Source organism: Passer montanus, unplaced genomic scaffold (assembly GCF_014805655.1).
Source record: "Passer montanus isolate IOZ18808 unplaced genomic scaffold, ASM1480565v1 scaffold88, whole genome shotgun sequence".
NCBI lineage: Eukaryota > Metazoa > Chordata > Aves > Passeriformes > Passeridae > Passer > Passer montanus.
Window position 1 is genome coordinate 640634 of NW_024374145.1, and position 144179 is coordinate 784812.

The 144179-nt window shown below is 37.5% G+C and overlaps 2 long non-coding RNA genes across 2 annotated transcripts; one reads left to right on the forward strand and one right to left on the reverse strand.

The window, feature by feature from the left end:
- Positions 1–548: 548 nt before the first annotated feature.
- LOC120513756 lies at positions 549–27401 on the reverse strand. The gene is made up of 3 exons (XR_005630356.1): positions 27333–27401; positions 6832–6923; positions 549–676 (listed from the first exon to the last, which is right to left on the reverse strand). It is a non-coding gene; the product is annotated as an uncharacterized LOC120513756 (long non-coding RNA).
- Positions 9593–86468, forward strand: LOC120513757. Its single transcript, XR_005630357.1, has 3 exons — positions 9593–9658; positions 50355–50425; positions 86339–86468. It is a non-coding gene; the product is annotated as an uncharacterized LOC120513757 (long non-coding RNA).
- The last annotated feature ends 57711 nt before the right edge of the window (positions 86469–144179 follow it).

Consider the following 144179-nt stretch of genomic DNA (forward strand, 5'->3'; position numbering starts at 1 on the left):
GCTGATCCCTAAATGTTGAAGTGCCTGGTGTTCTGATGGATGCTGTTAAAGGTCTGCTTCAGTCTTTGGCAAGGCAGAACAGATCAACCCTGGGATCAGTTCGGCTGATTAGAGAATGGTGCTAATAATGCCAAGATTGTGGGATTGATCCCTGTCTAGGACATTCACTTTAGAGTTAGAGGAACCTTCTGGGTCCCTTCCAACTCAGAGTGTTCTGTGACTGGGGAGGAGCTTTGAGGGAATTTCAATAATTGTCTCTTCATGGATCTGTTCTGGTGTGTGCAAAAGGATGACTCAGACTCTCTGCTTTCACATGTTATGGGCGCACAAAGTGGGATGAGTATTTTTTCACAAAGCTGACACTGAAGTCCTACTACAGACCTTTCCTAAAGACTAGTAAAATCTGGCTTACTCTAAGAGGAATGGTCCATTATAAAGCTTTTATTATCATGGAGTGATCATGGACTTAATATTTAAACTGTTTAGGCTGAAATTAAAAGCAGACTTACCCAAGCAAGAGATTCCATAGTGGACATTTATATGTTTTGATTTATAAATTGTGTTAAATGGTGTGTCCTTTTGATTCTACATATTTGAATCTGTAATTTTGGAATATAGTCTGTGTAGGCTTTGTTAAGAAGTTTTTTAAAGTAGTTCCAAAAGACTCCTTTAACTCCTAGAAAACAAAAAGTAAGAGAAATTCAACTGGTTATATCAGTTCTTTGTTATTTGGCTTTTTTTCTTGGGTTAGAAAAGCAATAAAGTTATGAATTTCTCATAATATTGGAAAGGTCTGAAACAATTTGCATCAACTGTTATTCAAAATTAGAAGAGAGGAGATGCACATAAATTACAGACCGTTGTGCCAGACTTCATATTGATGGAAATTAACTTTGACAAGTCTTTAGTTGCACAAAGCAGGACTTACTATGGAAATTTGAACAGACATTTAAATCTATAGCATGTTTTGAGGTGCCACTCATACATATTGCTTATCTTTAAGTGTTTCTTCTTTGAACAAGAGTAGGATGTGAAAATATCTCACAGTTTTGTCCCAATTCCTGCTTTTAGAGGTCTTTATGCTTTCTTGATTTTCTGTTCTGTATTATCTGTATTTATTTGATGCCACAGTAAAAATAAAAGATTGCTAAACATGTCTAGCCCATAAAATGAGATTGACCTCTTCATAACTAAAAGTCCAATACAAAAAGTCATCTAAGTAAGTTGATGGTGACTTTTTCTGGAATGGCAATAAAACCGAATAGGGTCCATTCTAAAGTGCTGACATAGAAAATTATATGAAATAAACAGAACAAAACAGCTCCAAAGCACTGCATGCTGATCATTGCATATTAAAACCCTGCATAAGTCAACATGTGAAAAGATTTATAAAATAAAATACTCTGTACTTCATGGCTTGTAGAGATATGTACAGCACTTTAAATGGCAGAAACGCAAGCAGAGTGTTTTGTGTAAGATGAAAAAAAAAGCCTTCTAACATCTAATGGCAACAAAGGCCTCCTGGCATAACCAGGACACTGCTGGAACAAGTGGTTGAGTTCCATATGTTGCTGTTTTCCAAATACACTCAACCTCAGAATAGTACACGTTAATTTTTGTGCTTGTGCAGTGTACTCATAGACCTTTAACTGGATATGTGGCTGTGGGTATTTACTAATTAGCTGATAAGCTATGTCAGGTAAGGAGGTTTTCTTGGAATAAAAGCAATTTTAACTACAAAGGATTGACATAGTACTTGTAATAGTACACAGTGTTTTCCACACTTCCATACTACCTTGAAATGGGATTTAAGCACTTCATCAAAAAGGAAGTCTATCTAATTATCTAATTGCATTTCAGTGTCACTAGCCTAGGTCACATGCAAAGATTCAGAAATAACTTGTTTTAGTAGATATCTGGCAGTGCTGCTCTTAACAGATTTTTTTTCTATTAATGTTGGTCTGAATTAGGAGTGTCTTTAAATAAAACATCTGCATCTTAATGACTGTTGAGCAGATTTATGTGCTTTATCTATCCTTTGACCTTAATCCTTATAACTCATCTGCATGTCTAATCCAGAAATTCACATTAAGTCACTTATTCTGTCTTTCCCTTTTCTTTGGAGTTTGAGTGAAACAGGGTAAATAATGTATGATACAATTTTTCCTTTGTAGACAGTTCCTCACCTCTTCCCCTGACTTTTTGCATCATCATCAGTTTAACACTTTATTAATAAAAGACAGTCTAGTCTTTCCAAAAGAGAAGATATTATGGAGAATAATGGAGAAGTAGGGTAATTGAAACAGTTCTTATTACATTTGTTGGAAATTACATTAATTATGTTGGTGTAAGGCCCTCAAAAACTCATTTGACAAGATTCTTAAAAGGGCTTACAGCTTTTCATGTACTGTGTTAGACACACAAGAGAAATACTGAGGTAAAAAAACAGCAAAAAAACTTTACTGACAAAGTTGAGAAAATCAGAAATTTGACAAAGGTTTAGGGCAGCATTCAATCAACATAAAACACTTCAGGAAGCACTAACTTCAGCTCATTCAATTTCACAAACTCCAAGCCTATCCAATTTTGAGTTACTCAAAACTCTGAGAAGAGGGAATTAGAATACAGAACATATATAGAAAAGAGCCAATATAGTGACCAGTTCTGATTCCAGCAAGGTCCAGCTGATATAAAATCCAAGGGATGGTAGGGCATCCCTTGTGCTTGCCTTGTGTCCTGGGTGAAGTACCCTTTAGCTTTCCTGGGCCCTTCCCCCAGGTAGGATTTTGGGTCATCTGGCCACTGTGGGGCTGGATTGGGGCTGCAGAGGTGGGTGTGGAGCACTGCCTTTGCTGTGCCAGGGATGGGCAGCCACTGCAGGGCTGGGATACAGGCTCTGGGGTGTATGGAGCATGGTATTGCCTCACCAGAGCAAGACCTGACCTGCCTCTTTTCCCTACATGTGCACCCAAAAGGTTTTTGAGACTGCAATCTCTTCCAATCTCTCACAGCTGGATGTGGCAGGAGCAAGAAATAGTTGTTTTTGTGCAACTTAGTTTTGAGTGAAATTATTTTTGAATCAAGGCCATCAAATCTGTTACTAAGATTAACCTTTTGAATTGTCACTATTTGCAAACTAGCAGGTGGGATTTAGGTTAAACTGACTTCTATCAAAGAAGTGTCACTGTCTATTAAACTTGCTTGGAAAACAAGATTCCCAAAATGTTTTAATTTATTGCTACAAGGATAAGCTTGCCTCAAACATTTTTCTACATGCTGAGAGATACATGGAATACTGCAAAAGAGATAATCAGCTGCCTTATGACAGCAGTTGTTTCATTATCTGGCTCCTGATTCAAGTCTCTCCATGAAGTACTTCACTCAATGCTATTACATCCTACAGTGTTTGCTCAGTGTCAGATTCTGAGTATGAAAGATGTGATTTGCATAAGCAAAACTTAATTTAAAATTCTCCCTTGCACAGGGTCTTGGTAAGAGACTTTGCACTTTAAATTCTGACTGCTGCTCCTACCTGAAGATATTGCAGGCCTAAAGCCTGCCAAGTCCTGATGTGCACAGCTGTGATGACTGGCAAGAGCTCCATGGAAGAGCAAGTGCATAAATAAATTTCCTGGCCTCCATTGCTGGATCCATGTGTCTGTAAGGATCTGTCTGCAGGAATGAGGTTCTGACACTTGAAGCTTGTTTTGCCCTTGAAGTGAGGGTGTCCAATGGGAAAGGGAGCCAGTTCATTTAACAGTAGAATACTACAGCTCAGCTGGCAGGCACCTCTTCTTGAGCTAGCAGAAATTATTTAGAAATTGTAAGAGTGATTTGGTGGTTAATTCTAACAGTATTAATCAAGACCAGTCATTCTAAAGAGGTAGACAGCCATTCAGACTTTTCAAACATTATATATTTTTACAAAAAAGTCTCGGGTAAACCCAAGTCTACCCACAAACCCAAAGGTGGACACACACTGAGGGCTAACTCCTACACCCTGAGTTTTGTCAGTGACTTCACAGTTTTCATCCTTGAACAAGAGCAGCTGTCACATTTGTCATGTCTTCAAACACTCCCTTACTCCCTATGAAGTGTTGCAGGTGCAACAAGGTAGACATGTAGCATGGTTTTGCAGGCATTAAATCCAAGTCTGATTTGCAAAAAGTTAATCCAAGGTCCAACACATTCCTTCCTAAATTGTACCTTATAGATTGCTCATCTAAAGGCAGTCCCAGCACTTCTGAAAGTTTAATTCTTTAGTTTTGGAATGGGCAGTCCATGAAGCAGCTGGAAATGTCTTTTGTTAAGATCTTGTTAGCTTTTTCTTGATCTCTAAGATCATCTTATAAGACAGCAGGATATATCACTGCAGCATGACACTGTACCTGAGTTCCCAGGGCCTATTTCTGGGCTATGCCCAGTATTGAAGTCTGAGATTGCACAGGTTTGGCTCTGTTGTAGATAAAATTTATGGGGGCTTGGATGCCATGCTTCCCAAACAAATTTCTTTGTGGCAAATGCAAGACTCAGGTATTTTGAATCCATGGGGAAAAGAAACCATGTGCAACTGAATTAGAATTTGACTGCATAAAATGCTTGGATCAAACAAGGGACTTTTTGAATTTCAGATTCTTCCAGCAATGAGCAGGATTAGATGTTGATACCATAAATTTCTATAGCTTTCCTTAGTCATTAAAATCCTGATTTGGTTTACCATGATCTGGGAAGGGTAGAAGAAATATCCCTTGCTTGATTTGAGGATATCAAGAGAAGGGCTATGATGTTACCAGGCTGGAAAATATGCTAACCAAAGTATTTCCTGTGTGTTCTTTACAGGAGTGCTTCTCTACATCCAGGTCTCCAGAGAGATGTGGCTTACTTTTTTGCATGCACACCCCTATTCTTTGCTTTTTTATAGGTTTTTTCTTTTGTTGTTTGTTTGTTTTTGTTTTAAATGAAAAGAAAATCCAGCTTGGCTATTAAAATCCCCCATTAATCACAATAATATTTTTCTTTTTGACTGCAATAGATAATTCTGTCTATGGTTGCTAACTGGTGAGCCCTGGAGAATCCTGCTTGAGTGGTTAACGTTTGCCTTCCCACTTCATTCCTGTTATCAATCTACTCTCCAAGGCATAATGGAGAAATGTATGTACTTCATTTTAAAGTATGGAGGTTCATTTGAAATTATCAATTAAGGTGGCTCCATGTGAGGAAGCTGCAATCTGGAGTGATAATTTTCACTTTTTCTGCTCTCTGGTAGATAGGCAGCAGGGGAGTGTGTGGGAATTCAGGTTTGGCAGCTGTGAGCTACAGGAGTGAGATTTACCAGAGTTTGCCTCTGAGCACCCTGTTGTGTTATGGGATGACTGCTGAACATGTTGGCACACAGCATGCTCGCTCACCTGAGCTGCTGGGGCAACAAACAGCAAACTCATGTGGCTGGGAGGCACCAAGAACTTGTGTGAATTCAGGCTTGGGTAACAAGAACTCGTATGGCACAAACTCAAAACCTTGGGGGTTTTTAGTGGTTGTGTACTGCCGCATGTAAAGGTAGGTTTATTTGGTGTAAGAACTTCTCTTCAGTAAGATAGCTGTGTCATACAGGTGTTGAAAGTTCTTGTCTCTTTAAAAGCCGTGTTAGGATTTACTGAAACCTGAGTTAATTTTCCATACCAAACCCTTTTGCAGAATCCCAAACAGGACTCGCACAGAGCAAGTGAAAAGCCCAGTTAGTGTGTGGGTTTTTCTTGTAGCACAATTAGAGATATGACCTCAAACACTCAGTGGTCAGAAGAGCAGAAGTGTGTGGGCAAAAGCTTTTATCTCACCTGGCTTCTCAGTGTATTTATTACCTATGACAGTGATTTATCTCTCCCCTTTCAATTTCTCAGTAAAAATGAGATGATTGTGGGTGAGTTTGTGTTTATGGGTGAATACAGGAATTACATTATTACCAAGATGTGGGGTTACAGCAGTGCCCTCCTGCCTGGATCAGTAGCTGGGGAGGCTGTGTGCTGTTTTTATATCAATTGTTGCAGTCTTGCAACACATTATCCATTACCAAAGCAATTGATAAAAAAAAATAAATAAATAGCTGAGGCAGGGTTCTTATGGTTCATTAAGGTCTTAAATATATCTAAACTGGCATCTAATCCAAACTTGTATGTAAGCATGGATGAACACTGGATACAGTCAGGATTTTGGGGACTTGATAAAAGTTCCTGACACACACATCACCACAACACCTGACATGTGTGCAGGTGGAAAAGAAAAAATTCTGATTGTCTTGCTAACAACTTACTTTGAAACTAGTTTTATTTTGTGTCTCTCCAAACAGTGATGTGAGTAAAAATTATAAGAAACAAATGCAAATTATTAATTCTGTGCACTATGGAGGTAATCCATATTTAATCTCTGATATACCATAAATGCAGAATGTCAAAAAATGAAGCAGTAACTGTTATGGGCTCTCTGGTGTTCCAGAGAGCTTGTTTGGATGGTATAAAAGAGCACACCTCATCATATTCAGAATTTTCTAAACATTTTTTTAAAGTGTATTTGTAGTTCTAAAACAGCATAATCCAAACATTTTCAAATTGTGAATTTCTTGTGAATTTCTTTCTTACTACATTTAATAGTACCCTGGGTGGGTTTTATACTATCAAAGACTATAGATGGCAGGGAAAAGATCGTTGGTTCATTTATTAAATAAGTTTTTCAACTTTGGGGCACCTTGCTATTGCATGTTACTTTCTTTTCTAACCCTTACACTGAAGTTAGGTCTTCTGGTGATGGAAGGCATGGTTAGGTATAGAATATACTTACTGAAAGGTAGACTGTTTCTGGCAATATCTTCTCCAGTCTTACTATGCATCTTTCAGACTCCTAATCTTATCCATCTGAGACTGCTTCAGGCTCTGAAAGACAAAAACCACAATGTTGATTAAACCTAAAGTCTGTATACAATTAATTATTGTCTGTTTGCTTATGCTGGAAATAATTTTGTGGCTAGATCTGCATGGCAAATCTTATATCCTTCATTTTTCAATTAGGGCTTTACCAAGGTAAGTGTCTACACTGATCGCTTTATATTTGCACTTGAGATTTTAATAATTGAACAAGATTTTAAAGAGTAACAACTCCTGAACAAAGAGAACATAAACAATGGAAAATACTTCTTTACAGAGCAGGACAGCAGTTTGATGCATGGCATGCTTCCCAGGGGAGTGAAAGTCATATCAAAGCTTTAGGTGATTTTTTGAGCCTGGCTTGTTTGCTCTTCTATTAAGAGAGCCAGATTAAGTCATGTTGTAACCAAAGAGGGAGGTTGTGATATGCATTTCACCTTGCTGAGAGGCAGGCCAAGTGCCATGGATTGCTGCAGCCTGAGTTGCAAAATGCTGCTGTCGTGTCAGGGGCTCTACATAGAGCAATACTGTGTATAACTTTTGAGATTGGTTGTGTGGAATAGACTGTGAAAAAAGGGAGCTGGAAACAGGGTTTGGTCAGTTGTCCAGTGTATTCATGAGCTAGAGGGTTTTTAGTTGCTGAGTTATTCATGCCAAAGCAGCAAAGCTGTTGTGTGTATTGGCTCACAGAGAGGGATTTGAGAACAGCAGAAATGATTAATCCTTGTACATTCTAAATTCTTTCCTGAAGAGGATGGAACTCAGTGTAAATGTCAGGAATCAGATCTGGAGAGGGTGACACGGATATTGTGACATGGTATATTGCCTTTCTTTAAACACAACCTCGTGTTTAAATAACTGAGGATTCTCAGTGCCTCTGAGTCAGGCACCTGCATATTTGCTGTGCTGGTGGAGAAGCCTGGTGAAGGCTTTTTACCCCTGCAATTTTGCAGTGCAACCCAGTCCTCTAGACTGCAAGGCATTAAGTTATGCTGTGGTGAAATACTTCCATGCAAATAAACTCTTGAAGGGGAAGGACTGAAATTTTTCATAACTTTTTGCACATTATATGATATAACTGTAGCAGCCTGGAGTGATAACTGCAGCAGTTCTTTCACTCAGTAACTTGGTTTGTTAAAGCACATACTGGAGCTGTGGCAATGCTGGGCTCGTTCTCTTCACCTGAGGCTAGTCAAACCACCACCTCTCAGGAGAATTTTGCCTGTGACTGCTGTGAGATTCATGCTCTGGAGCTATAGTTCTCCAAATGAAATCTGGATTCCTTTGAGATAGCAGAGGTGAAAATGGTTTGAGGCCTTTCCTGGAATATTATTGGACACATCCTGAAGCAATTTCAGTGTGAGATTTTTTTTCTGTGGGCTTTGACTGTTCAACTATGAAGCCCTTTTTTTTTTTCTGCCTTATTTTTTGTTTCAATATTTACAAAGGGAAAAATCTTCCAAAGGAAAGTTTGGGACTCAAATTTGGTATTTTCTCCTTGGTCTTTGGCTTGGCTCCTAGCTTGGTATACATAGCAATCTTTTATTATCAATTACAGTTACTGTTCTATGTAATGGTCCTATAATTAATTACACCACTTCAGAAAATCTTTTTAATTAAGCTTGCTCTTCACGTGGTGTAACAAAACAAAAATAAAAGGCCTCTTACTGTGTTGCAGGCTTTCTACTGCCTTGTTTGTGTGCTCTTTTGTGGGCCGATCAGAGGCAGCAAACAAAATAATGCTGGAAAGACATGATCTTGAACCAATGTTTGGTTAATAGAATTCCCTTGAGATGTGGACAAGGCTGTGTGACATGTCTGTTTGCCCAGCAGGATTCAGGAATGTGCCTCAATGGGTAAATGTGTGTTTATTACAATTTTATGTTTGTCTGATAGATGTTCCAGCTACAAAGAGTAGCAGAGTGCCTCTGAGGCTATGGCTTAGTGATGTTCTTCTGGTTTTTAGATATGAGCATTTTTTCTGTTCTGTTTCAAGGGAATATAGGAGCCCATGATGTGTGGGAGTTACCTTTTCTTTATATTTCTTTTCAGATTTAGTTTTAAATTGAATGTCTGTGGTCAATTTTAAATTGGATGTCTGAAGTCAAAGGCACTTGAAATTGCGCTCTCAATTTAACAGCAACTTTTTTCAGTAATTCTTCTTACCACCATGCTTTGTTTAGAACTTGGTAAAACTGGATCTTACTTCCTTTTTTGAGGTATAGTGCAACATAGAAATAACAAAACTGGTTTTAAACATCCTATCCTTAAAATAGTTTAGTATTGGAAAAGAGATCTGTTCAGACTGTTGCCATATTTCAGAGGTTTAAAAGAAAACTGGTCCACTGTTACTACCTTTTTGTAGAGATATGATGGTTGCTAGCTTGGGACATCCAACGACATAAAAACATCTATTTCATATTTTATCTTGGATTCAAAACAAAAAAAAAAGGTGTACATGCTCTACATGTATGCTTTTAGCCCAAACTCAAACGAGTTTGACAGAGGTGAAAGCCTCAACATGTGAAGAAGGATCTCAGCACTCCATGCAGGTTTTGCTTTGGTGCCAGATGAGAAGGAGAGAGGAATGAGTAATCACCAAACAGAGGATGATAGAGAATCAGCTGATAGAGGTTCAGCTGTTCCCTGTCACGTACAGGCAGGGGCTGGTATATTGGGTCCTGTTGGTTTTAGAAGGCAATGCATGAAGAAGTAGGAAAAGAAGCTTTCTCTTTCTCTAAAAGGTACTTTATGTGAAAGAAATTTAAAAAAACCTCGAGGTGGGATGCAAATTTGCAATGTAGATATTTAGAAATGTTTTTCATTACTTAGCACAGAAAAATCATCACTTAAACATATTTTGATATGACTGTTTATCTGGAAAATATTTTAATGCTCTTAAAGGATAATTTACCTGTCAATTTTGCTACACTTTGTTGTGTTAATTAGTGGCTGTAAGGAAAATACTAAAATGCAGAAGTGGAGGAGGGGCATTAGAAAGTGGTATGTAAGCTTCAGAAGTGTAGAAATAGGTTATTTCTGAAAAATGTTAATGCTTCAGAATTAGCATATCTTTTACATGTTTGATTCAGTTTCTCAGAGAACTGAATGCACACAATCCTGACAATCTCTCCCAGAATTGAGTCAAAGTACAATTCTTCTGTAGCTGGTCGAGGTGGTGCTATGTGAGAAAGTTGTCTTACTTCAGATGAAGTTAGAACCTTTCACAGTAATGGGGGCTTGATATTTTTTCAAATAAATCACTGCTATAAGCTCCTGGTTTTGCATGTCTCATGTAAGGCTCTCTTGAATGTTTTAGCAGCATTTTATTGTTCTAGCTGCACAAGACACTTTTTTGCCAGTCAAACACATTATGAGTGAAGTGCTGGTTTGCTCTTCCAAGAGACTGAAGAGTAACCAAGCTCACATGAATTCCTTTTGCATTTCACTGGTTATTCAGGTACTTGGAAGATTGTCTTCTTGAATTAACATCTCTGTTTGTCACTCTGCCTTTGGGCAGAGATGGTTTTGTAGAAAGAGCTAGAAAATGTGGGATTTCTTTAATTTCTTACTTCTTTCTTTGGTGTCTGAATTTAATAAAAAAAGGTTGCATAAAAGCAATTTTTTTTTTTCTGAGCTTTGGAAGCTTCTTTCTCCTTCAGACATTGTGATTTTTGTTGTTCTTCAGAGCATGGACACCTACAAGAGTTTCATGAGGAGTTCAGAAAAGAACTTGGATTTGTTTTCACTTGTTCTGTTTGCCCACCAATCTTACACCCTTGTGCCTTCCTCTTACTGCATAAATGACATAGTCTGACCTGATTCTAAAACCCCTAATTCTTTCATTCATCATGAGATAGAGAGAAGATTAATTATTGTATTTTTCTTCAATAGCAGTTTTTCATATGCAAATTTTCATATTCAAATTTATGCTTTGATTTATTTTGCTGTTTAAAAACTCACAACTTTTTGTTTTTCAGAAAAGAAAATAAAGAAGTCACTTTCATTTCACATACATGTTTTTATTAAAGAATTGTAGGCAAAACACAAAACTAGCCCTTGGAAGAGGTTTGAGCCTCCAGTGACTTAGAGAAACCTTCTTCCTCTTGATAGTTTTCTTCTTGCTGTATGGTTTCTTTCTGCAGCCTATAACATGCTGATACTGGTACTAGAAATGTTGCTGACTCTTACTCTCTGAGACTGAGCTTTGGTTTTACTACCTGTCTATAACAGATGTGATTTGGGCTAAATGATGCCCAAATCCTTTTTTTTTTAATTTATCCTAGTGCATCTTCTATCTAGCACAGCTGGAAATTTTCCTTGTAAATAACAAAATTCAGCTTATATAACAGCCTCCTCAGAATATTTTCAAATCTAAAAATCATATATGTAAATTTTATCAATTATATCTCCTACTTGAGATTTAGTGATCATTTCTCAAAACATGCCACTAGATTTAAAATATCTTTATCTGTAGACATATTGATTTAATCTCCTTTTCCTGAGTGATCCAAAATCAAGTTCTACTTTCTTTCAGACTGGGCCTCACAAAGCACCCATCCCACTCTTCATCTCCTTTTGTTCCCTCAATCCTTCTCCAAATAAATATCATCAAATGATTCAATAGTATTGTCATATGATTTACCTCACCTACAGTGCCAATTATCTCAAACAGATATTATTTCAAACTTGGACAGATACAGTGACTTTTTCTTGCAACTTGACATCTGGACATATTATTGAATGCATCTAGGAAAGATTTATTTTCTTAAGAATTTAAACTTTAAAAAACTAATGGCTTCCTTACCTTTATACCCAGTACTCAACTACTTGCTTGTGTCTTTTTCCTGGTCTATTTCTCACTTGGGATAAGAGTCTTCTTAAAGAAATTTTTTTCCCATTTGAAAAAAAATGTCAAAATAGGAGTCTCCAAATTCTTCTCTCATCTCTGCAGGTTTGTGGGATAGCTCCATATATCAACATAAGATACTTCCCAGCTTACTCTGGCAACTTCTGTTTTTCTTATTTTGGCATACTGGACACTATTTTGTTGCATTTGGTCTTATGTTGGCATCTTTTTGTCTTCTAATTGAAGTACACATAAAAGTTGTTCCTAAGAAGCTCTAGGATAATAATATAATGTTATCCCTGTTTGTCCACCCAGGATGTCATCCAGGTATGCCTTCTGTAGCTTTTCATTTCCTTCTGCAGACACACCATTTCCAAAATACTTAAAACAATTGATGCAACAATTAACATATAATTCAGAATATCTTTATATGCCTCTTCATTTAAGTCTTCATATTTAATTTAATTATAAGTAATTTCTTTTGCAGTTTGCTTCCCTTATGTCACCTGTTTCTACTGGCTGCAGACAAGAAAAGGAACAGTGCTGGATGAATTAAGATCCTAAAGCTTTTTATTTTCTTGGACGCTACTTGATATTGACGTGCTCCTTGGCAGTATTAATATTTTCCTTTTCAAGTCTGTATTTCATGCACCAAAAAACCCACCAGACAATCCCCTGCTATTTGAGTAAAAAATAAAATCCACTGCTTCCAGGGCAGAAATGGACGAGTAAATAATTTCCAAAGATAAAGCTGAAGGATCCATGGTATGTGCTCAGCCTTACATCTGCTCCATGAGTTTGTCTTCTCAGCAGCCTTCCCTTAAAAATGGCATTGAAGAAGTAAAGTACTTGATATACTCAGAAAATAATAGATTAGCAAGTGAAAGTCAAATTTCTGGGTCTGAACAGAGACTTAACATCTCATTCTTAATTCTTTCGACATGAGCATATCAATCTCCCTCACCTGAGCTTTCAAGAAACTAAAATCCCTTGCATGCATTTGTGATGGAAACAAACTGACCTTGTTAGGAATCCCTCTACTTCTAAACACAGTATCCTCAGCTTGCCTTCTTTCATCAGAGATTATTTTCTTTCTGTTCTGTTGTAATTTTGCACACCTGGTGTATTTTTTGTCTCATCACTGAATTTTGCTTGACAAGAAATTGGGGCCATTTTTTCAACTATACTCAAAGTTAGAGAGAGGAAATTTATTGAGGAAATTCAACTCACCTATAAAGTTAAAAAAATAAGCTAAAATATTAAAAATAATGGTAATGTTAAACCTATTTAACCTGTGAAAATAAAGTATATTTTGTATGGTCTGTGTGTATGCTGTTTCTTTGTTGCCTATTGCCTGGTGTTGGTAAGTGTCTGATAATTTGTCTTCCTTACACTCTGATGCTTGGGGAGTTCTTTCCTCTCTAGAACAGCTAATGTTTAGACAGTTTAGCTGAAATGCATCCCTCTGTCAGCATTAAGACATCACTGATAAAATTATAGAGTAGCACAGAGAAACAGGACAGAGATAATCAGACTATCAAGGTTATAATCTGTTCCTCTGTTCATGGTTACAAGTCAGAGTGGCAGAGGGGAGCATTAGGGTGAAGGCATAGGGATCCTGCAGTTATAAACACACAAAGCTGTGAAAACACTCCAGCATCATTTAGAGAATGGAAAGTGCTGTTGTTTCATCTGGTTCATCTCTAATTGCTTTACACTTTGGCGTGAATAGCCGTGCTGCTGAATCAGCAGTAGCAGGGCTGGATCCAGACTGGCTGAGATTGTTTTAGGGGAAATAATACATAAAAGGTGTGTGTACTTTTTAAATTAAAGACAAGTAAGTGTACACAAAAAACCCCAAAAAACTCATTCTGCAAAAATATGCTAAACGTGCATCACAGAAGCCTCAAGAAACAATAGAATTCTGTTCTGTTACCAATGATTGAAGACATGGATAAATATTTTAAAGAAGGGATATGTCTGTTAGAGGTATTTTGAGAAAATACATGTTTGTCACAGAAGAAAGACAAGAATTTTCTTCTGTTTGTGGAATGGCATTTTGATTTGATTTAGTGTGGAGCTGAGTTTTCAAAATCATGATTCTTTAGAATTCCTTCTAAGACTTACACTGCTAATTTAGTTTCCACTCTGGGGGCATTTTTTCATGTGTGTTCCAGCTCTTACAAACAAGTCAGTTTCACTTTTAATGAAATTTCATGGTAGTTTTCATTGTTGCAGTGAATCAAAGAAAAAGTTTACCTTTCACATACAGTAGAGAAATTTTTTCATTTGGTAGGCATATCCTGTAGCTGTCTTAAGTCAATGTATATTTAAAGTAAATTAAGAATTGAATAGACGGCACTGAAAACTCCACCCCCTCATCTCTGTATGCAAGACATATTTTTATTAAAAACTGGGGGGGAAACCAGCTCTTTCTCCTTCTGCAATTACTATCAGCTTTAGGGTCTTCTGAGTTTATGCAGGCAGTATAAATGTGGTCACGCTGGAAATTTCGTTCTCCTATTTCATCAGCAGTATGATCAGAAACAGCATTTCTCAACAGGGCAAAGGAAGTATCCTATTGTTTTTGTGGTACAGATCAGAGGACAGCCCAATGTGTAGCCCGTAGGAGAGATTAGTAACAGCTTTCAGAAGTGGGTAAAGTTTGATTTGTTGTTGCAGTCCAACTTAAGTGCACTAAAAAGCATAGATTTTTGTGGTTTAGTATTTTTTCCAAGCCCATGTATTCCAGTTGTAGAGAAAATGTTTGTTTAATGAAACAACAATTTTTAACACAAAATTTACTTGGGAAAATGTGAATATTTTACTGCCCATAGGCCATTTTGGTTTTGATGTATTCAGTTATTTGCATACATGGATTTAATTGAAAAATATGGGGTGAATTCCTCTTGTGGGTGCTGTTCTCAACTCTTTGCTCTAAATCCAGTAGTTGTAAGCTAACTACAGTCAGCCTCGTTAGCAACACCACCAGCAGTTCTGGACAAAATGTGATTATCGTGTACCCAAAAAGTAAGCAGGGAGTGTTGAGCATTGCTGTGCTGAGCAAGAGGCATTACAGGCTCTGGATGATTTGTTTTTTCTTGCTTTAGGGTGACTGCACACCCACCTAAAGTGGTGATAGTGTCAATCTCCTTCTGTGCCATGATGAAGTGGCATCATTTAATGCTTTGCATTAGTTAACTTCATGTGCTGCCTGATCAATGCATCCACATCCAAGTATCTCCAAGATACTTCAGTGTGCCCTTTCTTTGTCAAGACCATCTGCATGAATATTTCAGTCTGTGTAGACAAATGCCAAAAGTGTTAGAGCACTCTACTTAGTCATACAAGGCTCTTTAGAAGATTTCAAATTGCAGTTATACAAACTGATGTCACTTCACTCAGTGTCAGCAGGTTTGACAGGGCTTGCTCACTGGTAACACTCTCTGGAAGTTTTAAATAGTGAAGATCTTAGTAAAGCCAGCCTAACTTCTTAATTTTTATTATTTTTATCCTGTGTAGCTTCTGTGCCTAACAGGCTAGGGTAAAAGAGAAGAATTTGTGCATGCTACTAATGTGTTTTGCCACTACCCGAGTGTGTGTTCAAATAGGCATTTTCAGAGAAAGAAAAAAAAAACAAACCTGACTAACATTACTTTTTCTGTACAGTATGAATGATACTAACTATGTTTTAATGTATTAGGTTGTCTTATTTTCATGAGTGTCAGTTTCTCCAGGCATTCTGTCTTAGTGATCTCCTATGTTCCTTAGGAAAATTGCAGCTGGTGATAAAACTGCCTTGCATTTATGAATGGGTCTGAAATGGGCCACTTTAAATATGATAACCATGTTTTAAGTTATTGATCAAGCTGGATGGACTGCTTGGCTGGAAATGGGCCATACTGATGGAATAGGCCTCTTTTCAATAACTTTATTTCTTGCTGTGCTTTAGCTTTAGGCCATGGTTTGAATGTTAAGTTCTAGTCTGTCCCTGTGGGGAAGCTTGACAGTTGATGCTTGTATTTAATAGAACTCAAACAAATTTATTTTTACATTAGGACTCTGAAGAGATTAAAAAAAAAAAAAAAGATTCTGGTCTTATCCTAAAAAGTAAAAGAGCTCACTTGAGTGTTTATTCAAGCTGAGGCACAATGACAGTAAAAACTGTATGTAAAATCTGAATTTCTTATATACTAGTTACTAGGAAAAAACCTTCTAAAGTGTTTAAGTTAAAGGTCACCATAGTAAGATAAGTAGAAGTAGAAAGAAATCAATCTGCTAGATTAGATAATGATGGGCTTTTGGTGTTGGCCTTCTGTCAGTCTTGGTATCATAGCAAGTGTTTTGGTGCAGTAATATTGTTCAACAATTCTTTGTTCAACAGGTCACACATTGTGAAAGTGGGACAAAACTTGTTGCTGGTAATAACCTGACCCCACTGGAGAGGGGAAGCAGAGGTGGGAAACCTACCAAATCTATGCTGAAAGGACCTGGGGCTTTCCCTGCATGATGATGTCTTATTTAAGTCAGTAGATGGTATCAAAAGAGTTTTTCCGGCATTGACAAGTACAAAACAGTATGGTGTGTGATGCTTGGGCAAAATACTTGGTTTCACAATAAGCAATTCCATGGCAGAGCTGATTGATTTCCCAAAGCAGTAATTAGGAAGGGGTGTATGGTATTCCATTAGCCTGAGGAGCTGTGCTGTGGAGAGAGGCAGTATTGTACTGATCCTGGTAGCTCTTCCCAATCCATAGGTCATGGAAGTTAGTTTTTCTTCTAAAAATTAAAACCTAATTTGGCCTGACATGAGTCACTGAACAGTCCATTAAAAAAATGTTTGTTTTGCTAAGCATTTCTTGGTACAGAGTGCCAAACAAAGGAGTGGTTTCACAAATGTGCTGTTTGAATGAAACTGGGATAACTCTGTGACCTTTATGAGCATTTTGGAGTACTCAGCACCACAGCTGAACAGATTCAATGATAATGACCTTTCTAGTCTATATTTGGACTCAAATACATGTGTCCAACATTGAAAGAAAATTCTGGACAGTGACAATATTAGAAACATCAGTGAAGTCAGAGAGGGACTTTCTCATGAAGTTCTACCCAAAACTGTGCTTTCCCACAATTTCATTCTTAAATTTTTTATATAATTGCCTGATGATTTGGGCAGGGTACTGATATAATTGAAAAAAAATCCATCTAAATAAGTGGGTAGGCAGACTGTCCCTCAGAACCCAAACTTAAACCAATTTGACCCTCTGAGTAAACCACACTTAATGTGTGAACTAATAAATTACAGTAAAAATGCTGCTAAAAAAACAACCCAAGCCAAACAAATCTAGAACTACTAATTACTTTTCTACAGATTCTTGGTTTCTGCTCATGCACTGCATTTCTTCCAAGAGAGAAACCTTGACCTTAGTGAAATCTCTTGTGCCTATGCCATTGTTTTCACAGGAATTAACTTTATATGGTTGACACAAGTGACAAAAATGCCCACCAATCTTAATTTACTAATTTAAAATTATACCCTCTATGTGCCTGTGTGTCAAAGAAAATACCACAAACAGAATTCATATTGGTGGGCAATAGCTGGTGAATAGGAATATTGATATAAACAGAACTTGGATTTGGATATTTACTTGGGGTAATTAGGATCTCAGTCATTCTGTACTATATGCTATTGCTTTTCCTTGAGAAATATATACCAAAAAGCAAACAAAATACTCTTCTGTATTAAAGTGTTAGTCAGCATATAGCTCTGAAAAAGGCTGCCATGAAGAGTCATATTGGTTGAATTTTAATATCGCCTGCATTGTAAATGCTGAAGTTGCGTATGTCACTGAAAGCTGCTCTTTGGCAGTTTCAGCTTGCATGACCTGCATTTACTCAGCAGATTTTTGTTCAACAGGTCACACATTGTGAAAGTGGGACAAAACTTGTTGCTGGTAATAACCTGACCCCACTGGAGAGGGGAAGCAGAGGTGGGAAACCTACCAAATCTATGCTGAAAGGACCTGGGGCTTTCCCTGCATGATGATGTCTTATTTAAGTCAGTAGATGGTATCAAAAGAGTTTTTCCGGCATTGACAAGTACAAAACAGTATGGTGTGTGATGCTTGGGCAAAATACTTGGTTTCACAATAAGCAATTCCATGGCAGAGCTGATTGATTTCCCAAAGCAGTAATTAGGAAGGGGTGTATGGTATTCCATTAGCCTGAGGAGCTGTGCTGTGGAGAGAGGCAGTATTGTACTGATCCTGGTAGCTCTTCCCAATCCATAGGTCATGGAAGTTAGTTTTTCTTCTAAAAATTAAAACCTACTTTGTTCAATCGCCTGCATTGTAAATGCTGAAGTTGCATATGTCACTGAAAGCTGCTCTTTGGCAGTTTCAGCTTGCATGACCTGCATTTACTCAGCAGATCACCATAGGTCCTGCTGATCTTCCCCTAACACCACTTGAACAAGATCTTTCTAATGGATACCTTTTTTTTTTTCTTATTTTACTTACTGTTCCTCCCCTCCACTATGTATTAGCTATTAACATGCTTTCCTTGGAAACTGGAGCGTGCATTTCATTTCATTTCCTGCTATTTCCTTCTCCAGCAAATTTATTTTAGTGCAAGGGAATGCTCTCTTGTGCTGCTCAGTGGTGTAATATTGAAATAGGTGATATGCTTGAGCTGCCATATTGTGCAATGGCAAAAAGAAAAAAAGAAAAAAGGGTAAAAAGAATCTTTTTTTTTTCAGAGAATTTAGCCCTGAAGGCACTCTGTATCCTGTAGCTGCCCTGGTCTATCAAGGGGAGTTTAGCAGCAAGATATAGTCTTAAAATTCAGATGGCAGCAAGTTTCTGATTTTTCCAACTGGCAGAATCTGGGGTGCAGCTCAGGCAGACCATGCTGGGCAGCTCTTTTCTTGGCTCTAATGCACACACGCTGCTCAGCTCAGCCTCTTCCATGTGGCTGGAAACATTCTCTAGTGAGGAGGGCATGAAAAATGTGTGTGGGGGATGCTGCCTGTGTCAAAGTATGGGCTTTTGAAGTGTACACTTGCACTTTAAGTTTGCATTCAAATCAGTCAATCATACTTAAAAAGATGCACTCATGAAAGAGTTTGGCCTGAGAGAGATTTTTTTATAACATACCATGTGGTAAGAACAGAGTGGCATTAAAAAAAATGACATCACAGCTAATTTATGTGGTAAAAACAAAAGAAGAAAACAGTGTGAGGAATCATTTTGCTGTAGGTTTACTCAACAGTGTTGAGCACAGTGAAAGCTGCTGTAGGCTTTAGGTTTTATCAACTAATATCAGCAGTCCTGCTATGATATGCAGAGTAGTAGTGAAAAAGTCAAAATAGGGCTTAGTTTTTCCCCTGTGCACCTAACTATGAAGATCATAAGTTTGTTTTACTATTATTATTTACTCTTATTATTGTCGTACTATTATTTCAAACTATATATTGTGCTCTATCTAACTAACTTACTAGAATCAGTGAAATTATATGTGGAAGACCTCTCCGAGAACAGCCAGCAATTTGAGGTCAAAACCCAAGAAGCATGACACCTGATGAGTTCATGTGTGATTTGGGCCAGGGTTTCTGAAACAGGATCTCCTCAGAAGGATCACATCTTTGGTATTTGGACATAGCTTTTAAGGAAATTGTCTGTAGTATTTGGGAAGAGAAGTCCTTCTGTGTTTGTGCTTGTTCTTAACCAGTATTCATTATACTGTGAAGTGCTCCTCATTAGCAGGGGTCTTCTCTTAACTTCAGCTTTTAGGATACATAATTGTACTGCCTGAAGCATTGTTCTTCACAGAGCAGTACCCTCTCGCTAAAAAAAAGAATTTTGAAACTGGCTAGGTAATTGCAGATTATGCTACCTGTATATAGTTGTGCTTTGTAGATTGATCTCGGTCTTACATGTCAGAATTTTATTCCAATAATGTCATTTTTGATATGAAAGAAGATAGAAGATGTTGAGCTCTGAGCTGGTAGCACAGCAGAGTTTTCAATAAGCATTGGCAGGGATTTTGTGATAGCCTTTGACAGCAATAGAGGATTTATATCTCACTTCTAATAGTGAAATGTATATTACATATTAAATATTTTACTCAGCTACGTTCCTTTTGAACATTGGGTTCTTCAGTTTAAGTTTTTCCCAGGCTATGTTTGGACACATAGAACTTGGAAGGGTGACATGATTTGGTATATACATATTGCTGCTATGACAGTGGAGATGTCACACAGCTGTGTTCTCAAAAGCCACATCTTTGCTACTGGTTAAATATTCAAAGATGTTGCAACAGTTCAGTTCATAAAGCCATAAAAATAATTATGTTGAAGAATGTTCATAACTAATGCTTAAAAAGAGATCCAATATCTTGGTCTGTTTAAGTAAATCATTAAGGGAAAGAAAATGCCACACTGGAAACTTCTTTAACCTTCTCACATTTTAGTGCAAGTACGGTCCTACAAAGCTGCTTGATTTGGAAACAAATTTACAGAAGTAATTGGCATATATGTGCATATAAATAGGAATAAATGCATTTAAATGGCTATCTTCCAGTCTATATTTAGCAGTGGATCAAGTGCAGAATGCTCTTTCCATATCCTTTATTTCCTTTGAAACAGTACTTCGCATGATGAGTTCCTCTCTGTAGATGGTTCTGTTAACTTTCTTCCATCTGTATCTCCCTTTAGCCCCAGGCTGTTAAAAATGAGACAGTTTTTGAATGAATAATGCTTATGTGATGACTTTTTTATATGATTAAAGAAAGTGTGGGATGATATTTTGGTACCCTTTTTTTTTTCCACTTCACTAATGATGATATATAGACTGTAAGATTTTCTGAGGAAGAAAGAAGAAATAATACTCTTCCTGTTTGATCCTGTTCTTTGGTAGGAATCAGGTCCTGTTTTGTGTGTGTTCATTTGGGCTCAAGCTTTTTCTAAAGATTATAACTGATACCTGCCTTAATATTGATTCATTTGGAGGAAAATATTATCTGCACTTGTGCTAAATTAAAAGTATCCTTTAACTTGAACACATGGAAAGAAATATCACAAATGTTATTGACATAAAAATCTTAAAATTTAAGAGCTTAATCTCCTTTAATTCAGTATCAGGTTACAATTAATATCATTTGGTGGTATTTTGCTGCTGAACTCAAATCTACTATTAATACTGTATTTCAGTCATATAGGCTGTATAGATCTCTGCTGACAGGGTTTGTGAGTGTCAACACAAAGAAATGAACATTTTTTCAAAACTACCTGTAGCTCATATTACCTTTGGCCTTTGAGTTATCCAAGCAACTAATGAGGTGAAAGTTAGTTGTTTAATGGAACAGGCTTTCAAGGGTTTTAATTATTCAAAGGATCATAAAGGCAAGAGTCAGAAAATATAATGTTAAACAATGGATCTACTTCATACCCCTGACAGCCTATGGAGCTATTTTGAAGTTAATGAATCACTTTGTTTCACCCTTATCTATCTGAAAGAAAAGTAAAAAAAACCCGTGAACTACCCTGAAAGAAATGCTTTCACTGATGCTAATGGAGCTATTGGCATTACCAAATCTAACTGTGGTTTATGGAATTAGCACTCTGTCCTCTCAATTTGTGTTCTGTTCATTTAAATGTTGAGAAATGGATAGGCATACAGGCTGCCAAAGCTTTAGGTTACTGAATGAGATATGTTAAAGTAGTTGGAAGCTTTGGGAGTTTAAACTTAAACAACCCCCAACCAACCAATCTGAAAAAACCCAAACCAAAAAGACCCAAACGAACCATCTCAAACCACAAGTTTTTTCTGTCCACTTGGAGAACAACTGGGATGTTCTGTTATTGGGAAATTAATCCTCCTTGTTTGTTTAACGGAAGTCCTTATTTACTTTATATATTCAAAGGATAGAATTTAAGGCATTAGTCAGGGATTAATAAAATAAATACTAAATGGGGAAAGCAAACAAAGAGTCCTCCAGCCTTTTGGTGCTGTGTTGGTTGATGAAGCACTTGGGTGATGCAGAACAGATGGAGCTTGGTGTGATCTTCACCTTCCCTTCAGCAAAGCAAACCAGGTAATTTCATTATTCCACGAGTAACACATCTCAGTGCTCTGAACTTGCTTGTGGCAGCAGCTGAAGTGTGTGCAGGCATGTACAACTCTTCACCATGTGAGACCCTCCCTGGCAGTGACTGCAGAGGGCTGGCATTTGCTGTGGGCTGCTGGCCCCTGCCCTGTGTGGTGGCAGTGGGGGAGGGATCTGTGGGTGCTCTGTCATTGGCACTGCGCCTTCTTTATGGGAGGGCAATGCAAAGCTTGTAGTCTGAACTAGAATTTATCTGGTGTGTTTGAGAGAAACTTGAAATTAATTTAGGGACTGAGAGGCAATAGTAGAGGGTCATTAAATTTTTAATGAGCAGAAATGATCAGGCACATCACTTTGTTAATCACATTTTTGTCTAGTCTTTTTTTTTTTTTAATACCTGTATCTTTCCCATTATCTGATTATAATTTGTAGGCATACAAAAAGACCTTTAGAATTATAGCTCAGATGTGAACTTATTTTCTTATAGCTGTGCTGGGTAGTTGGTAAGGTCAGAGAACAGTGAGTTATGGCGACTTCAGCCTTTTAAGAAAACTATTTGCAGTGATCTTTAAAAACAAACAGTTTTCTCTGTGTGAAATAAGTAGGTCTTGGTTCAGTTGCTGGTAAGGAAATGAAAACATTACATATCTGATAACACGGTTGGGATTTTTCCACATAGTTCACAGTCTCTGTGTTAATCTCAGACATTTAAGAGAGTAATAAGAGGGATTAGTTTTGTTCATTTATTCATTCTCTAAAGACATTTCATTCACAGTAGATACATGTATGCTGACATGAAGAGGCTTTGGTGATATGTCAGCAGAGTTCAGAAGTGATTTGCTACACTTATTGGTCTACTCACACCAGAAAATTCTCAGAGCAAAGCCTGCAACTATATATTTCTCCTGAGACCTATGGAATATATTTGACGATTTTTTTAGAGGAACTGAAGTTTTTTAACTCTTTCTCTAACATGTTGTGGTGAAATAATTTGGTGTGAAACCTAGTGAGGAGATTAATTATTGCAAACCAAAGTAACAAGTGATACTAGCTACAGAGGGATTGAAGGATAGCAAAAATAATAAAAAATAATATTGATGCATCAATTATAAAGTGAGTTGCTCTTGCCATGCTTATCAACTTTATATACAACCTTATAGAAACAAGTTTTTAATACACTGTGATTAAAAACCTCCCAGGTTTTGATATTATCCTGTTATGCTCTTTGTTTTATGTTAGGTAGGGCTTTGTGCACTTGTACCTGAAATGTTTGATTAGAAATAGCACAGAAGTGTAATGAATGCCCTTTGTCTGTAGTAGCTTTGTATTTTAAAACCAGCTAAGGAATATCTATCTTTGTACAAGTGTGTATATAGTCATATTTGTCTCCTGCTATCTCCCACTTGATGCTCTCGGACCTTTTTGCAGCATGTCAAGGAAGTTATTAACATGCACTTCAGTTTATAAACATCCTGGTAATTATGTTTCTGATTTCCTACATCTGTGAAATACAACAGACAGACTTTTTGGTTTAAAAATTTAACACCATGTAGGATTATTTGGAAATGAAAGTCGCAATTGAAACTGCGTTCTCAATGTCTTTTAATCTGTACTGAATAGTCTGGAGTTTTTTACAACTCCCAACTTTCATCTAGCACTTAAATACTGAGCCCATTCTGGGCTTCTCAACACATTTCCCACTGGTCCTCCACTGCACCTGCTGTGCTGCCATCAGCCATTAATGTTCAGACAAAGCCAATAGCTTGTTAGGATGTGTCTGAGACATTCAGTAGTGCAGATGGCATGTTCTGTCTGCCTCTACCTGTAACATCTGGCAGCAGTCAGATGTGAGAAAGCCCAAATGAGAAGCAGGGAGATAATGTTTTTAAGTTGCATTGAATAAATAATTTTTCCAGGCAAATTATTGCAGTTTGCTTGAGGTCATAAAGGAAAAAAAAAAACCACCCATGTAAATTGAGGGTAGAATTGGCTTGCTTGGTTGAATTAATTGAATGAATTTATATATTGTGTGGACTTCCAATTCAATTTTTGAGAAATTCTGTAAGCTGGTTTAGAGCCTAACAGATCAATGCTGTAGTACCTAGGGAGTTTTCTCCTTAACTATCCCCAAGAATCTATCAAACTACACACTAGGCAGATGGCTGGGAACAAGTTTTTCTATGCTGTTAGCAGCTTTGCTGTTGGCCTTGATGCAGTTTTAAAATGGTTTGTAATTGTATTTGGGATTGTCCAGATCAGATTCAAATGGCATTTTTTTCTTCTAAATGACCTTGGTGTTGTTATGAAGAGCCTGACAATACAATGACTGACTTTACCATATCATCACATGGACAATAAATATTCAAAAGAAATATTTATTTCTTGCTGAATCAAATGCTTTTTTCCCTCATACATAATCCTTCAAAAAGCCTTAGTGTGGTAAGATGTAACCTAGTAAGAAAAAATACAGCTTGGTAAAAAGTCAGCATGTGTATGCAAAGGCAGAATCTGTGCCACAGAACACTAATAACCTGAATAATTCTCAATCATCTCAGTTTTTACTGGAGACATTTTTACAGTCTTGATTTTTGTCATTTAAGAAAGTGGGAGGGTTTGGCTTCTGAGATTGGCTGAGTGATTTGGTTGTCTTTCCCCTCCACTCTCCCATTTTCCTTCAGTTCATAAACTGTCTTGGTTTTGTCCTGTGAACACTTTTCTTTTGCTCTCTCTGGTTTCAAACTGGGAGCACTGGGAGAGGGCAGTGAGCTCTGAGCATTGGATGGGATGGAACATCCCTCTGGCCAACTCGACTAACCTGTCCTGTCTGTGTCCTCACTCAGCTTCTTTCTTACTCCCAGCCTACTTGTTTGGGAGAGGAAGGGAAGAGAGTGGGAAATAGAGAAAGCCTTGGTGCTTCAGAAAATGCTTTTTTTTTTTTTTTTTTTTCACCTGGCTTTGTTGTGTCCACTTAATTGTTCAGAAACAGCCACAACAATGTTGTGTTATCTACACAGTTTTTGCCACAAACACAAAGCACAGCACCATACGGGCTATTGTGAAGAAAGTTAGTCCTGTTCCAGCCAGATCCAGTATGGATAGGAAACTCTGTAGAAGTTAATTAAGCAAATCTTGTATAGATTTAACAGGGCACTTTTTCCTCCTATGTAGACAAAGCATGCTAGAAAGTGCTGAATTGTGCAGGAGAGGTGAATGAGATTAGAGTGCAGTGGACACAATAAAGCTGTAAGGCCCCACTCTATCCCCCCCAGTTTTACTAAGCTCAAGAGACTTTACTAGATTTGAAAGATGGGTTGTGTCAGTAAATATTAAGATTTGTTGGCCTGCCAAAGAAGGAGGAACAGAATAATATAGCTTTTCATCTACAGCAATTTTTGACAGTGCTAATTAGTGTAGAACAAGTGTGAAGGACTGATTTCTGATATAAAAACCAGTTCCTGGGCAAAGATCTCATCCTGTTACTTGTAAAGCCTCTTGGCTTTCAGAATAAACAATACAGACATTTAGATACCTTTTTTTTCAGAATCTGTACAGTAGAGTCTTGACAACACTAACATAAAATGTGACACAATTATCACCCTTAAGTTTTGAAGAGCTATTTGTAGAAGGGCATATGTTCTGCTAGCATTTATATTATGAAGTTAAGACAGAGATTACTTGTAAGTTCAATGTCCACTTTTTTCATGTTTGCAGTTAAGCTTCTAAGTCATTTTTGAAAACGTAAAGTCATCAGGTAGTTCTTCAGCCCTGTAGTATGAGAATAGAGTCTTAATTAATGCTTCAGCACTAAAAATGCATCAGTATTCTGTGTCTTTTGCATCCATAAAATAGTTGTCTTCATTCTCATTTGAATTGTGATTTTCTGCCTTTTACACATCCTGTTTTCTCCAGAGTAAGAACTAGACAACTTTAGAAACAATGGCAGTCTATCACCTAAAGCAAAACATGCAGATAATTTGCATTTTGAACTGCTGACCTGTTTGCAGGCCTCATTTTCTCTCTCATTGAAAAGCTCCAAAAATGCCTGTTATAACCTTACAGCTGCTAAAAAGGGAGAAGGGAAGTATGTAAAGCAGGGTACCAGACCTCCTCCCGTCAATACAGCTGAATAGATTCAGCTATTGTCAGTCAAGTAGATACTAGTGCTATTACACTTACAAACCAAACATTTCTAATCAAAGTCAAGTGTTTGCCATTTCTCTGAGTGGAGAAATTTGACAGCCTCAGTTAAAAGTGATGGAAATAATAAGACAACAAGCAGGTTCTTGGAAAGGAGAAATGAAGAAAAAGAGGAAATGGTCACAGTGGCAAATTTGGGGTGGGTTGATTTTTTTGTTTGCTTCTATTTCATAAACCATAAACTCTCTCAGACTTGCACAGTGCAGCAGCCAAGAAGTGATCCTATCTGTGCAACAAATCCTTTCCTTGGGTTCAGCATTCTCACAGTGACCAGGACAGGGGTTAGGAGGAAAGGGCACCTGCCCATGCTATTGGCTGGCCCATGCCATAAAGGTGAGTTGTATCCAAAGGAATGAAGTCTTGCCATGAATGCTTAGCAGAGAACAACCTGTGAGTGAGCACAGGGGAGGGGTGAGGTTGAGGCTGCTCAGTGGGACAACAATTCTTAGGTGTGTGTTACTTGTGTGTGTTACTGGTATGTGTTACTGCTGTGCTGGGGCTTTCCAGACACAGCTGGAGTAGCCACAGCTAAGTGTAGATATCCACTTCTGAATGTTGTAGTGCTTTATTGTTTTGTAGGCTTGAAATGTGTTACTTCAAAATGGCATCTATATCCCCTTGAAAGATAAGTCTGCCTATGTAAAATAGGCATACCAGCCACATCCAGAGGGAATAACTAAAAATCTGCAGGCTGGTTACTGTTCTCTTTTATATTAGGTTTAAAACCAAATATTTCCTCTTATAGCTCCTGCCTTTTTTCTCTCTGTGAACTGTTGTGATTTTTTAAAATGAGAAACAGTAATATAATTTGGTTGTGCAGAAAAATACAATATGTGCCAAATGATTGATCACTTTTGGCCTCGGAATCCTCAGGCAACTGTTTTGCAGTACATTTTAGGAGTAGTTTTGAAGATATAAATAGATCATCACAATCTGTAGCAATTAGCAGATAAGAAGAAATAACAATCAGCTCTATATACTGGATATGTAGTAAAGCTGGATTTTAAAACCAAAGGGAGCACAAAATTTCCCCTTGCAGCTCATGATTCAGTCCTTCTGTGTTGGAATGCAGCAGCAGAGAAGCTGATTTATGTACAGTTTAATGACACTTTCTGGTTTAACTTCAACAGTAACTTGGTCCCATTACTGCTGGCCCACTCTTCTCCAGCAGGAAAAAGTGAGAAAGCTTGTGGCTTGAGACAAAAACAGCTTAACAGGTAAAGAAAAAGCTGTGCATGCAAGCAAAGCAAAACAAGGAATAAATTCACCCCTTCCCAGGGGCAGGCAGGGGCTCAGCTATCCCAGGAAAGCAGGGCTTCATCACCCATAATGGCCACCTGACTTTCTATTCTGAGTTTGATGCCATATGGATCATCATATGGAACATTCCTTGGGTCAGCTGGGAGCAGATATCCCAGCTGTGTCCCCTACAAACTCCTTGAACACCTCCAGCTTAGTCAGTGGTGAGATAAGGAGAGGAAAAAGCCTCTTGTCTGTGTACATGCTGCTTAGCAATAACAGAAACACTGCTGCATCTTTAAGGCCATGTTCAGCACAAACCCAAAACATAGCCCCATACTAACTGCTATGGTGAAAATTAACTCTACCCCTGACAAAACCTGAACTTGATACAGTAAATGTTGCCTTGCCCTTGGGTATTTATTTTTGCTTTCCCTCTGAAGGGGAGACATAACTTATTATGAAATAGCTGTCAGTATGGTTCTTAAAAATTTCTAATAGAATTGTTACTCTATTTCTAATAGAGTAACAATTATTGCTTTATGTTTGACCTTGTTACAGTGACATCTGTCAAAGTGAAGACCTGGGATCATTTGTTTACATGACAGAATGAGAGAAGTTTGGGAGTTATGTGCACCAGATACATGCAAGCTTTTTTTCAGACCTCGAACAGAAAGAATAATACCAACTTTCTATTCCTGGAGATGAGCTTGATGGCTTTTTCTTAGCAGGATCTTTCTGTTTCAGACCCAAAGAACAGCTTCTGTGTACGAAGACATGTTTATTGAGCTACATTAGCTGATTCTGCTCAGTTTTCTTGACACCCTGCCTCACTTGGGCATTCATGACTCAGTGGGAACAGCACATTTCTGTGCATGTCTGTCTCTCGCTTAAAAAGCTTGATTGTATTATAGCTTTCTAAAATTGTTTGAATCTAGAAAAGAAATGCTTTCATCAAATATAGTAGAACAGAAGTCAGGTTTACATAAATACATGGCTCATATGCATACATAGGAAGTGAATGTTTTTCGTAAGGAACCTTTTTCATAAATATCTGTCCTGAAGGTAATTTTAGTAGCATGTGATAAGGTTGCCAGTTTCATGTGTTATAATGTGCCCTTTGCCAAGTGTGCAAAAAGAAACGCCATAAGTTATGAACTGATGATTTAATCATGTGTCACTTAGCTACAGCAACTTAAGGGCAGATATCCAGGGGAAAAATAGGCCCCATTTAAGGAGCTTCTGGTAGAATATGGTAAAATCCAGCACTGCTCCAGCCACGGCACAGGGGGAGTTCCAGACTGGGGACTGTGCTTCTGCCCAGAGGCTTTTTGAGTGGAAGGGCGGGGTGTGCACGAGTGCTCACCACCCTCCTCTTGAGGCACCACGAGTTTCAGCCTGTGGTTGATGACGGATGCACGTCAGTCACCTCTGGCACCAGGAACTGCCGTGCCTTTTGCTGTGTGAATATCACTGACTTGGTTTCATGCAATTTTTAGTAAGAATCCTATTTCCTAAGTGGCGTAGTGCTCTCAAGAGGCATAAGCCAGTACATTATTTTATACCAAATTCATCATTCTAATGTGATCATGCAATAAGAAGATGCAGCAAAATTCAAGCATTGAATTTACAAGCTGGTTTTTTTAAATTTTTTTTTCCCCCCTTCAGTAATGAACTGTATAATTAGAATGATCAAGACGCTAAAGAGAACGTGAGCATGTTAACAGCTCTCCAAGTTTGGTCAAAATGATTTTGCAGTTGTCATTGGTTGTTCACATTAGGGAAGATGCTTTTTACTACTTGGTAAGTTTCTTACTGTCACAAAATAGAGCAGAGAAATATTGAAGGACATCATTCAAACCTGCAAAGCAGCAGGGGTTGATGCTAAAGGCCATAGCTGTCTATAACTGTTAAAAATATCAATTCATAACAATGGTGAAATATTGCTTGCTATGGTCAAATTTATCTAAAAAAAATCTTGCGTATTAGAAGATGATAAAATATGCTTTAAAAGAAACCTCTTAATAGTGTTGCCAGTCTTCTGAAAGAGAACACAGGAAATCACATAAATAATTTTTCATAAGGAGTATATATCTTTATTATATTAATAGGCTTCCATTAGAGCAAGAAAAAACATTCAGGATGATCTCAAGGTAGTTTACTTGCTTGACCAAAATCTTACTAAGTTCTAAGATGTGTCTTGATCCAAAGAAACATAAATTTAAAAAAATGTAATCTAAATAATTTGCTTCATAGACGTGAACTGCATTGCAAATATGTTGTTACGTAATAGTTAAATTATTATCTGAGAAGATTATAGAGATCTATCACTCCAAAATGAAAGAAGAGACCTGGCATATTTTTAGAATACAATCTTCTGATCATTAGAGTATTCTTAGACATTAGTCATGAGCAAAAATATGTTTTGAATATAATTGCAACAGCATGAATGCTGATGAAAGATTAAGGTACTGTTGTGAAGCCAGAATAATTACTGATTCATGTAAAACACTGATTTCTTTACAAGTCTGGAAGATGAATACATGTAGTGCATGAGAACAAAAGCTCAGTTGGGTATAGCATGGTGTTAATAAGGCAAAGGTTGTGGATTTGATCCCCATCTGGGCCATTCACTTGAGTTCACTCAATGACCCTTGTGGGTCCCTTCTAACTCAGAATATTCTGAGATTCTGTTTTCATGCTGGCAATCACAGTCATTTCCCTTAGAATTAATGTTTTCTTGAATTCTATTGTAACTATATCCTCCTGTAATTTTTAGTGTGGTGTTATTCACAGTAGCCTAACAAAGTATATTCATGTTAAATGAGCCTGTTTAATCTATCTTCAAAAGACAATTAACTGGTAGCTTACCTTTAAAAAAACAAAAAAAATAATTAACTATGGAGTTACTAACTAAATAGTACCAAAAATCCTATTAGCTTAAATGAAAGTGCAGAAGAGCAAGGCTGAGTAGTTGAGTATTCTATTGGACAGCATCTAATTTAATCCAGTTGAAGTTGGTGCATAATGGTCATGCACTTTTTTCTGAGGATCATCAACAAGGTCAAAAAAAAAAAGAATAGAGCTTGTTCTGTTGATCTGTTTTTTATATCTGTTGATACATCCTGTTTCTCATTTCAAAAATTTTTCAATCATCTTTTAGCCATGTCTGGACCTTGGAAAAACATCCTATAAATGAAGGAAATTAAGCTTTCTGCTGCCCTAGAACAAGGTTATTCCTCCCTTTATTTTTGGCTAAACTATTTTTCTAGGGAACAGAAGGGCATTCTTCTAATATTATAAGCTGGAATAATTATGAAGCCTGCTATACCAGTAGCTTCACTGACTGTAAAAATACTGGCTAATGGTGACAGGAACAGTCTGTGAATTGTGAAGTGGTAGCATATATATATATATATATATATTTCTTGTCGTTTTAGCTGACTGTTAAAGACCCTTGTGCCTTAGCGAGCAGGGTGGTGACCTGCACTCCTGAGACTGCCAGAGAAACAATCCTTGCCTCCTGTATCTGCAGTGAAGCCACTCACATAATCTTTAGTAATATATTACCTTAAATCCAATAAGGCATAAATTCATCAATTAGGTCCATAGTGAATAATCTCTAACCCTCTCAATTCCTCTACAGATGCAGAATGTGTGTGGGTTGATCAGAGTAGCACGTTTGACTCAATCAAAGTATATGCCTTGGTTACTGAATATGGATAACTCCTTGGTAGCTTTCAGTCTGTTCTGTTAATTAATCATCTTGCTAGTTGAAAATTGGTACCTTTTTTAAAATGAAAGCCCTTCATTTTAAAGTTACAGCTCGTTTACTGAAGTGTTGTCATGACAAAATGCATCTATTAAACTTCTAAATTCTCCTCCTACTTGAAAATTCAAGTGGTCCCTATTTCTAAGGACAAGAGTAATTTTCTACTATTGAAATTTTAATCAATTCCATAAAACATAAATAATTATGACAGTGCCCATAGGTAGATCAAATAAGGATTTGTGTAAGAGATTTTATCTATTTCAGTGGACGATGGAGGTAACACTCAATTTTTCTACATTGATTTTTTTTTTTTTAAGTGGCTTCTTGAACCTTATTCTGGGCTGAATCAAAGGGACACCAGTGGACTGACTTTGTGTGTTGCCGTGGGTGATGTTGGAAGTTTGCAGCTGCCCCTTGATACACCCTAATGCTTGGGCAGTGTGAGATTGATCCCAGGATTAGTTCTGTGCTGTCCATTTGCTTGAAGCCAATTTCCATTTTCTTGTCAGAGATGTGTCTTGACTGGGCATGCTGCAGCCAGCACTGTGAAGGCATAAACTGCTCGAAGGGGAAAGAGATGAGCCCAGCAGTCTTTTCCTTAAAGGAAACTGCTATCAGATACTTTGGAAATAACCCAACAAAAACCCCACAAGGTCATTTCCCTGACAATAGGGAAAGAGAGACCCTGGATTTAATTTATTGTTGGAAGATGCTTCCTTCTCTTCAAAGCATAGTCATGCTAATTCTCAGAGTTAAGCACTACTTTTGTTGAACCACATCTTATTATCCATTTATCTGCTGAAATGCTGCACGTGGGATATGAATGCATGTTATTTAATCCCTGATAGGCAGTTACTTCATCCTTTGGTAAACAATTAGATATTCACCTGGAAATTAGCTTTTATTCAAAACAGATTAAGTGAAAATACAAATGAAACTACTCACAGCATTCAAAATAAGTAATATGTGTACTAATGTTTTTAGACTTTAGTGGAGAAATAAGGAAAGCATTTCTACACAGAAGTAAAACTGGAGAGATTACTCTCTCTGCCTGTATTTCTCTGACCTCCTGAGTTGCCTCCCTGACCAGAGTGCTGGAGTGTATCTCCTAGAGAAAATTTCCTTTTGGTAAATTCTAAACTGCTTCAGAAACTCACTTGAAGGCTTCCTTGAGTTCAATTTAAACTCCCTCTTCCTCCGAGGCTTACTGATTTTATGGAAGTGAGAGATGCTTCAAAGCCCTGACAAATGAGAGACTAGTGTGCTACTTTTGGAGATGCAAACACTGGCATAGCAGCCCAGAGGCCATGACCAGCAGTCAGATCAGTGAAGTGCATCTTCTGGCCTGTCTACCCCCACTTAGCACTTTAGTCAGTGCCTGTATCCATGGGTACATTGATGAACATGCAGGGATGCTCTAAACAGATGATATTAACACAATGGGATTGCTGCTAGCTCTTAGTTGAGAGGAGATGTAGCTGTGGCTTGTAAACTTGAGGATGCCAGGTTTGGAAGGAGACAGTCAATCTCTAAGGGTCAACGTGTTTCCCCACAAAGCAACAAGGGGAAGGCAATTTTGCCTAAGACCTCACTTAAAAATTAGTAATTGTTTGACACCGAATAGCAATGCTGAAGTGTTAATAACTTGGAAATGGTGCAGAATAAAGTTACGTAATGTACACTTACCTTGCTTGTATATTAATTAGTGAGTTTTGATGAGGCTTTTTTTTTTTTTGTAGGTTAAGAATGTCTTCTAACAAGACTAAATAGAAAAATTGCTAATATAAACAAAGCTGTACTTTTCTATCATGTCAAAGATAAATTCCCAGTATTTCCTGGCAAGAACATGAAAGCAAGCAATCAAGCAATTATCTGTATATGAACCACGTGTTTCGGAAAGCAGGTGTTATACTGGAAACACTTGAAAAAAAGATTATTTTCCGTTATAACTGTTCCTATTTTAGCAACTGCTAGTCAACTTGAAGTATGTCCTTGATCCTCTAGTCCTTAAACAATGCACTCTTCTATCTTAGCTAGAAGTACATGTTGGAAAGGAATAGGGATGAAAAAGAATTTGCAGGAAAAATAATTTGATGTTAGCACAGAGGCATGCTGGGGATTGGCAAAGATTTTTCTTGGGATTCTATTTTTACTATACATTTCCTTTAATGCAAAGAGTTTGCAAATATAACTGAAAATTATTTTAAGATGGAGATGGACATCATTTGAACTACTTGCAAATAAGTTTAATTTATTCTTCAGTATATTAACTTGGTTCTAATCACTGAATTCCACATGATTGAGTTCAAAGGAAGACCATGCACCCCTACTTCTTCCCTAAATTTTAATTTCTTCTTAGTGTGCTTCAAAACCTGAACTGTTTAGACACACCATACTTGACCTTTAAAACTACAGTGTCAGGGGAATCATGACAACTGAATGAAGCCATAAAATTATTTGTCTAAAATGTTTGTATAAACATTAGAAGCCACATACGAGCAGTTTGTGGGAATGCCGTAGCTTCATAGGCATGGGATGCTGCTGAAATCTGCATCTTCATGAATTATTAGTGCTGCTGCTCAAGATGTTTGAATATCTTGCCTGTTTTTAGTGGAAGTTGGTTCTGCTTTTCTTGATGAAGTCTGAAAATATTTCTTCTAATTTTTCAGGCTTGGAAATAAACATCTACCCAAGTACATGTAGTCTGCTCTTATTTCCTCCTCATAATATCTACCACCATGAGACCACAGTTTTCCTTCATGATGCTGCACTTCTCAAATAAGGACCAATGTTCATAATTTACTGAGCAATGTGTTCTGTAAAGAAAAATGCATGGCGTGTATACCAGGAAAACTATACCTACACAACAATTTCAAATATAGCTGTGTTGTATTTTATTTCATTTTTATTTGTTACAGCTACAGCCCTCTGAACTGCCACTGAAAAATAGAGTTTAACCAGCACACTCTTAATATGTTGGATCTGGCAGAAAAGTACCAGTGTAGGTTGGCATACTTATTGTGACAACACAGAGTAACCTCTGTAAAGAGCAAAGAATGGTTTTCTTTCTGTCAGTACAGGAATGAACCAACAGAGAGAAATTAGTGTGCCTAATGCATTAATGCCATGGAAGCCATTTGCTAAGGGGTTTAGACTTTGCTGCACACTTACTAAATCTCAAATGTTTAACTGGAGGGGCCTAGGAAGATGACAGGAGCTAAAGAAAACATAGAAGAATTAAGAGAAAGAGGAGCTTAACAATGAAAAGAAGAATACCAAAGTAGAAACTGTATGAATATCTTAGTTGTCTGCAGAGCAATTCAGTTTGAATACATCAACAGTTTTGTGCATCTCTTCAGATTTAATGTAAAATGTGTTCCAGGAAGGACTGTCTCCTCCTCCAGTCTTAACCTAATGACTGCTGCCTCTTTGAAGAGGCTACCACAGGAGATAAAATTCATTGCTGGACTGCAGTGATTTTGCTTTAAAGAATTTTAAGGTTGATAAACTGTACCCTGTGGAATAATTTAAATTGAGCAACAAAACAAAATATATTGTTTTAAATTGTCAGAGTTGACCAGTAATAAATTTATGTTTCAGTGTTTGGAGAGTTCTTCAAATTGTTGTCAAAGAAATAATTCCTCTTTTGGTTAATAAATCTTAAATTCTCTCAGATTAGCTAAAAAAATAGAATCTCTGCAAATCACTAGTCAGGGTGAAATGATATCTTCTAGCTACAGAGCTTCCCAATGAAGGACTCGGGAGCAGCCAGTACTTAAGGGGTTATTGTCAATTCTTGAAGTATAAAGAATCCTAATAAGGATGTGTAAGGTTCCTTTGGTCTCTCAGTAGGCATTTGAATTTATCTTTGCGTGGATGGAAGAAGAATGGACACTCTTACCACAAATGAGTGTCATGAGGGTTGTGGAACAGTGACAAAAATTTGTGCTTTGAACACGAATGTGAGTGTGAGGGATAAGATTGAGCCAAGAAGAGTTTCTGTAGTTTTTTGATAGTTCACTGGCTACCCACTGTCATGAAAACATTTAGGAAATGCGTATGGACTCAGTTTTAATTCTGAGCTGAAACAGGAATGAAAGATGGAAGAAAAAAATCAAATTAATCTAAATGTAGTCAGAGTAGTGAGCTTTATCCACCCATTATACACTACCCAATGAAAGACCTGATCATTAACTAGTTTCATGCTGAACACAAAGCTCCTCTGGAGGAGGGTTAGAAATCTGTGTTCTGGTCATAATGAAGAGTGGGTGGGGATATGGGAGAGAGATTTATACTTGACCATGTATGCCATGATAGGTGCTGTCACTTTTGTGTTCAGAGGAGAAAAAACCCCAAAACCCCACAATTCAAGCCTAGGAATGTTGTGCATTAAATCTGGGAAAAAATGAAATAATCCCTTCTGTGTTAGTAAAGTTGAATTAAGGAAATTAGTTTATAAGGAATTGGCTAAGGAATATAGTTTCATTGTTTCTGTGAATTTCTGAGCATTGCTTCATTTTAGCCAAGCTCTTAAAATACTTTGTCTTCCCGAATTCTAATATTTTATAAAGTAGGACAGTTGAAATAGGGAAAGCCAAGCTGTGAGTTATGCTGGACATGATGCTGAAATATAAAGCCTTCTGCTGAAATATAGAAAAATGAAAAAATGACATGGTTTTGTGTGGTTCAAAAATAATGTCTCCTGCTCTCAGTCTACTCAGCTTTAATTGCATTGCTACATTATCTGTTGCAGGACAGAAACTATTGGGGTGACTTGTGTTATAAAAGGTTATCCAATCAGTAAGAACAGGACAGAAATGGGGAGTCAGAGGGAGTCAGCTGCTGTCCTGCCATTCCTCTGGAGATTTTCCTCCAACCCCCAGAGGGGATGGCAACTGAGGGCAGAATAAAATTCCACAGAAGGTAACAATCATGGCCATACTTTTGAGTTAGTGAAAATATATATTTTTTTTTTTTTAAATTAACTTGTTTAGAAAGATTCTGGCTCCCTTCCCTCAGTAGGTTGCCTTTCACATTTATGGAGTCTTTCCTTATGTTGAGCAGCGAGTGGCTTATCTAGCATATCCCCCCACTTAAGTGTGAACTGGTTTTGGATTAGTATTCTGATGGCTTCAGAAAGAAACCAGCCAAATACACTGACTTTTGGACTTTTATATGAAGTTTGGTGGAGCCTGCTTGCCCTTGTTGGTTGAATGAGTGGAGACAGCACATAATCTCTCCTACACTGAGATGATGGTTTGTGACTCTGTACAAATAATTGTAAATTAAATACAGAAAGCAAATTGAGAAAAAAAAAAAAAACAACAAAAAAAACCCAAAAAAGCTATAGTTTTAAAATTATTTGGACTATGGCATAAGTTATCTTTTCCTCATTGCACTACAAGTGTGATATTGAGACTACCAAATTGTACAAAGAGATTTTCCAAGACAGTATTTAACATCAGTGAGCCAGACTGGAAGAGCAGTGTGAAATCATCTAATGATGCATGACATAAGATTTTGTTTTGTAGGGTATGTAAGCACTGTGTTTATGAATGTCAGAAGTTCAAATCTTACATGAATTACACAAAAAGAAGCTTTAGGACTTTCTCCAAACAAAATTTTGACACAATAGTCATTCATAGCTCTTTCACTGGGCTACTCAAAGGCTGAATTCTGCAGTCCATTACTCAGGCAAACAACTTTCTGTTCAGTAGAATGTGAAGCTGATCCCTGCAAAACCAAATCTTCCCTCACATGCTCAATAGATTAGTCTTACTGAAATCTGAATAACAGACTCCATATTTGCTAATTAGCTGAAAATGTTTTGATTGCTAAAGACATACCAATATTTGTGGATATGAACATTTTTCTTCTATACGAGTGAAGGGAAAAATGTATTAGATGCCATAAGTGGGGAGAAAATCTGGGTTTAAATATTTAGAAATGAAATATAAGCATGTATAACTGAGAGAAAAAATATGCTTATGATTAGGTTTGTGTTAATGAATCATCAAATAGCAAAATGTACTGGGTCGGGTATATATGTATATATATATATACACACACATACACTTTAGTGTGTATTTCTAGAACTATGTTGGTTTGCAGATCATATTCTCCACTAGATTGTTATGGTGATATTCAATTGATTTGGAATAATGGCACCATAAATGTTTGAATTAGAGAATTTAGGTGACAAATTAGAAATATTTGTGTGTAGGAGTTATATTGTGATGTTATATAGCAGGCTAAATACTGTCCTCTAATGTAGTTCCAGGGAAAAATGATTCAGACTTATTTCTGAATCATAGGTTTTCTTTTCCCCTTCTCTGTCTACTCTGAAAGAGCAACATAAAACTGTAGCACTTGCAAAATGGGTCTTTGAAAGAACACTTTTTCTCCCCTTCTTTTTAAATATCAGAACTGTTCCACTGGAAATACTTTCCATAATCATACTTTGTTGCACAACTTTTTTTCTAGCTAATTAACTCATTGAAGTTAATTCATTAGAGATGTGGACACATTCTCATTTATGCTGCTGTAGATGTGCTGCTGACCTGTACCACTACTGTTCACCTTTTGCTCTCCTGCCCTAATCAGATGCCAAAAAAGACCAAAGCACTGCAAAGCTCTGGTCCCATCAGGCTGTTTGGGAACACTGGGAATTCCTGTTCTTTTTACACACATGATTGTGTCCTGCTTGAGAACTCTCTTTGATTGCCACTTCCAGTTCTTAAAATCTCTTCATGATTTGTATCTAGAATGACTCACTGAATATGCAAGGTGTTTCATTTTCTTTGCCTCAGTGGCACCAGTTAAATCAGTAATATTCTGTATAATACTTTCAGATCGCTGATGTTTCTCTTGTACCTGTAAAAATAACATAAAGTGATCTTAGAAATGTGACTGTTCTCCCTTCCCTGTCAATTTGTCAGTGTCTGATAGAAAACACATCGTTGTATCAGGTTAAGAGTTTGGGGGTTTTTAAGGTATTCTGCTTATAAAGTAAAGAGAGAGGAAGAAAGAAATAGAAATTTATTTCCAAGGACCTTTCATGTGAAAGGGGCTGTCACTTGCCAGTGATCTTGAAAATTCATGTCTGCAATTCTACTAGCCATAGTTTTATTTGACTGGGAACATAAACCTTTGGTCTAATAACAAGAGAATACTTCTATTTCTTAAACATTATCATGTTATTCAGAAATTAGGGTATAGTTTGTGATACAGCTGCAGAATTTCTAATAGTCACGCTGGTTGTTTTTGACAATTAATCTGTACCACTACTGTTCACCTTTTGCTCTCCTGCCCTGATCAGATGCCAAAAAAGACCAAAGCACTGCAAAGCTCTTGTCCCATCAGGCTGTTGGGGAACACTGGGACTTCCTGTTCCTTTTACACACATGATTGTGTCCTGCATGAGAACTCTCTTTGATTGCCTCTTCCAGTTCTTAAAATCTTCACGATTTGTATCTAGAATGACTCACTGAATATGCAAGGTGTTTCATTTTCTTTGCCTCAGTGGCACCAGTTAAATCAGTAATATTCTGTATAATACTTTCAGATCGCTGATGTTTCTCTTGTACCTGTAAAAATAACATAAAGTGATCTTAGAAATGTGACTGTTCTCCCTTCCCTGTCAATTTGTCAGTGTCTGATAGAAAACACATCGTTGTATCAGGTTAAGAGTTTGGGGGTTTTTAAGGTATTCTGCTTATAAAGTAAAGAGAGAGGAAGAAAGAAATAGAAATGCTTTTCACTAATTATGTTGAGCTTCAGGCCATTCTGAGTGAAGGTTTTTACTCTGTAATTTGTTCTCATCCCTGGGGTGTATAGGCCTCTATCTACATTTCCCAAATTTAAGTAGATAGTATTCAAATCATGAGAAATCAGACTTGTTAATCCTGTAGCTCCTTTCAAAACAGCTCTGTGCTGTTCAGGGAAATTGGTGCTACTGCTGGGTCCTGTGCTGGGGGCTTTCCAGACACTGCTTCTAAATGGTCCCCTTCCTTCCAGGGGCATTGAAAGACTTTCTGCTATGAGCTCATCTCTCTGTCTCTGTTCAAAGGGCAAGGATGATGTGTTTTAGAAATTCATGGATTTCTTGAAGTGTTGAGTCCCTGAGCATCTTTCAAATGAACACAGCACTGCATATGCTACCCTAAGCATGTATATTTATTTGACTTTTGTCATGTTGAGACTTTCTAAAATGCTTAAGACTTCCTATGCTTTATAAATAAAATCTGTGGTTTTGCATATGGAAGCTAAGCCAGCTATGTCAGAGTTGTGCTTTTGGGAGGATAGTATAGTTTCTGCTTCTTCAATTCAAATTTCTCACGAGGGCAAAGGGATGGAGCAGGGAGAAGGGAAACAGTACCAGCATTATTAGCCCTTCAAAAAAGGCTGGATTTGCCTCGTGTTTAGAATTGTGTATGAAGCAAATGCGTATTTATTTTAAAGTATTTTATTTTCATCTCTGATTCCACACTGTAGAAATTTGGGTATGTATAAGGACTGGGACAATCAGTACCCTAAAACTACTAGTATTCAGGTTTTATCAGTAGAAATTTGAAAACTGACCTTTTCTTTATGGTTTTCATTCATTTACTCTTGAGATTAATGCTTCTATTGTGATTTATTAATCAAAAATACAATTGTTTTTTAGAAATTTTGTTAACAAGTTCATGCTTCCTGTCCCTTATGGTCTGAGTTCATGTTTCAGGAGGATACAGTACAGCAGAAAGATTTTAAAGCAAATGTTTAATGCCTTAGTGATTTTAGCATTAGAACCCTGAAGCTTGGTAGCTGAAAGTTGTACTGAAGGGAACAAATTCCCGTGGAGGATTACATAACCTGTTAGACCTGCTGCTGAGAAAGGGCCTGAGGTAGCCTGCCCCTTGCACCTTACTTATACAGAATCATACTATTTCCTTCAGGCTAGGCAAGGCAAAAAAGTAGCAGTCCAACTATTTTTTGGTATTAAACATCTGTATGACAGTGCTGAAGTAATTTTATTTCTCTGGCCATTATATTAATGATATATTAATAATATATCATTATTATATATATTATATATGATATATTTCTCTGGTTTTGATATTAATTTTTTCAGGCTCGATGCAGTAGCCATGAAGTTGCTGAAGCAAGAGCAGTGGCTGCCCAGTCCAGGTGTGGCACTGAGAGCACTCCCCTGCAGGTGCTCCAGTAAGGACAGCTAAGTGCTGGGAGAGGTTCGTGTCCAGATTTTCAGAGAAATTGGGAGGGAAGGGGAAAATCAACTCTTCTGCCTGCCAGTCTTTAAAAATGAGAAGAGCCACAACTGAATTTTTGGGGTGGGTAAATTGATTTTGTTATGGCCCCTGATTAGCATAATTGTGTACCACCCCAACACATTCCTGTTAACCGTAAAAAGTTTTTTTTCTAGGGGTTGAACAAGTACATCTCAAAGTGCACTGCCAAATGTCTTTGCTAGGAAAAAATCTCTGAAATCTTTGGTTAACTTTGACTGCAGTTGTGCAACTGATTCTGTGGATTTAGCTGCATGAACTATTCATCCCTAATCTCAGAAATGTGTATTCTGATGAATAATTTCTAACAGAAGGTAAAAGACAGGAAGCAGGAGTGATATACTTGTCATGTGGAGTGTTTAAAAAACCCAGGGAGACAAAAGAGCTGTCTTGCATTTATTTCACTCCACAGGTTTGCATTAGCAGGGACTTGGGAAAGTAGTTCAAGAAACGTGTTTGTGCAATGAAGGCTGTTACCATAGCTGTTCTGGGGGGGACCAGGCTATTGCTGACTTGTTAAGCAGCTTTTACTCTTCAAAAGACAAAGCTGTGTGGAGTCTCTGAGAGCAGAATCCTAATGAGGCTGCTATACTTGTGCTTTTTTTCCCCCTCTCCTGTCAATCCCAAACCTTTGTAACATGTTGTGATCTATTGAGAGATTCATTTAAAATGTGGAAGATGGATGGGTCAAAGGCAGGGTTCTGGGTGCTCTCCCCAGCTCCTTTATGGCCCTATTGCACCAGAAGGTCAAGCAGAGGCATTGCCTGGCCCTCAGCTCCTGTCTGTTCCCAGGATTCCATTTCAGAGAAGGTGTCTAGACAGTACTGCACGTGTGAGGGATGGTGCTGATGATTTGTGAAATACAGGAATTCTGATGTTGTATGAAGTTAGAAATAAAAATCAATCTGCAAAATGCATCAAATTAGTTTAGAAAACATTGAGTATGTACATTTATTGCCTGGAGAAATGAGAAATCTGTCATCTCTTTGGCAATGTCAGTTTATCACCCTGATCATAGAGTTGCTATGATTTTCTGACTTACAAACTGTAGTTACAGATTTTTGTGATTCTCAAGGTAATTGAGGTACTGTAGAGGCCCTAATTTTTTGGTACATTTGCTGATAGCATCAGGATCTGCAGTGGCTGCACAACTGGGAAGCGTTTGTGGTACAGAGAAAGGTAGGAAGTAGAACATTTACAGACCTTTTCTGTGGAAATAGAGAGAGAATTTCTTAAATCCCTGTGTGTACATTCTTTGTTCTGAGAGACACAAGACAAATATCCAGGTCTCCTGGAATACGTATGGACTATGGCATGACTTGCTGGATAAATCTTCTTCCACTGATAAACAGCTGGAAATCTCAGCCTGCCCATCAGCAATTACAACATAACACATGTTGCAGTGACCTGGGTGTGGACTGGGTACTAATCACAAGGTAACATTTTTTTTGTTGGTTCAAGAATTAGGTAGCTAGTGTCACAAGTGGTATTTACACCCCTGCTATATTCCTGCGGGGAAAGGCATTAAGTCTTCCTATTGGTTCAAACATGACAGTTTTTCAAAAGAGATTTAGAAATCCTCCAGCTTTCAAATATGATCAAAGTTTGGGATTAAGTGAACAGTAAAAGAGATATTATTCAGAAAGATGATCAAGTAAATGCTAACACTAACTTTCAGAAAAACTAACAATCTGATTGTGTTAGTGAAGGAATTTTGGCAATAGGTGGCAATAACTGCCCTGGTTCTGGCCAGGATGGGGTTAATTTTTTTTTGCAGTAACTGGGAGTGGACATGGCTAGGACCCAGTGGTTATTCTATACTCCTTAGATAATTGGCAGAGGACAGGGACTCTTCTGGGAAGAAGGGGTTCCTTCTGGTCAAGAAAATGATGCAGGGAGCCATATGTACTGTCTATTATCAGGGTTTTTTTATGTGTGGATTGTATCTTTTTTCCTCTGTTATTAGCAGTGTTTATGTGACTATTTTCTTTTTCTTATCCCATAGCTATTTCCAGTAAATTGTTCTTATCTTATCCTGTGTTCTTTGCTTTTGTGCTTTCAGTTCTCTCCATCCTGTCACAGGAGAGTGAGGGGGACAGTGCTGTGAGGAGAATCTCAGTGGGGACACTGAATTGGGGGATACTGTTCCAAAATCCCAATAGCCTTATTTGGTGCCCAGTGATGGGCCTGAAGGGTTTGAGATGACAGGTCTGATGGGATGTACCAGATTGAATTTATGTCTGGTAGTGCTGTTTAGGCAGTAATGAGCAGGCTCCTGTGCTTGCCATGGGGCTTGTTTCCATGATTGTCAATGAGAGTCTAGTGCTTGTTAGTGGCTGTCACTCCTTCCTGTGGTGCTGTACCTCTTGTCACCTCACTGTATTGTGCCTGGGGATGTTTTGATGACAGCCAGGGATGTGCCTGGGCTGGCAGATATGTGCCTGGCTATGGCTGCTGTTTCTGTGTTGCTGTGCTGGACAGGCTGGCACTTCGGTCTCAGCTTGAGTTGAAGGGATTGTGACTTGTGAATGAGTAGACAATGGAGGAGATCCACCTGCAGCCCATGGAAACTCCATGCCAGAGCAGGGGGATGCCTGAAGGAGGATGTGACTCCATGAGACACCTGTGATGGAGCAGGTTTGCTGGCAGGACTTGTGAATCATGGGGGACGCATGCTGGAGCAGTTTGTGAAGAACTGCAGCCTGTGGGAAGGACCAGTGATGGACAAGTGCAGGGAGGACTGTCCAAGGTGGCTGGGACACCAGGCTGGAACAGGGAAATCAAAGATTCCCCTCCAGCCCGTGGTGAAGACCATGGTGAAGCAGCTGTCCTCCTGCAGTCCATGGAAGACTGTGATGTGGGCTATTCTGGGGGACTACAGCAGAACTCCCCTTTGCTGCAGCCAGGCTGGGGAAAAGAAGAGGAGTTCATTGCAACATTAAACCAGATTAACATGGCCCAAAAGGACCAGGGGTGAAGATTGTAATGAAGGTACCTTTAAATTGCTGCAAGGCATGATTGGAGTTGTGTGTTACAGGAATTACTGTGACAGAAACCACACAAACCTGTGGAGGAGAAGCCTTACAAGGAACAGTGCAGTAGTGACCTGACCCGAGCTGGCTTTGATGCCCAGTAACTCCATGTAGCACACCACTGTCCTGTCCTGAGTGACCACCATGAGAGAAGCAGCCCAAAGTCATGGGCTAAATAAATTCAATAGATATTTTGTGGGAATTTGTGTATTATAGTAAAGAAGGCAAAGGGGAGTGGTGGGCAAGGAAGTTGTATTGCACAGTGTGGGATCATGATGTAAATAGTACAGGGTAAGGAATGGAATGTACTGGATTTGGCTGGGGTTTGATCTTCACAGCGTATGGGGATGTGTTTTGGATTTGTGCTGAACACAGGGCTGATAAACAAAAATGTTTTTGTTACTGCTGAGCACAAACACAAAGCCAAGACCTTTTCTACTTGTTGTGCTGCCACACTAGTGAGGAATTTGGGGGTGCCTGGGAAGTTGGGAGGAGATACAGCCAGGACAGGTGATCGCAACTGACAAAATGGATATTCCAAACCATAGGAAATTAGGCTCAGAATATCGAGTGTGGAGAAGGTAGGGACATTTAAAGAGATGTTTTTGTCTTCCCAAGTTGCTGTTACCTGTGATGGGGCCCTGCTGTCCTGGAGATGGCTGAACACCTTCCCACAGGAATGAATTAATGCCTTGTTTTGTTTTGCTTGTGTGTGTGGCTTTTGTTAAACTGGCTTTATCTCAACCCACAAGTTTTCTGGATTTTACCCTTCCCATTCTCTCCCCAGGATCCAGTTGGTGGGGGAGCAAGTGGCTGCATTGCGCTGGGATGAAATCACAACAATAGCTTACATGCACTCATGTGTGTCACTTCTCATTGAAGACTTATGTGAGAAAACTTATAAATTATTTCCTTGTTCTATGGTTGCAATAACTAAAGAACTGTTTGTTTTCTTTTGGAAGTTCATCTAGTAAAGCATCACAGTTACAATCCAGTCAATACACAGAAATTGTACAGAGGAAAACAGACTGGACTGCTATCTTAAGAACATTATGTAGACAATACATTTTAGGTTTCTAGCTAAAGCCTCACATAACCCTACCTTTTATTAAAAAAAAAAATCGATTTAAGAGGATTCCACTATATATCTGAAAAGTAGCCTGCAATGTGGAATTTAATAGGATTATGCTATTGATTCCATCTTTACAATGCTAGCTAGTATTTGGTACTTGTGAACTGCAGACTATTATGTGACTGAACACAAGGGAAGAGGGATTAGTTTGTAAAAGAATAAGCAGCTTTCCCTTAAACTGCCCTGAATCAAATATACACCTGTTTTGGTCTGTTTAGTAAATGCCAACTAACAAAACATCAGTGGCAGCGCTCCCTAAAAATGGATATCTTCTTACAGTCACTTACTCAGCCTCCAAGTAGAAGGTAATCAACTCCATTGTGAAGTCATATCTGTTGCTATAATGCATCTGTTTGTAGTTTCTTCAGAACCTTCTACCTGCATGTCTTTAATCAAAGAAAAGCTACTAAAAAGTTGTCTGGAAACCCATGTCATGTGTTGATACTAATGTATCTCCTGGCAATAGAAAGTGCTTTTGGCAATTTTTGAACTTAATTGAATAAATGCCCAATTGAAATATGGTTTCTATAAAAGTGTATTTTCTGGAATGTAATTCTTCTTAACTGAGAAAATAGTCCTATGCACTAAGTCACTTCCTGACACATCAGTATTCTCTGTTTATTATTACTACATTTAGTGACCATGGCAAATCCTTTATGTTTCCAAAACCTGTTGACCTCTGATGTCTGATACCCTTTGTGATGACAATTATTTCTATAGAATGTATTGTGTAAAACTTTGAGGAAAAAAAAGGGTTTTTTAATGAATTTCATATGAGATAGTCATCTTCTGTTTCTCCACTTCCTCTTCCCTCTTCTCTGTACTGAAATATTTGTCTTTGCTACTCAAATCTTTTCCTCTGCCTCTAGCACTGAAATATTTTTCTCTGTCTTTGTTAGTCAGGGTCTACTAAGCTGTTGCTTCCCTTTAGTTTTAGATGAATCTGCTTCTAGAAGGCAGATAGCCAGCTGTGAAAACACCAGTACAGCAGAGCTACATAGAACTTGCTAAGCATGAACACCAGCAAAATGCTGAGGTCCCAGAAAACAAATTATACATCTCTCAGATAAATTTTGAATTTGCAGTCTTCCCTGACTCAACAGCTTATGCTGAACTGTATCAGAGAAATGGTTATAATGTCATCTTTACCTTTGAGGTAGGTGACAACATGTTAGTTATCTGTAGAACAGTTCTCCTCTCCTTCCTTTTCAGTGTGGTTAATGAATGAGGATGTGGAGACAAAGAAACCTTCAATAACTCACACATTGTCCCATCAGCTTTACCTTTCTGAAGGCTGTAGATGATGGTGGGTTTCAAACCTTCAAGAAATGAAGAAGCAAAGAAAAAGTTGAGTTAGGGCACCAAGGGACGTGAAGAGCAAACACCTGCGCAGCAGCTTTGCTGAATGCCTCTGCCCCTCCCAGCTGGTGTGTGCTGCTGTCAGTAGTGAGCCACTGTTTCATGGAACACAGCTTGCTGACAAGCCATGTGCCTTCAACACCCCTCAGCCTGAATTTAAACCAACTTGGCATCAACAGAGATTTTTAGAGCTCAGGTATAAGGGTGGCCATCTTTAGTTCAGCTTTTCTGCTCAAGCAATATTAGTTTGTCTCTTTATGGCTCCATCATGTCCTCATTCAGAACAAAGTGTGGTGACAGGAGGTGAAAGGAAAAACAAGCCAAAGCCAATGACCTTTGTAGTTATTAGGGCTTAAAGCTATGTGCAATGTGAATACTTATGTAAATCTTACTGTAGAAATGATTTATTTTTCTTTTTCCTTTTTTTTTTTTTGGTGGAAACTAGTGGAAACTAATGTTATTGAGAAGTGTCTAGCTTTTGTGCTACTTTATTGAATTAGCATTTAAAGTACTTTGAAAATCTGAGACTTTATTGAGTATCTTTCTCTGTGGCTGGCCTGTCAGTCCTACATCTTGAATACACATATTAAAAGCAGGCCAGGAAACTGTTGCTTTTGCACAGTAGAAGGGACAGCACTTAAATTGCTTCTTGGGGATTTTTTTTAAGAAGTCTGTTTGCCAAATGATATATGTGCAATTAATGCTGATGATTGCTGCTAAATCTAATATGAACTGTAAGCATAAAGCCTCCCATTTCTGTTGAGCAAGAGGGAGGTAGTGCCAGGTAATGGCATTCAGTCAATGTTCTCTGTCTCATCAGTCAAGAGAAAGGGTAGAGGGGACAGTGTATCACTGCTAGCTATAAAATATATCTGGAAACAATATGCCTGAGTGCATGGGCTCGGGGAGGACACGGAGAAAACATCATGAAGTGTATCCTGTCCTTTATATGTTTCTGGCAATGAAAGTTGGATTTATTAGCAGTTTGTTGCTACAGTAAAAAGCATTCACAAGATTTACAGCTGAAACAATAGCTGCAGATGTTCACTTCTCCTGTATTTATTGAAGGTTTTGTTGAGCTCATGGCATCCTTTGAGTAATTGCCATCTGAGGCATGTTTTGTAACAAGGACTGTGTCAGAGTTCTGTGTCACCATATTTCATAAAGTTCTATTAGGTCTTTAGAAAAAGGCAGTTCAAAAACATTAACAAAAACAAATGTGTGGGCAAGTGGTAAAGGTGATAACTAACTGGCTGCCAGTCAGAATTTATGCATTTAGAGATCATCTCCTCAAGTAATGATGGGTTTTACATTTTGCTTAAACACAGAGTAACCATTGTCTTATTGTTGGAATGCGTTTCCAGAGTGTGCATTGAAACAGCCCAGAACATTCTCAACCATTTAAAAATAAGACAGAGAACTATACTGTAGTCTGAGGTATTTCCCTTTCCTCTATAGCAGAGAGAAAAGGTAATAATGTGTGTAAATAATGGTAATAGAATAAAACTGTTTAGCTTGCTAGAATTCTTGCAGTGTTTAAGACACACACTTGTAAAATTGTGGATCTTAGTGTTTGGCTGCACTTTGTAGAAGTTAGAGAATTAAAGGTAACTTTGTCTGAGTGTATCAAATGTGTTCTATTCAGTATCATTCTATTATTCTTTTTCCTCTTTTCTTATGGTTTTTGAAACATAATTTAATTCAGAATCTAAAGATTAAGCTAGGTCCATGATTTGTACAAGTTGTTTCCATAAATACCCTGTGTGAGGCCACAAAGTCTGGCAGAAGACCAGTTTTACTGTTATTGCACAAGTGTCATTGATTTGTATTTAGTGGGGAATAAAAAGTAGAAAAATGATGTAATTTTGAAACCAAATACTCATAGAACTCATGTATTATAAGGAACATACTTTCTGTATAGCTAATTTCAGAGCTCTTATTACTTCATCTACATTGAATTTCTATCCTTTGTAAAAAAAAAAAGTCTAATTGAAATTGGTTTGGTTTGGCTTTTTTGAGTATACCCATTTCAAAGTGTAGATCTGACTTTTCTGATTTTTCCCATGAAGTGAACATGACCCTTAGTGATTTGCATCTTGCTAACTCATTTGAATTGTGTGTTTAGATCCCAGCCCCCTTCCTTCGGTATTTCTAATGGTGTTTTGCCTTTACATTCTCTTGATCTGAAAAGGTGCATACTAAGGAGTTGTCACTCTAATATTTCAAAGCCTAAAATACATTTTTGACTTATTCCCTGGTATTTCAGAGAGTTCATTTTTTTCCTGTCATTATCACAGAGGAAAATAAGCCCAAACCTTATGGAAGGAAGCTGAAAGACTTGGTTTTAATCCTGTATATTGTCAGAAGTTTTCTTATCTTTGTCTGGAGGATTAGACAGGATTTTTAATGGCTATTTGTGTTAGCAGCAATAGGGTCCCCAGCTGAAGCCCAGCACTGCCCTGGGAGGTGTGGCCACTTCCAGGGGCTCTCAGGGGCCCCCAGGGCAGCACTCAGCTCCTCAGGGGCAGCAGGAGCCAGAAGACTCGGGAATGAGCCTGGGAAGAAGGCAGGAAGGTGGTTTTAGTTTTTGGGGTTTTTGTAATTGGTGAGGGAGCTCCCTGTCCTTATCTACACCCTGGAGATTTTTTTTGTCTTACAGTGTTTCCCTGTTCTGCTGAGAAGGGCAGTGAGGGTGGCTGACTGACAGCCAGGGCTAACCCACCACAGATCCATCTCTAACCCTGTTTCTAAAAAAACAGCACCAAACAAGCAACAAACCCCCACAACTCCAAACAAACAAAAAAGGCGGCTCCTGAAAATGTAAAAGAAAAAACATAACAAGAATGATGGCAATCACTTCTATTTCCTTTTCAGAAGGAAATGAAAATGCTACTGTTTACAAATGCCAAGAAAATGCCTCCAGCATTTTAAATAAGACTTTAAAATATTACATTAAAATTAGCATTTTCCACCAGTTTCTTTTTTTTTAAAAAAGAAAAACTCCGAGACTCAAAATAATTACTATAAATAAAATATTAAAGAGAAGTCATTTTTATTGCATTGCCTGTATTAGCAATGTAATAATTTCTTTTGAAGAATGCCATTACCTCTAGTAAATATTTAGTCTCTGTGCTTGCTCAAATCCAAACTGACTGTATCTGAAATCAGTTGGACAGCCAAAGGCAGTGAACTGTTGATGCACGTGACAAATGTTATGTAATTATTTAGGCATCTTAGTACAAATCCATTTCCAAATAAAGCAAAGGACACTCAGTTATGGAGATGCTACAAGTCATCGTTTTGGGGCTTGGCTCAGGAATCACTAACTTCCATTTGGGCACCAGATGGAATGTAGAGGAGTTAGCAGGAGTTTGGTATTCCTACAGCTGCTGTTAGGACAGGGAGAGGACATGAGTAATGCCATGGCAGCAGTTTTGTTGTTTTAGGGTTTTTTTCTCTCTTTCCCTTCTTTGCATAGATTTCCTTGCACTGGTCCATTGTGGAAATGAGTTAAATCATGGAAGACCAATTTAGGCAAGCAGCAAGGTAAGCACAGGCCTGCTGATGCTGGTGTATGCTGCTCTTTGGTTAGAATAAATTAAAGTCCTTCCCCTGAGACTGCAAATCCTGGGAGCCACTTTTCTGGCTAAAGATTTATTTAAGTTTTCAACCTCAAGAGAAAAGGCAGAATGGAAGAGAGTTTTCTAGTGCAAAATGGTGAGAGGGTAAGAAAGGACTCTCTCCACCCATGGAAAAGCACAGACTGACAGTAGAGCAGGCAGATGTGTCTCTGTTCAGGAGACAGGAATGTTGTCCCATATGTGCAGGATCAGTTTTAATCTAGTGGTTCAGTTTTGGCTTGTGCCTCCATTTAGCTTTGCTGTTTTCCCGTTTAGACAGCTGAACAGTTCCATTAATGAGTTGCTTTTGAAAATGGGAGGAGAAAAATGGTTTATAACTATTGTAACAGTCTAAAATTATTTATGTTGAGAATTTCTTCCAGTCCTTTATTCATAATCAAAGCATTTTCAAGACAGTTACAAGTCACTGTAGCCACATGGGTTAGATCTGGTTATGCTGTGAGGGCCTGGAGAAGATTATGTTCAGAGCAGCTTTTGTGTGTTCTTTCACTCTGCCATCTATGAGTGAATATTCATAGATCATTTAGTTTCACATATTTACTGGATTTTCTGTTTTCACATTTTAAGTCTTCATTTGAAATAAGCAGGATAATTTGGAGAAAACATTTTGATTACAGCCAGAAGCTATAAGTATTTCACTAATTAATAAAATAATGCTGCAAGATGCAAATGATTAAATGGAACATGTTTTAGATACTTTAAATTGCATAACTTAAAATGACATATTCTTTCACACTCCCAGATGGAACAAAACCTTGATATATTGAAACTTACATTTTTTGTTTCTCAGTGACTAAAATGATTTATTTTTCCCCTTTTTTTCTCCAGTGGGGTACTGCAGGAAATGGCCCTCTTTTGCTGAAAGCTAAAATACAAGGATCAAGCCATTAGGAAAAGAGGTAGGCAACTTGGTTTCCAGTTTTATCTTCAGCTTGTGGACTATTTGTTTAAAGAATGATGTAGTCTCTTTAATTATCTTGAAAGATCACAAAGAAATCATAAGTGATAAAGCTGAAAATAGGAGGCATCAGGGTCAGGAAATATGATTTAAGATTATTGTGAATACAAGTCAAGTCTCATTGTACTTGCCCTTACTTAAAAGGTCAAGAGTGATTTTTGTTAAAAATTCTGATTGCTTTCTATTTGAATAATGGAAACAGGAAATGGAAGGTATAAAAAAAAGCTGGTTAATGCAAAACAGTTAAAATGTATGTTTTTCTTCAGTGCTGTAAAAAGGTTTGTGTTGCAAGAACAATATTATTCTCAGAGTTTATTGCATCTGTATTCAATTTCTGCTGCTTTCCTTTCTAAAACACAAAGTTCAAGCTGCATTACTGTGCTGTGAGAATTTTATCAAAATTGAATGCAGCTCTATATTTGCATCTTGGCAGTCTGGGAAGGAGGGTCACACGTTTACAATAAGTACAAAGCACTTTGATGTTCTCTTTTGTCCCTGAGAAGAGGGCAGACTGTGTGAATGGTTTTGATAGCTTTTTCATGACAAGCTTATGTGAAACTGAACTGCAGACCCTGCTTTGAACCAAAGTCAACAACGAGGGAACATAGATTTTCAGTTAAAATGAAAAGATTAAATAATTAAAAATAGAAATAAGGGTAGAAAAAATAGATTAAGCAAAGCAGATAAATACATAAGTAAGATTAATTTGTGACTTGGGATTCTGGCCATTGATTATGGCTTTCTTACGTTCCTGGGAATTTTTTTACAATGCTATTGAATACACTGTTTCTGTGTTGGGGTCACTTTATTTTTTCTTTTTAAATCTCGTGGACCAAAGTATCAAGCCCAGCCCTGATATTATGTTCCCAGCTGGAAGGTTCTATAACAATCTGAACCTATTTCCTCTTGGAATAAAAGTGCATGTGTTGTGGTTATATTTTGATAATACATCTCTACAACTAAAGTTCAGATGTTATTTGCTGCCCTTACCGTCATCCTGTTTGCAAGATGACAAAGGGTAAATTAAATTATATGGATTCTTTGACATCTTATGTGATTTTTCAAGTGGTATTTTGACATTAACTTGTGAAATAACTAGTGGAAAGTAATTACAAAATTACCACCAGGAATTGTAAAATAGATCGTTTTGTCAACTAACTGAGAAAACTTGGAAAAATATGTTTTGTTTTTAAAAGAAAAAAAGAATTTTACTTAAATTATCTTGTTAATATCTACTAAATACTGTAAAAATATGAGGTCCAAAAATATTGTTACTATAGAAGAGAATGGTGTACATTCCTTGCTTAAAATTATATTTGCAGTTGAAGAGTTGAACAGCAAAAAAGAACATTTTCTGTCCTAATCTGCTACATTGGAGTCTGGGAAAAAAAAAATCAAGGTAGAAGCAGATTTAGTATTATAAAGAACAGCTGCTAAATATTTGCACTTCATCTCTCAGTACTTTGAGACTGAACCACACCAGAAGTATAAGGTAGTCTTAGGGATATTACAAAGAGTATCATAAGACAGATGGCAGCACTTCCCTGCACCTGCCTTAGACAGATGAGCTGCCTTTCTTTGGATTTTTTTCTATTTCTTTAGAGTAAGGCATCTGGAAATTCAGTTATGTTTGATTTGGGCTGTTTAATGTTCATGGTTATAAGACAGAGAAATTTTGGTAATTCCACTGAGGTAATCAGAATTATGTCCTTGTATCAGCAGAGTATGATTTAAATATTTAAACTCCAGAAAATCTTGTAAATCTCTTTTGTAGGTTTTTATTTGCCCAACACATTGTAGTCATTACACAAATTTTTTATACTGGCGTAGTTTTTTATTGACTTGGAAGAATTATTAATTCATATTTCATAACCTTAGCTCTGTTAAGATGAATGGACCCTGGCAAAAGGAGGACAAGCATTGAAGAGATCAGAAAGTCTTGCTGTTACAGTAGTATAGGTACAAATGAATAAATAGAATAGAAAGGCAAATAAAGGACTGAAGAAATGAGTCAGAATCACGCAGATGAACAGATGCCCTGCAATCAATATAAGAAAAGATGGGTATTTAATTAAACAAATAAACAAACAAAAAGTAGATTCGGCTAAAAATAACATCTGCAAAGTTTATTTTATGGTATCAGAGCAGCAGGTGTTGTTATGTGGCAGTAGCTTAACTCTGCTTTGAAAGTATTTTGCAAAAGCCAGATTGTGACAGCACTACTTCAGCTGTCATGTATCCTGCTCCAAAAGTGGTCCCATTAGCTTCACTTGAATTCATGCAATGTTTCTGGTGATTTCAAAGGGAATAGGTGTTGCTGTACAAACTTGAGAACTCCATCTGAGTATCACACATGCCAGCTAGAACAGACGAGAATGAGAGCTTGCAGGTCCTCGAGTATTTTTACTTTAAACATGGTTGTTACTGCCCCACAGAGTGGGAATAGTAATCTTGAACCTCAAAAGATATGCATCTATTTTTTCCAGTTTTGGAAAAATAAAACCAGCCAGACCTTCTTCTTAACTCTAGGTCCTGCTACTTAATGCCATTCAGGTGAAAATTTTAAGATGCACCTTATTTGTCCCCTGACTAGAAGCTTCAGCCCTTTGCTTGTAAGGGTCAAATATATCCAAATGAAAATGAAAGACCTGATCTTCCACAATACTGATGTTGGATGTACTTCCCTGAAATCAGCATCAAGAACACAGGAAGCTGTAAAAACCTCTTAATTCTGTGGTTGGTTTGTCTAAAGAAACCCAATGATGAAGAATTTGTCCTTGATTTTGAAAGAAGGAGAATGCAAGTAATTTCCTCTCCTAATGAGGTAGATGTGATTTGCTTTTGAGCTCTGCAGCAGCATTAGAAGGGACCAGTGGTGAACTGGATTTTATGTGATGTGTGGTAGATCATAAGCTTCTATTAAACTCTGAGATAGTGGAGCATACTGGTAAACTGGTGGGACTGGCTAACACAAGAGTAGAGTGAGGTGAAAGAAGCAGCTGACAGAATGTAAGGCAGCAGCAAACAGCTACAGCCAGTGTTTGCTGCACTCCTTGCTCCAGAGGATTTTAGAAACAAAGCAATGTTTCACCTTCTTTGCTGAGAAGCCCTTGGAACAACCTCAAATTGCAGTACTAATAGTAAGAGTTTGAGAGTAAAACAAGAAAATGAACTGTAGCAAATCTAAGGTTAGCATAGTATTGCCTTAGAGTCCTTGGGAAACTAAGAAATTAAGTGACTGAGTGAATGGTTGTGGAGCATGACCTTGCACTAAATCAGCCCTGATTTCAAGGGAATAAAAGGTAGTGACTGCAAATACTGCTTTTATTTGACTTTGTGGAGAACGCTCATATGATGCGATTAAAGACATGCAGAACTACACTGGTCATAAATGCAAAGTAATGAATGCACTTAAGGACAAGTTGAAACAGCTCCACTGATATATGTGCAATGCTGGGCTCTCATTCAGTTCTCAGCAGTTAGGAAAGACAGCTTGATATTGCATTCAAAAACCAGATGAGGCCAGGAGCAGGAAAGAAGAGCAGTGTGGAAGATGGGAAGTTCTTAAAAGAAAGATGAAACTGACTCTTCAGATAAAAAAAAAAATAAACCAACTGGTGAGGTGAAATATGATGGAGATTTAAGAAATCATGAGAGTATAGAAAAGGTGAATGGGGAGTGATTGCTCACGGCTTCTGACAATGCTGGTTCTAAAAGGTGCCCAATGCCATTATTCAGCTGCAGTTCTAAAGTGGAAAAATAATATCTCTCTTCCCCCTTGGGGAGAGGTTAGTCATTTAAACTTATGCTTTCTAGAGGCAGGGAGTCCAAGAGAACAAGAAAAAATTTGAAAAATCCAGTGTCCATTAGAGGCTATAAAACATCTTCCCTAAACCTGATTGTCAGATGCTTGTATGGTATTGGAGGGAGGGGGGTCTTTCTCCTGGCACATGTTGCCTGTCACACTTCTGCTCTTTTCCTGAACACTGTGAGTGACATGTTGGAGGTGGGGTAACAGGGGAAGTAAACCTTTGTTCTGATGATGTAAATAAGTTTCTCCATTCATATATTTTAAATCTACTTTAAAATTTCGGTGTCCTGAAGAAGAGAAGTGTAACAAATTTCTTATTAATCAGGGCAACTTTCAGAGTTACAGCTGATGGGAAGAAGTTGTTCAAGTGCACCTTGAAGAAAAGCAAGGCCTGGCCTTCAGCAGTAGGCATGGATCTAGTAGTTTTGGCTCTCTGCTGATGTTTTGCTCTGTAAGTGCCTGAATTACTTTGGTAACTGCATATGCTGTGAAACTATGTGACGAAATGGAGCAAAAGCTGAAATTAAAGTTCTGCAAATCGCCTGGTTTACTGCGTATGAATGCTTAGACCTGGCAGCTCTGAATGTCTCTGATCCAGATGAAATTGATTCACAGTGAGCCTAAACCATGCTGGTTATGAGTGGGAACAGTGTGTAAGTGCATCAGCTTTTAAAAGGCAGCATTAGGAATAGGCACCAGCTGATCAAAAGTTTCTGGGCCCATGGGAGGGCTCTGCTATCTAAATAGTATTTCAGTGCCCAATGTAATTTGTGGCTTTATCCCTGTAATCTAAATAACTATTTCTCTAATTCTCTCACTTTAACTCCGTCTCAGCTTATACTGAAAGAAAAATCTCTCAATGCTGTTACTTTCTTTTCTTGTCTTCGCAGGTGATTCAAAATACCTGAACAATAATCAAGTTGATTGCATCCATTCCTTAAATTTAGTAAAAGTTTTAGTTCTGGTACAGCAGATAGCTGGGAAAGGTTTTTAAAAATTAGCTCTCTGCCACTTCTGTCTTCAGTAGAATGGCTTGTCAGTGAACTTCAAAATAAGAAATTCTCTTAAACATCCAGTGTTCTCTGCTTGTCAGAGACCTGTTTGCATCTGTGACTGTACATCTGATGTCACTCTACCCAGATATATTTGAGAAATGATTTTTCCTGTAGTCTTCCATGCAGCTCTTTCCAATCATCTGTAACAATCCTACAAGTTCATCTGATGATTCCATTATTAGGGTGGGGATTACACTGTTATTAGGCTTGGGATAGCCAAAGATAACTATTAGAATGAAAAGATGTTCTCAGTGTTAGACGAGCATGAAAACGGTAGTGCCAGCAGGTGTATCAAGACGACTACTGTCACCTGGATTTACACTGTCATAAAAAAAACTCCTGGTTTTGGATCTAAAATTTGTTAATGGACTGTAAACACAGGAATTCTATTATGTTTTTTTTTTCTTTAGACAATTCTCTGTGTATATAATTCACATGTATTTAGCTGTTACATACTGTTTTTTACTTTCACAAAAACTATGTAATATTCTTCTGAATGCTGTAGTTTGCTGTTATAATGTTTACAAAGTCTATTTTCTTGAACTTACATGCTAAGTCAGACTTTTGCATAGAGGCCTACAGAATAAAAGTTAAGTGCAGGTTTATGCTAACATGCAATTATTTTGCAGGCTTAATGGTGAGGTAATACTTTAAAAGGAAAAAGTAGAATCAAAGGAAATAAATACCATAATGATGGAAAAACTGGACAGCATGTAATACATTTTCTTTTGTTTTGCCTAATGGTACTAAAGATATGCAACCTTTCATATATTGATTCTACTGTTCTCTGGCTTCGACAAGGATGTAACATTGTAGCAATCTTTAATTTCTTTAACTTACTTTCTGATAATTATATTAGGATGCCTATGTTGCCTTATTCTCTCAACTAAATAACTAAACAATAGTTTTTAATTGATGAAAGGTATACTGGAAAAAAATATTTAAGTCATTATTATCTATTGATGAAAAGCAGGTAAAATACTTAAAACATATGCTTTTTCTAAGATCTGCTTTTATATAATGATATTTTTAAAACATATTTCAAATATGTTTTGAAACACATTTCAAACAGAGAACAATTTTTTTTCTCGATGCTTGGTTTTTATTTTTCAGTTGTGATTGTTTTTATAAATGGCCACTGAATAGTATTTTTAGAAAACCACACTTCATTCATATTATAAATGTCTACATTAAAATAATTTAAAGGTTATCATCATGATAGCCAGTCTCATTAATTCAATAATAATAGATTACATAAACTCTTATTCATCAGAAAAATGGATTTAGATATTTGTCTGTATTCACCAATTCTTCTATTTAGTATTCTTATTTATTCATTTGAAGTGGAATAACTTAGACCATCTGAAGCAAAGTATATTAGTATATACCAAGCAGAACTACTGTTTAATTTTGGTTTTGGTTTTGTGTTTTTTGTTTATGTTAATATTTTGTGCTTGTAGCAGCACCCAACAGACCAACAAGTCTGATGTAAAATTGTCTTACTTTGTCCTCCCATAGCTTCTTCCTTAGGAAAAAAACTCTGGAGCTCCACAAATTAGGCAAGAAAGCAGAAGTCATGGAAAGCAGGTCTTGATTTCTTAGGAGGGTGTGAGTTACTAGTGCTGTGGTAGTATATAAACCTTTACCTTCCTTATAAAGAAGGGGTTTTTTTCTATCTGAAGAATTTTTAGAAGCTGGGAGTCGATCAGAGAAGTAGCTGGTGGCCCTCGCAGTTCAGTGTCACTGTTAGGGTGTTTTTGGAGCTTCCTGCTGTGCTGTATGAAAGCTGTGTTCCCCTCTGAAGGAGGAACTTGTTAACACCTGGCCCTGCTGAATGCTCCCTCACACAGCAAAAGGACAAAGGTTTGTGCACCCCTTCACTGAGGCTCGTGAAAAATCAATTTCCCACTTGTCACAAAATGGTCTATAGCTTTGATATATAGCTGCAAACCCCAGCACAATATCCAAAAGGAGATATTTGTGTCCCCTGATGCTGTTCTGGTTGTTAGGAGCAGATGCCAATGTGTGCCATGTCCCTCTTCATCCTTAGCTTGTTTTTTATCTTGACTGGTAAGAGGTTCTGAGGGCCAGGAATACATCCAGGATCCCTGATTCCCAGAGAGGGTTCTGCCCAAAAGTACTTCACCGTCACTGTGTTGTCACTGTTGAGATAGACACGTGACATACACACACACTTGTGCGGTGACAACAATGGCTTCTTCTTTGTTACAAGTTGTTCTTAAGTTTTATACCCTTAACAGAGCATGATCTTAAGTCATTGGTTACATCAAACCAGCTCATTATATCTTTTATCTGCGGGGTTCCCAGATGAAGGAAGGAAATGATGAATCTGACTCCATGTTCTTAGAAGGCTAATTTATTATTTTATGATTGATATTATATTAAAGAATACTATACTAAAACTATACTAAACTATACTAAAGAATGCAGAAAGGATACAGACAGAAGGCTAAAAGATATCAATCAAAAACTTGTGACTCTTTCCAGAGTCTTGACACAGCTTGGCTGTAAGTTTTTACTGACTTGGCCAGTAAGTAAAAACAATTCACATGAAACAACCACCTGTTGGTAAACAATGTCCAAACCACATTCCAAAGCAGCAAAACACAGGAGAAGCAAATGAGATAATATTGTTTTCCTTTTTTTCTGAGGCTTCTCAGCTTCCCAGGAGAGAAATCCTGGTGAAGGAATTTTTCCAGACAATATGACGGTGACAATTTTATTAATTGGACAAAGCAATAGCTTATTATATTTTGTTGGTACAAAGCAATTAACGTCAATAGTTAATTGGCATGAGTTTACAACAAATTATTAAGGCACCACATATGCTGCTCACTAAGGCATGTATCCTCTGACTGCAAGTATCCCTTACGCGTATATTTTATCAGTTTCCATGCTAATGGCCTTGCTTTCTTCCTTGCTATGGGTAAACTCGTATTTTATCAATTTCTGTTTCTGTTAACTCAGTTGTTTGGCCTACAGACCAGCTGTAAGCACATCCAAACTCTATGGGGCCTCTGCCAAATGGGACATCCCAATTTTTCCCACTTTAATGCTCAGCCATTGTGCATTGGTCTAGCTCAGGAGGAACTCAGTGGCTCTCAGGGAAGTCAAGAAAAACAACCTCCTGTGTGTCTGGTAGAAGCACTGCCATGTCCTTCTCTGGTCCATACCCTGATCTGCCTAATCTGTGGAGAAAATAACATGGAATCTTGCTGCCTTTCCCCATGTTGTTTGTCATTTTCATGCACACAGACTTGTGCCCAGGAAGACAAGGAGAAGGAATATTGCTATATCTGACCAATATTCATGCTGAGTATTGCTCTGCTTTGTATAAAATACTTCTCACATTTGAGGTTGACCCCTGTTTTTAATCTAGAGAAATTTGTTAATATGTTTGCATGATCTTGTGATCTTTCAAGAACTCCTTGTACATTGCTTTCCCTTTAGATAATAATAAACATTTGTTCTCTTCTTTTAGTAATGATATAAGAAGAAAATAGCAATATCATATGTTTATTAATTTATGCTAACTCCTGGATTAATTTTAGGCCTAAGCCTACAAAATGAATCATGCAGCAGATGTTGCTTTTTTGTTACCTACTGTAGGAGTCAGGCTGAATGACTACACGAGTGAAGAGGTAGAATAACCTACAGATTGTATCCATCTTTCTTCCTACTCCTTGAGTTATTTTTGTTTGTATGGCCATAGACCTAGAAATGTGTAATGGAATACTGCCCTAATCAATAGCACTTAATAGAATATGATTGCATTAAAAACTAAGAAGAAATTTGAAAAACCAAAAGATCTCATGTTGCTGAAAGGTAGAGTTTAAAACACAGTGGATATGTTTGTGTTCTGTATTTTAAAACAAGCTGACTTGTTTGTACTATGAGGAATCTGCAGATTAATTGAAGTGAATATTCACTGGAAATATATTAAAAATGTCAGTATATTCAGTAATTTATGAACTATATATACCTCTAAATTCTAATCAATTCTGCAGAATGTTTTATCATAGAAAAACTACTAAATACACTTTATCAAATGAATACATACATTTTTCTGTCCTTTTTATTCTTTTGTATGTGTTGAACAATGATTATAGTGCAGTTTGAATTAAAAATATATTAGTAATCATAATGCAGTAAATTATGCAGGTTACAGAATTAGAACTGTTCAGGCAGTGGATTTAAACAAAACTCTTTAAACATGTATTCATTCACCTTTTAAGATTGTATTTAGTCATGGATTATTACTATCTGAAGCTTTCCTGCATTCTGTTCTTAAAGCCTATAATTTCCTGCTGATGAAGTCAGCAATTAAAATAAAATTCTAAGGTGTTCACAGAGACAGACTGAAGAGACCAGGAGAAGAGTATTTGGTCTCTAAGAATAAATTGCTTTTTTTTTTTAATTGTCTACCAAGTAGCTTGAAAACAGTGAGGTGATTACATCTATAATTCAGTTCCTGTAAAGCAGGAGCTAATGTGTAACTTGTGTGTTTTCCCTCTCTACACAGGGACTGTATCTTGTACAAGGACATGGGGTAAATGCAAAGGCTGTATCAGAAATGAGCATCTGCTGCTTCATGCAGCAAATGATATTTTTCACAAAGTTTATAAAAAAATAGGCTACAGAACTGAGCCTTGCTCCTTCAAAGACTTCACTTATTGATGTAAAAGTGAACAAAACTAGAGGTTTAATTATCACTATCTCAAATATTTTAAATTCAAGCAGTGTTTTTCTATTTAATCTTGTTTGTTTTTAAAGCTTATTCACAGCCATGGGACTGGACACCTTGCTGATTCACATGAGAATCTTGTTTTACTGTTTCATTTCAATACTCTGATTCTTGGGTTCAGTCAGCTATTCTCCCAGGATGTTCTAACTTGCATATGATCTGTCAAAATCCATACAAATATGTGAAACAAGTGGAGGTCTACTTCTGTACTGAGAGAACTTCCTGAAAGTAGGAAGGAGAACCAAAACTTCTGTGTGTCAAAGCTATGTGCCATTTAGCTAATATAAATAATCCAGGAGGAGAATTTTTTCCTTGATAAAAAGGAAAGCTAAAAACATGAAATTAATACTTGCCCTGGATTTCAGGTCCACGTTCTCCTGTATGGCAAACTTAATTGCACCTGCATGACAATTCTAAAATAAGAAAGGAAATACTTTGTTATCTATGTTGAAACAAGGTTTAGATTTTGGTATATTACCATTTTTCAATTTATAACTTTAATTATGGAATTCAATTTTACTAAATTTATTAAATTTTACCAATGCATTTTTTACTGGCTAAACTTTTCACTTATTCATGACAGCATGCCTGAGGATTATTCAGTGTTGCCTGTTAATTTTAGAAGCTTTTTTATTCTGCTGATACATTTTATCATAATGAGACTGTGCTTTATCTTGAAACCACGTCATTTAGGAAGCATTTTGGTGAGGTCACCCTTGCTTTCTTTAAAGACTATTTATACAACAGTTCTCTTCAAGCTTCTGCAACTTTGCTCCTAGAACACACAGGCTCTCTGCTCTACTTTATGTTAGTATTCGTAGATTTTTACCATCTGCTCTTCTTGCACAGCTTGCTTATTCTTTTCTTGTGAGTCATATTTAAAAACTGCAGGCATTGGAGTGTCATCCCAGGCTGTGCTGGCTGGTGACCTTCTTTCCTGTAAGCCTTGAGCTGGCCACATTTTGTTTTATTTATTTTTGTCCTCCATTCTTGATTCTACCAAGAGCTTCAGAGGTTCCAGTCCTTGTTTCTCATACTAGCACAAAGGCATCCTGCATTAGGCTTTTCCCACTCCTTCTGGTTCTTAACTGTGAACATCTGCCTCAGGACTGAGGCTGACAATAATAAAACTGTTTAGATGGAGTCCCAGTGAAATGAAAAAGAGGAAGGTCATAGAATTGACCAAATCAACAAAAAGTTTATAATTCTACCTATCCTAAAAAATAGCATGAAGAGAGTTTTCTTTCAGAAGGTTTCTTGGTGACTTGCAATTTTATGTCTGTGTAGAGCTTCTAAAAGTGTCTTAGAATTTGTTTTTGAGTTTTAACATCAAAGAAGGAGGAAAAAGACCTATATTTTATAGTTATAATAGAGACCCATGATGAAATTAACTGGAAGTTAGGAAAAGGACTTTTTAGTTCTGTTGAGTACTTTTAGTTGTGCAGTTGTAGAAAATATTTTATATGGTATGTTTACATTTAGAGTGATCCAATAACAATCCCATGTAAGAATCCCTCCTTTGCTTGATTTGTGCAGGAATGTTGAGGATTTTGTGCTGTGAGAATGCCTATACTTGTTAGTAAAAATGTGCCAAAACTTTTTTTAACTGAAACATCAGTTTTTAAACAACATACAAAGTAGCATTATAATTTCTGGTTTGGTTTTTTGCTTAGAAACCCCTGAATATTCCATTCTTTTATGATGGAAAATGTAGAGGTCTTTAAGATTTCTTTATCTGAAAGATGCAATTATTCCAAAAGTTTCAATTACCAAATGAGTGTTTTTTTTTTAAATTCTGTTGATTCTGAAATGAAGATTATTTTTTCCTGAATATGTTAATATTCTGGAAAAGATTTACACTTGTGGCAAGTGCTGAGATTGCCCATTCTGTAATAGGGTTACAAAACTATTTTCTTATAAGCTAAATGCAATTCTATTCATTTGTAAAAATGAAAGCCATTAAATATTTACAGACAGAGAGAAAATTGAGATTGAAGAACAGCAAGGCATGATTTTAAAGGATTTTGGTGGTTGATTCCAATTAGAGCTTTTTAATAAAATCATACTTTGTGTTGTCAATAAATTAATCAGAATAATTACATCATGAAGATTTACATGCCTTTTTTATTCTGTTGTTAATTTTTTTGGCTCCCTGAAAATAAACTTTGAGTTTGTTTCTACAAAACAGAGACATGTCAAACCAAAATGGTCTCTTTTGGATCCATAAATTGTTCTCCTGACTGCTACCAGACATGCTAGAAAAACAGTCAAATTCATTCACAAACAGATCATTAGGAAAAGGTGGTTTGCCTTACGTCTAGATTTAAGAAATATCCTTATATGCTGCACCAGAATGACTTCTATTATAAGCAAACCTTCTGTGGTTAATATGGTGGGTTTACAAAATCAAGTTACTTTTCATCAAAATACCCAAAGTTTGAGAAGTGGAGAAATAAACTAACTGAATTGCTTCAACACTGGGTTGTTGTTGCTCAGATTGCTGTGTTTGGTTTTTTCATCTAAAATAACATCGCTTTCTTCTGTCTAAAAGATTAGGAAAAATACCTCAGATTGATGGAATTGCCTGTATTTCACGTTATTGAAGGAAGTTATTGTTCAAGTAATAGGCAACTCAAAGTACTCTGAATCAAAAGAGTTCCACAAAGAGCTTTGAGAGAAAATGTAGAAAATCATGATTTGTGCAATTAAGGGAAATTTTTGTGAAATGCAATGAGAAGATAAGCTTTCTTCCTTAAGGATGTTTCAGCATAAAAAGAAATTAGAGGTTTCCTAGAAGCCAATAAGTACTCCACCCCACGCCTTCCAATATTTATGTGCAGGATATTTATTATATCCACTATTTCTGGATCCTTTAAGTATGACGAAACAAAGTAAATTTTGTGGAGAAAAATGAAAGAAGCGAGATACATTCAGATTCTGTCACCTTTATTGGTTTTGAGTATCATGGGAATGAGGATAAGCAATAGACCTTAGTGTTATGGTTAACGAAATACATAAAATGAAGTGTTAAAAGGGTCATGCTTTAAAAAAACCAACCCCAACCAGCCAAACAAAAAAAAAAAAAAAAGTGTGATTCTCTAATTTCTTTCATTTTAAGAGCCAAGTGGAAAATGTTCAGGCTGGAGCTGAGAGGGGAAGAAGTATTTTGGGTGAGCTTTTCAGGTGACTCAGGAGGCAGCAGGTGGACTAGCAGAAGCACTGGACTATCTGTCCCTGCACTTGGATGCTCTGGGACTCTCCTGTTTCTAACTCCAGAGGAATGGTTTGGTTTGATGAATGTAAAAAAATAGCAAGAATATGGGTTTAAGTTTCAATTTATTAAAGTGTTCACAGTGTGTTTAAAATTTCTACAGGACTGTGATAATATTTACTAATATTTTTGTGTTAAATATTCCACCTTTCATGTTTTTCCTTGGTGTTGAGCTTATTGAAGTTATTTTCCTTTCATTACTTCTTTCTTCACCTGAATGTATTATTGTTCTATATTTTTTATCGTCTTAAGTTGTTTGTCTAGTCAAATTTGAAGATTCTTAGGGTCTTTGTGGCTTATCAGAGGTTGGTATATTACAGTAATGATAGTTCAGTCTCCATTTTTCTGGAAAAATAAATTGTAAATAATTAATACTGAGTATATCTTCAACTCCAGAAAGATTTAGCATTTTCCAATACTAGCACCTGCAGATAAAGGAATTCTTATGTGTACAGGATATTGGTTTACAGAGAAGTTTGTTACTTTCACAGATGGTTACAATATTGCTGAATTTTTTCTGATAATTATTCATGCATAAATTTGTTAAGCATATGCCAGGGAGGATAGTTGATTTTTTATTATTTTTTTTCTCCATTGTTAAGGAGAACAGTGGATACATGTGTATGATAGGGAGGCATTTTGCAGTGAAAAAAATTCAATTTGCTTGGTATATACATTATGTGATTTATAACAAGTTTCATGACAAGTATAGCTACTGGCTGAACTGCTGTTCAAAAAAAAAAATCAGTTCATTAATCAATATTCATTTTTCATACGAAAACATTATTATTTTTAGGCATCTAAAGGCCATGAATACCCAAGAGTCAACACATTATTAAAACTGTTGAGTGTCACACTCATCCATTTGTTTCAGTTTAAAGGCTGACAAAAAATTTCTTCTGGAATAACTGGATCAGAATTCAATGTGCCTGTTTGCAGCAACAGAACACCCTAATGATAAAGTGCAAGACTATGTAATAGAAACGAATGAAGTGTAAAATAAAATAATAGAATAACATGACAAGCTAAATGCTTTCTGCAATGCAGCATTCTTGAAAGTGAATGCATCATAAAAAAAAAAAAAGTTACTTTCATGTTTCCTAATTTAACATAGGAGATATTTCTGATTTATCATCTACCTCTTTGAACAATATTTTGTTGTTTATCTGGTTTAGTAGATCTCTGGATCCAAAGTTCAGGATTCAGTAGCCATAGTAGCTGCCATGGAAGAAATCTTAACTCAAATATGCAGCAATTCAGGACTAAATATTTTGTGCTCTTTCTTTTAATATATTCACTATATAATTTGCAGTGTATTTGCACTGTTTCAAAAGAGAGGCTTAAAATCACTCTGAAATTTCAACTCGACAGCCTATTTCAAGTACTCAAAAGTACAACATGTATTTCTGCACAATGCCAAGCTTAGACACAAGCTTAGGCACAAGCTTAAGTCTGCAAAGGTGAGACCCAGAAAACACAGTAGGGTAAGGAATAATGAAGGAAATGCTGTGTAAGTTGGAAGATATCTACAACCCCAGCTTTATCTCACTAGTTTTGAGGTCACTATTCTCTCTTTATACCAAATTAAATTGTGGTCAGCCTGCACAATTAGTCTACAATTAAGGAAATGAGGCGATCTTAATAAGTGAACAGACCACATGCCTTGAAGCTCTCCCACCCTCATTTCCAGAACATGACACTCAGCAGTGGCACTGGGCCTGCCTCTTGCAGTTGAAAATTCTGTAATTCCAAACATGTGCAGCTCCACAGCAGGGCAGAGGGAAGCACAGGTGACAGCCATGGGGTGAGGTTTGCCTCTTTTGGCAGCACTGTGCATCTGACAGATCTGAGACTTGCCAAAGCAGTAGATGTGCAATCTGGAGGGTGAAGGGGGCAACAAGGAGGCTTCAGAAGTCCCCCATACTATGTTTAAGATTCTCTGTGAAAGGGCAATGAGGAATTCTGATTAAAACTAAATTTGTTTGCCATCCAGAGCAATTTTTTCATCCTTTTTCTCATCCCTTTCCCCCCTCTGAAATGGCAAATCATTGGTTATGTGGCATTGTGCCTGGGCCTAAAATAATGGGGATTCCTTCCCTAATAGCCACAGGTGGTCACCCTGTAAGTCAGAGATTTGATTACCCATATCATTGGCTTAGCTTGCATAGCTGCAAATGCTATTAAAGGTAATAAAATTATCCAACCTTTACATCACTGTGCTGTGGGCAAAGGATATTGTTCTCAGCAATCAGCATTTATGTCCAACCATTTAACACTGGTGAAGCTGTGCTAATGGCTTTCTGTGACATTTTTGAAAGGACAGCCATTAGATCAAATGAGCAGATATGTACCTAGAAAAATGAAACATTCAAATATTTGGGAAGAAATAGAATTACCAACTTTGTTATCAAATTAAATTAGTAAACAAGGCTGTGCAGGTCTTACGTGCAGAAACAGATCTCTGGCTCTTTCTTTTTACAGTTCAATAACTCGCTGCTGTGGACTGAAATTGGAGCTGATGGTGTGATTGGATTTGCAGAATGATATAGTTTGTAAGGCTTCAGATTAATAGAAGAGTGAAAATGAAATTGCAAACAGGTAGACAAAATAGGCAAGAAAGGCAATTCATTCCTTTAATTATGAGAAGTATGAAAGAAGAAAAGGGCTTTATAGATGGTATTATAGACCACTCACATTGCCTGTGGAATATGTGATACTTCTGCCAGGGGTGGGCATCAGCTCCAGGGACAGATACAGCAATGATCCTCTCATCTTATTGCCTGGAGTCACACATTACCTGTACTCAGATTTTTCTCACTCTCTGAATAAAAATTGATTTCTAAAATTATTTTTGATATCTGAAGGACATAATGTCCAAGCCATGGCCTTTTAAGTGATACTTCTCTTCCTCCGTAAACACTGTGTGTTGGATCAGAATGCTTGTGTGATGCTGGATGTTCATTCTGGCTATTCCATGTTCCCTGAAAAACCTAATAACCAGTGTATGCCTGTCAAATCCTAAATAATTCTTGCACGTTATAGAATAATGTTTTAGATCAATGAAGGTTTGCTCTTTTCTATCAGTGCAGATAATTGAAACATTTAAGAGTACAGGAGTGACATAAATAGTGTTCATTACAGAAAAATCTAATTTTACCTATATGAGGCAGTCAGGATTATGGTTTGATTTGGAGTCTCATCCTACTTTTATTCATTTGACTTTAACAGAAATCACCTTCTAGTCATTATTTAATCCTGAACACTAGTAGTACTGCTAAGGTCAGCATGTATTCCATAGAAACCGAAGTTAATGCTAGAAGTGAAAGTTCTCTGAAATTACTTTCCAAGTGTTAGTGAAATAAGTGAGGAAAATGATTACCACCATATCAATTTGTAACTTTTAAAGCACTTAGAATATGTAAATATAAAGCCATAAAATATGGCTGTTAATACCATGACTTCTAAGTATATATGATAATGTAATTGAAAGGTCAAAGAGAAGACCTCTTCTTGTAAATACTTAAATGAGAAATCTTTGCTCATGAATTATTCTTTTTAGGTGAGCAGGAATGGGCATTTCATTAAGTATTGCTTATGGGAATAAGCACTGCAGGATCAGACCTTCAGTGCTTCAGTGTATTAAGCAGGAACTCTATAATGTCACTCTGATAAATTTTTTAATCAGTTTTTTGTGATGATCTGGTTAGTTCCCAAAGCAACTGGAATAGAAATCAGTCCAATTCCAAAAGGCTGTGTAGATCTGCTTCAATTACTGAGTGCCATTCCATTAGTCCTGGTTGTAGGACCAACTTGAAAACCGCACACTGTGGAAAAGCAGCTGATTCATGATCCATGAGAAATTATTCCACCCCACAGGCTGTTTTAACATGAAGCTATGCTAGTGATAAAATATAAATCTGGTGTCTTGGTTGCTGCTTAGATTTCCATCTATTTTTCTAATTACTCAAGCCTTCCTGTTGGGTATTTCATCCAATTCTAATGTTCTAATATTGAAATATTGGCATTAGAATTTGAGCCTTCTATACACCCAAAAGACTGGAAGAGTGTTCTGTCTTCTACTGTTTTCCATCTGTGAATCTGTCTTGTTCAGCAGCTTTGGTCACATTTGAAGTTAACAGGAGTAAGGAAAATGTGAAGGGTTTGGAGTTTTCTCTACTGCTGAATCCTTGGGAATAAAAAAAAAAAAGTAGAATTCCTTCTTCGGTATCCAGATAGTGGTTTTGTGTTTGCTAAATTCTAATGAAAAGTATAAAAATTCATATATTGCTCCAGCTGTATAATGCAAAAATAATTTGAAGATTTTGCTGGCTTTATCCTGAGGTAAGCTATGAAGCTGGATTTTGCTTTCACTTGTGTAGATACAATATTACAGAAACTCAGTCTAAATCTCCAATTAAAAAGTGACTGTGAATGGTCAGATTTATATTTCAGATTTGTGGAGCAATTAACCCTGGGTTTCTCAGGAAAAGCAATAATTAACCCTTCTGTTTTCAGTCTGGTCCCATAATCTTTATCTTGTCTGTGTTAAAATATTTGAGGGCGAATTGCATAGATCACCTTCACATATTTAAAGGCCTGGTTTCAAAGCTGTGAAACAGTGCATGTGGTATTTTCTACTTGGTTAACATCTGTTTATAAATATTTTCAGTTTCAATTGCTCTATTGAAGTTAGATCTATATTCAGAGGATAACCCTGCATTTCACAACTATTATTGTGTTGTATTTAGACAATGGTGTCAGAGCATCTGAACCTTTTTTATGTTTGAATATGAGTCTGCTTACTCACATGCAAAGAAAATAAATCTTCAGAGAGAACTGGGATTACAGTAAATGTATCAAACTGTTTTGTAGTGCATACATACTACAATATGCTGCTTGCAGTGTGCAGGTATACACAGCATATATTTGGGGATGGGGGAAGAGATTATTCCGCTACTGGTTTATGCTGGTTTCCTCTGAGCTGCCACAACAACATCATCACTCTAGATGTGAGAGCAGAAGGACTTAGAACATAATCTCAAAACCATGGAAATTCAAAATATCTGTTTGGGATGACTTGTTTGATATCACTTTGTCCATTACCAACTGTAGGGCCCCAGTTCATGCTCGGTGGGTTTATTTAATAGAGGCTTCAGTACTACTTTTTTTTGAAATAGGCATACAGGAGAAATGCAACAGCTTTTTTAAACAGGAGGTTAAAAACCAAACTTTACTGGCAAGCTTTAGAAGATCAGAAATTTGGAAGACTTAAGGCAAAACATTCAATCAACCTTAATCATTTCACTGAGCATCAGCTTAGCAAATTCTACCCATCCAATTTTATATTACCATACATCAAGAAGGAAAAATTAAGAATAGAAGAGAAAGAAAGAATGAAAAGTAAGACATAACTTCTGCCTCTTGGATCCTAGCACAATCTCAGCTAGGATCCAAGAGGCATAAAATCCCACAACTTGAGGGATGTGACCATGTGTGTCTCAGGGCAGGGGTTTTTATCTGTTCTGGCCTCCTGTGGCCACCCCCTCCCCCCAAATGAGCCTTCTGGTCACCCAGCAGCTCTGGGGCTGGGCTGGGGCTCCAGGGTGGGCTGTGGAACACTGCTTCCAGTGTGCCCATGGCTGGAACACTGCTGGGCTGGACTAGAGACTCCAAGGTGAGGTGCTGTGGAGCAGTGCATTCTCCTGCTGCTGCAGAACTTGCCCTGTCCCCTCCCACATGTTTTCTCCAGTCTCTCATAGCAACTATTTATATCAATAATGCTGATATCTCTCTCTCCTCCTGCAAATGAAATATGATCAGTGTTTCAGTTTCAAACAATGCAAATGGCAATTTTTCTGAATTAAACACTTTCATTATAGTGATAGGCAACATTTCAGAATGTTTGATCTTTTCATTTCACTGACCAGCTGATAAATTAAAAATCTGAACTCTTTCACCATCAGTTTGGTACAGAGAATTAAAGAAAGCATGATAGTTAGACACAGCATCTTGTACTAAGTGTATGTCTGTATCCTGTGCTAGCATCATCTGAGATTTAAAAGGTCACTAACTTGGGTGTGTATTTCCATTATGGATGAAGGGCAGCATTCTTTCTAGCATAAATATAAGAAAAAATATATTTATAAACCACAACCCTAAGCTTGAAAATTACAATCAGTACCAATTCCTTAATGGGCAACATTTAACTTCTTGTGTCTTTTCTTAATCTTGCTGAAAGAATAGATTTCCTTGGTGCCCCTCTCAACAGAGTGCACAGAAAGCGTAACACAAGTAGCTTTCTATGGGGGGTAGCAGCAAAAGCCTGTATGAGGAGAAAGGGAACATTCTCACTTGTTTGTTGTTTTGTTATTTTCCTTTTCCAAATCTATGAAAGTTATCAGTGGCCAATTTTTTCTCCCCTAAGTGCTTGAAAATATTGATTAGAGGCATCAAAGGAAACTTCCTTGCTGGTGCTAGTATGATTTCATTTCCAGGCTGGTACTCCACACCATCAAAGAGAGAGACTACTCAGAACAGGGAGATTTTCTGGGTGCTGTATCTTCTGGGTGTCCAGAAGGAGACCAAGGAGGAATTTTGGAGGAAAAAAAAATATTAAAAATAGACTTCTGTTCAAGAGGTTCAGGAATCACTGGACACATTCCCAGCAAATCTATGAGGCATCATCTGAGCTATAGTTGAAACATCAGAAGGGATAACTTTTTTTTTTTTTTTAATTCTAGTTTAATGCATTTTAGGATCTGTCTGAAGTAACATGGAAGAAACATTCAAATGCCATATAAGGGGTACATGAAAAGTGTTCGGGGAAATTAAAAATATTATGACTTTCTTAAAGTGTTGCTCCCAGTACCCCCTGAAGTTCACAAAGTACTGGAAGAGTACTCTGTCAGAAAAAGAGAATCCACAATACACTGCTATTCTGTTTAAAACTGTGATGTTTCAATAAGAATCTGTTTTTTTAAGGCTCCATACTTCTAAGCTCTTAATGATTATTGAATCATTAGTCTAATGCATCCCCAGGGTCTTGTTGTAGAAAATTACAAATAAAACACCCACTTCCCACAATTTTAATTGTTCAGTAAGTAGTTCCTTACTTGCATAAACGTCTGTAAATTTGCCCTAACTGCACTTGTTATGCATTGTTTCATTGTCAGAAACACTGGTATCAAATCTAAAAGATATCATGTGGGGGAAAGTAAAGACTATCAATAGTCAATCTGTGGCATTTCACCTAAATTCAATATTTTTCTAGAGTGATTTATATTTTTTTTCTGCTCTGTGTTTAAATATTACTGCTTAAAGCACAACTTTCCTTAACTCTTAAAGTGAATCTTAGCTATCCTTAATGCTGTAAACTGTTTGAAAGACTGGTTGTTTGCAGATTGTGCAGGTCTAAGTAATGTGATGCTTCAGACAGATCTGATGATCAGTTAATTATAGTGGCACATGAGAGGTTATCAATCTTGAAATTAATTCACTTTGGAGTAATTTCAGGTTCTTGGTGAATATAGGCAAACACTTGATCATCGAAGTGCATACATTTGCAAAGTTTGCTTAAAACCCCATTTAGGGAGTTGAATCGTTTGTCTGGCTGTACATGATGTCATCAGAACAGCAAATTTTGTCTCAAATTTTATTTTTAATCTTGTTTTGAAAGGTCTTGGGTTTGATCAAAGAAGAAATAAGCATTGCTAAATTGACAAAACTTGATACAAATAATCTGGTAACCTGGAGAGTGCTGAACTACACTTAAATTTAATGTGCTAATTAACTAGGGTTTTTTTCTACATAATACAGTTGTCTGCACTTACCAGTACACTATACACAACCCTATAGATACATACACTTTAATAATTTCATTAAAAAGGATATAAAGTGGAGTGCTTAGTTTTTAGCTACAGTTAAGATGTGCCAGCAGAAGTTATCAATTTTACACAAGCAAGGGCCTGCTAATTTGTGCAATTACAAAGCCATGTTTATGAAATTTTCCAGTAAACAAGAAAAAGAAATCAGATTATCAAATGCCCTTTGGTGGGTAGGTATCCATTAATTTGGAGGAGTAAAAGTTAAAAAAATATGGTTAAAACCAAAACATTATGATCTGCCTGACTGTTCATGTGGTCATCCTTCAGGACAACTCCAGTAAAAAGTAGATGTGATTTGTTCATGTCTGTCTCCTCTAGATATACTAAAAGATTTTGTCTTCAAAGAATCGCCCACAAACCCAGAAAGGTATCAGGACAACACAGACAGGAAAAAAGAAGACACAAATGAAAAAATGGGCCAAAATAGGGCTTTATAACTTTGGGTTGAGCTTTTCTAGCCATTCCTGGCTTTCCTTGGGAGTGAAAACTTGCAAGTAAAAGGTCAGGATTTTCATCTGTTGAGATCAAAGGTAGGCTGTCCACTTGCTTCAGCAAACAGTGAATCTTATCTCAGATTTCCACAGCTGATTACAGCGTAAAAATAGGCTTGCTCTCTTAGACTGTGGGAAATAGGAAATACCTTGGTCAAAGCATCACCCTGTCCCAAAAAAAAAAAAAAAAAAAAAAAAAAAAAAAAAAAAAAAAAATCCAACCAAAAAACATAATTGTAGAAAAGCAGACCAGAAAAGAAGATGAGGTTTCTTGAGAAATAGTTACTATTTATCTTAGAGGAGAGATGAAGAAAGCTGAAATTAATTCTGGTAGGTCAATACCAGGGAAGAGCAGCCGTGACATGAACAGCACAGTCTGTGCTCTACATGTGATGAGCATGTTTCTCACAAACCAGCCTGCTCATTGTGCTGCTGCTGCTAATGAAACCAGGAGTGCTTTGTGACACCAATATGCCACAATTCTCATTCTTTCTGGTTGCAGAAGAGAGGATATAGCATTTCACACCAGGTGCCAATCCTTAGCCTGGGATGATGTGAAGAACTGCAGGGATGTGCAGGGCAGTTCCTGAGGCAGGAAAACATCTAGCCCAACTTAAAGCAAAAATGTATGTGTACGTGCACAGACTTCCACCAAACACTGATATTTATATTCTTTAATATCAAGATTTATTTTCAACTCATAAATTTGGCCTACAGCCTAGCCACAGTCAATATTCACATCTTGAATGAAGAATTTGTGATGGCCAAAAAATAAACTTACTTTCTTAAAACTTTACTTCTAGTCAGGGCTCTATATGAAAAAAACATTACACTGGTACTTGTCAAGCTGTAATTTCCTTTTAAAGTGCATCTGATATAGGACTACATGTATGCCAAGTAACCAAATCATAATTTTATTCTTATGTTGGCATATTTAGCTTTTGCCTGTCATGAGTCTGTGGATATTGTGGGAAGGACCCCTTTACAGGCAGCAAAGTGTGGTTTCAATTTTTGTTTTGGTTTTGTGGTTTCCTTAGCCTAGAAAGAATTCAGAATGAAAATGCACAGTTCCTTTTCATAAATGCAAAAACATAACAATTACATAGCCAATTATTTAGTAAAGATTAGGCTTTAAAAAAAATCTTTTGTCATATAGTTTGTCAAAGGAGCTGTAAGATGAAATATGATCAAGAGCATTCATAATTTGAAACCTACTGAATGTTGAATGCTTTGATTTATAATTGATGCTTTAGATACATTATAAGTGTGAAAACTTCAGATAACTATGGTAGTTTACACACAGGCATAAAGGATTGTGCACTAAAAGCTCTATTTTAATGGACCTGATCCTGTCAAAATATCATCAAGAAAGAAATAATGCTGCTAAATACTGAATTCTATTTCACTCTACTGATGAAATACTTGGAGGATAACAGAACTTCTTCACAAAGGAGCAGCTTCACTTTTTTTCTAAAGAAGTCTAGTTGTGTTTCATAATTAAACAATCAATACCATGCCTTAGAGGTCTGTGATAAAGTATATCCTATTTTATCACTCAAGATACCCCTGCCAACTTGCTAACAATAGCTGTTTAATGGGCATATGACAGAGAAATTTGGGAGTGAGTATAGAGTTCTGGTGTTTGTGCCAGTATTTCACTTTTTCTTCTATTTAGGCCATTAAAGCTGAAATATGCCTGTCCTCAAATGGAACATGAACAGCTCTGTCAGAGAGGTAGGTTAATAACTGAGAACAAAGGGTACCAAGAGAGGAGTGAAACTTTGATGAAATGGGGAAATGGGACCACTGGTGCACCTATCACGGGTCAGCTGGGAAGTACGACCTCCCAGCAGCGAGGCATGGAAAAGATCTAAGGAGCTGTGCATCAAAATGCGGCAGATTCATCTGCACAATGCGTGCTTCAGAGAGAGAACTGCAGGCATAACTAAGGCAGTTCAAGAGGCCAGCCTGGTCCTCATTGCTGAAAACTCCAAATCCAGTGCAGAGCACTAATTAGTAGTAGGCCTGGCATGGCATTCTGCAGTCTGTGTTTTTGAAGGTTTCCTCAAAACTTGTTATATTCAAAGGATGGAAAAGCTTCAATAAAACAAAAAAAAAAAGCAAACAGCTTTTGATTTTTAGCTTAGTTTAAAACTCAGCCTTTTATAATGTTACTGAAAATGAAGAGCAGATTTCTAATAAAAGAGCTAATTTTTATTAAAATTCTGGTGTCAGCAGAACACTTCATCCTCACAGACAGAAATGAATTAGTAGTTCGCAGATATTTATTCTAAGTTTCCAATAAATACTTGGCAAAAATTCAATAATGTTCATTAAATACATAAATGGAAAAATTAAAAATAAAGATTTTTCCCTTGTGATTTATTATATAGTGTTTTTTAAAAGCAAAGTTGAAGAAAGAAGTCGCTATCTGGCAGAAAAAGTACTACAGAAATGTTAATTAAATTGTATAGTCATAAGCAAGCTAGTGAGCAAGAAAAAAGCTCCCTGCTTAGAACTGGGAGCCATATTTATTCTGTCTGGATGCTTGAGGATGTGAAAAGAGTCTTTTGGATATTAAAGTGAAATTTAAATAAAGCACTCAGAGCTGTATTGCTAGGCACTTTTCCTTTTGAGTTGACCAAATGAGGAAAACCAGTTAGGAGGTCTTTCATAATTAAGAAGCTGGAAACAAGCATAGGGAAGCTTTTGCAGACACATCTGTGGCACAATTACATTGTGGAGCGATTACAGAAAAGGTGATTTGGTGCACGAGGTGCTGCTGTCACTGTGACTGGTAGGAGCAAATTGAGAAACTCCCTGGACTGAGCCTGAGCTGCTTCTTAAGGACTGGGAAGGGAGCACTGGGGGCACTGCAGCCAGCCCTCCTTCCTGCCAGCCCTGCCTTGCAAGAGTGCAGCTGGTGAGTTATTGGATGGTTTGTGGTCAACTTGTTCCTCAGTGCTTCAAATTCATGGGGCTTCTGAACTCCCAGCACCTGTGGCTGGGATTGAAGCCAAAACCTTTTGCTTTTGTGCGTGCCTGTTTCATTTCGTTCTATGTAACCCTGCATACTGGATGGTTTCTCCTGTGAGTCTAACACCTTGAATACAGATTTGAAAAGGCATATGAAAATTTTAGTTCTGTCTTCAAAAATCCAAAGCCCTACCCACACAAAAAATCCCCACCCAAACCACACATGAACAAAAAACAAAACCAAGGAAAAAAAAAAAAAAAACAGACCAAAACTTTGATTACTGTAGCTCATGGTTATTACAAATTACAAATTTCTTTTGAAAGTGCATTCCCATCAGTGTAATGAGAGTCTATTTTTCAATACAACTGAAACACCCATCAGCCCCAATTCGCTTAATTTAATGTAGCTTTTAAGTAGCACTGAGCTTTACTTTAGGGAAAAAAAAACTACATAAAAACAAACCAAACCCTCTCTTTATATGGTACTTCAAAATGGTTATTTACTTTAAATTGTTATATTAAAAGGACTCCTCAGAAGGGTACTCATCTGCTTCTGGACACCTGGTTAACATTAAGAACAGTCTACCAGAGTTTTGTGTGGGGATCCAGAGCTTAGTCTGAGAATTTAATCAAACATTTGGCCAGCCTTACATGGGTAGTTCAGCTCCGCACACAAATGTTCCTCAGCAGGATTATGGCAGTTCTCTCTAAGAAGGTACACAGCTTTCTTTTTTACATCACAGGGTTTTGTGGCACTTTTTAATAATAAATATTCCTCCTCTCTGAAGGTGTTGCTTTATACAGCTAGAGCTTTCAGATCAGCATCATTTCCTGGCAGTGATTGCTAGTGCTGTGGTTTTAATAAAAACAGTATCAGAGGATCGTGTTCTGAAGCATATTTTGTAAAGTGAAACGGTGTAGGCATATTCTGCACAGGCTCTTGTTTTCTAAAACTTGATATTTGTAGAAGTTATTTGAATAGTTTGAATGAGCTTACTGATCCATTCACAAGGACTTCTTGTCTCATCTAATCTGAGGGATATGTTTGACAAATCTGATGGGAAATAACTTTCAACCTAAAGGAACTAGTGGTTTTGGGTTTTTTTGTTTATTTTTTGGAGTTTTTTGTTTTTTTCCTGTGATGAATTGAGGGACTGAGTAGCATTGTTCATGCTTATTTTTTGAACACCTGTTATATAAGAAAGGAAGGGGTAAAAATTTTCTTTTACTTGTTTCTGCGAAACAACATAAAATTTTTATACATAGAATTGGTGCCAGTTTTTACCACAATACTCCTAAAATTGCAGCCATGCACAAAGCTGGGAATTGGTGACAGAGTATGCAGAGGTAGACCCCTCTTGTGGCAGTGATTGCTTGTAAAAGGAAGATTTGGGGGATATTTTGTCTGGCAGAACAAATTTGGTTTGTTTATTTGCTTGGGGTGGGTTTTTTTTGTTTGTTTATTTTTTTGAGTTTTGTTGGTTGGTTGTGTTTTTTTTATTGCTTTTTTTGTTTGTTTGTTTGTGGCTTTGGGGGGGTTGTTTGTTTTCATTGTTTTATTTATTTGTTTGGTTTGGGTTTTTGTAAATCAGAAAAAAAATAGCTCCCTAACAACTTCCAAATACTTTTAATGCAGCTGGTGGGAAATGTCCAGTTAACTGGCACATGAATTTTGTGTGGTTGCTAGAGCTTGTTTTCTCCTTTCTTGCTATCACCCAGGTACACATTACAGAATGTTCTGTATAAAAAACAAATAACAATTTTCAATGAAGGATGGGGAGGAAGAAAGGAGAGAGAGGACCACAGGTTTTGTAGGCATTCTGAATGTCTTGTAAAGTTGTCTGGTTGTGATTGAACTGTAATATTGCTATGAAAATGGAAGGACACAAGGTCATAGGTGCTGAGCTGAATTGCATGCAAGTGAAGAGATATAGATGCATCCAACACCATGACATAAAGCTGACACTGTATTCTTTTTTTATAAATACAAAGCAAAGTAGAGGTGATCAAGTATCACAAGTGACTCATAAAATGAAGTAAGAGTATAAAGGCATCTAAAAACATCTGTAGAAGTCTTTGGAAATTTTCTGTCATAATTTCACATTCTACTTGTTTTTGATTTTTTGTAATTTTATTTGTTTCTGTAAAGAGAATAAAATTATATGTGCTTTTAACCATCTCAATTTAAATAAACAGGTAAAATCCAGACTAGAGCTGATTTTGGTGTGGATAGCCACAATCAAAATATATACAGCCAAGGTAAATTTTAAATAATGTGAGCTCACTGTTGTTTATTTTCATTTTCTAGTGTAGCTTTATTGTTTCACTGTGTTATTTAAACTGTTAATTTTCTTAAGCTGGCTTCATTCCTCCAAACTTGCTTTAGGCTTGTCTGTTTCTGATTATTCCTGACTTCCTAAAATATTCTCCATTTTTAAGGGATGCCACTAATGTTTAATGTTTGTTCCTTTACTTTCCAGGGAGTTGAAGGTATTTTCAGAAATTGTCTAGATAAAACCTAAATGTCAGCTTCTCTATGGCACTTAAGTACCAAGTTCAGTGGGAGTTAGGTGACTTATAGAAGAGAGAAACCTTTGGAAATAAGGGCTTAAGTGCCTTTTCCTATCTCAAGATAGGGAAAGAAACAAAAGAGACAAGAGTTTCTATTATTTGTGCTTCATAAACACAGATGCACTTTGAGTATAGTAATTGCAAGTCTATAGAGGCTGTCAGAATTTTGGTGTTTGCTTTTGTAGCACAAACCCCAAATATATCTCTTTCACAAATAATCGTAGTCAATAAACTCCTGAATCATGTGCACCATGCTCCAGGGGATTTCTGTTGTGTTCTTTGCTTGTGGGTGTGAATGTGGTTGGGGGCAGAAGGGATCTTTTCCTCTTGCTACGCTGCTGCCTTGGGTAGTTGGGATAGAGCAGGTCTTCAGGGGAATTGCAGGGTAACCACAGCAAGGAAGGCTTGGGTCACCATGTAGCCATTTGCCTTTTTTCTTCCTCTGGCAGCTTTTTCGAGACCTTGTACTCTCTGTAGCAAAAAAAAAAAAAAAAAACCACCACAAAACCCACAAACCAACAAACAAAAAAAAAACTGAAAAAAACCCCACAGATCCTTTATTTGCAGTGAAAGCTCTTCTGGCTTAAGTCAACCTTTGGTTGTCACAGTGTCTTAACCCAGTAGCACCTTGATCCCAAGTACGACATTAAGCTTTCTCTCCTGAAAAATTTGCAGAGGTGTAATGTGGCACAAACCTGCACTGTTTGTAACTTGGAGAGCCCTTGCAGTTCCAGAACAAATGTGAGAAATAGCACTGAGCGTTGCTGTAGGCTGTCCTGCAGATACCAGCAATACAGCATTTGGCTTTGACACCATTCCTCTCTAAATGGATGAAGTGACAACAAACATCTTCAAAGCAGTTTGCTTTAAGTTCACTCCTTTCTGTTGAGTTTTAGGAGAGTGCCAAGAGGGGATATAGCAATCCACCTCTTGGGATTAATATGTTATATCACATCTGTCTGCCTAATGCAGAGGAATCTCTGGTAATGTAAAGTGCCTGACACTTCAAAGGCAGCTAGAAATCACCCGTTGAGATATTTATAGAGTCCTTCTACAGGGAAATGTCTTAATGTCTCCAGATCAGTAACTGCCTTAGATCTGAAGCAGGACAAGTAATTCTGTTTTTATTATCCATTCCAGTGCCTCATTAGTCTTTTTTTTTTTGGCTCTGATTGGTCACATGAAATGTGCAGGAAGGCACCACTTGTCAGTAAGTTGACTCAGTGCCACATGTCAGTCACCTTAGAGAAAAGTGTAACAGAAGGAGCGAGATAGACAAGCAGGGAGAGCAAAGCAGGTATCCTACAGGGCAGGAGCAAGATGTCTCTGCCTGGCCTCAGCACAGAGCACCTTGAAGTTCAGTTGTGTCATTGAGCAGTACCTGGATGCCCAGACATAACCCAAGAAATCAGAGATTCTGGCATGGTGCTTTTCCAAACATATACAGGGGTGAACAGAGTCATGCACTGCCAGGCAGGGTTAAGTAATTGACATATTCAAAGCTTGTAGTACTCTGCTCCATGCTGGGGGAATGTTTTGGAAGTAGGAGACATTCACAGAAGCCTGGTGGGTGCTGTCTTGTCAAACTGCTTCAGAGAACAGGGAGAGTACATAAAGTTCACAAAGGAAAAAAAACAAAATTTGGGGCTTGACTATGAAATGGTCTGCGCAGCACCAAGTATGGTGGTATCAGATGTGACTCCCTTTTTCTCAGTAGAGGGAGGAGACTTTGCTCAGGAACTAGTGGGTGTCACTGGCACAGCTTTAAACTGGATGTGAAGAGGAAGCAGGACAGTATCAGGCTTGTCTCTGGCAAGCTGTACAATGAGAGTGTCTTGGTTTAAGATAATTTATGGGGCAGACACTGAAGTGTGAGTTACTCCACTTTTAGTTTTAACCACTAGCCTTTGCCAATAAGGAAGATGTAAGTAAAGAAAGTTTGCTAGATAAAAAACAAAACAACCAGCAACCACATGGTCCTATGGAGAAAATCCAGGGAGACTCCTGAGATAACTAGCAGGGAAACACCAGGGAATTATCTCAGAGGAATTAAGGGATGTTTCTGTAGGAAGGTGACACAGCCAACAGCCCAGCTGAAGTTTTATGCTGTGCATTTTATACCAATGCACACAGCATGGGCAGCAAACAAAAAATACTAAAAACCACAGTACTACTGGAAAGGTACAACCTCATTGCCATTCCTGAAATCTGGTGAGATGAATCCCATGACTGGAGTGTGACTATCAACAGCTGCAGGCAGTTCAGAAGAGACAGGAGAGGAAGGAGGGGCAGAGGACTTGCCCTCTACATCAAGAGGGCACTGAGATGGTGTGTGGAGAGTTGTCTCTGAAGAACAGCCATGAGGAGTTTGAAAGCTTGTGGTAGGAATCAGAGAGCCCAGAACCAAAGAGAACCTTGTGGTTGACTGCAGGCCCTTGACAAAGGGAGGTGTTTGACCAAGCCTTCTTGCTCCAGCTGCAGAAAGTATTGTTCTTGCAGGCTCTTGTCCTGCTCGGAGACTTCAACCACCTTGACATCTGCTGGAAGTTGCACAGCGAGCTGTAGGCAATCCAGGAGGCTCCTGGAACACATGGAGAGTAGCTTCTTGAGCAGGGCAATAGACAGTCCTACCAGAGGGGAGGTGGTTCTGAGTCTGTTGGTCACCACTGCTATTGGGGACACAAGGATTGGAGGCAGCCTGGGCTGCAGTGATCAGGCATCAGAGGTGTACTGATCATCCTGATCATCCTGAGGGATATGGGTCAGGTGAGGTGTAATGTTAGGCCTCTGAACTTTAAGAGTGCAGACTTCCAGCCCTACAGTCAGTGGGACTCCCTGGGAGACTGCCCTCAGGGACAAGGGAGTGGTACAGAGCTGGCAGATCTCTAAGGAAGTCTCTCATAGAGTGCAAGAGCTAGCAATTCCCAGAAGCAAGAAACTGGTCAAGGAATGTGAGACATTGGAATGGCTCAGTAGGGACAGACTGGTCAAACTAAAGGGAAAGAAGAAAATTGTGAATAGAGAGTTGAAGCTGGCACAGCTGACCTGGGAATAATATAGAGATGAAGTACAGTACAGGGAGGGGGTGAGGAAGGCCAAGACAAAGGTGGAACCGAACCTGGCAAGACACACCCCGTTAAGGCCAGGCTAGAGGTCATTTCCAGCACTGGTTTCTCTGCTTAATTGCATTTTGCTGTGGATTTTAGATGAGGCCAACAGGCAAGCAAAGTGGGAGTCTGATTAGTTTGGGGCTAAGCTGCATGTCAATCACCAATCTAACATGAGAGGGTAAAAGCACCCCTAAAACTGGTTGAATTTTACACATAGTGCCTTGTGTTTCCCTCTCGCAGTGATGCAGCATAGTCTCTGTGCAGCTGTGAGAAATCTCTTACTTTGGAGCTGTGCCAGTCCTGCTGCAGCACAGTTTTGGGGAATTAAAGTCCACGTGCATCCCTCTATCCAGATGTCCTTTTGCTTTACTTACACTGAAAATGTAGGAGATGCAATAAAAGTTTATCTCCCTGCTGATGAAGATTTAGCACAATATCAACATTTATTCTAGCAATTCAGTGCTCGGTGGGCATTTTAAATTATCTTTGCAAAAAGATGATGCTGAGATTGCCATGCCTGGAAAAACTGAGGATAATTCTGGATTTGTGTTTGTACTAATTCAGAATGATGTTCTACCAGTTGTACAGTGTAGTGCAGCTCTAATTTGTTTGAGGGTCTGCACATACCCCTGTTATTGCTGTGGATCTCTCTTCTCATTTTCTTTTGCACTAGCACCAGAAACTGGTACTGTGGTAGTAGGAGTGATATCATCTGTAAGAATACCTTGGGCTGCAGGGTTTTTTAATTGAATCATACTACTTTCACAATCTATAATTTGCCCTTAGTCTAATGGTGGTTTATCATCCACTCTGGACCCTTCTTTTTATCTTGTTTTTTTGGTCCAAGAAAAAAACAACTTAATGATATTTTTTCCCTCTTCTGTATATTAATATAATTTTATATATTTTTATATATATATATATATATATATATGTGTGTGTGTGTATTTTCTAAAAATAAGAAAACTTTTTATTTTGTTCTAATACTTCCCCAAAATTGCACCATCAAATATTATTTTTTTAAATCTGGTTTAGCTAATGCAAAATGTTTTTTTGGGGTTTTTTTTGTTTTTTTCTTTGGTTTCTAGGAGAAGACACAAATAATTACAACTTAGGCAAGTACAGAACAAAACCAGAGTCTTCCCACCAATGAACTCCCAGCTTGGTGCTTGAACTGTAGTTCATGTGAAAGAGAAGCAGCTTTGCTTTTCTTACTCATAGGCCAGTGCATAGCAACATTCAGACAAAATCTCTCTCTGTGAGAGGTGAGGAGTACTGAACCATTATTTTGGTATTCAGATGTCATGGATTACATTGTCTTCTTTAAGAAGAAAGGCTTGTAAGCTTTATTCTCATCTTTGCCTGCTGAACTTTTAGCTTTCGGGTCTCAATTACTTGCTATTCTGTAAGCTTGCATGGATTCTGTAAGCTTACATCATTGATGCCATTCATTAATTTGTCTTTTAATGAATTTAGCTGTCCTGTTGTCTCATCTCAGGCCTTTTATCATGTTTTATGGCTGAGATGAAAGCACCACATTGAAGAGAACCCTTATTTTAGGAGTGTCATCATTAATCCATTTTTTTAAGATCTGTTTGCCTAAAACCTGCAATTAGACATCCTTGCTAAGGAAAATAAAAAAGTATGTATTTCTAAAAAGAGAGCTCCAAAATTAAATTTACCTTTTTGTGATCCACTTTGTCACTTTGAAATAAATTTCTTGGGTTTTGCCAATCCAGATTTTTCCCTATGAAGTAGTTGTTGTCATCTTTGTTTTCTTGGAAGGGGCCTGAGTTTCCAATTTGGTGGCACAGGGATGCCTGATTGAGCAGTGGTGTTGTGCACGATCTTACAGACCATAATTTCTGGCAGTCTTGGGCACTAAAGTCTTGCCATACTAAATTGTGGGTTGCCTTCAGCTAATAAAGTGAATTAGGAAAAACATGGTTGAAACCCTTGGAGTAAAAATCTATAGCTTGTTCAGATGCATCAAAATACAATCAGATAAATTATTATTTTTATACATTGGAACTTCTTCATTCAAACTAAATAATAATATTGCATTTTGACCTTCTTTAATGCCTTAGCTATCTATGGTTAATTTATAAATAGTTCATTGAGACACAGGTTGTGTGCTGAGATGACTAGACAAAACACTGACACATCTAAAGACACCTTTCAACTGAAAGTGTGGGTGTTTCTCTTGTCCTTTGAGACTGTTTCCTCCTTTTAGAGACTAACAATTTCACTTTAGATGAAGGACAAGCATATGTTTTGGTTAAATCACTGTAATACCACTGAAAAAAATTACTCACTTTAGGGTATTCCTGAATACATAAATACAAATAAGGCAGGCCTCAGCAACAATTTTAATGCCAGCATGTCTTTTTGAGTTGAACAAAGCAAGAGCATATGTAGGTGTTTACAGTGGTGATACACTGCAATGGGTTAGTAACGAGACTTTTGTAAAGGAAGTACTAATGTTCATGTTTTCCTGAACCAGAGTCAACAAAGATGTAAACATTAGTGTCTACACATAGCTCCATTACAAAATATGTTGATTTTCTCTGTCTGATTTGCCTCCTGCTGAGTTAAAGAGTCAGCTTTAAGGTCAGCATACAAAAATCCTCATGCATGATACATTTATTTAATATCTTTATTGCTAAAATCTGCGTACATTTCTTAATTCTTTTGGTTGGCAGAAAGTATTCTGAATAAAATTCTTCTTTTCTTCTGTCTAATAGAAACAAATTCTGAGGTTCTCTTGTTTAACAACTGTGCAACCTCTTGCATCAAGATTAAACACTTTGTTTTGTCCCCAGGCAGTTGTATATTTATTACTCTTGAGGCAGTGCTATTTGAAATAAATGGAATTGAAAGATCCTGAGAAATGGTTTCTGAAACACATATATTGAGTTATTCTTTTCTATGTGAGCAGAAAATGCTTCTGATGCTTCTCCCTGCACCCTTGCAAAGGAAAATAGCTGATATAAAAATATCACATGATGGGGGTGGTGAAAAGGTAAGCATTTTTATCCACAGCCACTGAGGCTTTTTGATGCTTATTGTCCTGAAAATAATTAGGTTATCTTTATGAAATGTATTATTATTCACTAAAGATAACATAGGTAAGGGCATAATAAAGGACAAAATAAAAGATGAAAGGAAAAAGTCTCTCCTTTTCTGCCTCAAAAGGTACAATATCAAAACAACAAAAAAGTAATCCATAGCTTGGAAATAGTCTTAAAAACTTCTCAAGATTCAGATATATATTTTGGACTGGTGGCAGGGCTTATCTCTTCTCCCTGATCAAAATAATAAATGCTCACCAAGAGAAAAAGTTCTTTTATGTTATAAGGAAAACAATTTCCATGTAGCTTTTGTGTGTGTGTACGCATATTCATAAAATATGGATTAGCAGTACTAGGTATTCAGCTAAGTAAATATTCATAAAATAAAGGTGAAATTTCCCAATAGAGAGTAATAAGCATATTTTGATTTCTTAGTAAAACATCAGACTAAGGGGAGAGAAAGCACTTTCTTTTGCCTGGACTTGTTTTATTCCTCATTCTCATTGTGTTGATCCTGCTGGCAAAGACTTCCTGACATTTTGAATATACAGTATTGCTAATATTGTTAAATGTAGAAGAATCAAGTCTATTGCTTAAAACATAAAAGAGAAAGACATTTTGGATCTTTTCTTTTCTTTGATACTAGCTTTTGTCTTTGGGGTATATAGAAGTTGCATATTTAAGTCCTTTTTTATATATATCTGAGAGACAGATATGTCTTTTTTACTGAAATCTTATATTCTCAGAAGTGTAGGTTCTGGAGCCTTGTTAGCAATATGTGCTAACAACAATTGGAAGACTCAATAAATAAGATATGTGCTGTAGTCATGAACTGTATACTTGTAGGTACTCCTGACAGCTTTCTTTGCAGTACACATCATCATTTAGAATAAATAGAATGGAACTGTTTCTGAATAAACTGAAAATTAAGTGGATGTTCTAAAGTTCTACCTGAGAGGTCTCAAGAAACAGCTTTATTTCAAGCAGCCTGTTGAATCAGGGGAAATTTACATGTTGGTGTGCAAACAGGCAAAAGTTTAAAAAAAACCCAAATACTTGAAGTAAAACAGAATGTAAATAGGGTTTTTTTTGCTATTGTTTTTATTTAATGCCAAAAGGTTAGCTTAGGCTCCTGTTTTTCAGAAACAGAATGTTTCAAACCCAAAATTGAAAACTATATCTTCCTAGAATTAGTATTTGTTATAAAACAGGTTTGGAATGTGTCTTGTTCTTTACCAGAGTTTCTGCTGATATTGATTCTTTGTTTCAGTTGGGCCTGTTTGTAAAAACCATTTCACCCCCTTCTTCTGTTTTGCCCTTCTGTTTGGGTCATTTGGGTCAGTTCTCTTTCCAGGCTGGGGAGATGGGCTTATTTGTGCATGTAAAGAGCAGACAGCTCACAGCCTCATCCCTCTCTGCTGTTGTGATGTTTTGTTCTTTGAACACAAACAGTACTTTCCAACAGCAGCCATATATTGGACAGCCAGGAAATATGAGGTCTTTGTTCTACTCATTTTATGGGCTTTGCTGATTTATGCATTTATTAATGCATGGGCTATGTGAGTTCAGCAGTGTAATTTCAGTGTGTTCATTGCCAATAAGGAAAATAAAAACAAAACTGTCTTTGGCAACTGGCATGGAGCTGGGGTGAGCCAGTAAATAAATGTTATGTATTTAAAAAATATATATATTTTTAATTTTAGAGCTGTTAGAGGAAAGATGAACATTGTCATATAGTTTGAATTTTTTTTTCTAAATTAAACCATCATTTGCATGCCACTGATCATTTTCACACGCTGAATAAATTAGAACCATCATAAATGATGGCAGCAACCTCCACTAACAGAGCTTGTTGATACCTGCTTGTTGAAGTCTATTATTTAAAATAATTCCTTTGGCTTTGTCAATGTTTACACAGGCCAGCATCTTTAATGTTGATTTAAGGTTATCTCTATGTTCCATAACTAGAATACAGAACATTTTTATTGATTTCTTAGCCACACTCTTCTACTTTACTATCCATAAATGAATTTTGATTCATAAAAGAAAAACCCTGGGAGTCAAATGTCAGCTATCATCCAATATATTGCTCTCTGCTGCAAGTAAAATAGTCTGCATCTCATCTTGAAAATATAATGCATGTTAGTCTTCTCTGAAAGAATTTCAATAAAATATTGATGTAAGCACTTTTTTTTTTCCTTTTGTTTGATAAGGTATTTTGAAGATATGGACAACAGCACAAAACAAAGCCTGGAGTCATTCCATTTCATATTTTGTACTTTTTTGAGCTTTTCGGAAAAAGGTGGATGTTTTATTTGTGTTAAGAAAAATACTCTGTGGTATTGTCTTGAGTGATCTGTCTTAGTAGATTTTGTGCTGGGAGATATGATCAAGCCTAGCAAAGCCTAATAACAAACAAAACAAGTACTACGTGCTCCTCTGGATATCACATTTGTTACTTGTATCACATTCAGGTGCCCTGCTTTTAAATAATGTGTTTCTACACAATGCTTTTAATTTTTTCCTCCTAAGTGTGCGGCTTGCTAATATGAGTTATTAGAATGTTTTGTTTTGTTTAAAGACAAGGTGGTAATTCCATGAACAATCTAACCTGATTTTCTCTTCATACTTCTCAGCCTGAAAACAGACGAAGAAAGGCAGCTCATAATAAGAAATCTGATGCCACCTGGAAAATTTGTACACCATAGAAGATAAAAAAATGCCACCTTCTAGGGAATTAAATACTTGGAAAAAAATGCATTGTAATTGATGTGGGGGTTTTGGGGTTGTTTTTTAGGTTTTTTTACAGAAATCCAGATAATTGACATGTGGGGCCTCTGGGTCTTGCAGGACTTGCCCTTGATAAAGCCATGCAAGATGTCTTGAATCACTTCCCTGTCCTCCATGTGCCTTATTAGAGCTTCAGGAGGATCTTCCCAGAATGTTCCATGATCTTCCCAGGCCCAGAGGTGAGGCTGACAGGTCAGTGGTTCCCAGCATGCTTTTTTCTACCCTTTTTAAAAGATGGGTACAATGCTTCCCCTTTTCCAGTCACCTGGGATCTCACCTGACAGAAATCAGGTGACTGCACTTCGTTCCTTTAATTCTTTTGCAGAAAGCAAAGGCAAATTGTGTGATTTTTGTGGAACAAATTAAAAAATGGTGATCACTAGCATTGCAGTGAATATCAAATGAATATATAATAACAGAACATTAGGAAACAATTAGAAAAAGTGCCTAGACATTATTAATTCATGCACTATTCATTGTACCAACATTGATCATGTGAAAGAAGTGTGGTGTTAGTTACATTTTAATCATTCAGTGTTGAAGAAGAACTAATTATTTTCAAATAGCCATGGGAAGGATCCAGTTTTATAAAAAAATCATGGAATGTCTAATTTACTCCCACAGCATTTTAATAGGGGAAACATATGGCTGCCATTGTTTGGAGGACAATGGAGGATATCACAGCAATTGTTCATGTTTCAACTCTTACAAAGAAGGTAGAAGTACTGTTGTCCTCAGAGGAGGCTGTGTTAGCTATGGGATGGCTCATTCCTCACCCATCCAGAACGGGGCTGAGCATTATGTTCCTTCCAGCCAAAGGAACTTGGATTTCTTCAGTGCTTCAGAAGAATCCTGGAGGGTCAGTCAGTGAGGGACATGCCTGCAATGGGTACAACTGGAAAATAAAGGATGGATGTGGGTGTGCCTCTCTTCCTGCTGCCCTTTTCCTCCACTGGAGAAAGCATTTAGGGCCTTCCAGTCCCCTCTGAAATGGAAGTTGCACATATTTCCTTGGAAAATCATCTCTGATTTTGCACAGGGGTACACCTGAGAGGAAAACTGAAAGTTTGGTGCCTCCTTCATAAGAAGGTTTCTTGGGTTGAGGCTTTGTGAAGACACTCAGATAAGGTGCTCAGGGATGTAGAACCTGGTGAAACAGTTGTGAATTAGAGAAGCAGATACTGACACACTTCATGGCCAAGATGCCAAACTCCAAGCCCATTTGTATGTTTTGTATGTGTGACAACTCCTTGGTTTTTGTTCTGCCTTCCTCCCTTCTCTAGGCAAAGGACCTCATAAATGCTTCCAAATGGAGAGGTGGATCTCCAGGGTCTTCTCTGCTACCCATATGCAGTTCTGTGAGCTTTTCTTCCTGGAGTGATATCCTCATGGGTGGTGGCTTGGCAGCTTGCTTTGAAAATAGTGTGTGTGTCACTCTTATTTCTGTATCTTGCCATAACTTGTGGTTCGGGAGACCTCAGATCAGTTGTAATGATACAGCCAAAACACAGAAGGAGAGTTGGGTGATGAGAATCAGTGAGCTAAATCTGGGATGATTTAAGTTGTAATTTCACTTTAAATTAATAGTGCTTGGGAAAAGTTCAAGAACACGGGTTTAGATCACTGTAAACAAAGCCTACTGTGGCTTTTTGCTTTATACTTTGTCTATTTTGCATGCTAGAGGAAGGTAAAGGTGAACCTGTAAATCATACAGTTAGTATTGTATCAGGTTTACTTTAGTATATTGTCTTTTTTGTAACCTCTGGGTCCAGTGTATTTATGTTTTTTGGGGACTAAAATAGCACGTATTTTCTGTGTGTGGATTGGTTGGTTTAAATTCACAAAAAAAGCAACATGTTCTTGCTTCGGTATCAGACTCTGAGTGGATGCTTTTCATTATATTATCTTCCTTAGTTTTATATAGTATTGATGAAATTGAAAATCAGTGACCTGACAAAAACAAAATAATACAGCATGAAAATTGCTACCATGATTTCATGCTGTGTTAATGCAAGGATGTCATTCCTGCTTCAGAATAATAACAGTGTTTTTCTTCTGAACTTACAGCATCTCTCTCTCCCTCTCTTCCTCTGCCCACCCCTCCTTTACATTTTAAAGCAGATTGATGCCACAATGAAATTTTTTTTAATAACATATCTTGGTTGTTTGTTAGTGAGTAACCAGTACTAACGGTAATTATTTTTTTTTTGAGGTAGAGAGTGGGATCTCTGTATTGCATAAGCATATGCAGAAATGCAGAAAGAAGCAGGCTTAACAGTCACTATGACATGGCTAATTGCAGAATCTGGGAATTTTTTTAGTCAGTCTTCCTCAAACAACCATCACTCAGGCTGCATGGCAGCACTTTTTAAATTCCCACAGGGCACTGCTTGTCTTGGAATATGCAGAAGTGATATTCACTCTCTGTTCTCAACAATTCCTGTTCTCCTACAGGTGCCAGAAAAGATTTGAGGAAAGACACAAAATCCTGATTAACATACACACTGAACTTGCAACAATGTGATCAGATTCCATATTTTACCTGGTTAGACACCTCCTTATTGAACCTTTCTTTCTATCTTGTCAATAATGGTAGAACTTACAAATGAGATGTAACCATTACATGTAAGGTGAGGAGGTACTGAGGAAATTGTGCCATGTGGGAAGCGGGTCCTTCAGGCCCCAAATAACCTGGTCAGAGTCTGCCATCAAAAGGCTTCTCTGTCCAGAGAGGGAGGCAGCAAATGCCAAGTGTCAAGTTAAAGGACAGCACCAGCTCCACCTTGTTTTGGCTGTCCCTCTGTTTCTTCACTCCTTGCAGACGAGGGTGGGCCTGGCTGTTCATGTGTGTACAGAATCTCTCCTGCACTTCATGGAGGAGATGGAAAGAGAACAGGAAGAAGCAGAGCACCGTGCCCTCTCCTCATGCTCTACCTGACTTGCCTCAGGAATAGAAGTCAATTAAAAGAATCCAAACGACCTGAACCCCTTCCCCCACCCAAGAAATAGTTTATTGCATTCAGAGCAGGGAGCTGAAGGGCTGCTGATACAAAAGTCTCTCTGTGTGTTTACTTGTTCTCAGTTAAAGAATTCGCCCACAATACTTGAGGTCTGAACCGGTTCAGAATCTCTTCTCACGTACAAGGAGTTTCCTTGACCTTGGTTATTTTAGGCAGAAAATAATTTATGATTCAGTGAGCCAGAGAGAAAGTACATGTGAACATGAGGCTTAGTGGTTTGTATTCACCTGAGGGCTCCAGTATCCATGCTAAGGACAGACTCAACTCTAATGTCAGCTTTTGACACAGCAATCTGAAGTTCTCTTCCCAGCTAAAGTGGTTCATATGCTGCAGAATTCTCCAGCTTAACATTGTCCTTTATAACTTCATAGCCTTCATGAGGAGAATGGAGAATGTCCTGATGGATACAGTAACCCACCTCTTTAAAGACAGATAGGAATACAGGGTTGAGTTCTTTGAACATAAGAAATAGTTCAGTCAGCCTGGAAGAATGTTCTGACTGTTTATGAGCTGTTTTGTAGGGTCAAATAAGAGGTACCTCATCCTGTAGTTTAATTTAAAACAAACAAACAAACAAACAAACAAACAAAAAAAAAAAACCAAAAAAACCCCCAAAAAAACCCCAAAAAACCCCAAAAAACAAGGACAACCTCTCCTTTATTTTGAAAGAGGTAATATTTGTCACTTACTTAAGACAGAGGTTTTTGTGAAGCTGCACTTCTATTCTGGATGTTTCTTAAAAATAATCTCAAATTGTTCTTTGGTGAACAGGCTAGTTTGGCTCTCCAGCTGACTTATAATTCTGTCACATTCTCAGATTGATTTTCAGAATTTTCAACCTCTATCAGATAGCATTAGGACAAATATAAAATAGGTGATTAAAAAAGTCTCCTCCTAAAACATAGGTTTTATTTGTTGAATTAATTTCATTCTGGAATTGAGTGTTTCAAATCCATCACTAGTTCCTGCTTGCCTTTCAGCCTGCCTGAAGCTCTCCATGCTTTGTCTTGCTAATAGAGTGTTGTGCGGTTCAGTTTTATGTTTGTTTCTTAAACTGCTCTTCCCTGTTGCCGCTGTTTGTTCTGGTTGTTTGCGGTTTCAGTATCTCTTGTTTGTTCTCCTCCCCTGCTGCCTTTCCATTCTTGCAGCCCTCTGGGGTTTTGCCTTGAACTGCCCATCTGATGGGTTTCCTGCTGACTTTATCTGATTGCTGGAGGTCTAGCATTAGCTGCATGGAAGGCTGGAGCACCATCCACGAGTTCCACATTGCCAGGTGCTCCAGCCACTCAGCTTCAGCACCTGATCTAGCTCTGAGAGTGGCTGGCATCAACCAGGCTGGATCAAAGGAATTTTTTGGTCTCTATTCTTTCATTTTTCAATACGTATAACAAAGGATTCTTCAGTTGTGGTTATTTAGTTATTTGGATTTTGCTGCTACAGCAGCATAGGAGATTGCTGTAACTTAATGAAGAAGTTCTAATCTAAGTACTGGAATGTCATCTGAGGACCTTGATTGCTTTAAGTTTTTTACTGAATATGATGAGGGATTTTTTTTTCCTTTGGTGAACATTTTTTTTCCACCACAGATAGAATCTTTTCAATGAATATTATATGTTCATAATTACTTGCTATGAAAACCAGATTTTTATTACTGATAGAAACATAAGGTGAAAAGAGAGGTATAGAGTTTAACATTCTTTATGATAGAATTTAAATTTACCATAAAATTAAACTCTGAATTTGAATTACATAAATTGATTTAAAACCTTTGTGGAGTTATTCATTCAGACTGACATATTCTTGAATATTTCAAGAGGGTTTTTTTTGTTTGTTTGTTTGGGGTTTTTTTGTTTTGGTGTTTTTTGGGTTTTTTGGGTTTTTTTTGTTTTGTTTTTTTTGGGGTTTTTTTGGTTTGTTTTTTTTTTATTACGATACGTACAGCACAACAGTTAACACTGGGATGGAGATAAAAGTCAAAAGATATATTTTCTATAATATCCTTGCTAATATGTTTAATCAGTATAGTTATTGATACTGAAAATTTTGTTTTACAGATTTTTAGAGCTGTTCACATGCTGTATGAAGACAAATTAATCATATCCAAATAAACAGTGAAAGAAGAGTATGAAGAAGGGTATAGAGAGAAAAAAGAATGATAAATAGAATGACTGCAGTTATTATATCAGAACACGTGGGCTTTGATTTTTGTAGTTACTTTTCATCATGGGAGAGGTCTTTGTCAGAGCTTACAGAGTTTTGAAAACATTTTAATGGAATTTTTTTTGAAGGATTTTTCAGTCATCAAGAGGCAAGGGGAGATCATAAAGGTTTCGAAAGAGCATGGTGAGTAGAGGAAGAGGGAGAATTGGAAGATGGTGCAGGAGGAATGGGGGGAGTGAGAGTGGGAGTGCTGGGGCTCTGGGGGTTGCCAAATGCATGAAGGACCCAAGGGAAAACCACAGAGAGCAGAGTGGTCATAGTGGCACTGCCAGGTTTCAGTTTGGGTTTCCTCTTCCTGGGGAGAGTTTCTTTGCAGAGATGGCACTGGCCCAAAGAGGTTTTATTAGCCAAACACAGGACAAATGACTTTGTGGCAGTGTAAAGGGCTGTTAAAGTGTGAGACAATAATGGGTCATTATTTTCCATCAATAATGAGATTACTCATGATAGAGGTGCTGAATGCACCCCTGCCCACACCCCCGCAATCATGTTCATACCTCCCCAGTTTCTGTAGGTATCAAACCTACACGGAGGTGCAGATTGACTCTGTGCCTGGATCATTTTTGAGTTCTTGCTGAGAAGAGTTTTCTTCCTGGTGTTTTAAAATTCTTCTGCAGCTAGAAGAGAATACCTTTTCTAATGCCAGATTAAATGCTAATAAAATGTCACATTTAAAACCAGGTGGTTTCACAGGAACTGTTAAGTACACAGCTGCTTCCAAAGAGAAGTGTTAATATTCTGATTTATTTTGTTTTTATCTATATAATTTGTCTTTTAGTTCAAATATGAGAATGGGTTGTATTCAAGTACCTTGTGAATGCAATGGGTCAATTTCACATTTATGAGAACAAGTTCATATAAAAACAAGATATGTATTATTAATGAGCTTAATTTGTCCTTGAAGCAATGTTTCTTCAAACGTGGTGGTTATTTGTTGTTGTAACCCTAAATTGCACCTGTTTATCCCCCTGAAATAAACAGCAATTGAAACAGCATATTTTGGCTTGATGCAGAATTTCTCACATTTTAGGTGAATTCTATAGATGCTATCAGGCTAGATAAACAAATTTGTTCTTTCTGTGTTTTTAATTCCTGAAGGCACACTGTGCAACAGCTTACAAGTGAGTTGTAGCAATTACATTAGGCCACTGGGTCCCTAAACTGAGCGCTTCGGGCCAGAGTGGAGGCAGAGGCTGCCCTCCCTCTCTTCCTGCGGGGAGGTGAAAAGCTGGGAGCACCCCACCTCTGTGGGGTCAGATGCAAAATCAACTTGTCTGCACAGAGCCACATCAGCTGCGAGGAATGCTGTCTGCACAGCCACGAGTATGTTTTTGTTCTGCATGTGTTGTGTTGCTTTAGGGGCGATTTCAAGCGGTGCTTTCCAAGAATACGCATCAGTGGTTTTCCAAAAGCCTTCCGGAGATCCAAACTGATCTGCCACAGTACATACCACCTCCTTGTGGTATCCCTGTGTATAGGAACTGCTTTGCTGCTTTTCTTGCTTCCTGTTATTAAACATGATGTATTCAGAGAAGGTTAATCTAGAAACCAACCATGTCTTCTGCAGAAACTGGAATGCCAGTTTTGGTCAGATACTGACACAGGATTTAAATAACAAGCAGAAAATTCTTCCTGCTTATGATCAGGAAGGTACCTAGCAATAATATTTTGTAGGTGCAGGCTGGTCACAGCAAATGGCAAAGTAGTAAATCTGCTCCAGGTATTATGTTTTGCTTTAGGTTGCAGAAAATTCCACAATTCTACTTCTTTATTGCATAGCTTGCTCCTGCTAGTTGCTGTACAATTACTGAATTAGAAAGTCAGGTGAATCTATAAAATAGTGCAAAATAGATGTTTCTTCATGCATACATTTGCTTTGTTGTTAGAATACATGTGTAGTGATACAATGCTTTGTGACACTGGTGATTATTTGCTTTTATGAAAAAAAAAAATAGAATATATTTTTTCCAATTGATTCCATTTTAGGAATTAAAGAAATTAAGCTTCCCTGTCTTTTAATTGTATTTTGCAGAGAAACTATAATCTCTTAATCTCTGTGAAGCTTCTTCCTGTTAGTTTACCCATTGGCAGTGGCTGACATGGAGCCTGTGGAGCCTGCAGTTGGTATTCTGCTCCTCAGAGGGGTGTGCTCAGAAAGCAAAGTCCAAATTTTGCCTACGTATGTGCAACTCGCTTTGACTGCAGGGTAGGCGATTTGCACTTGGGCTACACAATAAATTGATTTGTCAGTTCAGTGACCGACTTAAAAATAAATAAATTAAAATGGTTCCAGCTGACAAGAAACAGATCCCTCTTTACTCCCCACCACTTCTTTTCCCCAGATAATCAAAGCAAGATGCTTTTTTTAAACAAATAGAAAAAAAAAAAAAGAATTCTCTGGCATTTTAGATAAAAGCAAAAGGTAGATTTTAGGATGATAGATACTACCACAAAACATGTGCTGCACTTTTCTTATGTATATTGGAACAGAAGCAGTTGAAATCTCTACAGATTTTAAGGAGATGCACTTCCCCCCCAGCCCTCACTTAACTTGAAAGAAAATGACTTAACTGTGGAGTTCTATGGTATTGCAGAATGTTGTAGCTTTCTGTTGGAACATCTCTGCTTTGTATTAAATGTTTAAGCATCTCTTTTGGTCAGCAGCACAAAAAGTAACTCTACAGCCTGCTGCTAAGGACATTCTGGGGATTCCCAGGTTACTGTATTAATGAATCCAAGTGCTGAGTAGAAAAGAAGTTATAGACTGAGGGGGCATTACTCCACAATTCTTCATTTTTCTTGATTTGGTTCAGAGAGAGATTAGATTTGAATCTGAGCCTCTGACAGCATGTTCTAATTGTTGAGCTGCAAAGCCAGAAAGCTCCTTTTTGGGCAAAATATTGTGTAACTAAAAATGGTTAAAATATTGTGGGAAAATAAGGAGTAGTCACTTTGACATAAGCAGATCCCTGTCTACAACTTCCTGAAAGGAGATTGTGGTGAGGTGGAGGTTGGTGTTTTCTCCCATGTGACAATTTATACAATGAGATGAAGCCTCATGCTGCACTGGAGAGGTTTAGATTGGACAGTAATAAAAACGTCTTCACTGAAAGGCTTGTCAGACATCAGAACAAGCTGCCAAAAGGAGTGGTCGAGTCACCACCCCTGCAGACTTTTAAAGACACGTAGATGTGGCACTCGGTGACAAGGTTTAGTGGCAGTGCTTCCCAGTGCTGAGCTAACAGCTGGACTCCATCTTAGAGATCTTCTCAAGTGGAAAATTTCAGTGACTGTATGCACTAATCATTGGGACTCCTGTTTCTTTTGTATTATTTGGTGAGAGTTAGTGTAAACTTGCCTTGCTTTTCTATTTGCTTGAGTTTGGAAAGGAGAATATATATAGCTTCCAGTCTGAGAGTTTAATATATCGGAAATGTACGGTGAAAGTTTTCTTGGTCATGAGAAGAGCATTATCTTGCATTGTTATAAGTTTAGCATGGTGATATTTTAATTCTTGCAAAATTCTCTACTACATTTATGCATCCAGAAGATATTTTCCCTCTTAAATGCAGTAAGACGACACAATATGTCTCTGAAAGTAATACTCTCATAAAAAATTGTGAGACTTAGCTCCAGAAAATATTCTTGAATCTAAATTTCTTAAGTAAAGACAGTTGGTTGTATGGAGTCATTGTTCTTTTTATCCATTCCTTTGCTGAGACAAGTTAGTGAAAAATTTTACCTGCAAGGTCTGGCATAATGATTTTAGTCAGTGGACAAGCTGTCATGATTTCAGTCTCCTTTTGAGATCCCCTCTCACCATTTTTCAGGCACTCCTAGTGCCTGGGATGGTATTTTAAAGTAGCTTCTGAGCTGTGCTGTTTAACATGAACATTTCATTCAGTTTGCACAGTCTTCCTTTGTGTGACAGTTAATTTGAACCTTGTGTTTCTGTTCTAGCATAATCCCTCTTCAGGTGGGCAGCCCCTCACCTGAAGCCACAAGCCACTTGCTTACACTCGCTGAAGAAATCTGGTTACATGACCTTGAATAATTTATCTGCTTGCATTTTTCCATAATTTGCAGAACCAATGGCCTTGAAAGACCGTTGTGTAGGGAAAAGCATCATTGGGAATGTGCAGCTCCTCATGATGGAGGTAGTGCTTCATTGTGTGAGCCAGGCACTGGATTTTTACACAGTGTCCTGAGATGGCTCTGTTTGCTTGCAGTGTGTGAAAACCAGCTCAAGACAGCTTGTAAGGGCTCCCTCTTTGGGCTGGCTTGGCTCTGTAGGTCCCAACTCCTTTTCCTCCCTGCCAGAAAGTTCAAGGGACAAGAACCTTAGGCATCTGTTTCAGAACAGAACTCCAAGCAGCTTCTGATGGTACCCCAAATTTTGTGGTTTTGGTCACATGGGTTAGATTTCTGTCATTCTTTGAGCAGTGAAGTGGAAGCAAGCTGGCTGGCTTTTTAAAAATATAATGATATTTTAAGTGTACTGTCTGTCTGAGTCATGCAAAATTTTAATGATTCCTCACTGTGAATAACGTTGCCTAAAAATTACCTTAAATGTTCAATTATTTGGTATTCCAGTTCTGTCTCAAATTTTTGAGAAATGTACTTCATTCTGCTAACTACATTCCCTCCTATACTTGGTAAGCTTTATTTTTTTTTTTTATCTTTGTCTATGTACTTATTTGCAAATGCTCAGTAGAATAATTAAGGTTTCTGAAGGTTTAACCTTATCTTATACAGTAGATTCTGAGTCTTGCCATGGTGTCAGCTCAGTAGGCTGGAGGGAAGGGTTCCAGAAAATATTGTGTAATATTGCCAAACAGGGCTTTGCTGTTGAAATTACTCATTTCACAGAGCTTAGGTCAATGTTAATGTGACAGGAGAGATTTAATCCTGTGGGAAGGTGTTTACATCACATAGTTTTAAGAGAAATTTTATCACCTGAGTCTAAAGGGAACTGTGCTGTCTGTGCTTTTCTTAATTGTTCTTTAATTTGTGAAGGAAACTATACTTTTAATTAATTTCCAAACAAGAGCAAGTTATACACTTTGCTTATAACTGAGTGCACTGGAATGGTTCTGCATCAGCAGAGAATATTCCCCTGTTTTTGTGTAAAGAAAACATATTTCTGAAATAATTGCAAAAATATTTGGGGAACCCTCCCACCCAAGTTATTACAAATGGGAGGCAAGACAATTCCAGCAGCTTAGGTCAGCCAGATCCTGCTCTCCTTGATGTCATGGTATGATGCCACCAAACAGTGTTTGTGCTGTACCTTTTGTTTGCTGTAGCTTTTGTCTGATAAAATGAAAAACATTTAAAATGTCACTGATCTTACCTCATGGAACTATTGCTAGTCCTTTTCATTGAGATTTTTCACCCTAGTTCTGGAATAGTTATTATTTTCTCATAAGAGCTTCTAATTCCCTTCTATTCATGAGACAGAGACCTTCTCTGGATTTGCAGTACTCAGAAATAATAGAGGGCAACATAATTTATATTTTTGGGTTTTTTACTTGTCCAGATAGTAGATGATGACATCACCCTGTGTTTGGGCCAAATACACAATGCATACACATCCTAGAGCAAAGATTTATGCCAAAATTAAGCCCTTGCCTGTAGCACTGACAAGCCTCAAAAATATGCAGCTACATCAAAATGAAAAAACTAAAAAAAAAAAACACCCCCCAAAAAAAACAGGCAAGAAAGAAATCCTCTTTTGTTGTATAATAGTGAAGAGATGTATCAAAATCCATAAATTAGGCAGAACTTTAAATCCACATATAATTTCAATTACATACATCTGTTTCTCCTTAGGAAGAATGAAGTGAGGTCAACAACTAAACGTTTTACAGCCATCAAGATTCTGGGATGCTTTTAAAGCTATATACATATGTGATTTGTAAGAAACCTATTTATATGTAAAATTCCTCATTTGAACATTCATTCCTTTTATTATGCAAACACAAAATTTTTTGGAAGCTACAGGCTTGGGAATGAAGTGAATGCACATATTTCACCCCAATGGTATTGCTCTAATTTTTTTTCATTTTAACCCCCTGATGCTTCTGTTACTATGAAGAAAAATATCTGTTTAACTTTCAGATTTGCAGATAGTAGGGAATAGATGAGGCATAGATTTTCCTTCAGAAAAGTATGTAAAATGTTTCTGAGTTCTTTGACAAAAATAAAAATAAAGTTTTAATGGAGGTTTTTGAGAGAAGATGGGCAAGGGGAACAGCTGGGACTCAAGGTAGAAGATTTTTGAAATCTTTGAATTATATGTAATTTCATGTATTTGAGTGGCACTTCCTTTCCGTCTCTTGCCCAGTACCAGGCACAGCCTTGAACAGAGCCCAGTTCATTCAGCTGTGTCAGTCTCATTGTGACCCTGGTGATGTGTCACACAGGACATAATTTTACCAGTAATGCTAATAAAGTTGATGGCTTTACTGATAAGGTTTTTAGTAACACAAAACAAAATGGAAATACATTTTACATTCATCCTATATGTATGATATAATGTATTGACCCTCCTCGAGCTTACAGCCTTTTTGAATTCCTCAAATATTATGAAGTGAGCAAGGACTTAAATAAGCTTGCTCAACAATAAATCAAACAAGAAAGCAGAATCACTTGGAATACGTAATCATAAAACCTTCATGCATAAAATAAAAAGCAAAATACTGACCTAAATTGTTAATAACAGGAAAAGTCTGTTAATACCTGTTGTATAAACCCCTAATCTTTGCAGTTGTTAACAGAAACTGGAGTGCATGCATAAAAAACATGTCTTCACAGCAATGCTGTTATCCACATCAATCAAGATAATCCCACAGTAAAACCTTGCTAAAGAAGAAATGTGGCATGTTTGGATAATGTCAATGATTAGAAAACATGTCCCAGAAAATGCCATGCAAAACAAGTTTAAATATTAATGCACACCTTCCTAGCCCTTTTCAAACTGAGTCTCAAATTATTTACGTGGACTTCAAGGGCTGAAGTCTGCTTTCAGTTCCAGATGTGAAACAAACAGAAGTTTCTGTGTATTTGAAAGCAAATGGTAATTCTGTGCCATAAAAGTTCTCAGCTGTTTTTTCACAAAATATGAATTCTCTCTCTGCACAAGGGTGAATTGAGTCACAGAGCAGGGACATGATTGATTGAATGTGAACACAGCACATAACAAACCTTGCTATCTCTTGCTAGCACTTCCTCCTTCATGGCTCAAGGAAACTCATGCTGCTTGTTCAAATTCATTCCATCTTAGGCTGACAATGTATTTGATCACAGCTCATCAAAGAGGACAATTTTGTTCTTTAGACCACACTATAAATTAAGTGCCTAGAAGATTTTCATAGGGTGTATGGTATGTTCTGGAGAAATCATTGAAAAAGACAGAATTACACACTAAACCTCTGTGAACAATCATGTCCTTATTTTCTGCTCTAGATTGATGGTAATTGAATATGATTTGCACTTGCAGGTTGGCACTCATGGACTGCTAATCACTTGGGAAAATACAACACATTGAGCTCTCAAGTGTTGTTGTGCTGTTGTTTTTCAGGGCAATCAAAGGATTGGCTCTCTTTGTGTGCTTTTGAGGAAGGTGTATTAAAAAATATGTAAGTGAAATAGAATTAGTTCAGCTAATTTTAGAGGAGTAGAGTTTAAAAGTTTGGATCTTAGCTGGTTCTTGTGATTTCACAAATCTGGAGTATACTGTCTTATAAAATGCCTTTTTCTGTCCACAAACTTAGCAGGACCTTCTTATGCAGACTCAGGTGACTATGTTGTAGCTATCCAAAGTTAGAGATATGGATGTTACCTAAAGTTAAATTGAACAAGTCACCTTTCTTCGGAGCTTAGTAAAATTGGAACTTTTTCAACTTTCTGGAGCAGAGAAGCAGCCAAACCCTATAGAAACCAACAGGCATGGGAGAAACACAAAGGAAAGCATGAACATAGAGCAGAAGTGATGTTCACACTAATACATAAAAATTTCATGGATGTCTGTGTTTCAAGACAGACAGGTGGTTAGGTTTGTAAATGGAACCTGTCATTATTACAATTGTTGGATGAGAAGGCTCACAAAGTCAGAGCAGAATTCATTATTCAACAAGCCCTCAGTTCAATTCAGCTGCATGAAATGCTGTGTGGCTTCAAAGATACAGCTGAAAACCTGGATGATCAGCTGGGTAGCCTTACCAACTAAGAAAGACAGTGTGAGGAAGTACACCATGCTAAAGCACATCTTTAAGAAAGGGCTGCCTGGAAAGACCACGTGTAGGAAAGAACTTGGGTTGTGTTGTTTTGGGTTTTTTTAAGTTTTAATTTTTAAAGTAGAAGAAATATATGATCTCTGACCTCCTTTCTGGGAAGAAAAAAAACCACATTAAAAATTATTTTATGATAATTCAAAATTAAAAAAGTAATATATTATTTGGTACAGGAATAAGCATTCTACCTGTAGAGCTTCTAAACTGTGATTAAATAGTTTAATTGTTTTAATTTTAAAACCCCAAAACATCCGTGACCAAAAATTTGTAAGGCATCTTAAGCACAAAACAGGAAACTATGATTCTGGTAGTAGACTGAGATGTAGGAATGCTGCTCTAACTTAGTGGTTCACTCTCTTTATGTTAAACATTTATGAATAGCATGTGCTTGACCTAGATGGCTGCAGAAGGATGTAGGAGCCCCATATCTTCAAAAATATCAAAAATCTGGAGGTTTGTTTCTGTGGGCCTATGTTGATCAAATACAACCTCTGCCAATAAGTGGGAGTAGACATGGGAGTTAAATCATGCCTTGTTCTGTACATTGCATAACCTTGTTCTTTTGGGATTTTAAAAATCCATGTTGGCCACATGTTGGTTTTTTAAAATCCATGTCCACTGGCCCCGGGGCCAGCAGGTGGCATCTGGCCATGCTATTAAACACTCCCAACATCCAGAGGTGGAGGGATTGCATCCAAAATGCCCATGGGGAACACATGTAACCTAGAGGGCTGCACTGCAGAAGGTACTATCCAAAAAGTGCCAGGTCACTGCACAAAAGGTGTGACAAGGGCAATTTTAACAGTTTAATAACTGCAGAGAGAAAAATTCTTGTGAGTAGGAATGGTTTTGGCTTCTGAGTTTACTGGAACAGCTGTAGTGCTGGTGAGCTAGGATTTCTGACAGTATGCACAGAAAGTTCCTTTAGGAAGCTAAGTACTTATGAAATGAGAATTTTTTTTTTACTTGAGTGTCAGTGTTTCTTAATCATAGTAATTATCAGCTGTGATGATTAATGCCTGGTGTAAAGGTGAGATAGAGCATTATGAGTAATGAAAGTATTTACGAGAGATGGATGTTACCAAATATAGGAGGATTTATTTTCTCTGAGAAAACAGTGGACACAACATGTACAAGAAAGAGTGTCACAGGGAGAGCAATAAAAACATGTCATTACAAAGGTGACTGTGAACAATTGACTTAGGGTAGAATAGAACCCACCTGTTTTCAAGGAATAGGTCTAAAACATGCAGGAGGTAATATTTTTTCATAAAGTTGTAAGTAAATTTTAGAACTTGGTTCCAGATGAATGGCAGATAAGCAGTTCAGGAAATCCTTAAACTTCTGACTGCCAAAAGCAGTGATGTTTGCTAACCAGGACCAGTCTGTCCTTACCTTGTTTCTTCCACATCCCCTAAGCATCAGCCACAGGCTGCAGTTGGAGGCAGGATTTAGCTATTTCACTCTAACCCAGCATGACTGTTTCTGCTTTTCTGTAGCCCAGATCATGTGTGGAGGGCATAAAAAAGAATGGGCAACATTTTTTGACAGCATTTTATTCTTTATCACTCGCTTGTCAGCAGCCCTGAGATGGTTTTAGAACTCAGCAGAGCAAAGGAAGCATTGCAAGAGGCATTGGAGAGGAAGTTATGCCTCTAAAGCATTTGTTTGCCTCATTATGCTAATTTCTCCATTATCTCTTGGGTAGTGCAGCATCTTGATCCAGGTGAATTTACATTCAGCTCTTAATTCCATTGTTCATGGGTTCTCACTCTGTAAAACCAGGGTGCAGTCATGAGAAGTAGTGATGGAAAATACCCTGTCTCTGAGACTCCCAGCTTGTGTCACAATAAAGACCATCACATTTCTCCATAACATGGGGCGTTAGATACAGTGCCATAATAAGTTGTCAGGGAATAAATCATGCAGTCTAACCAGGGATTAAACCATGCAGCCCAGCGTTTACACAGGCAGCAAAAGCAAAGGTCTTCAGGTTCATACCTGAGTAAGAGCAGCAGGACTGCTGCTGCTGACACAGCGAGGCTCTGGAACTCCTACATTCATCACTGCAAACCACGGATATTTGTCACCTCTGTGCTTTTGGGCACTTTAATTTTCACTCAGGAACCTGTGAAATGTCTGAAGGTAAGAAACTTATCCTTCAGTTTCCCCAGATATAGAGTAAAAATAATTTCCATCTTGCTGAATGCTGGGGTTGTTTAAGTTACCATGAGATTTTTAGATCAAGTGCATCAAAAAAGCACAAAATATTTTCGGGTTCAGTAGATGCAGCATAAAGGAGCTGTACATTGGTGCACAGACAGTTAACAGAAAAACTAGTTTTGAATGAGTGAATGTGCAATTTCTGTAGACAACTGCCATTATCCTGTGAGGAACAAGTATTGCCAAATTATGAAACTAATTACAGATATTAAACTAAATATCAGTCTTCAAACCCTCTTTGTTGCCTTTTTTTTCTTCCTTTGAAGCCTTTTTATTATTTTTTTATTACTGTGGGTACCTATAAAACTTTTAATTTGAATAATTTAGAAATTTGCATTTAATTTTATTATATTTCTTTTCATGTTACTGCAGTGTTGTCTTTGGGCTTTTAATTGATTTTTTGTTATTGTCAAACACTTTGAAACTTCTGAAATGAGCTGCATGAAAAGAATAAGTAATGACCCAGTCTTAAGAGAAAACCAGCAATATTTTATTAAAGAGAATCTTCCACAGAATTAAATCCTGTGATTTTAGTATTTTTGAGCAATTACAATAGCATTTGTAGCAGGTCTTATGGAAGTAATGTATCTGCATCTATAGAGCAGGCATAGAAAATGCTGCAAATACATGCCTTTGATCTAAATGACAGAAATAAATTTGCTAGGGACACGGTAGAATTAAGCATGTTTAAACTGACCCATATTGCTTGAAGTGCAGGTAGAGTATTTCTCCTTTTGATAAGGCCATTTGATTTACAGTATAAATAAAATTAAGTTATATGCATAATATATGTAATATAATTTGCCACATTAACTCTTACAGATGGAGGTTAATATTTTATCTATCCCCTATTTTTTTCTCCTGTTCTGCAGTTAAATTTATCACGAGTCTGCAGGCATGACTTGCTGCTTCACATGGACACGAACAATTAAGTTTTCAGTCAGAGCTGCAGTGAGAGACTCCCATCCAACTGCAGTCACTAAACCTTTTGGTAGCTGCATTGATAAGGCAGGAGGAAGTTCATGTGCAAGAAATCTGAAGTGAAGGTGCAAATCTCATGCTTGGCTGGTATTTTGTTATCTAGGAATAAGTTGATCCTGAGTGGCATCAGAGAAGCTTTAGTCTCAGTGTTTCTCTTTCTTTCAAAACTATCCTAAGTCTTTTGGACCCTTATCATTACAGGAAACTCAAATTTGTTAATGTTGTGATTTGACTTACCATTTCAGAAGGTTTTAAGCAATTTTTCAGAAACGGTTCATTAATATTCAAAACTTTTTAAAAAAGTCATAGACTTGTGTCTAATATTCAATAAGACACATTTTTGTTGCCTTTTATAGATCTGGAAGTTGGAGATGTGCTGTCTAGTTTAAAGCAGTCATAAATGCCTTTAATCATTATGATAAAATTAGAATATTGAAAATACCATCAAACTAGTGTTCAGGCTTTTTCCCTCACATATCCAAAGGCTCTGTGATTCTAAAATAAATTGCATATAAAATAATGATATAATCAGTCTCTTTTTTTTAGTTAATTATTAAGCTACTATAATTGATTTTGAGCACAGCATACTGCGATGTGTACTCCTTGTTTGAATAGTACAAGGGTTGGCAATCTAGGTTTCTACAGAGCTATAATATTTTAAACTCCCTTGAGAAGGGAGGCAGACCAAATGTACGACGACTGTTGTCAGACTGCTGAGTGAAATCTGACATGTTTAAAGAAGGTGCTTCCATTGTCTGGCCTTTCACCTAGTAACTTCTGAACTTCTTACCTATTGAGGTACCCAGCATGCAGAGCTCCCACTCCACACTGTCAGATTATGGAGCTTTCCTTTTTTTCATTTTATCAGAGCACTCACAGTACTTTGGGTTTGAGCTTAAACACGTGTATTAGAAGCATTCAGGCTTTTTCTGTAGCCTGCAAGACCTGGATGCTGCCCCAGGGGATAATTCAAAACAGGAATCTCTTGTGACCAACTGTCTAAAGAGCCTCTGAGTCCAAGTTCATACTTAACTAAATGACTGTCTTGTGTTGCATTCAGAAAATCATTTCTCCAGCAATTCCAATGCTAAATAGGCTGTAAGACTGCAGGACTGTTGCTGTTCTCCATCTCCTTGCCACCTTTTGCTTGTGTATACAGGGTGTGCTTGTGTGTATGTCTAGGTACAGTGTTAAATTTTGTAGACTTGCCAAGTTACAAATTTATGCAAGTGAAAAGTGGAGAGGATACAGCCTTTTTTGCAACAATTGTGAGCACACTCATTAGCCTAGTAAAGTCATGAAAGCATGTTTATGGGGATGGAGACTGCAGCAGTGTCAGGGTGAGTTTGCTGCGAGGATATTTTTAATTATTTTTTGATTAACAATATAAAGACCCTAAAGAAATAATAAAAAAAAACAAACCACCAAACACCTTAATATTGGACATACTGTGTTGCTGAAAGAATTACCAGAGTCATACAGGAAGATATTATTGTGTAAGACTTGGCTTGTAATTATGGATTGTAAGATCCTGTCTGTACTCAGTTCTTAAATACATAATTTATGAGTAAAGCCTGAGTAAGTTTTTCAGCCAATAAAAACAACAGTGAAATTGGAATTTACGGGATTATGAGCACAGTAAATTTTATGAAGTTACAGCTTTTCAGTCTTTTTCTCCTTTAACAGAAGAGAGAGAAAGAATTTCATAACCTAAAAAGTCAAGTAGTTGCATTTCCACTTGAGAGCTTTTATGGGAGATGCAGTTAGACACAAAGCATAGAATAAGCAAAACTTAGGCAAAATTTAGTTTAATAGACATGATAATCTGAAATCTCACTGTGTTTAAACAGCAGAAGGCAATGAAGGCTCCCAAAAATTTGAGGCAAAATTACCAGTGCTTTTTCACAATGAAGAATTTTCTTGAAGCTTTTCCATAGGCTGAAATAACATCCATGCTGGTTTTATCAGTTTTCAGTGCACAGAAAACATCAGTTCTTGTTCAAAGTTGGCTGTATCTTGCATGAATGTTACAGAGAGATAAAATTCTAACAATAAATGTGCTTTGCCATTGCTTACTTTTTAAAGTTAATGGATATAAATTGTATTGCTTGTTCAGAAAAGCCTCTGTTATGAGAGTAGTCAAAGTAACATCAAGTGCAGTGATGACAATTTCCTTAATGATCAAGAAACTTTACAGTGAGCTGGGAATAAGGATGTAGGATAATTAAACACAAATGAGTGAAAAATTTTGAAAAAAATTGTTGAAATTCACAACCATTTTTATTAGTGTTTTCCTACAAGCATGGATTGTAAAAAAAGAAAATAAATTCATTTCACAAGCTTAAAATACTGATTAGACTGGCCAAAAATTAAGTGATTAAAATTATGTTTTACAATCTCAAATCAATAACTCACTTGTCAAGAAGAATTTGAAAAAAGGCAAATCTGACTCAAATTTTTTCTGGAAGAATCAAGAGAAAAGAGGAAACATGGAGAGAATGGAAAGCAATAGGTGAGTCTCTCTTCATATTTGAGTCTGGATGGTTTGGATATTTCTTGAGAGTCTTCAGAATTCTTTTGAAAAGCTTCAGATGTCAAAATGGAAACACCTGAAGGCCCATTATCAAAATAATAGCCTCTACAGTCTGTGAACTTGGATAAAGAGAAATGACTCATCTCCAATGATAGGGGACTGATGGATTCCACTGGCAGACACTGACTTGTGTGACATGACTAGATAATAAGGGCTTTTACAAACTCCTTTGCCTATTTAATGGCCTAAAAAATGGATTTTGAATCACAGGCTAAGATCAGGCATCCAGAGATGGATTCCTTGCTATTTTTAAGAGCTCTTGAGACTGCAACTACGGATGGTATCTATGCACACCCTTTGCTTAAGTGGTAAAATATTCTGTCCTCTTTAGTGAACAAGGGAGTAGCTATTCCTGTAATTTTTAATATAAGCTTAGAAAATGTAACTGACAGTGATAACCTCAATGAACCATCCTGGAGACTACAGGTATTCATTAAATAATAATCACTCTTTGTAGTGCATTAGCACAAGGAACCTTAGCAATGGACAATGAAGCTGTTCTGCCAGTTAGTAAAAAAACCTCCCCTGGCAGAAAGACCTTCCAATTTAAATTCTCAATGTGACACAACAGCTGGATGCAGGACATGGCAGAGCAGGTAAAATGCTATAGGGGTCTTTTTGGTAGTATTTAATATTTAACTCATAACATAGAGATCTTCAAGTGTATTCCACAGGTTTTGAAGTACGAGAATGTGATTAAAAGAAAGCTATGTGCTCATGGATTTCAAAGAGGCATTCAGCCTGTTGGATTCATTGTATTCATATGAGACCAAGTAAAATATCAAGCTCTTTTGTAATAACTGAGTAAATATTTTATTCAGAATAATTAGAGTATTGTTTTACAAACATTAAAAGGCTTGCTAAAAGCTATGTCATTCATTATTATCTTAAAAATATTTATTTTAGGTCTTTGGAATAATTACAGACAGCAATTCTTCATAAGATAAATGGATAGGATTAAAAATAAGCACATACAAAGCTATTCATCAATTAAATAAATCAGCCCATGCTATGAAAACTCCATGAAAAGATACCTTGGAGATTTAGTTAATATCAAGGCATTACTTATTACATGAATGTTGATTGTTTGGACATGATGAGAAGGAAATCTTAGAAATATTGTCTAGACAGGATTATACACTTATTTTCTTTTTAAAATACAGGGGAAGTTGTATGGACACCAAGACATTGTGATTTTTTTTTGAGTGACTCTAATATACCTGTGTGAAAAGCCAGATTATCCTATGTAACAGCATACAGACATAGGATGGAATTGTGTCTGTTATGTGTTCTATGCTCCTGACACCACTGTCACCCCAAAATACCCTTCTAAAACCACCACACTTTAGTCTTCAAATGTTTCATTTTGTGGCCCTGTGTAGGCTATGTCTTACCTAAACATCTGGTGCCTTTGGAAAGCAGAGGTGCAGGTCTTTTTGCCAAGTGTATCAGAGATCAGCTTGTCCAGCAGTCTCCAAGTCATCAGAGACCAAGTCAGCATTAAGAAAATGGTGCAACATGTCTGGGTTTGTGCGCTATGGAGCTTGAGAAAGCAAACAAATATTGTCAGCCTGGGTGGCGGGGCAGTGCCAGACTGACCAGACAGCATTTATCACCTTCAGCAGTACTTGTGCCTTGTCAATGTATCAGCCCTCCCAAATGTATCAGGGGAATTGGTGGTGTAGAGACACAGAGATGAGAAAAATGATAGCTGAGGAGGAGCCAAGTGCCACCCCTAGCTTCCCTGCACAGTGTGACACCCACACCAGGTCCTCTCTGTCCCCCAGCATGTCACAGCTGCTATCCTTTCTCCCACGGTGTCCCGGACTCCAGCTGTCTCTGGATGTGGGAAGGAGTCTCACTGAAACCCTCTTGGCACGTTGTCTGCAGAGAAACTTCAGAGACCAAACTTCCTGTGCTGAGCGGCCTGTGAGGAGTTACACCTTCACCTGAGATGGAAACCAGCTGAGCAAATGGAAATCTAAGCTGGAAAGTCAGAGAGCTTACTTTGCTTTGGCAGGTTACCCTCATTATCACTGCAGGGTTAGTAAATTATGAATAAATACCCATTAGGAGAGGAAAACTCATACCTAAACACAAGCTCTGTTATTTCTGCTGGGCTTGCTATTATTTTATTATTTCTAATCCTGTAAACAATAATATCTCAAAAGTAAATTGTGTTCATAGTGCATGTAACTTCACAAAGCAGCATCTTCTGCTACATATAAACAGTACATGAGCCATTCCAGCTTGTCAAGTCTGATTATGTACTCGCTGCATGCAGCCTCCAAACTGAAAGAGACCAAAATTTAAGTCGGAAATGCGTCACTTCCCCGTATCCATTCTCCAGTTCATTTCTAACTGTAATGAAAGGCAACTGGATAATGTGGAAGGCCCGGGGTATGTGTGTTGCAGGGAATGGGGCTGTGGGGGCTGTTGATGGAGCTTTGCTACCTGCACTGTGTGCCCTGGCAAAGTGTCTGCCATGAAATATGTGTTCACTGAAAGGTCTGCAGAGTCACCTATATATGTCTAAATAGGGATATAAATAGAAAATCAGGTTGGGTAGTGTGTGCAGGCTTTATTTGGAAAAAAACTGACTGAGAACAAAAAGAGCTTTTCGCTGTCTCGAGCCTGATGCTGGCCAAGTTCCAGGTAGATCCCTACTGCTGGCTGAAATTAGAGCTGTGTCAGCCTACACTGAAGTGTGTCTGGCTGCCTGTAGCCCTGGATGGCACCTCAGAGAGCTCCAGGTCATCCAGATTTGGGAGTGTCCATCTTCTTTTGTTTGGCCTCATTCCTTATAGTAATGGCTAAGAGATAGAATGATGTAAGAGTCATTCTGAGAGCCTAGAAAATCTGAAAAGCTGCCTGTGACTTTTCCTGTGAGAAAGTCCTTTGGTTGGCAATGGTACACTTGGACTTTTTTTGGCATTTCAAGATTAATAATATTGGCTTAAAACATGCAGTGAAGAGGAGTAAACTCTTGTTTTCTATAAATATATAATGATTTCCATAAATATATAATATATAAATAGATTTATAATTTAATTTACACATTTACAAAATATAGAGTGCATTTTTAATGTACATATTTACAAAAAGATAAAAAAACCACAACCTTTTTTCTTTTTAAAATGTAAAGGACCTTTGTTGATGCCTGTTACTGTAGATAACCAGAAAAACATCTCATAAAAATTCCCTTATATGATGAAAAAGTATGAAAAAAAGTATTCCAGGAAATACATCAAATCTGGACCTACAAAATCTTCCCTAAGAACACAAAACTTTGTGAATAGATTGAAGTCTGAGGGGAAAATCAAGGCCTGACCTTCTGCAAAGATTGATTGTGGGCTGTATTTGTCTTCATGTCTTTTGTAATACACCCAAATTCACTGCTATATAATCAGGGTGATCTGAGTTTTGAGTGCTGCAAAAAGCGAGTAAAGCCTCTGTATCTTTTCTTACTTTACATTTTCAGTTTTTTCATGCAACAAGAAGACATAACTAAATAAAATATCACCCTGGCAGAACACAGGCATACTGTTGTGTGATGGGATCACAGTCAGCAGTCTTGGCTTTACATTTTTGAATGTGAATGTGCACAACTCAAAATTCAGGTTTATTAAGACTCATGAATGGCAGTTAATGCAAAGAGCAGACAGTTCCTTTATGGTGGAGTCTGCCTGGTAGTCTGTTACACAGCCGGGTGTAGCTGGAGAACAAGTAGGAGACAAATTAGGAAGTTTGATTCTTGAGGTAATTTGAAACATCCAAAAGTGTTCTCTGTATCTCAGGCTGTTAACAAGAGCAAAGGCAGTACAAAGCACATTCTTCTGAGAAGCCTGGCTCCTGAAGACAGATTCTAGCTGTTCTGGAAGGAGCATGCTGCTCTCTGAACTTCTCTGGAGATCTGGGCTGCTGCTAATGATGGCATGTGCTTGAAGGCAGAGGGGTCCTGCCAGCCGTCAGCTCAGGAGTCTTGGCCTCTGCATTCTTCTTCATTCACCCTACTCAAAAAACCCCACACCATCCTGCCCCACACTGCAAGAACTCAGTGTATGATGTCCATTTAATTTCATTACATCCTGATGTCTAATTACATCCTAATAACCTTACCATTTGTACTCTAGCTTGTACAGCTTCTGTGGCTGTGGGTTGTTCTGTTGATAGGGCTCATAAATAAGCTGTTGGCAATATGAAATGATGTGGGCACTAGGAGTGCTTATCTCTACAGTGTATAAAGGAATTCTGAAGAAATATCTCTTTTGTAGATGTTAAACTAAATGCTGATAGTTCTTACCTTTTATTTTTAATATTTGGTAGCTCACTGCAAGATGTTCCTATAGAAATTGAGAATTTCTTCACTTAAAATGTGGAATTAAGTTTTTCCTGCTATAGAAATGGCATAAAAATATTAAAAATACTTCATGCTGTCAATAATAAGAGTAAAGAATTAGGAAAGAAGAGGAAAAATACTAAAAGCTCTTCCAGCTCCTGTTCCACCAATCCATCAGTACATCCTTTGTTACATTGACAGTGCTTTTTCCAAATTCCAGGAGATGTAATTTCCGTCAAAGATTTTTCCGTAATCCAGAGCTAATTATCAGATAAAATTTATCTTCAATGTTTTCACTTTCTTTTCACTATACTACTAGCTGTACTTCTAGAGTATCACTCACAATGAAGTAATAATGTTCTTTGCAATTCTTCTCTCCACAAAAATCCGTCATTGTGTTGAATTCTTTGTGTTTCCTTAGGTGTTTTCTTCTCTGTGGTTTAGATATGAATACAAATTTTCCAGCTGTATTAAGGTATTCTGTGATGTTTTGCCCCAAATGAAAAAAAAAAATCCATAAGTTTTAGCATGAAGATGTTTATGGAATGCCTGAGCTGCAGATTATATTGTGTATTGTTGATATGCATCTTCATTTCTTTCTAGAGGAGAACTTTTTATCTATTTCTGAATGAACCTTGATCAGCTATAAAACTATTCTGAGTTTCTCCCCGAGTTCCCAGGTAACCAGACTGCTTTTTGAAATCGTATAGTTCACTAATTCTTTGGAACAGCTCTCTTTCCTGTCTTGTGTTCACAGAACATAAAGAGTTCATGTCTACTGAGTATTTTATGTGCACACAGTTCCTTTTTCCATATATGTTTTTTTAATGAAACAAGACATGGATTCTGAAGCTGGTGCTGTGAGAATTTTTGTTATATGAAAAGCCCCTTCATTAAAGATAATATTTAGTTTTTGTTGCAACTTTCATTTTACAAAGATATTTTTCCTGTTTCTTCTCAGAGTACTCTCTGTGTTGTAGGCGTCAAATTGATTGACTCCTGAGTAATTATTTTACATTTGTGCAGAATCAGTACTATTGATGACAACTCTGAAAGTCCATTAATAGTCTGATGATAATATGCACAATACTACTACATCTTCTGTCAGACAAAACAGTATTCACATTATGAGGCTGGAGAGAAGGCCAGTCTTACAACAATCCAGATTTTTTTTCTTTAGATATATTGTTTCTTTAGTTCCTTATTTCACTGCTTCATTTCCAAAGGTGGAGGAAGTAACATAGTAACACATACAGCTGTGTTTGACCCGGAGAGAAAATCCCCAAACCTGCTGCTTCTGAAAAGTCAAGTATAATATCTAGGGTAGACATTAAAACTGACTCTATGGGGTGAAACTAAGGCACTTGACCAAAGGTCTATCCCTAAGTAACCTCTTGAATAATCTCTGAATAAACAGTGGCTCTGTAAGTTATTCTGTATAAAAGTACAAATGGGTAAGTTATAATATGGCTACTTTACATGTGTAGTCCAATGTCTTGTGGGCATTTTATTGCTGCTGTGTCTGGAAACCTTGATAGAATAAAAATTCAATCCACTGCTGAATATAAAGTTCCTAACATCTTAATAAGGCTGTGAAATCACCTGCAATCAAACAACAAATCCTTTGAAAAGTTATTTGTTTTTCTTGGACCCAATAAATGAGTTTTTCAGAACCATTAAGTTTTCAAGTGAAATAAGACGAAGAGTTAAGTGAGTGAAAATGAGAGCTGCTTAGCTGCTTACACTGGTGTTTTATGGGATAATGATCTTTCTTCAAGTCTGATAAAACATTTACGGAGTTGCTATGAGGTCCCCATAATGTTACTAATGTAGCTGATAGTTAAAGAAGAAGGCGACTAACAGGGAAACTAACCATTCTCCTAGAGGAACTATGTTTTGCTGTCTGAGTTCCGGAATACTTGGTAAATGATCTATGAGGCTATTGCTAATTATTTTATAGAGTTATCTATAGCTTCAAGCAGGAAATTAATTAGTGCTGTAGCTGTATGTTGGTGCAATGTAAGATATCATTTTCCCCATTCCCATATAGAGGGGAGTGATTACAACTTAACATGTCTACATGCTTCCAAATGATATTACAGTTTTTAAATGCTTTACAGTTTATATCAGATCCAAGCAATGCTTCAGTGTCTTCACCTGCCTCCTAAAATGCAGGGCAGCCAATGCCTGTGGAAGATGGCTGGAAGGAATTCCACCTCTTCCTTCAGAGACCATGCCATGGGTCCTTAGGGGAAAAACTGAATGCAGCTTTAATTGGTGAAAGGAAGGTAAAACTGAAATGAAGTACTAGAAATTTCAGTTAAATTCCATTACTTTCACTGGAGAGACTCTCTCCCCAGTTCAGCTGCTCTTATTGAGACAGACTTGTCATTGAACAAATTTATCTCATTTTGTCAGGTCTGCATTTTTCTATTTGCAATCTTTTTGTTAATATATTCCTTACCAGTCCCACAGTATTTGCCTACACAACCATATCAGTGAGAAGGGCTTTCTCTACATTTTAACATGTAGCATTGTCCTGTATATTTTCACTTAATATCCCTCACACACTTCTGATAAAGTAAAAATGCCACCAAAACCAACGACAAAACCCCAGTTATATAAGACCACTCCAAACACATGAAAGCAGGACACCTAATAACAGAACATAAGGAACAGAACACTGATTTTCTGTAATTCACCAGTTGGCATATCAGCAAAAAGCAGAAACTTACTTTTTGAAAGAATTATCCAATTTTCTTTCCCTTGTCCCTACCCCATTTCACAATAGATGTTTCAAAACTATTGATTTGCATATGCTTGAAGTAAACTATTACCTGAAGAACTCCTACAGCAGGACTAAGCAAAACCACTCTTCTGTAAACACTTCCTGTGCTATTTAGAATAGACACTGAGCAAGTCGAAGAAGTCCTGTATCAAAATTCAACTTAGATATTTTCTCTTAAACTGTGTAATCTTCGGTGATTGAAGTTGTACTGAATCAGTAAGATGCCTTTATTCCTTCCCAAAGGCTTTTTGGGACTACTGCCTAACAATCAGTTCCTAACCAGCCAATTGCTTTTTAATTTTTATTTTGCACATTAGAAAATAGCCCATTAAAAGCTGATTCCTTGAGAAAAAAAAAGAGGAAATATAACACCTGCTTAGTAAATGGCATAAAATAGCTCTAAAGTGAGGATGCATTTAAAGTGAGAACGTATGAACACAGATGTGCTTTTCTTTATGTGAATTGCTAATAATGTTTCTAAGACTTTTGGGAAACTTGCCTTTGTTGATCAGTTCATCAAAGAGTTAAAAGAACAAAATTGTGAGAGAGTTTGCTTCACATCAATCATTTGCTTCAGAATTTGAAGATCACTCTTCCCTTTTAATCAGCACATGGAATATATTCTCTTTTCTTGGAGAGGGCAATTTGTTCATTACTAATTGAAGTAGAATAATTATAAATGATTAGCATTTGAAGAAGGCTTTTAACTGCTATATAAGACCAGTTCACTGTGCGTTTCTCTGCACTTCTCATGAGTGTAACTTAAAATACATGATTCAATAAAGGCGTCAGTATAAAATAGGATTAAATGTACTTATAAGTCTTTAGCAGTCATTTCTGCTGGTCTTTAATCCTAAACCAAATGATGCTAAATATGCAGAATCACAAAAGGCAGAAATCAGGTAATTCAATACAAACATGTTTGCTTTCTGTGACATATTCCTACTACTCTTCCAAGTACCATTTTACTGCAAATATTGTTTCACAAGAAGTATTAAAAATACCTTTATGTTTTAGTTCAAAATGGAGAGCAACTCAAGAGGTATTACTGATCCTGTAAATCTTAAAGAGTCAGAGAAATTTACATTGAAAAGAATTGGACAAATTTTGTAGTTGCTTGGAATAGCAGCAACAGTATTGATAGATGCATTAGTTTAGAATAAAACCATCAAAATGAATTATTTACATACCTACATATGTCTGGAACAGAAATAGGTTTGTTATCTCCTCTCCTTGCTCTCTGGTCATGACAATAGATGCTGCTTTACTCTTCATAGTATTCAACCTGTGAACATGAATGTGCCTCCTGCCTTTAGAACAACTCACATTTGCAAGGCTAGGGCAGGGAGAAGGGCAAAAAGTGACTTTTTTTGCTAAAAGTCCAGTTTTTCTCTTGGTGAAAAGATTCTTCACTTGACTTTTCTATTTTGTTCTCTGCAACTTGTCAGTTCTCCAGACTGTATCTTCTTTATGAAGGCCTCTATCTCTATAAAAATTCCTTATAATTCCCCCTCTCCTTCCCATGAGACATTTTAGGACCAGCTTTGAACATGAACAAGGACCAGTCTTGAACATGAACAAGGAGGTGCAACCAGGTGTCCCCCCTATAAGAACGGCCCTACACAGCATCATTAATGTGGGAGTTGTGCATCAGTGCATGGATGAACATCCCTGCCAAGATGATCCAAGAGTAAAATGAAATACCAGGTGCTAAAAAGTGCAGTGCACAAGCACAGTCAAGGTATCCTGTACTCATAGACCATAACAAGACAGACTGTCAGGTTTTCTGAGACTTCATGATATTTTATTTTTTTTTTTATGAATGGGGTAGAGAATGATGGGGATATTTTTTAGTTTGTCACCTGAGAGGAAGAGCAGTTAAAATATGGAGACTGAGACAAGAAGTCATTTGGAGTTCCTGTTGTTGAATTACTGGAAATTACTGAATGGGGAATTGGATGGGGCCATGGTGTTCCTGGCATGAGGAATAAACACAAGTAGATTGTGTTTCATACAAAAAAGTGACCCAGTAGTACAAGAATGAAAAGAGAGGGGTGACATGGATATGACTTTGTAGTAGAAGACCAGTCTTTGCAGCAGCACTTCTAATACATGGGGGGAGACCAGATTTGTTTTGTATTTATAAACCAACATGGCAGTGAAATGCTGGTCAGTCAGATTAAAAAATGGCACAAGTGAATATCAAGATGCCTGTTTTAGTTTTGTAGAATTTGAAAGGTTGATAGCTGGTCACTCATAAAAAGATGTCAGTGACAAGGAGGCAATGGGTGCTGAGGTAGGGCTGTTAGATGCTTTAAAAAAGTAGTTAAATTTAAATTTGCAGGTAAGGGTTGCCTGAGATAATTTAAAGGCAAGAGTGAAAGAGACAAAATAAAATGTATTTTGGATTCATCACCAAGAGCCACAACAAAATCTAGAGAGAAGAAAGACAGCAGGAGAAAATTATCATAGTGCAGAGTCAGAGAAGCCAAAAGGGGACTGATTTCAAGAGTTACTTAGCTGTATTGAAGGGAGCTGGCAGTTCAAGGCAGGACACAGAATGCTATTTCTGAGTGTAAAGAGATTAAATAGAGAGGAAAAATGGTAGTTAAAGAGGCTGGGGGGTGAGACAAGTGTGCTTTTGCTGTGACGTGAGAGGATGGGAAAGTAAGGCAAAGATTAAAAGACAAAATAAAAAGAGAGACTACCAAAATCTGAAGTTACCATTCCAGTTTTGCAATAGGTGAAATGAAAGTAAGTAGCAGGGAATTAAGACAAAAGATTGTGATGAAAGAAAATGCAGAGGACTGAAATAAGTTCTAAAAATATGTCACAGATGTTTCTTGAATAGCCAGACGGTGATCATTCTGCCTACTGAGGGTGATGAAAGTAGGCAGGTCCAGATATTACAGGACAGGCTGCATCATTCTGTAGTGCTGTGATCCAGGCTGCCTTGTTTTCTGGCTGAAGCATTGTGGAGGGAAGCTGGGGGTTGGATTCCTTGCAGTTAGGCTGAGGTGGATCTGAACACATATGTTTCTGCATGAGGCTGTTACCCAAGATGAGTGTCAGCTAAACCACTGAGTGACTTTTGAAGAGGCGATGGGTTAAACCTGTGGGTTAGGCATGCCATGAGTGGATGTGTGAACATGCTCTGAGCTCTAAAATGGGAGTCTAAAAACCTAAACATTATCCCATCAATTTTTCTTATTCTGCTGGCATTGAAACAGGGTGAAATTGAGACAAGTAAATACAGAAATAAAGTTTCAAATCAAAATCAGATAGACAGTGTTTGCAAAGTCTTATTATTAAAGGAGATAATGAACAGAAACTTCTTGGATCACAGAGCTGAAGTCAGATATCCAAAGTCGCATCTATTTTAGAAATCTGAGTCCTTTTAAAAATGGTTTTTAGGCTTTTCATCCCTTTCTTCAGAACTGATCTGCCATTTTTGTGTGCTCTTATTAATGTTTAGTAAGTACAGGGAGGTTGATGTTCCAAACAAGAAGATGTCTGGGGATGTCCTTCTTTTTCCTGTCTCCCTTGTAGAAAGTACCCTGTTTAGCATATCAAGAGTAATGAGATTTTTGTATCATTATAAAGATAGAAGTACGTTTCAGCTCTGCTATCTACCAATGTTGCCATCTTTTGCACAGACACTCTCTGCACAAACTAAAACCAACTGTAGGAAAATGTGTTATAAACCACCTCCTTTAAATATAACACAGAAAACAACTGAAGGGTAGTATTGCAAAGTGAATTACAAGTGGCTTTCACAGCTTGTACTGCGAGTATTCTAACAAAATCATCAAACCAAAATATAACACTAAGTATCCAAATATCCTTGCTATCGCACAAAACTAAATAGCCTGTAATTTTTCTTTTTTTTTTTTTCATATGCCAAGGGATTCTTTCAAATGTATTTACCATAGTAATTTTCCCATTATCTCCTAATTTTCTTGCAAATTTGACTCAGAAATACTTACCTATATAAAAATTCCTTATATTCCTCCTCCTCTCTTAGTTTCTCTGTTCCATTTTTCCATCTCATATCAGAAGCAAAGCGTAAGTGTATTTGCAGATTTCTCATTTTTCTCTCCAGCTTTTCTCCACCAGCAGGCCTTTGATTTGAAATTGTAAGGCAGTTAAATCTTCTGCCAGCATTCTTATAAACAGATTCAACTTGTCCTTTTGTCGATGTTTCAGCATGTAGCCAATTTCCTCTCTTTTCTTGCAGTTTAGAAGACCTCAGATAATTCTGCCTCTGTTCTCTCACAAATATATGAAATTCTAAGTAGTCATCTAACTTCACATTCATGAGGCAATTTCATTGCCACCAAATTGCAGACTTGGCAAAACACTGTCCATCTGCCTTTGAAATGATTTAAGAAAGGATTGAATTTCAGAGATGCTGGTACAGACAATCTAATCTGCTACATGTCTGCTTGTACTTTTACAGAATAGCCTTGTTCTTTTGCATATCCCAGCATGGAATGCTTAAACTGTTGTTGAGCTTAGTTAAAGTTTCCATTCAATTCACCAGCGCTTCACATTTTATTTTATAAAAGACAAGGTCACTGGGATTCATAGAATTTGGCCTAAAACTGCTGATTGCAGGAAACAATGCAGTTCTGAATAGATCTTTAGAAAGGACTGTTCTGATGTCAGTATGCACTCTCATGTGGCTTGGCTGCAATTTTGGGCTGCTGAAGTAGAAGTGGTGAATGCTTTTACTTGTTCCAAGCTCTTAGTTAATGCCTTTGCAGATAGTTTATCTGGGAATAGGATAATATATTAATCCTCCAGGTTTATTTAGATAACACTTTCCAAAGATTTAAGCAGTTGCCGCCTCAGATTCTTCAGTCTGAAGCTGGTCAGATCATCTGGAATCTAGTTTTTTTTTCCCTTTTTCATCTTCATTTTAGGACTTTCAGTCTGCATGCTGTAAGCATCCACAAAGGAATGTGAGCAGCTGTGGTTACAGAGACATGTCTGGTGAGCAGCAATGTGTGTTCACAGCAGCACAGTGGCCCGATGTGTGGAATTCTTTTTGAAAAAAATATTTATCCTGTCTCTTGAACAATGTGTTTAAATGTAGAACAAGCAAAAATTCTGACTTGCTGTCCTTTCTCAGTAGTCACTGTCACTCAAACAATGGTAGTCCAAAAACTTCAGTGTTAACTTCCAAGCACACTAAATCTGCTGCAGTCGGGAAAGATATTAAATACTAAAAAAAGAAACATACTGACTAAGTTGCTGGCTCTCAGTCTGAACAGGCTCATACATCTTTTACCCTCCATAGCTTGTAGACTCTGACGTAAGAGAGAAAGAGTGGCCATGTACTCAGAGAGAAGGCATTTTCATTATGTCAAAAATAAATGGCTGAAAGCTGAAGTGTGGCTAGTGCTGAGTGTACTTCCTTGGCAGGAGCTGGTAGCATTCTGAATAGCAAAGCCTTTGAGATGTTTCAGTAGTCCTGTATTATTCATTTTGATGACATAAATGTTTATTATCTGTCTCTAAAAATAGACGAAGTGAATTTGAGAATGTTATAATGTGAATAAATGGCAAGTCGATGAAAACTCTTTTGGCAATGTATCTAAGCCACAATCAACTGCTCACAATTTTTGTCATATAAAGACTTTGGGGAGCAGGGGGAGTTAATGTCTGCAGGCTTATTGGCTCTGTGTACATTTGCTATGACCCTTTTGTTAGTGAAATAACTCAGGAAGGAGATAGGAATCAATGCAGCACTGTAGGCAGTGTAAACGAACTTGTGCATGTTTCGAATATAGTTGTTAAGATCTTATCTTGTCATGCTTGCCCAAATGATAACAAATCCCAAATACATTCTTACCATGGAGCTGCTCTAAACCAGACTGTAGGCATGGATATTTTGAGCAATAATCCAGAAATTTGTAACAACATATTTTGCTGTCTCTTTTTGCCAACAGTATCTAACTGCTGCTGCAAGCTGAACTCAAAGATGCTGATGTGTGTAACTGTAGTGATGGGTTTATGGTAAGTATTTGAAGCTGAATTTTTCTTTTTCCTTTTTTTTTTTTTGAGATTTATGACCTATATTTCAGTTAGTTGTGGAATAGCCTTGGAGTGTTTATGAGCAATTCTTGTGATTTTTCAGCTAAATTCCTCAGTTTTTTTCCTGTGCAGCAGGATAGCACTCACAAAAGCATATTTTAGTGAGTTTTAAAATGGTATAGTCTTCTATACGCTACTGAATGTTTGAATTGTGATCCCTTATTGAATTGTGCTCTTTATTTGATATGTTGTCAAATGCCATTTCAAATTTCTTTCCACTACTTCATCAGACTGATGCTCATTTGTCTCTTGCATCATCTTCTGTCTCTTTCATCATCTCTTCCACTATTGCAACATAGCAGTAGGAGTAACAGTCTGATTTAATAATCTGTTTACAACATTTCTTAGGTTAAATAACATCTTTTTCCCAAGAAAGAACCACTTTTCTGAAAATCAATTAGACATTTAGCACCATTGAAAAATATATTTTTTAAACAATGTTCAACATTTTGGTTTTCCCAGAAAAGTAAAAAAAAAAAAAAAAAAAAAATCTGTGTGATTAGGAGAACAGTAGCCCTGAGGTTATTCTCTTCTATCTGTTAAAATCCATTCCTACCAGACATAACAGGAGCTCAACTTCATGGCAAAATTGATTTGAAGTGCATCTTCACTCTTGACTTTCTCTGCGGTGGCTCATTTCCCTTTTCCGTGCTCCTTTTCAATGGCATTCTTCCAAGCTGTGAGACTGAGAAGTACAAGCCCAACACTGATTTCAGCAGGGAACTGCAGAGACATTTGCCCTTTATTGTAGATGCAGAACATAAATTGAATCCAGGGAGAGCAGCATCCTGAAATTACCCTAGGAATAATTTTTCTAGAGCAGACATTTAGATGATGAGCATTGTTCCCTTTTGCTAAGCTTTTTTAATATCATAGAAAGTCAAGCATGTTCCTACTGTAAATATTGTATATCCCTTTTTTAAACATGATTTTTACACAAACCCTTTTGAGTGGCAATACAAATGCAAAATACTTAGAATCCAAATTAATTCAGAAGTAGGAGATCCAATTTGGAACTTTGCACAATAAATAACTGCTGAGTGTGGATTTTGATGGAGCATAATTTATCAGATAAAACTGCAGGTCATGGTGTATTTAAGGCTACTACTTCTAATACTGGATTTTATTGTAAAATCAATTAATTGATCAATTAATTATAGTCAGTCATTTATCATTCTAATGCAGACACTTTTTCTCCCTCAAAGTCAGACTACGTCTCTCTCATAGGAGTCATGCTTTCCAGAGCACTTTTTATTTTATTGGATTAGTTTGGAAAGGGAGAAGACAGACCTCAAAGCCACACAGGCAGAAAAATAATCACTTTGTTTCCTCTGCAAAGGCAAAAATCACAGGCAAAACCTTCATCTGCAGGGAAAGAGATACTAGCAACATAAACTAGAATCCTGAGTTTCTCGTTGTCCTTGCCAAATTGAATGTAGGGGTTGTATTCAGAAATAGTTTATGGGACTTTCCACAGGAGTTAAGAGTTCATACGGTGTTGCCAGAATGTGTTCATAGTAAGAGTCAAAAATTCTTCTTAGCTTGCACCAGTTAAGAAGGAGGTTCTTGTTTGATTGCCTGTGTGTTGCCAAGGGGTGCACATATCCAATGGCATTTCAGCAGCGTGGCATTAAACATGGCAGCAACTGTTCTAAAAACCAATCACCAGGTCAAAAATCTACAAGTTGTCTTTGTTGCCTTGGACAAGGGAAGGTTCAGAATGTAATCCAGAGAATCCAGACCAATTATCTCCATTTAATAGGAAATGCTGATGGTAAGACTATGTATTAACATATTCTTCAGATGGTGTTCCCTATCATTACTAGACTCTTTCTTTTTCTGCAGTTATTTATTTTTCTTATGTCTGTCACAATGAGGCACAGCCAGAGAGGTGGGATCAGGGAAAATTGAAATCTACATCCTCTGTGTGTCTGCTGTGTTTGTCCAGTAGATTTTCTACAATTACTGCTCCTTTTGAATTTCTTGGCTTTTGAACAGTGCTACTAAATATTCAAGTGCCCAGAAAGAAAAAAGAGGAGAAATATCTGTGATGGGTGCAACGAATTATTCACATGCTGGTATTTGGATCTAGCACCAAACAATTCTTAGCTGGGGGTTATTTATGGACCTTCAAATATATATTTTTTTAATGTATCCTTCTATCACAATCTGGCATTCATCATTTAGCTGTCTATAATCAAACTTCCTGTGATACCTGGAGGTGTACATACACTGACTATATATAAAAGCTTTGTCTACAGGTTTTTTTAATTACACAGCCTTCATTTTGATGCGGCTCATGATTTAATCTACTTTAATTACAAATCCTTGTTTTCCTGCTGTATGTTTTACTGATCAGTTGTTTGACCATGTGATACATATATTTCAGTGATTTCTTTCATATAAATTTAATTTTTCCATGTGAATCCCAAAAAATAAACAAGCGTAAAAAATTTCTTAAATGTTAATGCTCCTTTAGAAATTATTTTTACTGACAGTCTAGTCTACATTGAAGTAATGCAGATTATAAATTCTATACAATTTTCTGCAAAAAATAATAAAAAGGCGAACACCCAGAAATTCATAGGTTGAGTTTTGCAATTTTAAGAGAAGGCCATCATCAGTCTTTCATTCCTAGTGAGATTACATGATTAGAATCACAAAAGAAAACATGTTTTTTACAAATTTAAATAACAGCTAACCATGGGACAAGTTGTGGTCTTATTGTTCTATGTTAACAGTAACTCTGATGAAGGGGAATCACTTGCTTCTCAGGGAATAAAAGAACTTCATATCTATATAACTTGCAATCTTATTGTGTGGCTTACATTTGACTTTTTCTGCCATGTACTTCAAGTCTCAAGAAACAATGAGAAACTCAGTAAATTGTGAAAAAGTTCCATTAGATAACATCTGTTTTCTGGTGCTTTCTTTTTATTTTTTTTTGCCTTGAATAAGGTCATCTAGCTTTTCTCCAGAATGTGTAACAACACTGACTGAGAAAGAGATTCTAGCATCAGTGGGTCACTAATACATTTTTGTCAGTGGTTTCTCCTTCAAGGTGTTACAGTTTTTACACTTGGAAATCCAGCACGAGTTCATTGAGATTGAACTTAAGGATGGAAATAAATAGTGATTCCATCATTAAGATTTTCTCTTGTGTCAGGGAAAAATAAGTAAAATATTCTTAAACCTTTATCTCTCTCTGTGTTACATATTGTAAAGAGGTCAGCATAGCAGATTTAACCAGGAAGATCCTAAAGGAAGTTTGTGTGAAACCCTTTTTTCACCGCCAAAGTATATTTGTAGTTTGAATATTTGAAAAGCTCCATTATTACGTTGGCATATAATGTTGCTAGTAACATTTTCCAAAGGAGGCCTGGTTATTTAATTCAACTCCCAAATTTTATGAACAGAAAATGGAGTAATAAGAAAATGCTGAATATATGCTAAATAAATAATTGAAATTTGCATATCATAGGGAAGTGCCTGCCATAGAGAGGTTGATTATAATGAGATTTATTACACAGGGAAAACATTTTTATATGCTGATGTAATTAACTATGAAAACTTGCAGTAGTGAGCTAGTATTGCTTATTGCCCATATTTGCTTCCAAGGCAGCAAATTTACTGAATGTGTTCTGTATAAGCCCTAGGGGTGGAATCATAGAATGGTTTGGGTTGGAAGGGACCTTAAACATCACCTAGTTCCAACCCCTCTAACATGGACAGGGACATTTTTCACTAGACTCTGTTGCTCAAGGATCCATCCAACCTGGCCTTGAACATGTCCAGGGATGGGGTATCCACAACTTCTCCAGGCAATCTGTGCCAGTGCCCCACCATCTTCATAGTAAAGCATTCCTTCCTCAAGTGTGATCTAAACCTACTTTCTTTCAGTTTGAAGCCATTCCCCCTCGTCCTGTCACTCCAGGCCCTTGTAAATAGCCCCTCTCCAGTTCTCTTGTAAGTTCCCTTCACATACTTGGAAGGTCACAATTAGGCCACCCCCAAGCTTTCTCTTTTCTAGAATGAACAATTCTATCAGCTTTTTATCACAGGAGATGTTTTCTATCCCTCTAATCAACTGGTGTCCCTTCTCTGGACTTGCTCCAACAGTTCCATGGCATTCCTGTGCTGGGAGCTCAGAGCTGGATGCAGTTCTAGGTGAGCTCTCACCAGAGCAGAGCAGAGGGACAGAATTCCCTCCCTCCCTTTCCTGCCACCCACAGTTCTCTGGATGAGCCCAGGACACGTTTGTCTCTCTGGGCTGTGGGTGCCATGGCCAGGGCATGTCCAGCCTCTCCTCCACTAGCACCCCCAAGTCCTTCTGGGCAGGGCTGCTCTCCATCTGCTCAGCCCCCAGCCTGGATTGCCACCAGGGATGGCCCCATCCCAGGTGCAGCAGCAACATTTGGTCTTGCTAAGACTCATAAAATTCCCATGGGCCCACTTGCTGAGCTTGCCCTCTGGATGGCATTGAATGAACATAGTGTTTCTGCAGAGGCAATGTGGACACATTGTGCTGCTTAGTTTTCTTGCAATAAGGGTTTTGTCATCAAGTCTTCTAGTTTCAGATCTTTTAGGGCTTGACCCAGAAGTGTTTCAAAGTTTTGGCCATTGAATTTAGTCATAGCGTACTGAAAATTGCTTTGGTATTCCACATAGTTTTCAGAACTCAATTAAATATTTTCAAATAGCATATTACTGCAGCCAGAGTTATTCATTAATGCCAGATCCAGCACCCTTTGAAATAAATGTATTTTTAAGGCTCTGAACTTCAGACCATATACTCAAAGACAAGGAGGTATGTAAATGGAATGTGATTTCCTGTCCAAGATGAATACATGCTTCTGATCATATCTGTATGAAATATTTAGATCCTGGTTTAAAGCACTTCAGTGCTGTTTTAACATTTAAGCATATGAGTTGCCAGTCAGGCTGTTTGGGCTTAGAATTAGCCATGAGGCTGAGAACATGGTAATCAAGAAAGTTCTCAAATAGTACTTTAGACTTTTCTCTTGGATAAGAAATATTATCAAATAAATTTTCCTGTTAGATTTTCATATTCTGATCTCATGGTTTGTTAGGTCCTCACTATGCTCTCCTTCAAAATGATTCCCTGAGTATAATAATACCCTATAAAGTGGCCTATTATTATAAATGAATAAAGCACAACCTCTTAAGCAAGAGGAAAAGAACATGTGAAGTGCAGATCTCAGTCAATCTCTTTCAAATATGGGGAATTGTCACAAAAATTATTGTACTTCAAAAATTCTGTTTCCTTAATTTCTGCTAAAATTATTTAAAATATTTTTCAGTCATTAAAGCTCCTTACATTCTGTCCTTTCTCTTAGTGCATAAAAGTATGTAGTTATACAGAATCAGGAAAGAGAAAGATAAGAGAGGAAGACACATAAAACTGAATTATTTGTGTCTTGAACTGAAAAAGAAAGAAATAATAGATGAAGTTTGTTTTATTATTTTTCCACAGCAAAAGACATCCAGGTAGTCTTGATCAACTATGTCACAGGATAACAAACAGATGGGAAGGAGCAAGTCTGAATTTAAAATTATAACCCAGTAGTTGTTTAATTTTTAGGGCAGAGGTAGGAGACACTATTAGAGAAGCCTCTTGGGTAACAACACACTAAAAACTTTCTGTCTTCCTGTATGGGTTGGATAATATTTAATTTGATTCTGAAAATCTCTGTCATTTATGTGTTATGTAGCTGACTATGCCAAGTATGTGGCTTTAAAATGATCATCCATCAATTTAAGGTTATAAGTTTTGGTAAATTTCCAATTTAAAAAAATTGCTAAAAGTAGGAAGCAAACTTGCTCAGTTTGAATGAAATAGGACATTGCTTAAATCTAATGACAACACATCTCCTGACAAACAAAAAAGGACATCCAGACTCTGATGGTGATGCTTATGATTTTACAGTTATTTGAGCTTTCTACTTTTACCCTTGATCATTATGGAATAAAGGTCCCAGACTCTGAAGGGAGAAGGAAAAGTGTGTGCTCAGTTCTTCTCCTTTGAAAACATTCTGTAGAAATATCACTTGTAAAAGGAATTAATCTTTTCACTTTATCTACTATGGCTTTATTCTCCTTAATTTTTCTTCCTATTTAAAATCCACTGTTTATGCATTTTCCTCTTCTGAAAGGTGCAGAAAGGTCAAATTCTCTCTTTCCTGTGACACTAAGCTTTTGCCTTTCCTCATATATTGTTTAACCAAGTGATATCTTGGTTGTCACCAGCTCAGTTTTACCAATATAAAAAGAGGCAATATTTCATATGAAAACTTCCCAATGTGGAAAATGATAGTGCAGCCTGCCCTTCCAGACAAACAAATGCTATCTACCAAAGCAGGAGCTGGTGTAAAAGTAATAGTTTTGAAAGACATGCTACAACCAGATCATTTTTTAATGTTGTTTTTGCAGGGTTTGATAAAGAATGTTTTCTCATAGAGGACATAGGAAATTTGTATTACTGCACTGATTTTGTTTAGTAGAAAGAAGTGGTTTGTTTTCATTGTTTGAGAGTGCTTGTGCAGATTTCCTTCCTACAAAGTAAAACCTGTTGGCTTTTGCTGCAGGGAAAAACAGAGGCTTTATGACCTGTTATGGAAAACATTTCAGTTCCTTAAGATGAGGCGAGACAAGAGAAGGTTGTATAGCAGTAAATCAGCTTGCACTGAATCTCCTTCATCATTAGATTGTGTTAGGTTAGTTATGTCCCTCTTCTTGGTGAAATCCCAAGGCCCTGCTTAGTCTTTTGTGGCATTGGAATTCCTTGTGATATATTATCAGATTATCCTTGAACAAGTACTGTATCTTTCACTCCTAGAAATGAGCAATCTGCTCTGTAGCACTCACCATTACATGGAGTCATTTATTACAGCAGAACTTTGTCATTCGATTATGCTTTTGTACAGAGCACATGGCCAAAAATCTCAATCACAGGTGTCTAAAGTTGGTTAAAGAAGTTGTTGGTGTTCCAAACTTCAGAGATGCTGATCTGGTGCTGAGGTGCCTGTGTGCTATTGTCCATGGCAAAGAGGATCTTACTGCACTCATTTGCTGACTTTGGATCGTTTTTTTCAGACTGGGAACATTTTCCTATGGCATGTGAAATACTTTTCCTTCTTTTGTATGCTATTTTTCTCAGCATGCAGTGAACTGACAAAAGTGAAAAATATTTAGCTAAAGCTTTAACTATTTCAGCCTACTTATTATGTTCAATACTTTCCTGTTTATCTCATTTACATTTCTTTTTTCCCATATTTTCATGAGGAAAAGCTGATTATAGGTAACCTGACCAACAGTAAGAGATTGTGGCATATAAGAAACATTTCAAATTCATAAACAAGTTGTTTTTATGAAATATATTTTGTTATGCTGCGTAGAAAGGGATTTAAATAGATGATAATTCTGTTCCAGAAACAAGTTATCTTTGGTTTAAACTTAACTGCTGCTTGTAACTACTTTGTGCTTGAGGCAGGAATTCCTTGTGTTTCTGTGTGTAGTTGTAGCATGCTAAGATAGCACAATATTAGCAAAGGTACTTGTGTAGCCCAGGAAGGTCTGGCTCTTTCTAACCTTGTGAAATCCACTAGTTATGAACTATTTGCTCCTGCACTTAGCCCTTTCCTCTCTTAACCCACGGGCAATGTAAAAGAATATCATAAAGAAATGGGAGGATGATGCACAAAAGGTAATTGCCTCTGCTCTGTCCATTCCAAGAGGCAGGAGAAGGAGCTCCTGTGATGGAAAGCTAGTCTTTGAGAATGTAGAGGACCTGGAAGGAGAGAACAAAGCCTCAAAGTGGCACTGCTTAGGAAGGAAGTTTTGATTTGGTCAACTTTTACTAATTCCTTCTTCAAGTCACTCCAGAATTTATTGTACATCCTTGCCCTTCCTTGCTGGCTCTGCTGTGAGGTTAGTTGTTGGCTAATACATGCAAGAGGCTCTTAGGCATAGTACAGTGGAGACAAATTGCCTCAGATCACCAGGAAAAATGGTGCACAATAAGGATGTGTATTAAAAAAGAGATTTTTATCTTTCTTCCTATTTCAGCTGTTTGAACCTATTTACTATTTGAACCATGATTCATTTGTATTTCTACTGGAAACAATGGGAATCCAGAGGGAGTGTTGATCTTTCAGGGCAACTACCAGAAGAGAGCATTATTAAGTCTTTTTTTGTGCAACATGGTACTATAAATATAACTAACATGGCCTGATTTTCACAGAATCAGAGAATATGCTGAGTTGGAAGGGACCCACAAGGATTATTGAGTCCAGCTCCTGCCCCTGTAGAGGATCATCCCCAAGGATCCCACCATGTGCCCAAGAGTGTTGTTCAAACACTTTGTTAACTCTGTCAGGCTTGGTGCTCTGACCTCTTCCCTGGGGAGCAGCACCTGACCATCCTTTCTGGATGAAGAACCTTTTCATGATATCCAACCTAAATATCCCCTGACACAACTTCAGGCCATTCCTTGGGTCCTGTCACTGATCACCACAGAGAGCAGATCAGTGTCTGCCCCTCCTCTTCACCTCTCAAGGAAGTTGTAACTGTAGTGAGGTCTCCTCTTAGCCTCCTCCAGGATAGATCAAGTGGCCTCATTTGCTACTCATATGGTTTCCCCTCAAGACCCTTCCTCATCTTTGATGCTCTTTTCAATGCTCTCTCTTAGCTCAATATCTTTCTCATATTGTGGTGACCAAAACTGGTCACTATAGTATTTATATGCCATATATATGCCATGTTCCTATCTTAAATGTCATACATATGCCATGTTCCTATCTTATAAAACTCACATTACTCCTATTTATCACTGTCTTGTGTAAAACATTCCAATTGTGTGTCATGTCTTTCCTTTTATGCTGAGAAAACATATTCCACTAATCATCTGACTCATTCATCATTTACTAGCCTTTGGTATTCCTGTGCTGCTGCTGCAATAGCTGTGCCTGCTTCTATTAAGTCTTAGATTACTGTTACAGGATGCTATTTGAAGAGGTTAATTTTGGTAAAGAAGCACTGGTTAGTCTTTTCAGAGCAGAAGTGAAAAGTCACCCAGAGTAGTGAAACATTCAGATTTTCATTATCCTACTGGGAACAGGGCCTTGCAATTTCTTCCCAAGTATCCTGTTTGAATCTGGCAGTGGAAGACTGTCTTTAGAGAGGAGCAATGAAGGTGTGACAGCACTTTGGGCAAGCTACCAAGTGCATGCAAAGGTCAAATAGTGGATGAAAGAAGAGAGTAGGAATTAAAAGAAAGGAGGAAAATGCCAACATTATGCTGACGTTTTTATTAAGAAAATCACTGATAGATGAAACAAGTCTGACATTTACTTATAGGGTGGTGGAAATCACTACACTGTGTGTGCTGCATGTTTTCCTGTTCAGTCAGCATATTGTACAGCTGTGATAAAGGGGCCTGTAATCATTTTGCAATAACGGTGATACAAAATTGTTCATTGACTCAGCTTTTCCTCCATTAGGTGAAATATATTGTAACTGGCCATATAAGTCAATTTCTTTCACTATGCCTCCACACATATCATGGCTGTAATCATTGTTTTAAAATGATTTCTCAGATGGTGCTACTTTTTACACAGATCATCCACCTTTCCTCTATCTTCATTTAAACACGTGTTCACTAAATTGCTGTAACTGGGCAGAACACATTGCAAAGTTTCATTCTAGTCATATAGCTAGAAAATTTCACTGTGGGGCTGCTTAGTGGGAGGAGAAATTCATTAGGCCTGATAAATCCACCATGGACTCTGGTGGGGTGCGTTTCTGCATTCACTAGCTCAAAATGCACATGAGAGAGTTAAGTCTCCGTTGGACTTATCCAAATGACATCACTTTGACAATATAAGGAGATCATAAAAGGGTAAAAGCCTTTATAAATACTCCTTACTTTGGAGGTGTTCTGGGGTTACAGGCAGGTTCAGAACGGTCCATTATCTGTATCTTCTGGACAGGTAAAAGGCAGAAGACTAACTTTAAGCTTTCTCTAATTGATGCAAGAAGTTCAACAGGTTCCCAGGCAATGTGAAAGTACTAGAAGATTGGTGGCAAATTTGCCCCCTGGAAACTCAGTAACAAAATTCATACTTTGAATTTGAGTGTGGCAGAGTGAGAGGCCAGATTTAATGATGGATGCTTAATCTTCTTAGAAGATCCTTGCAGCATTGAGCCAAAATCCCTTGGGGCAATGGGACACATGGCCTGTTCATTTCAATTTCTTGTCCTTTAACTTTTGCTCCTTCTGCTGTTTCTTCATCTGCATCAGAAGTTTCATTTGCACAAAGAATGGTATTAAAATTAGTGTCCATCTAAAGACATAGGAAGGTACTTCAAACATTGATCACTTCAATTTTACCACACACAGATGGGATAGGATGTGCAGGGCACCAGTTCACAGGCCACTGGAAAGGGACAGAAGAGGAGCATTGGTTTCGCAGAACTAATCTTTGGCTATCATGGAATCATCACTAAAAAATGGGGAAACAAATCAAACACAGCAATTCAGCCAGAGGATAGCAGTGACCACTTAGGTTGGCCTGTGCTGCTTCTTTCTGTTACTGAGTGGTAACAAGCAATTAGAGAAAATCAGCACCCTAAATTTTTCCAAATCTTTCTACAGCTGAGTGTAAGCATGTAGAAAGATCAGGCAAGGAGACACTAGTAGGTAAAAATGGACTGGAACTGAGAAAAGAGGAACCCTTATGCTTGGAGTCAGGGTCATATTTCTATCTCATGTCCTGACTCTTCCTAAAGAGACCCCGAGGAGCCTGTTTGACTAACATACACAGTGCATACCTGGTAGTTTACTCACAGGCTTTCTTTTGGAGTATACCAGTGAGTTCCTTTTCAAATCAAACCAGAATGTGGTTTTGCAGTCAACTCACTCTGGGGACAACTCATTTTTAAGTGTATGTAAACCTTTGGCATCTCTGTTTACATGGTTTTGCCACACTATCTTGGCAAACCTTGCACCCTAAAATATCTTCATATGTCATATGCTATGCCCATGGCACAAAATATAGACTCAGCATCATGTTTAAAAAATAACCTTCTGGCAAATTATGCCTGGATTGTTATTTTACATGTTTTGAACAGGAAAAACAGCCCCCTTTTTCAGGATGGGTAACAAAAGAGCAAAAGGGGCCAAAGGCACTGAAGCCAAACACTGAACAGTGTGGGCTGCAGTACACTTTGGACAGAGTTAATCCTTTATTGATGAAATCAAACCCAAAGGAAATGTAGATGCAAGTGCGCTGTACCAGGTGGCCTGATGTCAGAGAATGTTTTTTTGTAGTGTAAATGTAGTATAAATGTAACCTTTATCTTCTTATAAATGTTGCCAAGCAAGACCAAGGTCATCAAAAACGGCTGTTTGGGGTCTGACAATAAATAGAGGAGTTTGAGTTCTAGACAGAAAACTTTTCTTTTTCTGAGGCAGAGACATTTCTTTTCATACGATGTTGCCTTTCATGGCATCAAGTTAGTTAGCCTCCAAAAAAAAAAAAAAAAGGATATAGCAAAGGATGTGGCCTTATTTTACAAATGTTAAAATGACTGAGGAATGTGGGAGAGAAGTTCCATATTTCTGTCCTTATCCTTCAGATTAAATTTAAGTCCATACTGATAATTTATTGAATCTGATATTTCTCATTAAAGAATCAGGGCATGAAGAAATGAATCATTGGATTCCTCTCAGTTCAGGGTGGGTTTAACAGGTACCATATATGGAATATTTACTAATATTCTTTTCCATGACCCACAAAATTTAGTTTAGCAGGGATTTCTAACTTACTGCACTGTAGTCCTGTGGGCAGAGCTCACTCCATACATACTGGACTGTAATCCTTGCAGTTAGGAAGGAAATAGCATCATCAATCCAAACACAGTGTCAGTAGGAGAAAAAAGAGAGCTCAGGAAAGAAAGCTAGTGTGTTCTTTTTTTTTTTCTTTTTTTTTTTTTTTTCCCTGGGTAAATACAACAGTAGTATGTTGATAATAATAAAATTATCTTTTTCTAATAAACTATATTTGTAAACAAGTGTGGTTTTTGTATTTGTTGATGTGATAAACCAAAACCAAATGATGCACTGAGGTAAAATATATATTTTAGGGTGCAGTTCTAACAGTTCTACTGCTTCAGAAAATAGGGGTTTAGAGTCTGTATTCTGTTCCTGTATCTCCACAGTTGTAATGTCTTCTGCTTCTCTTTCCTATTTTCAGCAGTTTCTGTGACAGTGTCACACAGTCATTTCTGTTTAATGATCATAATTGTTAGCTTGAACTTTTTCGGTGTTTAACAAATTTATAACCTCCAAAAATTAATAATAGCTTGTGCAAAACTGGGAAAATGAATTTATTCCTATTTCTATCTGCTTTGAAACACATACTGTAACTAGCCATTATCAGTTAAAACATGAACACTTAAAAAAGGGTGGGGGAGCTGAATTTACAATCCATAATCCAACCAAGTGGTAATGAATGCAATACAAATAACACATTCAAGAAGCTAGATGCCTGTTACAATACAAGAATTTTGCACTCATGATATTTTATATATGAATGTAGTTTCATTTGAAATAATAAAAGTGTATGTGTTGTAGCTAATATGCATGTATACATTTTTTTAGTATATATTTTTTAAATAAACGTATAATCAGAAAGTCAAAATGCCTAAAGTATTGAAGTAAACTTGTGATTCAGTAAGGCCTTGGAGATGGTGATTAGGTGCCATAGTTGCAGGCATATTATACATACATAAGAGAAGATGGGTAATTTAAGTGGGTAGAAGACTTCTGAGTATAACAAAACGCATGCTACAAGTAGCAAGTGGGCTTTGAGGAAGTTCCAGTTGGCTCTGTAAGATCCTGAACTGCACTTTGAAAAGATAATATATAATATCCATTAAGTTTTAATAAGGAGTAATATGAAGAAAAAAATTTAGCCTAGGTTACAGTTGTAATAAGTGAAAAAAATATGTGATGTAGCAGATGTATATCAACAAGCTTGTTTCATTTCAGAAATTACTGTCTTTTCTGAGGCTGTCAAATTATTTCCAAATAGGAAATAATTACCCACTACTAATTTCTACCAAAAGAATAAGAAATAACCCAGCATTAAAATGGTGATTTATCTGGTAGATCTCACCCCCAAACAGATAAAACAGTTAGGGTGGTGCTGGAAACTGAGTTACTGTCCAGATTGTGCCGCATGCTGTCTGATTTTCCTGAGCTTTTTAAAGAGATGTATCTCTCTGGTATAGATCCCCGTGGTCTATTTACAGGGAAATTTCATTACCATGCTGTGCGGTCCTCACGGTGCTGAAAGTAAAATATTGGATTGACAGGTTCTTGTTGTGGAGCAGGGCTTATTGATGATGGAAAGACTGATTCAATCTCTAATCCTGAAGAACGACCTGCCACCTGGAGTGATAGTATACAGATGGGTGCAATCTAAACTCCCTTTCCACCTCAAGTTGCATTTCGCTGTAGATTAACAATGTGATTCCATGTAATGAAGATGGTTGCTGGGTGCAGTGGCAATTTTCCATTACTGACACGCCGTGTCAACAGTTCTGACAAAGCTGTAAGGACAATGTTTAAAAGTGCTACATCTGGCTGGGATGGTTGCCAGCTTATTAACAGCCCCATTAAAAGTACCTGCAGAGATCTGTGCTGGGAGAAGGGAACATAGTGCACTGCTTCCCCTGCAACTATCAGGCATAATAACGGTCTGATATCACACACTCGGAATAATAGTGTTATGGTGGTAGAGGAGCAGCTCTTTTACAGTTTTATTTTTGTGAGGGAATATTTCATGCTTTGATTTGTGTTGAAGCTAAATCCTGTGCCCTTACTCAGGCAGATATACCACTGAAGTGAATGAAAACTTCACCTGAGTGTGGAGTTCCATGAGTAAGTTGTGATTTTACTAATGATAGTTCCAATAAAAGTACTCCAGTAAAAGATGTTTTGATATGTGTGTGTATATATATAACCGTTTTAAAATAAATATATGACTATGCTTTTAATTACCCATTATTTTTCTTTCCTCTTGAATGACTGTGCAAAGATTCCAGTGAAGCATATATAATATGAAAGGGGTTTAAGGCATTTTTCTGACTATGAGTAAAGGGCTGTGCTGTCCCAGAGGACACTGCAGAAGGCACAGCACATTTTCTGGTGAGACTCTCCCCATTCCTTGTGAATGCAAAGGCAGCAGTTGCCAGTATAATGATAAATGGGCTTCTGATCCTAGCTCTCTATAAGCAGTTTCTAGTACAAGTCGAAACACTCTCTCTAAGTTCAGTACTTGAATGCTGAAGAAGATTCTCACACCCTCTCTCTTAAAAATCCATGTAGCATCTGCCATAATTCACTTCCAAGCCGTGTCTGTTCATGTATGCCAAAGGATCTCTGCATGCTGAGCAATCCATGTAGCCTGGGAACCCAAGCCCAGAGCTTGGTGAGGTCACCTGAGGTGGTGTGGCTGTGGTGAGATCACTCAGTGCTCTGAGCTGTCTCACCACGTCTGCTTTGGAGGGCTGAGCTTGGGACAGGACAGAAATACCAACTGCACCTCAGCCTGTCGGAACCCTTCCTGTCACTCTTGGCACCAAGTGTCATCTTCAGGATGACTTCAGAGCTAGCTGATCCTGCAATGAGAAAAGGAGCCCAAATCTGGCCATCTTATTGTGACTGTGTGATCAGTGGTGTCAATAAACAGTTGGAGGCTCTTCACATCTGATTATAGTTCACTTCTCTGGTTTGCTGGTAAGTTCATGTCTTTGCAGCCCAGAGGAAGATACAAGTCTTTGGGTGCTTTTGTGTGAGAGTGCTCATGCTGTGGTCTGTGTCCTTCCTGTTTCAGCTGCCTGAATAAGTGGATGAATTTTCAAAAATTTGGGGCAATGCAAGGGCTCTTGACATTTATTACACATGGAACTTTCCACATGTGGCAGAAATAGAAAACTATGTTTAGAACAAGCAATATGACTTCATGTCTGTTATGCCATATGTTTTTCCTCCTGCTGCTGTACCAGAGAAAAGGGATGTGGAATAGCCTGACCTCATTCTGACCATGGCTGTGTTTGTAACTCCTTAGGGCTCTTACAGCCACATGAAGAATTATCATTCTGCTGCACCATAGAATAGACAGATAAAATACACATCTATCACAAAACCTGGAGCACATGAAGTACAGTTTTGCAACTTAATTCTGCCTAAAAGTCTGCCATGCATACTCTGAAGCTTATATTGCATGTTATTTAAATTTATTTTTTTAAGTAACCTTGAAGCTTTTGGACTTGATATGAGTCATAGCAACATACATGTAATGCCTATGGTTTGAGTCATGAGTTTTATGTCTACCAAGTAGGTCACATGAAGAGTTCTGTGCAAAGACAAAGGATAAATCACATATAAATTTTAATTTGACTTGGAGCCTGTTCTGTGCTTTAGAAGTAAGGAATGAAAACCGGTGAAGGCCAGTCATTTTGTAGTGCTCAGTTCACACTTTCACTCATTTAATTGTCTGGTGGCAGCTCAGAAGCAGAAACACAAGTCTGTGGTGTGAATTCTCTGGCTTGGGAGACGGGGTTGATCTGACAAATGAGCTTTCCTAATTTGTTTTATGTTTTACTCACATACTGAGATAGCTGTAAGTCTTTTAATCCACCTTAGGAGAAGAAAGAAAGGAAAAATCATGAAGGAATCTAATTTAAAAATCTAGCTTTCCCACCTGTGCTGAGAAGTTCCAGTGACTGAATATCCTACCTTGCTCTGTGCCCAGAGTGTTGACTTAAAGAGCTGCCTTCCAATTGAGATGTTCCATGGGCAGTGTGCAAAGATCTGTATTTACATGACTTTGTGGGACTTGTATCTGCCTGTAATAACAATTTAGCTTCATACTTTTTAATGTAAGTATCTTTTGCTTACATTGCATTGGAACTAACAAATTACATCCTTTAAATTTAAAAAATAAACACAAAATGTTATGCTGCTATTTTTTGCTATTACTACCCCTGCTTTTCCCATTTGGGAATAGTCAGTTACAGTCTATTTCACTTTCAGATTTCAATACTTGGAATATACTTTTTTATCTTTTCTAAAATTAGAAATACTTTACCTTCTGATGGAGAAGGGGGAGTCATCCTTATTCCTCTCAAATATATTCTACTTAAATGTATTTCTATGAAACTCATTTGTATAGAAATGAATATTTGAGACAAATCTGATTAAATGGTGTCTCTCTCAGAGAGATATATAAAGAAGAGTATTGCAGGCTAAGTTTGCTTTTTCTTCAAAAGAATCTGTGATTGTTTTAGCACATTCACCTTAAGCTATATGGTTAAATTAGTCACTGGTGCTACTGCACTAGATAGGTACAATAGTACCTGTGTTTAGATGCTACTCCCAGTAATGGGTATGTAAGATGAATTGTGCCAGTCCCATTAGTGCACTGTCTAGCTACAGCCAGATAATTCCTTTCTTTTAGAATTAATATGATCTCTGTTTCTCATAGTAGGTCAGGCATCATTTTCATTTCTTTTTCTATCCCTTCACAGACACTTATAAATAATGATGGCACTCTTACATTTCAGAGTCCTATTGTAGTTTCAGCTGTCTTTTTTTTCCTTCTTTCTTCTTCAATGAGTTTGACTCCTGGAACTCTTTGTTCTTTGCCATTTCTCTTCAATTTTTGTTACTTAGCTTTTATTTAGCTTTGCACCTTGCCTCATCTTGCTGCTTTTCATTTTATTTGTAGTTCTGGATCAGTTCCTTCACTTCCAGTAATAGTCTTTTCAGGATGTGGGACTTCTAAAAGCCTTTTTTTCTTCATGGTCTACTAGCTGCAAATTTCTCTTCTTTAATAATTGGCTTGTTTTGTCATTTTGTCTATTGAACTCTGTCTTTTGTCCTACTTATACAACGCCTAATGTATCTACACAAGATTTCCTCCCAGTTTATTTTTTCCCCTTCCACTCTAGGAATATGTTTGAGACTAAGCCAGGTAATGGGCTAAAGCCAAAGCTCGCTACAGTCTAGACCCACATAGCTATATGGCTGGTAGAATCCAAGTGTCCTGTATTTAATAATCACACACTGCCTAAAAATCCTTGCTTTCCATGTGGCAATAGTGCCTAAACCCTTTAGGAAAGTCTCCTCAAGAGCAGGTGGGATATTTATTAACAACCACTATAGCAAAGCTGTGTTCTCCCGACCTAGAGGAGTGTCATCTTGCTAGACTGGTACTACACAGCTGAGTAAACTTGACTTTTAGGATTGCCTTAATGTCAGTTCCTTAGTGTGCACTTGTAAAATGGGCCAAAAATTTATAGAATACTTTGTCTAAGGATGGTTCCATATGAGGTGTCTTCTCTTTCCCTGTACATTGATTTTAACAGCCTTTGATCTACAGAGAATTACAAGAAAGACTCCCTTCTTTCCAGCCCTGAAACAGACACCAGCTAGAAATCTTACTCAATGTGTTCTTTTATCACATTTTTTTCTTACTTTCTCCCTGATTCCTCTGCCTGTTTTTCTCAGCAGCTGTTCTGACATTGTCCTTGCTTTGCTCTTGTCTTTCTTTTCTTCCTCTCTTCTTTCTTAAAAAACCCTCATGTCACCTTTCCAGCCACCATATGGCTTGGATATGTAAAGTCTCTATGTTGTTTGCAGGGATAAATGTTCCCAAGAGTTATGTAATTTCCGAGTGTTGGTGGGACAAAGAATACTATAAGTAATGGTGGGACCCAGACATATTTTTCCGTAGATTTCCTTACCAATAAATTTTTTGAAAGTAATGAGCATGTTGTAGAAGATCAGTCGTTAAAAATGCAAAACACAAAGAACTGTAAACAACTTTGATGGCCTGATTAATAATTCAGTTAAACTGGAGGTTAAGAGATGAGTCTATTGCTTCACTTTAAAGACATGCAAAAGAAAGGGAAAAAAAATTAAAAAGAAATTTAAGAAATCAGTTGGCTGAAGTAAACTAAAAATACTAATTTCTAGCATATTTAGAATTTATTGTAAGCAAAAAAGCAATTAGGATGAACCTCAGGCTGAAAAGATAAATAATAACTTAAAAGAGAGTTAGGGTAATATCTGAAAGGGAAAGAAAAACTAACCAGCAAACACAGCTACATCATGGAGGTTAGCAAATGCTGGGGTTAAGTGAGCAGCGTTAGTGTTCATCTGTTAGACCTGAAAAAGGACACTGGATCTTAAAACCCTTGAGGAACTCCTGGGTGGAGATTCAAAGGAGATTTCTGACAGTCCAGCATTCTGGAGCAGTCATTTAGTGACAGCAGGGAAAGACTTCCTAGTGAACTTTAAGGTAGGTTTTGATGAACCTTCCTTATCAAACACTCACTTGCCTCACTCCTTTAACACTTTTCCAGCTAATCAGCATTTGTCTTCTGTGCAGGCCGTCTTTGAAGTTAAGATCTTGGACTTGATGTCATGGTTTATGTCCACTGAACTTCAATTATTCTTCCTTTTCCTTTTAACACTTGAGAAAGAACAAAGCAAAAAGTAAAACTAAACACATGTCAGGGTGCAATGAATACAAGTTAGGAAGGAATTTGTTGTAAACTGAAAGATAAATATATTGGAACAACATTAGGCTCCAAAAAACTTGCTCAATAAGTCCTTAGAAAGGGCTTTACGATCACTCATCTACTCTGAGTTAGATATTAGGGATGTTCTCAAGAGGTCAAAACAACAAAAAGACTTTACTGGTAACTTTAGAAAATCAAAGAACTTTTGCAAAAGGTTTATTGAAATATTCAATCAACACAAAACATTTCTCATAGCATTAACATTGCCTATTCAACTTAGTGAACTCTAAGACTGTTTGATTTCAAGTTACTCAAAAATTCTGAGGATAGGGAATTAGAAGGAGAAATAGAAAAAAAACAGAAAGGACATAGAAAAGGCCACATATAGCTACCAACTCCTGGTTTCCAGCAGTGTTCAACTGACAGAAATTACAAAAATAGGTAGGGTCAAGACATGTTCTTGCCTTGGACTCAGCCTTAAACACCCCTTGGCTTTCCGGTCATCTGGCCACTCAGGAGCTGGGTTAGGGGCTCCAGAGGTGGGTGTGGAGCATTGCCTCTGCTGTTCCAGGGATGAGCAGTCCCTGCCAGCCTGGGATACAGCCTCTGGGGCTGGGGTGCACAGGGCAGGGCACTGCCTCACATGGGCAGGGCCTCACCTGTCCCTTCCCCCACACACATTCACCCCAAAATGTCTTGAGACATCAATCTTTCCAGTCTCTCACAAAAAGATAATTTTCATTAACAGCTTCCACCTCCAGTGTTATCTCAACCATGCGGTGATTCATGTTTCTTGGGATTCTTGCTCCTTTTCTATTGTTTGTCTAGCATTAAGTCCACAGCTGAACAATTCTATATCCCGGAGGTTTGTATTTGTAAGGAGAGACATGAGCACTGAGCCCTATGCTACTAGAATGCCATTATTACCATCTATGTTTCTTTTCACTTTTCAAACTATGATATAGATCAAGCACCTGTTTTTTTTGTTCCTGATGCCTACCATAACAGGGTTTAGACCTCCCAAAAGCAAGCTATACATGCCTCTGGAGTGCCAGCTAAGGTATCCAAGGTCAGTGTGCCTGTACCACCATCCAGTTTCTCAGGGCTAATATGTTATTTCAAGCACATTTCTATATGGGACTTCACTGTGGGTTACCAGGTGTCTGTCTGTCCCAAAATAATTTTGACTAGAATCCAATACATGGCAAAACTGCCTCTTTAAATTAGGTTATCTAAAATGGATTTAACAATTCAAGACAGAAAAATATAAGCTCTGCTTTTAGCACTTCTCTGAATAGATATGAAAATGTTCCCTCTATTTCTCTTCCTCTCCCCCTTGGTCCCTGGAGAAGGCCTTCCTACCTTAGGTCTTAACATGGTCTTACTCTTCCCATGCCCTTGTTCTGTTTGAGCTGCATTCTGTATGCTGGCTTAGATCTAGCTCTTCTTCACAGGTGCACCTCATTTTCCTGACATCCACTGTTACTTGTCCATCAGCAGCTTCAGCATCTTCCCTGTCATTCAGGCTTACAGCTCCTGTGTCAGTTTTGACACTCTCTTCCCTTTTTGCAGGGCAAGTTGTCACTCCATCATGTCACTATTCTCTAACTCTATCTTTAGCTTCCATGACTGGAACTTTTATTTGGGATTTAGCTGTCTTTTGTCTCAAGCACTGTGGCTCTAATACCAGCTCACATCCCTTGTAATTGTCCCAGAAACATCTAGGAGATCCTGGCACTGATGGCATCTCTACACCGCACATTTTTGTCTCCCAAAGTTTTCAAATTTCATGTGTTTCAATGGAAGTTGTTACACTATGGGACTAAAAACTGATGAGAGATGACAGAGGCACTGTGACTCATTACTGAATCTGTTGTGCTGGCACAGTAAACCCAGCAAGGTTTCATTGTCCAAGAAACCTGGGCAGGTTCAGTGCTCCCCCTGAATCACCCAAGTCAGTGTGCATCACTGGCCAGGTGATTTTTTGTGGGCAACAGGATCCTTTGTAGGATTAGTTCCTTTGACTAAAAAGACATTTGCCCTGTTCTCTGATCTTGCCTTAAACAATAGATTATTTGGGGGTTTTAAGTGTTTCAAGGTTTTGATGTCTTCAAAAACCTATCAGGAAAAAAAAGTATGTTTCATTGTGGAGGGTTAAACATTATTTCTGGTATTTATGATGGAGAAGTTCAGTGTCTGTGGTGTGCCTCTGTGAAGCAGCAGTTAGCAGTGTGATTGGACAGCGTGATGTTATGCTGCAGTGGTGGCCTGGAAAAACAAAGGCCCTCTGTGGTAGTTGTGAGGGTCTCAGGATGAGGTAAGAGATGAATCTGACTCCACATTCTTAGAATGCTGATTTATTATATTATTATATGATATTATATTATATTATATTATTATATTAAAAGAATGCTATACTAAAGCTGTACTGGAGAAAGGATACATCAGAAGGCTTAACAAGGATGAGTAATAAAAACCCATGACTGACTCCTCAGAGTCTGACACAGCTGGCTGTGATTGGTCATTAGGAAAAAACCAATTCACATGCTGGATAAACAATCTCCATATTGCATTCCAAAGGAGCAAAACACACTCTGAGGCTTCTCAGCTTCTCAGGAGTAGAAATCCTGGGCAAAGAGGATTTTTCAGAAAATATCACAGTGACAGCCCTCTTATTTATTTCTGCCACTATTCTGGTACTTGATGAGAAGTTGCTGTTCAGCTAGTGATTCTTGGCTAAATGCATCATCAGCATAAGGCTATTTACTATTGTTCCCTTCCTAGTGAGATTTCATACCAGCCCTGTGACTGTGCTTCCCAAGCATCACAGCACCCAACATAATGTTAGCTGCTATGACACAGTCCAAAACTCAGAAACACTGAACTTTTGTTTATTTTTTATTAAATTGTTCCAGAAACTTGATATGGACTGTAAAAGCTTTCACAAAAAGTGACTGTTCTAATCCTGTAAGGTACAGCCTTCCAAAAGTCACTTCTTTTTGGTCTTAGAATACTAAATGACTGTTCATCCTTACTTGACTGATTTAAAATGTTGAGAAGTACAAGATTATTGATGTTCTATTTTTTCCAATGTCTCTTCTTTATTGCCTTTTTTCTTTGTTATCTCTCCTCTACTTAAAGTCTTAGTGTAATCCTCAACCTTTTCTATATGGAAAAAAATACAAAGAGTTCCCTTGATAATAGTTAGTACAGGGCTCCATAAAGAGCTGGCACAAAACTAAAACAGCAGAAAAATTTTGAGTAAAAATATTGCATCATCTAGGGATACAGTGTATATTTGATGCAGAATATATTGTGTATATATATGGATGCAGAATATATTTGTAGCATAATTATGAATGTGCCTCTCCCCTGATGAAACTTCCATAAAGATGCTTGAGATATTTATTATCAATAACTAAAGGTTATCTTCAGTTAAGATTCCTTTATATTTTTCTTGTTTATTTGGGGTTTTTTGGTTTGTTTTTGGGTTTTTTTGGGTTTTTTTTTGTTGTTGCTTTATTTTTTGTTTGTTTCTCTGTGTGTATAAGAGTTTCATTCTTTCCTGTCATTCATTTCTAGGGAGGATGACTACTGCAGGGTGAGAGATGGCAATGCTCTGCTAAACACAACTAACAGTGTTCACAACAGTGAATAATTTTAAAATGAAGGGACTGTTTCCAAGATAAGGTGTTTCTGTGAACCCAGTCAGGAATGTGTTGGTGATGGCTGTGAGGGGTCCAGTGGTGTGTTCCTGGAACCTGTGATACTGGGGCTCAGCAGTATGATTGCTCAGACAGAATGATTGCTAGGTATCCCAGGGAACCTCTGTCCTCACCTAAGTGTGGGTTTAAGGAATTCCATGCAGTTTCCTAAGCTAGGAATGAGAACACATTTGATACTCATGCATGGCAAATGAATACACAATGCATTTAAAACTCTTGTAGCTATATTTTTTGCATATGTAGTCCCTTCCCTGGAGTTTACTCAGGTGTTCCAAATGCAGCTGCCCAAGTATCATCTGAAGTGATGGCAGCTAGAGCTGCCTGGCAAACAGAACATCTGTTTCCTGGATGTTTTAGCTGGAAATTCTGTTCTTATCTCTTTTTAAAATGTTTACAGCTAAAATTGTGTATTCATGAGGGAGAGATTGATACTAAAACTATCACAATCCCATTTGTTGTGGCACTTCCTTAGTACATAGGAGACAGTGCCAGTTCCTTCCATCCTTGATTCCAGCCATGTTTTGTGGCTTATCAGCTGCCATTCTCATGTGACAATCCCAGCTGAGTATGTGTAGAGAGGCACAGCATCAGCTCTTCATCAGGCCTGTAAATCTCAATGTCTCCCACAGCATTGCATCCATATCATGCTATCATGTGTATTAATGAAAAGGTATGTAAGAAAACGAAAGTGAAGCAGAAATTATTCATGACACTGTGATGCTAATTTATATTTCTCAATTAATTTCACAGTGCCTGAGAGAAAATATTTGGCTGGATTTGAGTATTTTTTCAGGAGAAACATGGCAAATAATAAATTTACTACTGACCTAGCTTTGCCTTGTGTACTGGAACCACAGAAAACAGGATGGAACAGCAACAATTTGCTATGGCTTAGTTCTGTATTCCAGCAGAGCCTTGAAATTGGCCATCATTTCTGTGTTCTTGGGTGGGATTTTTTTTTGCTTCTTCAAATGAGAGTGAAGAATTCCTTCCTGTAGTTAAAATGTGTTTTGAATGAGCAGGTGTTGATTGAGTCAAATTTGCGAGCTAATTTAACTTCCCGGGATTTCAACTGTTGAGGCACCAGGGGAAACATTTAAAAAGTACTGGCAACAGTAAGCACCTATAGATCATTATTTCAGATTGTTGTTGTGGGAGGAAATGTGATGCAGTGTTTGGTTCATCAGCTAAAGTTCTATTTTAAAACATCAGTCAGGCTCAAGGAGGTCAGACAGCACCCAGAAAAATCTCTTCTGAAACCCTTCAGTTCTCTAACTCCATAAAAGAATAGTTGGAAGAAAAAATAGACCATGCCAGATGAAAGTTGGTATCCTGGCATAGTTCCATTAGCTTAAGTGGAGTGATACTGATTTACACAAGCTGTGTCTGCCCATAAGTCGATTGTTTAGAAGTCATCCAGGAGTATTTTCATAACTTTCAAGGGGAAGTTCAGATGGTTTTTAAAATCTGTAACATTTTAGTAATTGAAGTGTAAAGCTGCAAAAGAGTTACCAAGACATTTTCTTTTTAAAAATTGCACTCCTAAGAAAAATCATATGCTACAAAATAGCTTTATAGCTAAAAATAGATCTGTTTTGGTGATTTATAAAGTTCAGGTGCTGTGGACATAATTATTTGTTTTCAGACTGTGTTAGGAATTCTGCTACTAACAAAGAGCATTTCTTTCCATGCTGATGATGCAAAATGTATTTGTGATCAGTGAATGACGTGTGAACAGGCAGTTCTGGATTTTTCACACTATTATTATTTATCATGGCAGCAGAAGAAAACATTTTATCCTATTTCTAGATCAGAGTGATTTTTACATGTATCACCACTGAAGAGTTCCAGTCTTTCTAAGAGAGAGAAGAAAGTCTTGAATAAGTTATAAAACATTAGTAATTTTTTTAATGCATGAAGTCTTCTTGATACATCAAGTGAAATTATAGAATTGGTTTACAAGTCCAGAAATTCTGCACTGGCAAACATGTGCAGACAGATCTGTCTGTGTCTTCTACCCACCCAGCACTATTGACATATTTCATGGTACCCCATTTTCAATCCCCTTCTTCTCTCTGGACTGGGTGGCAGATGATGCTCTTCCTTTGGCTGAAGTACAGGGGAGGTTGGGTGAGTTGGAACTGATGCTGTCCCAGCATCTCATCTTCCCCTGGGAGAGCTGGACTGCAGGAAGAAACAAAGCTTTGGAGATGTCTTGATATGCTTCCCTTTGGAGGGATTTGTTCAGGTAGAATTAAAATGTAAAGTAATTACACTAGAATAAAATATGTTTTATCCTTAGAATAGAGTATCCACATGGGGGAGTTATATCAGCACAGCTATGGCACTGTAATTTTCCTGAATCTGAAAATGCTCAGATTCTCCCTCCAGCTAAACCCCAACATGACCTGTTACCACAAGTGGGAAGAAAGGGAATAAAGCAGCTTCACTGGGCCCTTCATCACCTCCCACGTAACAACTTCAGATAAAAACTGTAATTCTGGTGTGGATAGGAACAGCAATGAATGAAATAAAGTGAAACATAAAAGCTTTTTTTAGTTTTTTTTTTTTTTTTTTTTTTTTTTTTGTTACATTATTGAAATGTTCTGTTAAACAAAATGAACCTGACAAAAGAGAGAAGATGATGATACAGCACAGAACTATGCTCCATGGAGATATCTAGGCAGTTCTGAACACCTGGACTAGTATAATCAGTAGCTTATCTTATTAGTACATTGAAATGCATTTTTAAAGGCAGTATTTTGCAGTTCCTGAATATTTAATTATAAAATTAAAAAGACATTTGAGAATTGAGAATAATAGATGAGGGGTTTTTTTTTTAAAAAAATGCAGTTTATTTACTTTACTAACAGAATTTGTGTGACAGACAATAAATCATTATTTCAAATTCACTCAGGAGATTAAATACAGGGTTCTCTCAAAGGTCTGAGTCATAATCTTTGGTCAGATTCTCTCTTAAAATTAATTTCTAATTAAGAAATTTAAA